The sequence below is a fragment of the Thalassophryne amazonica genome, chromosome 6 (assembly GCF_902500255.1).
Source record: "Thalassophryne amazonica chromosome 6, fThaAma1.1, whole genome shotgun sequence".
Taxonomy (NCBI): Eukaryota; Metazoa; Chordata; class Actinopteri; order Batrachoidiformes; family Batrachoididae; genus Thalassophryne; species Thalassophryne amazonica.
This window is the reverse complement of record NC_047108.1, coordinates 51924419-52048389: the sequence shown is the minus strand read 5'-3', so window position 1 is coordinate 52048389 and position 123971 is coordinate 51924419. Positions and strand designations below refer to the sequence as shown.

At 40.9% G+C, this 123971-nt stretch overlaps 1 protein-coding gene and 1 long non-coding RNA gene across 3 annotated transcripts; one reads left to right on the top strand and one right to left on the bottom strand.

Annotated features, from left to right (window-relative positions):
* Positions 1–14626: 14626 nt before the first annotated feature.
* Positions 14627–115021, bottom strand: arhgap4b (Rho GTPase activating protein 4b). Of its 2 annotated transcripts, none has more exons than XM_034172171.1 (24): positions 114840–115021; positions 90376–90719; positions 80446–80617; positions 80177–80339; positions 68570–68632; positions 68233–68406; positions 67944–68072; positions 66658–66879; positions 64363–64464; positions 61863–62048; positions 54367–54451; positions 50344–50371; positions 47140–47236; positions 39541–39601; positions 39320–39397; positions 37076–37204; positions 36392–36497; positions 36056–36283; positions 34379–34434; positions 34049–34220; positions 24241–24327; positions 24014–24103; positions 20409–20511; positions 14627–16044 (listed from the first exon to the last, which is right to left on the bottom strand). In XM_034172171.1, the coding sequence occupies exons 2-24, from the start codon at positions 90443–90445 to the stop codon at positions 15856–15858; spliced, it is 2790 nt and encodes a 929-aa protein (XP_034028062.1). In that variant the 5' UTR covers positions 90446–90719; positions 114840–115021; the 3' UTR covers positions 14627–15855. The 2 variants fall into 2 exon arrangements, with proteins under 2 accessions (XP_034028062.1, XP_034028063.1); XM_034172172.1 differs by lacking the exon at positions 47140–47236 and adding an exon at positions 46626–46653 and having other exon boundaries at positions 114840–115020.
* Positions 91800–104703, top strand: LOC117512184. The gene is made up of 3 exons (XR_004561234.1): positions 91800–91876; positions 93953–93957; positions 104693–104703. It is a non-coding gene; the product is annotated as an uncharacterized LOC117512184 (long non-coding RNA).
* Positions 115022–123971: the final 8950 nt, after the last annotated feature.

Here is a 123971-nt window from a genome sequence, read left to right as displayed (position 1 = left end):
TAATCATAGACATTATTGTACTAACCACTTAATTAGTATGACACACTTGGTACTATACACCCCTGCATAATAAAATCTTGAGTATTGTATTAATTACAAAATAACCATTCACCAAATATTCCCAATTCAAATGATATTGCAGAAATTTAAATAAAGTAATTATTTCTGTGACATTTTGGACTGGTAAATGAAACACTTTATCTCTTATTGGTTGAGTTTCCACAAAAATATTTTGGGAAGACTGAGACTTGTCTGAGAAGAAATATCTGATCAACAGTTTGCTTTGTTTTGTGGACAATGATGTAGACACAGAATTTCATACAATTTGAAAAAATAAAATAATAAATTCATAAAATAAAATAAAAATCAAATCACAAAGGAAAGTGTTATCTTCATAAAACCATAGAACAAAGTGGTTTGGCCCCAAACCAAATTGTATACTTATTATTGTTGTTGTTATTAAGAAATGATTACAAATTGTACCACAGGTGGACTTGCTACAATCAGACACTTTGTATATTTTTTTTATGATTATTCCTAATTATGGCATCATTACATTTATGGGTGATTCTTTAACTACGGGCACTATTGGCCTTGTGAACTTGAAGAAGAAAAACTTGTGAAAATATAAATTGTCACAGTGTAATAGGTAAGCATAACTCGTCTAGTTTGATGATTCATAAGAGAACACACTGATATTTTAAGACAAATTGGTGTTTTTTAACAGATTTCCCAACTCAGCTTGCACAAATGTAATTTCCATCACATGTAAATATTTGTCATTTATTTTAAAATACTATGATACACATAATGTTTTTTCACTGGAAGACCAATTTCTTATATAGTTTTACCTGTTTATGCCTGTATTGTAAAACACATACATTTATGGATTGGGTAAATTAATTGTGATGAGGACAAAACGCGAATCTTACGTCCGCCACAACCTGAGATATAGCATTGGAATGGTAAGATACATTTCAAGGTGTAACTACTTGTGTTTTTAATTGAAGTGGAACATTATCTCATAAATTATGCAGAGGTTTTTAATGAGTGATTAGAATTTTGTAACTATTTATTTAAAAACAAATGGGGTGGTGGAAATCACAAGGCGTTGTGGAAAACAAACCTTTTATTTTAAAACTTTATGAAGCACCCAGTTCTATTCAACAAATTATTTTAGTATGTTTGAACCTTTTTTTTTTTCAAAAAAGACAACTTCATATAAATTTCATATAATATATTTGATACAACATGAGTGTGTAGAGCAGGGGCGGGCCGACCGGGCAATTGCCCAGGCCGGCACCCGAGAGGGGGTGGCACCACCGCGAAACCCCGACCCCAAATGACATCGCAAAAATTGCTATAAGCATGTTAATCATAGTTATAAACATGTCAAAAATCGTCTAAAAAAGTGTTATTTTTACACTATTACCACACTGTTGTAATAATAACATTACTATTAGTGGTTTTTATCAGTTATTATAAGCGTTTTTTGCTGTTTTTTTTTTTTTTTTGCCGGGGACGGGGCCCGCCGCGAAAGGGGGCGGGGCGCTGGAGAGGGCGTTGCCCGGGGGCGCAAATCATTGTAGGACCGTCACTGGTGTAGAGTGTGCATAGGCTGAATGTGTGGGGAGACCATGAGATGAGTGTGTGAGAGAGCAAGGGCAGTGTATGGGGATCTATGAATTGCGCCTGCACGCGTAAATGTAATTTCCACCACACCATTGTAATTTCCACCCAAGAATGCAATGTGGTGTAGATTACGTAAACAACAAGCTGACGCTGCAATCCTGAAAATAAGAGATCCAATTTCACAAAAATTAGAGACAAATCCCAAGGAGATAGAAAATCTTTTTATAAATACTATAGCATGTTGTATTCACAAGAGGGTGCCCCTGACAAGGAATCAGCTCAAATGTTTTTAGATCAGCTAGACCTTCCTTACATTGGGGAAATACAAAATAAAAAACTCACAAGTGAAATTACCATGAAAGAATTAGATAAAGCAGTAAGTAGTTTAAAAACAGGTAAGGCTCCAGGTAGTGATGGCTTCCCCACAGAGTGGTATAGGGTATTCGGGGAGGACCTGAAGCCACTCCTTCTTAGAGCTCTTAACTATGTTCACAAGGAGGGTCGAACGCCACCATCACGGAGGGAGGCAATTATAACTCTAATCCCTAAAGAGAACAAAGATAGAGAAAATTGTGCTAGTTACAGGCCAATATCAATTTTAAATGTTGACTACAAATTGTACACATCCATTATTACCAAGAGAATTAATACATTTATTGCAGACATAATAGATGAGGACCAGACTGGCTTTATAACAGGGAGGCAAAGTCATGACAGTATTAGAAGAACCCTCCATATACTACATAACATTACAAAATCAAACTTGAAAGCAGCCCTAATCAGCCTCGACGCTGAGAAGGCGTTTGACTGAGTGGATTGGGATTTCTTATATTTGACGTTAGAAAAGTTTGGTTTCACTGAAGATTCAATTAGGTGTATAAGGGCAATTTATCAAAAACCAACAGCAAGAATAAAGGTGAATGGTTCATTGACAGAGCGTTTTGAGTTGAGTACAGGAACTCGACAAGGGTGTTGCTTGAGTCCCACCTTATTCGCTCTATACATCGAACCGCTGGCCCAGGCAATACGGCAATGTGTTGACCTGAAGGGAGTTGAGATAGGTGGAAGAGAGCAAAAAATTGGACTGTTCGCGGATGATATTTTGTTGTATCTTGAAGATATTAATATCTCCTTTCCTAGACTAATGGATCTATTACAAGAATTTAATATATATGCAGGATATAAGCTGAATGTCTCAAAAACTCAAATTTTACTCTTTAATCATAACCCCTCTGCTGCACTGTCGAGTAAATATTGTATCAAGTGGGATGCAGAAAAAATTAAATATCTTGGTGTGTTTTTGACCAAGGATCCATCACTATTGCAGAGAGAGGTAAAAGGCATCATGATGGGAAAGCAAAGAGCTCATTGCTGCACCCCAGTGATCGTGTCCTTGTTCGCAATTTGACACCCAGGGAAGGTGCTGGTAAACTTCGTAACCACTGGGAAGACACTATCCACATTGTGACCCGCCAGGTTAGAGAAGACATCCCTGTCTATGATGTTAGACCTGAGATAGGACGAGGACGGTCAAGAATCTTGCATCGCAACCTGTTGCTACCATGTGATCACTTGCCATTGGAAATCCAGCCAAAAGGAATGCCTAAACACAAGAAACATATGACAGAGACAACTAAGGACTCCACAACTCAGGAGGAGGATGAGGATGAATGTGACTACTATTACAACCCAGTTGTTCAGTCTGAAGTGCCCATGGTCGGCGAGCCCCTTGAGTATATGAACAGTGACCACGAGTCAGTGTCAAGTACTGACGAGCCGGTGCTTGAGGAAAGCTCTGTGACAGACACGGACAAATTTGAGACACAAAAGAAGAATGGGCCACAGCAGGACAATGATCATCAGAGTGGAGTCATTCAACCGGATGAACCTGTGACGGATGAGGACCCTGTAGCCCTGCTCCCAGAACCACCCGAACATCACATACAACAAGGTTATGACCTACCGAAAAGAGAAAGGCGAGCCCCCAAGATCTTCACCTACGACCAGCTTGGAACCCCTGCATGTTATAGTGCTACACATGCAAATGACATGCTTTATCAGATCCAGCCCATACCATACAGAGAAGTGCAGCCAGTGACAATGTGGATGAGCCCATTTCCAGTTTACCAACCCTTACTCACGCTGGGATACTGAGTATAACACTACAGGCAAACACTGCTACACTTAGGATAATCTGTAAGTAAATTTTGTCAGTTTGCATAAGGGTATTATTACCAGAACTAGCTATTATGCTGTCATTGCCTCCATAGTAGTCAAGGCAACTAAACTATACCTAGTAAAGAGTTGTTGGTTCATAATGTTTGTGATGTCGGGACAACATCAACTTCTGCGGGGGAGTGTGTGATAGATTAATTTTATTAAGAAACCGATAATGGATATTGATAATGTCATAAAGCAGCAAAACAGTCATTAAAAGTAGTTTTAGAATACACAATTAAGAGCAGTCAGTTAACAGTAAAATTGGGAGTTAATCTATGGACAAATGCCTGAAATGTAAGACTCTCTCATCATTAATGATTTTAAAATTCATTTTGAGTTACATTAATACTCTGAGAGCTGTTAAAATATTAAGTGCTAGGAAAGAACTAACAATGGGTTAAAACAAGGTTAAAACGGTCATAAATATACATGTCAGGTTATTTTATCTGGGATCCACTTGTTGAGCCTTCAGAGTAATTGATGGTGATTGATTAGTTATTCCTGCAGGGACTAGGAGGGGGAGCTCACGGTCACGATGCTTCATTCTCAATGAAGCTGCCAGAGAGGAAACATCGTGTCTGAGCGTCTTTATTGATATTCCCCCTCTTCAGGTATGTAAAAAGTGTTTATGATCTCTGGGATATTCTGTATGTGTTTTATGAAGATCTTGAGTATGTTTTAGGGTTTTCTTATGTGTTAATCCTTAACTGGTGTACTATTGAGGTAGTTAGCTTAACTTCATCTACCTCGTGGACACACGGAGCAGCACCTCGTTAAACACGTGACGCTGGACTGTGTTTGTTTTATGGAATGCTGCTGCTACTGTTGTGTTTTTATAGTTATCACAGTGTTTGTGGATTTATTTCATCGAGTAACTGTTTAAAGAACTTAACAAAGACAAATGTTAAAATATACTGTATTAATTTAGGACACATTTCATTTTGAATAATTTGATGTTCTTTATTGTAAAGGACAATTTCATAGTTTTTGCCTGTGGTATTTCAGTTAACCTGTTGAGCAGAAAGTAGAAAACTTAAATTGCTTCACTGTTAAAGAGAAAAACATATTTACCTGTTAAAGGACAGAATGAATGTGGAACTTTTGTATATTTGTAAATAACTTTTGAAACAAATATTTATTCTCAATGAAGCTGCCAGAGAGGAAACATCGTGTCTGAGCGTCTTTATTGATATTCCCCCTCTTCAGGGTGTAACAGGTCCACGTACCCATTAGACGTCACTAGTAGGATAAATACAATAAAAATGAACCTTCTGCCAAGATTACTTTATTTATTTCAAGCACTTCCTGTTGATGTACCGTCTAAGCCAGTGGTGTCCAAAGTATTCCAGAAAGGGCCGAGAGGGTGCAGGTTTTCTTTGCAGCCACTGAATCCAGCAGGTGATTTCACTGATGAACTCATCCCATCTGCTCAAAGTGATGTTAATCAGTGAAATCACCTGCTGGAGTCAGTGGCTGCAAAGAAAACCTGCACCCTCTCAGCCCTTTCTGGAATACTTTGGACACCACTGGTCTAAGCAATTCTCAGAGTGGGATAAGATAATATCCAGATTTATTTGGAGTGGGAATAGAGCCAGAATCAGATATTCAACATTACAGCTGCCTAAAGATAAAGGAGGTATGGCCCTTCCTAATTTGAAACTGTATTTTTATGCTGCACAGCTCCGTTACCTCTGTTGCTGGTGTGACCCTAATTATTTTGCTAGATGGAAAGAGGTGGAGACATGTATTCCTGGGCAACAGGTACAGACTTACTTGGGTGAGGACAGTATACCCAATGCTTTAAAAAATGATCTTAATCCAGTGACTAAATATGCATTGGATATTTGGTTCAAGTTGGCGAGACAATTTAAATTGAATGAAGAAAGGAAAATTCTAAAATGGATAGCCTTTGATAAAGACTTTAAGCCGGGTATGCTTGACTCAACATTTAAGAGCTGGAGCTATAAAGGCCTCACTGCCTTTTATACAGTGGTGAAGAATACTGAGATGAGGAGTTTCCAGGAATTGAAGGATAAATTTGGATTTAGCAATCAGGATTTCTTTCGATATTTGCAGCTCAGAGAATATTACAATAAGGACATAAAATTCAACGGGAGTGACAAAACTAATGCAGTCTTGGATCTGTTGCTGGCATCATATGATTCAGAAACTCAAAAAATTATTTCCCGATTATATGTTAGCCTAATGGTCAACCATAAATACTCTACTGTCTATGTCAAAAATAAATGGGGAAAAGAGATGCTTATCACAATCTCTGATGAAGAATGGCTTCAAATATGTAAATTGGCTCAGTCCTCAACCTGTTCACTTAAGTGGCGGAATTTAACTGGAAAAATCTTATTCGCTTTTTTACCACTCCATCAATAAAGAGTAAACAACTAGCAATGCCGCAGGTCTGTTGGAGGCAATGTGGGGCGGATGATGCCAACCATAGTCATTGGAGTTGCCCAAAAATTATACAGTTTTGGAACACTGTATGGTTGACCTTAAACAAAATTTTGAAATACCCTATTCCCATGACAGGTATAATTTTGTATCTGGGTAGCATAACAAAGGTGGTTAGAACAGATGATCATTACCTGATTAAAATACTCCTGACAGCTGCTAGAAAAGCAATAACCAGGAAATGGCTCAAGCTTGAACCTCCCACCTACAACCAATGGACTGAGATTGTACAAGAAATATTCACAATGGAAAAGATGACACACACTCTGAGACTCAAGGAAGCAGTATTTAGAGATAAGTGGGATAAATGGATTACCTACAAAGGAACACGGACAGACACCGAATAGATCTTACTATGCTGATGTATCATTTGTTACCTCCCTCTGTTTACATTGTTCTTATTGTTTGCTTGTTCAGGCACTGGCTTTGTTTCTGTTCTTTTAAAATTGTGCAAAAATCAATACAATTTTTAGTGAAAAAAAAAAGAATGCAATGTGGTGGAAATTACGGTGGTGGAAATTACAATCTGACAGTATTTTGGGGAAAAATCTATGCTAACATCACATATTAGCTAAGAAGTGGTCTCTAGCATTTTGTGCATGCAAAATACATCTCTGTGCATTAAAAAAAAAAAACTAATTTATAAACTGAGTTGATGTTATGGCATGTTTGGAAATTACATACAATAAAAATATTTTCATTTTAAGCGATATTTACCTTGGCTTTTCTTCAAAAGTTGATGGATAACGTCAAAATTCCCTCCATGTCAGACATGTGCTCTGATGTCACTGTTCATCTCCATAGAAACTACCCAAACAATCTTTCATACAAACTGTTTAAAGGGACATTACAGTGTTGTGGTGGAAATTACGGCAATAGTGTGGGACAACTACATTTGGTTTAAAAGTCTGGGTGTGGGACAAGCACAAAACGGCAATATTTGCATATAATGATGCTGAAAAAAGGTGAAAAAGTCATCATAGACTACTAGAACAAATTTCTTAAAACACTTTCATTGTAAAGATAACTATAAAAGTGTGAAATTTCCCCTTTTTTCTTTTTTTCATAAAATATGATCAAAGGACATAAAAGTGCCCGTAGTCTAAGAATCACCCTTATAATGTGTGACTGAGAGAAACATTTTGTTTTATTCCTGTATATTCTAAAGACATGCAGGTTAAGTGAATTGGAGAATTTATAATTGTCCAGTTCTCAGTGGGAAAAGAGATCGTAATCTCAATGGGATCAACCTGATTAAATAAAGATGAAATTATTAAATAATTCTGTATGCAGGAAGCATAAATTAACAACTTGAGCAAAAATTCTGCTAGACTTGATAAAAGCTGATTGCTTTTTTTCTTGTGCTAAAACTAGAAGGTTTTTTTTGGGGGGGGGGGTGTGTGTGAAAAAGAAGCTTTATCAGAGGACTTGTTTCATAGATTCTTGCTTTTATATCAAGCACTGTCTGAAGGAGCACTGAAGGTCTCAGAGGCCACAGTGCTTGTTTATGTTCCCAAAATGACAACCAGCAGCATTCAAGAGTTGTTGTCCTCTAGTTAATTTTAATGGATGATTCAAACAGCACTGTCAGATGATATGTGATTAGAGAGGCAAACTGAGGAATACAGAAAACACAATTGGATGTTTTTAAAAATGTTTTTATCATTTGTTGGATTTACTGTAATTTATGAATATGCTGATATTTAACTGTAATGCATAATCTGTACAAGAAACCGCTATACAAGTAAGGTTTAATGACGATTATTGATATTATTATTCATAATTGAACATCCTAGTAACAGCCTCAATAAGACTGAGACAGTTGGGACACACTGAACATATTCTACAGTCAAATCCCCACAGAAAGCCCCATTCTAGATTTATTTATACAATTTTATTTCAGGTTTAATAGTCATTCCAGACAACGAGAGAGAGAGAGAAGGAGAGAGAATATAAATACAGATGTAAAAAGCAGAGACTGTAACAAACCTGGATTTAGACTGGTCTGCTCCAGGATGAACCACACAATGGTCCCTATGCGAAACTGTACCTGGTGTGTCACAAACAAATTGAAATTAAGACATTGTTTCCAGAAATAATGTGACAAAAAGGATTTACATTATACATTTGGGAAAGCAAAAAAAAAGCAAAAAAAAAAAGAAAGAACCCAAAACAGTTACACAGTATTTCAACATTTAAACATCTGTCACTCAAAAGACATGTCTATTATTATTCTCATTTTAATGATGATGATGATTACTATTATTATTATATTCAAACATTGTAAAATTCTGCCACTGAAAAAAATTTCAGAATGACTTAATTGTTATGGAACATCTCAAGTCTTTGCATCGTTCATCTTCATACAACCTTTTGTCTGAGATTAGAGGCCTGTCCTTGTTCGATCGTAAAATGGCGATCTGACTACAGCAGAGCGCAACTGATGTACAGAGAGGTGAGATGAATACATTCAGGGCACACATCCACAGTGACCACAGACAGGGAAGAAAGGTGTTGCTCAGCTGTATGAATGGCATCACACACCTGATACAAATCAATCAATAAATAATTCAAATGACTTATGATATAAAAAAAAACCTGTGGAAGCAGGCACACAGAAGATACTATAGTAAAAGATTTCATTGTAAATGATTCTGATGGCAGGCGCATCATGTACAAAGGCTGCGTACGTACAAAAACATGGCGTACGTCCGTCTCCACACTAATGTTCACACTAATGTTCAGATGGATCAAAAGTGAAATGACCGTGAAAATGTGCGGTGTGTAACACCAAAATCCTGGCTGGCGTATGCACGTTTCTACGGCTATTGGTCCACTGGTGACACGTAAAGGTGATGCTGGGAAACTGTTAATAGTGTGGAAACATGAAGTCATCATGCACAAAGCATCCACATGCATAAAATGGCACTAACAGTGGCTGCGCGTTAGGACCTTGCAAATGGTGCAATCCGACGTGTGTGTGTGTGTGCATTCAGGGAATGCAAAGATTTGCTTGCAAATGATGATAATTGGCTCATAAGCTGATTTCGATCACCAAGGCCACTGTTGCTGAAGTTGCGCGCAGAACTGCAGCCAACCCAGAGTGCAAAACGCAGTGGTGGGACGAAGTCACCAGCAAGTCACTCTCAAGTCATGAATCTGCAAGTCTCAAGTCAAGTACCAAGTCAAGTCTCAAGTCATAATGTCCATCAATTGTTTGCAAGCTGACTTGAGACTTGACTTGAGACTTGCAGATTGATGACTTTGAGAATGACTTGACTTTGTCCCACCTCTGGCAATACAGCGAGGAGCCAGGGGTTGTCTGTGCCCACACAGGTGCTGACCAAGCTACAGTGTAGGATTTAATGTCATCTAGTGGTGAGGTTGCAGATTGCATGATGCCATTGCTGATCTTGATTTTGTTTGCCTTCACGTTTTGGCTTTTTTGGCAACAGGGAAGCATGATCTCTTGCCTTTTCTTGTGATAAGCAGAGGTGCAAAACCTTGGCTTAGGTGAGTAAAAGTCCTGCAATGTGTTGCTTCTACCTGTTCTCCTAAAACAGGTGATTTCATTGATGAAGTCATTAATCTGCCTGAAGACTTGAACTCATTAGAATCAGCTGGTTTAGTGGGTGGATGGAACAAATATGTAGGATCTTTATTCACCAAAGCTGGGATTTTCCACCTCTGGTGATAAGCAACATGTATTATCCTCCATTTCTCAAAAATGAGGGTTCTCAAATGTGCAACCAGCAGACTGTTTAAAGAGGAGCAACCCCTAATTCCTGTTCCTTTTTTGAGTCTTTGGGCCATGCTGCTAAAAAGGAAAGATGGAGTAAATGTGCCCCTTTAGAGTTCCCATGGTATAAAAAAAGCTTTTCAACCTACCATCCCTGGTTCTCAAGACCAGGCACCTAAGTGGCTCTACTCTACTCTTTTCTACAAGTACTCTCCTATTTTACTCTTCCTTTTTAGATATTTAAATATACCTTAGTATACTGGCATACTTCCACCTTAATTGGAATATAATTATAAGATATACCTTACTGACTTTTCATGACAGACTCCATGAGGGGGCCCGTTCCGATGTAGATATGAAGGGGTCATTCTATGTTTATGAAAGCATATTGATGTGTTCATTCATTTTCTCACTCACTCTCTCACCTTCAACCGCTTACTCCAGTTAAGGGTCACGGGGGGCTGGACCCTATCCTGGCAGCCTTGGTGCGAGAGGGATAGGGTTAAATAGAACAAAGTTTATTTAACCCATCTTAATTACACTTTGGTCCAGTCTAAACAGTGGGACAACAGACGACTGCAGTCTGGTAGCAGGTCTACAGATACTTCCTTGGTCATTTTGCCCTACGCATTTTGTTTTTATTATTTTACATTTTTTGGGTGTTGTGGCTGGTGATGGCCAAAGAAGGTTTCATGAAGCAAACAAGTTGAAAGAACTGGACTTCGGTTTGTTTTGAACCCTTTTGCAAAATGAAAGCACTGTGAACCGGGTTCAAGAAAAAAATGCCATGTTTAGCCCAGCCCAGTCTCACTTTTTTTTTTTTTTCATGCTCCCGTGATGAAATGAGTCAAATTTTCTTGACGGGGTTTTTTTTAAACTCACTATTCCTAACCCTCCTCCTACCCCCGACCATAACCTTAACCATAACCTAATCTTACTCTTTCCCTCCACCCTAACCATAACACCCTCGCTTCACTTTTAATTTCATGCAGCCATCACAGAATGAATTCGAATGAGTTTGTGCTGCCGTGAGGAAAATGAGGCACTTTTCGTCACAATATCACGAAGTATTAGATTAATGTATATTTCCTACTGCTGAATCACGACTTGCTGTGAGACCAGGTTGGTTTAGCCACAGCAATTCAATTTAATTCATTCATTCATTAATTCATTCATCTTCTACCGCTTAGTCCAATTAAGGGTCGCGGGGGGCTGGAGCCTATCCCAGCAGTCATAGAGCGCGAGGCGGGGTACACCCAGGACAGGACGCTAGTCTGTCGCAGGGCCACAAATAGACAAACAAACACAGACACACCCACACACACACCTACGGACAATTTTAAAGATTCCAATCCACCTAACCCACATGTCATTGGATGTGGGAGGAAACCGGAGCACCCGGAGGAAACCCACGCAAACACGGGGAGAACATGCAAACTCCACACAGAAAGGCCACTGGAATTGAACCCACAACCTTCTCGCTGTGGGGCAACAGTGCTAATCACTAAGCTACTGTGCTGCCCCAATTTAATTCAATTCAACTTATTTCATTTATATAGCGCCAAATCACAACTAAGCTGCCATAAGTTGCTTCACACAAATAAGGCCTAATCTTACCAACCCCTAGAGCAGGGGTGGGCAATCGTGCCATAAAGGGCCGAGACACTGCAGGTTTTCCGTGCAACCAATCGCCTCAGCAGGTGATTTCATTAATGATCAGGTGTCTCAGCAGGTGATTTCATTGACAACCAGGTGTTTATGTTCAGAGCAGAAGCTCATCAGCAACCCACCTGCTGAGGTGATTGGTTACATGGAAAACCTGCAGTGTCTCGGCCCTCGATGCTAACCCCTGCCCTAGAGCAAGCACACAGGTGACAGTGGTAAAGTAAAACTCCCTCTGATGATTGTCAAGTTATCCAAGGAACTTCAACACCTCAGTGGAGACATGCCAGGTGCCAGCATGCTTCAAAGCCTTGTGATGTAAAATTATTCATTTTAATTGTGATGTAAAATTATTCATTTTTGCCTTACAGATAGCCTGCCTAAAACTTTTGCATCTAAACTCTGTATGAAATGTCTTTATGCAGCCTTGCAGCTGCATTGATAAAGCACACCATCTCTGCCTAACTATTCTCCGTTTCCTCCACAGCTGAGAATGTGATAAGAGCATTCATTCTTCAGCGAGAGTGTTAAAAAGCTTTTTTCAGATTTTTGCTACATGCATCCCGATGTTATGTGTGACTTTGAAGCTTCGAATTAAAAGCCTGTTATTTTGACAGTCTGTCAATTCTCTGACTTTATTTCCACAAACAGCCTCAGACAGCTTGGTCTAAAATACATTTTTCGTCCACAGCCTCCACCATCATTCACATCCCCCAAACACAGAGAACTTCAGGGCTTAATGACTACAGACCCATTGCCCTGACCTCTGTGGTAATGAAGACCTTCGAGTGCCTTGTCCTCACACACCTCAAGGCCATATCCACTTCATCGTCCAGGATCTGGACTCCCCAGAAACCTACGCAAGGACTCTGTTTGTGGACTTCAGCTCTGCTTTCAATACAATCATCTCAGCCCTGCTGCAGGACAAGCTCTCTCAGCTTGGCATGCCCGAATCCACCTGCAGGTGGAACACTGACTTCCTGTCCAACAGAAGGCAGCACTTGAAGCTGGGGGAGCATGTCTCCAACACACGGTCTATCAGTACCGAATCCCCCGAAGGCTGTGTTCTCCCCCCCCCACTCTTCTCCCTGTACACCAACAGCTGCACCTCTAGCCACTAGTCTGTAAAGCTCCTGCAAACGGGAGATCGATCACCTGGTGTCCTGGTGCAAAGAGAACAATCTGGAGCTCAGTGCCCTCAAGACAGTGGAGATGGTTGTTGACTTAAGAAAGAACCGGCCAACCCCAGTACCCTGTGTGACTCCCCAGTCACCATTGCAGAGTCCTTCTGTTACCGGGGGATCACCATCACCAAGGACCTCAAGTAGGAGCTGAACATCAGCTCTCTCACCAAGAAAGCACAACAGAGAATGTACTTTCTGCGGCAGCTAAGTTAGTTCAACCTGACAAAAACAATGATGGTGAACTTCTACACTGCCATCATTGAGTCCATCATCTCCTCCTCCATCACCATCTGGTATGCTGCTGCCACTGCCAAGGACAGGTGCAGACTGCAGCCTGTCATCCATGCAGCAGAGAAGGTGATCAACTGCAATCTGCCATCCCTACAGGACCTGTACACCTCTAGGACCTTGAGGTGAGCAAGGAAGATAGTGGCCGATTCCTCTCACCCCAGGACACAAATTTTCCATCAGGACTAAAACCTCAAGACACAAAACAGCTTCTTTCCATCTGAAGCTAGACTTATGCCGCATTCACACTGGGTGCCAGGCGAGCGATGGCGGCGAGAGGTTGCCATGTAATCCCTATGGAAGGACGTGTTATGGCACCACAAAAGTCCAAGCCACGCAATGCGACATAATGGACGTGAATAAAGCAATTTTGAGCGATTGGCGCGTTAGTGGTGCGATATCGCGTTGCATCGTGTCACATCACCCTCTTCCCCAAGTTGAAAAATCTGAACTTTTTCATCTTGTCATGCCGCGATGACCAATCAGGGACTGGATATGTAGTGACATGGAGCTGTCTGAAGTTTATACGTGATATGGACATGTCCTGTCTCTGGCAATCAGCCTGTGAGCAGGACTTGTATTCCTTTTGTCCTTTATTTATTTAACACAATTATGACAGAGCTGGAGAGGAGAGCGATGAACTGCAGCAGCAGCCAGTTTTTTTTTTTTGTTCACATGTGCGTGTACGAACGAATTGTCCGTGAAGATGATTTTATTAACTACACAGATGTATAATAAAACAAATGGTGACTGGTTTATAACACAATTATGACAGAGTTGGAGGGGAGAGTGAGGAACTGCAGTAGCACCAGCAAGTTTTTTTTTTTCTTTGTTCACATGTGCGTGCGTGAATGGGACAGGAGGTCCTCAAACTGCGTGCAGCTCCTGCAGCAAATGATGAATTTGTGGCGTCGCGTGGCATCTGATGTGAACACGGCTCAAGCAGAGCGACACACCAGGCGATGGTGGTGGCAAATTTGTGGTGTCGCGTGGCATTATAAATAATGACAGAGACCCAATTTACCCTGCTCCTCCGCTCCCACAAAGGACAGACTGATCGTCACTGTACTGCTCATCTGCATGCCTGCACAGCCCCATTCCACCATTCCACTGTATCTATTTGACAGTAAACTTAGCTTTTCTCATTTGTTTATTTGACTCCTTTACTTCTTACAGAAGTATTTTTTTTGTTTTCTTTTTATTGTTGTTTATGCACTATTACTTCTTATATAAGTATTTTCTTTTATTGCTGTTTGTGCACCAATGACACCAGATCAAATTCCTTGTATGTGAGAACTTGGCAATAAATTAAATTCTGATTCTGTTATGAAAACAATTTGGCAAGCTGCAGATGGTGAAACTTGTGATGGCCTCTTGCATTCTGTTGAACACATAAGGCATGCGTCCTTTAAATTTATGCACTCAATCACAAATCTTTAATCGGTTTGCTGTCTTTATTGTTTTTTTGTAACCACATGTACAATTCAACACAGTAAATTATTTTGTGACATCATCAAAACAAGTGGTCCAGAATAAAATGGAATCTTAAACAGAGAAACCCAAAAAAATAAAAATAAAATAAAAAAAGATTATGATTACAGTACTGGAACACTACAGATGTCATATGCAATATTTTAAACGCTTTTGATGTCAAGTAAATTACTATAGTACACCTCAATGCAAATATCCCAAAACATGTTGAAAGGAACCTGTAGATGGCCGTAGATATTGTTTCAGGCCCGAAATGTCGGGCTGAATGAGAGTCTCATTTCATCAAGGCTCCACAATGTCACCGTTGGCATTCACAGTTTCAAACAGAGGCAGTCACAAAATCCTTTTTTTATGCGGCTGTATTCGATGCCACAGTTTTCAGTTGAAAAGTAAGTCATCCACAGTCCTGAGTGAGATACTGTTACTTAATATTTCAAAGCTGAACCTGAGTTAGCCTGATTCTAACTCTGCATTAAGCCCTGAGTGTTGGCCTGTGTATCAGGCCATGCATCACATATGAAGGGGAATGTGTTGTCCATCCTCGTGCAAGTGTGTGTGCTTGCACCGCATGCTGCTAAAAATACTGATTTCTGCATACAGTCTGCGATGAGCCGCCTTCTTTTGCCACATTTTTTCATCCAGTATGCAGAGCTCAAAATGACTGAATCAGTCAAAGTGAAATAAAAGTGATGATTCAAACTCGTGAAGGCACTGCTAGACACAGGCCCCAGATCAGTCAACATTTTCACGTTTTTTGTTTGTTTTTAATAGAGCAAAATAATCTACATATGTGCTGATCTCAGACCTGCTGCTAGGGGGCAGCTTACGTCTTCGGTGACTTATGTTTTTGTTCATGTATCCGCTGTTAAAAATCACTGTGGTGATCTCACTGCTGATGTCACATCCCTGATTCTTCCAAAATCACAAAAGCCTGGAAAACAAATAAGAACCTGACTAAAGACTGAAAACCAGGTGGAAGACACACACACACACACACACACTGGACTTTAATACGGCACTGAGACAAGTGGCACTATGAGATGGCAGAGACACAAATATTATACATGTCAAAAAACAAATAAAAAAAAATCATGTTTTTCACCAAACCCATAATAAGCATAATCATAATTGTCAATCAATAAAACAATCATTCCAGTCAATCACTGTTCGCTGTTAATCCACTGGTCTGAAAAGGGCTCGTCCTCTGAGGCTGAAGCCTCCTTTTTTGGCAACAGGTGCAGCTTGAGCAAGAGAAGAAGAGGAGGCTGACGAAGTTGGAGCGACAAGACTGGACGGCTGCACAGGAGGCTGACGAGAGAGGAGCTCCTTGAACACAGAGTTCATCTGACGACTGATCATCTCCTAAGAGAGAAGGAGGGAGGAGAAGGAGACACAGATGTGGGGAAGGAAACATGAGAGGTCAGTGACACTTATTTTCAAGATAATTTTGAGGCTATGACGAATGGAGATGGTTGGAACGGCAACCTTTAATCTGCATGGTGTGAAAAGGGGTCACTTATACCAAATGTTACAAAACATAGGTTTTGGACTTTTGCAAAGTATATCAGAGAAGTCTAAAAGAAGGTTTTTCAGGCCTAAATATTTTATTTAGAAGGGTCATTTGTATAAGGGCCAAGATATAAGATATATATAAGGGAACTGTACCCATTTGAGAATTTTCAACATGAAACCCCAAGTATGTGTAACTAGTGAAGTGTGGTTAATGTATTTACTGTACAGAATGACACCTTCAAACCAATGGCTCCATAAAATTTGGCTTGTTTTTTTATAGCCAACTAGGATCTTCTGTGAGCAGTCAACCAAAGAGAACATTCCTTTCTCAAACTAAATCAACTGCATCAGCCAAGGATGATATGCAATTGATGTGGTTCATTTTCAGCCAAACCCCACAAAATGGATTGTAATTATACACAATGAATGCATCAGGGGCTACCCTGTGCAATCTACACACCACATTACAAATGTACATATTAGAGGTGGGCGATACCGGGAATTTTGGTATTGATCCGATACCAAGTAAATACAGGCTCAGTATCACCGATATTGATACCGATACTTTTTCATATTTAAGCTTCATAGATCCAAAGGATCCAAAAGACCTAGGATAGAATTTTGCCAAACATTGTACATGACAACAAAATACTTTATCACAATCAACATTTTTGTTGAAAAAAAAAATATCACAACACCACTTAAAACAAAATCTCCTGAGGTAGAGGGCTGACAAACCACAATACAAGGGTGCACTGCTCCATGTTATATAACACAGCACATCGCTACTCTTACAGACAGAAAGTAGACTTTGGTGAATCTGCATGTGCAGCAGCCAGTGCAATATCATCGTTCAATATCAATACCAGAGTTAGGATCGATCCGCCCACCTCTAGTACATATGCCTGTAACAGTGCTTTTGACTGTGTATGACTTCTTCATATGACTACTGGGTGTATAGGTTTTAGATAATCCATCTGTGTCTTACTTGTTGAGATATACCAAACAATTGAGGCGTTTGGACAATGTTTTCTTTGACCTTGACCTTTGACAACACAACCAACCTAATCACCTCTAGACATCTATACATGTAATATTCCCACCAAGCTCAAAGGAAACCTGTGCAGTTTTTTTTTAGTTATTTTGTACACACACACACACACGCTGGACAATCTTGTGACGGAAAGAAGAAAACACTGAACAAACTGCTGGACATTACGGACAATGCCAGTCACCCTCCGCACACCATCATCAGCAACCAGAAGAGCATCTTCAGCCACAGACTGCTCCTTTGCAAGTGCAGGACCAACAGACAGAAAAACTCCTTTGTGCCTCAGGCCATCAGACTGTACAACTCCTCACTCGGGGGGAGGAGGACTAACAGGAAGACAGAGGACGGGAAGGAGAGGAACAGTCATAGCCAGTAAACCAGTATTGATCAGTATGTCTGGTATTTATATTTGTGTATTTATATTCGCGAACTGTTTTTATTTTTTTTTCTTTTACTTTTGATACTCTATATGCTTCTTACCCTGTGTGCTGCTATACAAAATCAGTTACTCATACACATCCCATTAATTTTAAAAACAGAAGGAGAAGATGACAATCATTCATGTTCAGACATTATATAGTGAGACATATATTTGGACGATGATGGTGCTGATGAAGCTGTTATATAAAATAGGACTGTATTCATGCAATAATGTTCTAAATTCGAGGACTGGAGGGGATACGCTGACTGTGACCTATAGGCGTTTTGAGTCCTGAAGAGGGAAGTGTTTGCCATATTTTAAACTTTGACAAAAGTCATTTTGTGTACAAGAGATTTATTTTTTTATTCTTTCATCACTTATGGATTGTTCTGCAAACGTCAAAGTTATGACATCCCATGGAAGGTCTTGAACTCCAGGTACCATTCCCTGCATTGAAATTCCTTTATTATTTTTGCAGTATCACAACAAACCATGCCGTGAAAAGCCTGAATGTATGGATGTGTTCTGTCTTCAAACATCAAAGCCAGTATGTGTCAGTTTAGTGTCTCTTAGTCCTTTTACATATCGACAGTCAGCCTGTATCATGTAGGATGGAACTACTGGCTCATACTCATACATGTAAATGTGTCACTGAGACTGATGTACCCTGTGCTGTGAAGTGCTGCTGTGTTCCATACATACAAGAAAGCAGCAGGTCAGATCTGGGAGCATGCACTGGTGACGCATGCTACAGCACTGTCCACACGATGAACTTGCCAAGTCCTCACAGCCAACCACCCAATCAGACCACCACTGTATCCCTCTATCTGCTCAGTGATATGTGGACATCTCTTAGCCCTTTCCAGTTCCTGGGGTCTTCAACACTGAGGCACCTGCCTGCTGGATTATGCTCAGGAAAGTGCACCACATGGAAATCAAGTCTTGGCTAAAGTTCCTTCATAATGGCAACAGTACACCTCATGTGAGTCTCAAGAAATCATTTGTTTCACACAGTCATTCCAGCTTTGCCCAAGGATTTTGTGGAGAGTCCAAGTACTAAAAGTATTTGGTGGCATGGTGGATTCGTGCTGCTGCCTCACAGCAAGATGACTGTGGGATTGCTTCCTGGCAGGTCATTTCTGTGTGGAGTTCGCATTTTCTTCACGTCTCTGCGTGTCTTTGCTCCGGTTTCCTCTTACAATCAAAAACACACTTATTTAGGGTCTGCTTCATGCTCTGCTCTGATCAAGGCAATGTCTCTATATCTGGAGTTGGTCCTTGGGCACCGGACTGTGGCTGCCTACTGAGTGGTTGGACTGTGTTTAACTGCAATTACGATGTTTAAAAATGCAAAGGACGAATTTCATTGTATGTACAATGACAATAATGGCCCTTCTTCTTCTTCATGTTGTCACCGTGAGGCACTGGTTAGAATCCAGATCTCATAACCATGTGCTAAGACACAATGCACCAGGATCTGAAAGACCTGGACCTTCATTCTCCTGCAAAGACATTAGCATCAGCAAATACCTCTGGCCAGCGACCTCATGAGTCCATAAGCTCTTTCAACATATCTCTCAGCATCAAAGGCTTACGATCCAGAGACATGAATGTCACTGCCAAGATTAAAGCTCTGGTCCCACCAAATAATGAAGGATGGAATAATGAGCCACACAGCATGTTTTTTGGACAGGCTCAGCCCTCTTGCACACTACAATCCCACCTGCTTTCTGCACCAGACGCTGTTTATAAAATAATTATTTTGTAGCAGATTAATCATTTTCTGTTACAGTTTGGATGTTGAAAACACCTCTAATCACTTCTGGAATCATGGAGGACATTTGGAGTTTTTTTCCTGTCTCTGTCTCATGCAGTGAGGTGGAGAACGTATTTGGAACACCTTAAAAGGTAATTCTTTGTAATGTTTTTATTGTAAAGCCTCAGTCCCACCAAATAATAAGTCATGAATAATGAGCCACGCATGAGTGTGTCAACGATTTGGCTCAGCAAGAGGGCGGAGACAAAATAGCCTGTCCTGTCCTCGTAGTCACCAGGTGCTTGGATAATGGACTTTTCACAACCTTGTCCTCACCACAAACATGCCTCTATAATACTAATTTGTCCTCGTAGTACCTCGTACACAAACTGCCCCATGCTGTTGTTGCTAAATTTTGAACTTGAAATTAGCTGATGAGATGAGCCTCCTTAGCCAAATATTTTGCCTCTATGAGCCTCTCAGCGCCGTTATTCTCCCACGATTGTTGAATAATTGGACTCGTACCAAAAAAAAAAAAAAACATGCTATGTATCTCATTCTTCATCCTTCATTATTTGGTGGGACCAGGGCTTTAGCGAATATCTCAAGAAGTTGGACACTTTTGCCACATAAAGATTCACTTCAGAGCATTGTCTACAAAGTCACGGTCAGTGAACCTTTGAGCTCCATAAACTGTACCCAATTCGCTCAACTCCGTGACCTTATCCAGTCACCAGTCTGTGCAAGCATCGAGCTAAGTAGGAGCCAGAACTAATCCCTAATGAATTCTGGAATTCTCTCTGAAGAAGTCAGAGACCTCTACTCTGCACAGCAATCAGCACTTATGTACTGTCTGGCTGTGATGTTCACCAGATTTTTGGGGATCTTATGAACTGTCAAGATATCTAACAAAACAGCCTGATAAACCACATGAAACACTTTGCAGAAGTCAACACAGGCAGCAATGAGTGAGTTTAACCACTAACCTTGTCCAAAGTTGATCTGTCTGATTGACCGAGCTGAGGTCTGTCCATGGGTCTGAAACCAGGCTGTCTCACAGTATCCAAAGTGTGTCTTCGCTCCTGAGACCTGAAAGGTGGAGAGTGAATAACTGAGAGGTAAAACAGGGTGACTTGATTCTCAGCTTGGGCCTTCAGGTGCCTTAAGTCTGGCTTTGTTTTTTTGTCCAGGCTTTGGCCTTGGATAACTAGGCCTTGAGAGTTCAAAGCCATGCTCATCTGATGAAAATTCAAGGCACTTTGAAAGCATGTACAAATGTATTAGTTTTAAATACAGTTTAGGTACCGAAGCAATTTGTACAATAGAGTAATGTCATTGATGTCAGAATAATGGGTGCGACCAGCCGTTTTGGCCATCCTGGCCACATTGGCGAGTAAACAATAGACAGTGGAAGCACATGTTCTACTCTCTCCGATGGTGAAAGTTTGCGAAATTTCATGAGACAGCTGCGAGAAATAGAGATGGACTCACCAGCGAAACACGATTGCGTTATGAGATGAAGATGAAATGAATTGGTGGTGAAGATTCATATGAAATGCCATCATCATCTGTGCGGTCAGAGAGTGAGAGGTCACTGCCGAATGTTATGTACTTGGACATCGTGAACCTACACCTGTCAGAGGACTTGAAAAACTACAAATGCTTGGATGCCTATAACCAGTTTGTTTATGGCTGGGTCCCAGAAAAAAATGCCATGGATCATTGAGGACAAATGGAAAAGTAACTATCAGCACATCCACAGTTCATGGGTTATCTTTGTTGCTCTCCCACATTCATGTTTCCTGCTGCTTTGCCACACATGCAGGTAAAATTAATTTGAAATACTTTTCAGACCAAGGTTAACTTGCTTTAAGAATTCACTTACTCATCTTCAACCGTTTACTCCAATTAAGAGTCATGGGGAGCTGGAGCCTATCCCAGCAGCCATAGGGCATGAGGCGGGGTACACCGTCGACAGGATGCCGGTCTGTCGCAGGACCACATATAGACAAACACATTCATACCCACACACACGACTGTGGACAATTTAAAGTTTCCAATTCACCAAACCTGCATGTCTTTGGATGTGGGAAGAAGCCAGAGCAGCCGGAGAGAACCCACACAAACACGAGGAGAACATGCAAACTCCACACAGAAAGGCCACAGGTGGGAATCAATCCCATGACCTTCTTGCTGTGAGGCAATAGCGCTAACCACTAAGACACGGTGCGACCACTTTAATAACTGTCATTGTTGAATCTCAAATGTGGGAATTTGTGCTTTTACCGACATTCATGCTCTCTTCAGCTTTAACGATCATTAAATGACAGCTTCACAGAACTCTGACAGGTTTAAGACAGTTAAACAAGAGTCATCAGGAAATTACATACTATCCCCTGGTCCCCACAAATCAGTAATATGAAGTGTTGGGGATCGCTCAAGTACACCCTTATGCTAAATATGAAACTGGTCAACTGGTTCTTGAGATATCGTGGTAAGAAGGGTGGTAATGACAACATTGTGAATATCTCCTTGAAACTGACCTCAAGGTCACCATAATCGACTGGGGTCGGGGATCACTCAAGTACAACCTTATGCTAAATATGAATTAAATTGGTCAACTGGTTCTTGAGATATTGTGTTAACACGCTAGAACGGACAGACAGACAAATGGACGGATATGCTGATGGCTATATACCCCTGTATTTCCTACTGGGGGGATAAAAATGTTTGATTCATGATGTTTTTCATCCAGACTTTTATATTCAATGGACAGATTTAAAAATGAAAGGGTCTTGGATCCAATAAGATAATTATGAAAGAGGTCACATTGTACAAAATCATCTTTTATATTCTTGCAGAGTTTTTCACAAGCCCTGATTCCTTAGGGGCCCCTTCACACACAGTGCGAATCGGGTCGATTTGGGCATAAAGTGCACATGAAGCAGGAATCGTGTGCAAAACGTGTAAAATCGTAGCTGCCTCGTACACCTGTTGCTACAACTATTTGTGCACACCAGTGGCTGAAAGACAGTGTGCGCTGTGTGAGCCCATCGATCTCTCATGCGGCAGGTGTCGGCCAAATTCCAGCTGACACACACAAACATCTAACACCACTCGTTTGGCACTTAGAAAATGTGTGGCCATTTGTACTATTAACACGACAACAGTCAGCAGACAATCACTGTCGAGCTGGCAGTGAAATTCATCTATGTGCCCCACGACTGCGAAGTTGCCGAGTGCACATGTGGCCTGCCCACACGTGTGCATATGTTTTGAGCGCTCCCCCCAAACACTTGTGTATGTGTGGTTCGCGCAATTTTCTTTTTTAGAAAATACATTTATCTGCTTGTTAATTTTAGCCATTTCATGCTCCTGTTACAAGACAATGATTGTAGCACAGTGGTAAAGTTTGTGTCTGGTAATCAGAGTATGCAGGTTCAAATCCTGTGAGTGGCATTTTTTTTTTTTATTTAACCAGGGTTATTTAACCGCGGGCTTCTGTATTGCACCTGCACACCTGGTCATCGGCGCAATGTTTCCTGCTGCGCTCATTCGAGCGCTACCACCGTGAGTCACCATGAGTTGTATGTATTCGCACTATGTGTGAAGGGGCCCTTATCACCATCGGCACTCTATAGTAATCCATGTCTGTCTCTCTGTCTGACTGATTGTGGCAGCTGACGTGACAATAATTCACCATGACAGGATTTGAAGGCTAAGAATAGATGTCAGTAAACAGAAGGGATAGTGGAGGATCACTGACGTGGCTGGCTTATGGGTTCTTGACATCATATCACAACATTCTATACAGAATGCCACTTCAGCTGTTCTTGAAGTTACTTTCATAATACGTATATCACATTTTGATATACGTAGAAGTGCATGTACTTTGTTTCTTTTTTCTTTTCTTTTTTTTTGTGCAAACCTATGCCATTGTGTGATTCATTTTTTTTTTTCATGCCTTGGCCATGAGGGTTTGGACCTTGACCACAACACTGGTGAATACATAAAGTAAATTATGTGAACATATAGATTTCTGCTTCATTAAATAATCCACATAGTGCACAAAACAATCAAATCCCAAAAAGATTTGGTTTGGCAAGAAAAGCCTGCAGTACTGTAACAAAATTTGAGAATATTAGAGCATTTTGTTGCCATAGAAGCAGTAAAACCTAGAGGAAAAAAAAAAGATGTACAGAAGGTTGGAGGGTCGTTATTGCTGGTGGAAACATGGTGACCAAAAAATTGGAAATTAACTTTTTATTTTTTTACATGGGGATGCACAAGTTTAAGGTTTACCAGATTTATACTCATATTTATAATCATCTTCAGGTATTTCTTTAATAGGAGAGGACAGGAAAAACACCTGATGCTCATGACTTAAACTCAAAATCAAAGGTGCCTTATTAGACATTTGGACTGAAAATTCAATAAAATGCAACAGTGTCTTGAGTGTTATTAGTGGTAATTTACTAGTCAGAGGTGTATGAAGGTTTTGCTTTATTTTTTATTTTGACTGCAAAGAGATTTCTGCAACAGAAAAGAACAGCTGCAGAACACACAGCATTATACTGTATATCAGTCTTACACTGGCAGGTGTCGTGGCCTTTGATTGGGACTCCCCTCACTTCCTCTCTGTCTCCCTGGCAACGAAGCGCTATCACTGTTCACCCGCATCCTGTTCATCACACAAACACACACAAGCTTTGCAACTCTCATGTGCAACAATGTGCACGTGGCTGTAGCAGCAAGCACTCCTTTGATGTCGACATGTGTTTCCCTTTGCACAGTAGTATGCAGCATGTGCATGTGTACCGTGTTGTGTTCTCCATCTGTGGATCCTCAGCTGTCAAGTTTCCAGTGCTACCTCCTCCTCCTTCCTCTTTTTTCCCTCGCTCTGACCTGAGGAAGGAGAGCAAGATTACAACATATATTTTAAGGACCCAGCTGGATTAAGTTGAAATCATGATTCAGAAATAAATTTAAGAGGAAGCAGTAGGCAGGGGAAAAAAGAGAGAAAAATTCATCAGGTGCAGAAAATATAAAGAAATTATCCAAAGATTTGTAACTCAGGTTAAAAAATTCATTCTAATTTTTGAATAATATGTAAAATAGATTTACAGAATTTGATAGTATCTCACTATGCGCACTGACGAAACTTTACAAAACATCTACAAAAAGCCCAACCTGCTTATTTGATCCTATAGCAACAAAACTGTTTAAGGACCTGTGGCCCATTCTTGGGCTGACTATGCTGGAAATTGTCAATCTCTCACTAACTTCTAGATCTGTTCCTAAATGTTTCAGATCTGCAGTGATTAAACCATTACTTAAGAAATCTTATCTTGACCCTGGTGTATTGAAAAATTATAGGCCGATATCAAATCTATCATTTTGCTCTTAAATTCTGGAAAAAGTGGTATTGCGGCAGCTCGTGGACCACCTTGTTGAGAATAATCTTTTTGAACCATTGCAGTCTGCTTTTTTAGGAAATATCACTGCACAGAGACAGTGCTAACTAAAGTAGTTAATGACCTTCTGCGATGGACTCGGACACCACTATGGTTTTGGTGCTCTTAGATCTTAGTGTTGCGTTTGATACTGTGACTCATCATATTTTACTTGATAGGTTGGAGAATCATTTTGGGATTACTGGAAGTGCCCTTGCATGCTTGACGTCATACCTGTCCAGTCATTCTCAATGTGTCTTGCACAATAACAGTACCTCTAGCCTTAGTGACATGAAATTCGGGGTTCCACAGGGATCTGTCTTAGGCCCCTTGCTTTTCTCCCTTTATCTTGCACTCCCTCAGTCATATTCTGTGGCATTTTGGGATTGCCTTTCATTGCTATGCTGATGACACTCGGTTGTACATGCCGATAACTGCTGGTAGAGGTGCGTTTACACATAACCAAGACGCTTTACGAATGTCATTTTTCTGTCATTCTTGACACATTCCTGACATTCTTAATGTGACTTAACGCATCTGAATAGGTTTCTTAATAGTGCGTGTTGGTGCGTGATATTCTTGATATTCGTGGAGCATGTTTTTGCCTGTCAAAAAATCTTCCACGAATGTCACACACGACCCTCATTTTGTCTCATGTCGTGGAGGTCGCAACTGAGCGTATTCATCTGTCTTGATGAGTATTGATCCTTAATAGAACATGACATATTCGTAGTGGTTCCTGTGATGGTTCTTGGAGCCCAAACTGTCACGCGTTATTACGAAGTGACACGGAAACTGTCAAGTTTTGACACTTGTGAAGCGGCGTCACATTTCACTGCGCGCCACAACAAATCAGTTTTTTGTCACGTGCACACAATTAAACTCGGCTCCAAATGTTGTTCTACAGTTCCTGCTGAAGTTCCTTGGGATGCTCCTGCAGGTGTTCCACCTGCTGTTGTAACCGATGAGCGGGAGAACGAGTCTGAGCCAGAGGAGCGAGACTCACGTGCAGCCAGACATCTCTGCACCTCCTCCAGTCCGGCGGAGGAAGAAGCGCGCACACAATTAAACCCTGCTGCACAGCATTCAGTTTGATTGCTGACACCAAGTCGGCTAAAAGTCTAATTTGAGTGCTCTTCAGCATGTTCCTGCAGGTTTTCCACCTGCTGCATGTGCTGTTACGCGCAATAGCGTGCAACAACGCGGAACACTATTCTTGACCGTGTGTAATGGTTCCTGATAATTCTCCAGCAACACGTGCCATTAATCGTAACGTGTGGTAACAGGTTGCAGCAGTTCCTGAAGACACCTGACGCCTTTGCCCCGAATCATCACATTCGTGATCAGCGGCCAAGAATGTATACTTCGTGGCATTCGTGACTTGTCGTTGTTATGTGTAAACGCAGCATAATCTCATTTATATAAAATCCCTAGAGGATTGCCTTGCTTCAGTGAGAAGCTGGATGTCTAGTAATTTCCTGCTTTTGAACTCTGATAAGACTGAAATGATGGTTCTGGGTCCAGCCAGACATCGGCATCGGTTTAACCAGCTAGCACTTAGTTTAGGTTTGTGTGTTATACGTCCTACAGACAAAGTGAGGAACCTTGGGGTAATTTTTGATCCTATGTTGTCCTTTGACCTCCACATTAAAGATATCACGAGGACTGCTTTCTTCCATCTGCGAAATATAGCGAAGATCCGTCCCATTCTGTCTATGGCTGATGCTGAGACCCTGATACATGCATTTGTTTCTTCTAGATTGGATTATTGCAATGTTTTATTTTCTGGGTTGCCGCAGTCCAGAAAGTTTGACCACATTACACCCATTTTGGCATCTCTTCACTGGCTTCCTGTCTCTGCAAGATCAGATTTTAAGGTCCTGCCACTGGCCTATAAAATTGTTCATGGACTGGCACTGCCCTACTTGGCGGATCTACTTTAGTCTTACGTACCGGCCCAGGCTCTGCGCTCACAGGACGCAGGATTGCTCTGTGTCCCTCGGGTGAATAAAAGTCTGTGGAATGCAGAGCCTTTTCCTATCGTGCCCCGGCCCTGTGTAATGATCTCCCTGTACTAGTGAGGCAGTCAGACTCTGTGGAGAGTTTTAAGTCGCGGCTGAAGATGCATTTGTTTTCTATTTAATATGATTAATATATTGTTTACTATGCTTTTATTCTTTTCCTTTTTTTACCTTTTAAACTTTTTTATCATGCTTTTAACTTTTTGATCATGTTGTTTGATTTTTTGATTTAATTTGTTTTGTTTTAGAGCATTCTGACTAACTGTCAGAATGCTCGTAGCACGGGCCGGGGCGGAGGATTAGCAGCAATCTTCCATTCCAGCTTATTAATTAATCAAAAACCCAGACAGAGCTTTAATTCATTTGAAAGCTTGACTCTTAGTCTTGTCCATCCAAATTGGAAGTCCCAAAAACCAGTTTTATTTGTTATTATCTATCGTCCACCTGGTCGTTACTGTGAGTTTCTCTGTGAATTTTCAGACCTTTTGTCTGACTTAGTGCTTAGCTCAGATAAGATAATTATAGTGGGCGATTTTAACATCCACACAGATGCTGAGAATGACTGCCTCAACACTGCATTTAATCTATTATTAGACTCTATTGGCTTTGCTCAAAAAGTAAATGAGTCCACCCACCACTTTAATCATATCTTAGATCTTGTTCTGACTTATGGTATGGAAATAGAAGACTTAACAGTATTCCCTGAAAACTCCCTTCTGTCTGATCATTTCTTAATAACATTTACATTTACTCTGATGGACTACCCAGCAGTGGGGAATAAGTTTCATTACACTAGAAGTCTTTCAGAAAGCGCTGTAACTAGGTTTAAGGATATGATTCCTTCTTTATGTTCTCTAATGCCATATACCAACACAGTGCAGAGTAGCTACCTAAACTCTGTAAGTGAGATAGAGTATCTCGTCAATAGTTTTACATCCTCACTGAAGACAACTTTGGATGCTGTAGCTCCTCTGAAAAAGAGAGCTTTAAATCAGAAGTGCCTGACTCCGTGGTATAACTCACAAACTCGTAGCTTAAAGCAGATAACCCGTAAGTTGGAGAGGAAATGGCGTCTCACTAATTTAGAAGATCTTCACTTAGCCTGGAAAAAGAGTCTGTTGCTCTATAAAAAAGCCCTCCGTAAAGCTAGGACATCTTTCTACTCATCACTAATTGAAGAAAATAAGAACAACCCCAGGTTTCTTTTCAGCACTGTAGCCAGGCTGACAAAGAGTCAGAGCTCTATTGAGCTGAGTATTCCATTAACTTTAACTAGTAATGACTTCATGACTTTCTTTGCTAACAAAATTTTAACTATTAGAGAAAAAATTACTCATAACCATCCCAAAGACGTATCGTTATCTTTGGCTGCTTTCAGTGATGCCGGTATTTGGTTAGACTCTTTCTCTCCGATTGTTCTGTCTGAGTTATTTTCATTAGTTACTTCATCCAAACCATCAACATGTTTATTAGACCCCATTCCTACCAGGCTGCTCAAGGAAGCCCTACCATTATTTAATGCTTCGATCTTAAATATGATCAATCTATCTTTGTTAGTTGGCTATGTACCACAGGCTTTTAAGGTGGCAGTAATTAAACCATTACTTAAAAAGCCATCACTTGACCCAGCTATCTTAGCTAATTATAGGCCAATCTCCAACCTTCCTTTTCTCTCAAAAATTCTTGAAAGAGTAGTTGTAAAACAGCTAACTGATCATCTGCAGAGGAATGGTCTATTTGAAGAGTTTCAGTCAGGTTTTAGAATTCATCATAGTACAGAAACAGCATTAGTGAAGGTTACAAATGATCTTCTTATGGCCTCGGACAGTGGACTCATCTCTGTGCTTGTTCTGTTAGACCTCAGTGCTGCTTTTGATACTGTTGACCATAAAATTTTATTACCGAGATTAGAGCATGCCATAGGTATTAAAGGCACTGCGCTGCGGTGGTTTGAATCATATTTGTCTAATAGATTACAATTTGTTCATGTAAATGGGGAATCTTCTTCACAGACTAAAGTTAATTATGGAGTTCCACAAGGTTCTGTGCTAGGACCAATTTTATTCACTTTATACATGCTTCCCTTAGTATTATTAGACGGTATTGCTTAAATTTTCATTGTTACGCAGATGATACCCAGCTTTATCTATCCATGAAGCCAGAGGACACACACCAATTAGCTAAACTGCAGGATTGTCTTACAGACATAAAGACATGGATGACCTCTAATTTCCTGCTTTTAAACTCAGATAAAACTGAAGTTATTGTACTTGGCCCCACAAATCTTAGAAACTTGGTGTCTAACCAGATCCTTACTCTGGATGGCATTACCCTGACCTCTAGTAATACTGTGAGAAATCTTGGAGTTATTTTTGTCCTAAAAGTTCCCTAAAAAGCCTTCAGTTAATTAAAAATGCTGCAGCTAGAGTACTGACGGGGACTAGAAGGAGAGAGCATATCTCACCCATATTGGCCTCTCTTCATTGGCTTCCTGTTAATTCTAGAATAGAATTTAAAATTCTTCTTCTTACTTATAAGGTTTTGAATAATCAGGTCCAATCTTATCTTAGGGACCTCGTAGTACCATATCACCCTAATAGAGCGCTTCGCTCTCAGACTGCAGGCTTACTTGTAGTTCCTAGGGTTTGTAAGAGTAGAATGGGAGGCAGAGCCTTCAGCTTTCAGGCTCCTCTCCTGTGGAACCAGCTCCCAATTCAGATCAGGGAGACAGACACCCTCTCTACTTTTAAGATTAGGCTTAAAACTTTCCTTTTTGCTAAAGCTTATAGTTAGGGCTGGATCAGGTGACCCTGAACCATCCCTTAGTTATGCAGCTATAGACGTAGACTGCTGGGGGGTTCCCATGATGCACTGTTTCTTTCTCTTTTTGCTCTGTATGCACCACTCTGCATTTAATCATTAGTGATCGATCTCTGCTCCCCTCCACAGCATGTCTTTTTCCTGGTTCTCTCCCTCAGCCCCAACCAGTCCCAGCAGAAGACTGCCCCTCCCTGAGCCTGGTTCTGCTGGAGGTTTCTTCCTGTTAAAAGGGAGTTCTTCCTTCCCACTCTAGCCAAGTGCTTGCTCATAGGGGGTCGTTTTGACCGTTGGGGTTTTACATAATTATTGTATGGCCTTGCCTTACAATATAAAGCGCCTTGGGGCGGCTGTTTGTTGTGATTTGGCGCTATATAAAAAAATTGATTGATTGATTGATTGGTTTTTTATTGTTGAGTTGTTTTACGTGAAGCACCTTGAGGCAACGCTGTCGTGATTTGGTGCTCTATAAGTTTAATAAATTGAATTGAATTGAAAATAATAATAATAACACACTTGCTGTTTTCCCCTTACAGTCTTTGTTTCACAGCATGTCACCTGCAGAGTGATTATGAGACACTGTACAGTGACAACTCCTGGGCATCACAGTACACTTTATTAACAAAGTAGAAACTACAGTTGTGTGCATTAGTGCCTGTGTCATATTCTATTTTTCTGAGTGCGAGCATCTTTTTTTTTTTTCTCAATTGCTCCAAATAAGAGAGGTTTTAGCCACTTGTGGTTATATAGAGAAAACGTGGAGTACCTATGATCTTTGTTCAGAGTTCTCCACAGTTTTTTTTTTTTTTTTTTTTTTTTTGTGGTCACTCTGGACACTTTAAATGACACTCACATTGTCACTGCAGACCCTTTTCAGACAACCAATCAGATGTGGTAAAAGTGGTCACCCTGCCAACCAGTCAAACCAACCCAATCTCACAGCAGTTCATGATGGCATTACGAAAACCACATTCAAATTTCTGGCTCCATGTGTACATTTATATAAATAAGAAACAAGTAAAGTATTGAAAAATGATAACTAGTTACACCCACAACACTAGCTTGTCACGTGCAGCTTTCAAGGTTGCCAGGCAACAGGGGATAGGGGCAGGAAAAGGTAATGACACAGCAGTAAAATGTTCTGTGGGTGAGACCATCTCATTTGAGAATGGTTGGTTTGTCCTCTTTGGTCTCTGAAGACCAGATATTTGTACAATGTAGCCTTAGAAAGATGCAGTTGTGACCTTCAGCTGACATGACACACAAAATACATCATAATAGAGACAAAAAAGTGCCCATCTACAAGAGCAAATGGGACAGAAATGTTGCTGGTGAGGGTGAGTGCTTTTATCATCATGTGCATTAGTATAAGCTTCTTCTTAGCCATTTCTTTTTGTCATAGAAACAAAACACAGTTCTTTTAAAGCATAGGTGTCAAACTGATTCCAGAAAGGGCCAAGAGGGTGCAGGAATTCTTTGTTGCCACCAACTCCACCAAGTGATTTCACTGATGAACATCACTTTGAGCAGATGGGAAGAGTTCATCAGTGAAATCAGCTGGTGGAGTTGGTGGCAACAAAGAATTCCTGCACCCTCTTGGCCCTTTCTGGAATCAGTTTGACACCTATGTTTTAAAGTAAGTGCTGCAATCAGGGTATGCACTGATTCCAGAAAGATCACAGCATCATCCCCAAAGTCGATGGTCAGTAACCTTTTTTTTACTGACAAAGGCAGTGAAGCTGCTGGTTCACACCCAGTACATGCAAGCATGAACTAGATCAATGGTTCTCAACCTGGTCCTTACAGTTACAGATTTTCCATCCTTGCTCTGCCACAAGCTGATTAGCTCATTCATATGTGCACTAACAGACATTTGGGAATGGCTGACCATAGGCATTGAGCCAAAATTTTGACCCTGGCCTGCTAAAGTGAATTCTTTCAGTTTTTCCATTTTTGCTCAGGGTCACCACAGCAGGCCCAATAAGGGTCTGCCTGGTGATCTGACATAAGTTCTACACTGGATGCCCTTCTTGACATAACTTCACGTGATCTTGGAGAACTGGGAACCTTCTGAATTTAAAGCAAGCACACAAAGCTGCTGGCATACACGTTGCTGCTAAATCAAATGACTTATTCTTTGACCCTTTTACACATATTTTGTTCACACACAGACAGACACAAAGAACTGAAAACAAGCTCCTTGCATGTGCTACTGCTGTGTTGGTGTAGTGATAACCCTGTGAGCACCCACGTTTGTCCCTATGACGACACTGTGTTTCCACTAATTTGGGTTTGGGTTTAGTGTGCTGAGATGCAACATTTCTTTTAAGCCTGCAGCGTATGAAAATTCGTTCAGATGTGATAGTTATTTGTAACTGCTGTGACGTTGCACACATCATGAAAGCAAAATATTGACAACATATGAATACTGGTAACTACATATTTGACTTGTGGCGAACTGTAGCTTATGGGATTCGTAATGATTCGTAATGAATTCGTAATTCATCAAAGCAGTTTCAGTCTTTTGTTCATGTTAATGAGTTATTCACGTCATCAAGGGAGCCGTCAGGAGAGGCGTCCGTCCCATCATTAGGAGGGACAGCTGCCTTGTCATTAGGAGGGTGCTAACTAGAGCACAATAGGGGCTAATTAGAGCTATTGTTTAGTCACTAGCCTATAGCAGTCTGCCTCTCGGTAGGAGGGGTCTGGTTAGGTTTAAAGCTCCAGCTTTTGTGGCTTCTGTATTTTCTTCTCTACAAGAGTCAAGACAGAAGTCAGACTACCAGAGCAAGAATTTTAGCTGAGGAAGCTTCTGCGATTTGAAGCGAAACGTCCTCGCGTCAAGCAACCCAGTCCAGTCGAAGATTCAAGCTTCTCTACTATGAAAACCACCTGGACAACTGAGAGCCTTCAAAGAAACAATGTTCTCTATTGTTAATTTGTAAGATGTTTATCTGTTTGAAATAAAAATGAAAATATAAAATGATGTTTTTCTACACTATTACAAAATGTAATTTTCAAACAAGTTTTCAAATTGCAATTTTTTTCCAGTGACACAACACCCACCCACAACACTCCGTCTAAACATTCAGGCACTCTGTAAATTCTTCTGTGGCAAACAAGCAATCTGGCAGCAAAGAAAGATGATTTGAACCAAGTGGGATATAAAGAACAACAAGTTCTGGGCTCTTAAATAGTCTCAGCACCATCATCATACTATACTTAGAGAAATAGTTGTTTGTGTGTGTTTGTTTGTTCCACTACTCCTCTGAGGTGCTTGGGCAGAATTTCTTTCTGTGTAATGTCTGTTGCCTCCAGAGTTACCCTTACGGGGTTTGTTTTTGCAAAGGAAAATATCACTGGGTCAAAAGTCAAAGTTTTAGTTTCTCTGCCTTTTTGTTCACCCTACTCCTTCCACGTTTGGTACATGGATGACAGTCAACCCTAGAATTGCACAAAAAGGGTTTGTTTAAGCAAAGGTCAAGCCCATTGGGAGGGTCAAAGGTCAAAATGATGCAATTATTATTATTATTTAACTTCAATGTCCACCAAATGTGGCACACATATGCAGGTGGGTTCTGTAATTGTCCAGGTGAGGTCAAATTTTCCAAAAGTCAATCATTGTGGTGAAGGTAATTGGGGTCAAATGTTAAAATTGAAGTTTTTTTCATGTTGATTTACACCAGATGTGGACCAATTGTGACAAATTTGCCAAAGGTCAATCACTGTGGTCAATATAATTGATCTCAAAGGTCAAGTCAAAGGTCAAAGGTGTTTCCCTCTGATTTGTATCAAACTTAGCAGAGATGCGGGGGTTGCTTCTGGAACTGCACAGGAATGTCACACTTGCCAAAGGTCAATCATTGGGGGGGCAAGGTCATGTTTGGCTGTCTTATTGCTGGACTCCTCCTCGTCCTCCTCCCAGATCCTTTTGTTGATTTCTATCAAACTTGGTATGTCAGCGAAGGTTCCATCAAAATTGCCATTGAAAAAAAAGATTTTGGCAAAGGTCAAGAAATTAGATTTTCAGCCCAATTTAGGCCAAATGTGGTACACACTGCGGTGTATTCGAGCATTGCCCTGCTACGGTCAGCCAGAAATCAATCATTTGGGTGAAGGTCAAGGCCACTGGGGTCAAATGTCAGATTGCGGGTAGCCATTACTGCCTTCATGTCTATGGGTGTTATTACTGCGTAATAACACAAAAAGCCTTTTTCAGATCTCCACATTCCATCAGTGCTTCCACACTGGGACTGGACAAGCTGTGAGGTCATCACATAAAATCGTGTCTGCACTGCAGGTCTGAACAGCTGGTAACTGTAGAAAAACACTCACCCTTCCAGGACACTGATGTACTTGTGAGGGATGAGACCTCTGACCCCACCCACTTCACCTCTCCACCAATCACAGGAGGCCTTGCTGTGAAGGATGAGTAGCTCTCCCTGTTTGAATGACAGCTCAGCTGGAGACCGCGACACGTAGTCAAACATAGCCACCGCCTCCCACTCTGCACACAGACCACGGTCAAAATCCACTCATGCAAATCATATTTTATATTTTGGCAAAACTAATGCATTTAAAATTGAATATGGTGATTCCACACTGTCAAGTACAAAGTTAAATTGAGAAGCATGCGTGTGGTATTTGTTTGTTGGCTGTACTCACCGTCCTCACTGTGCAGATGCTCGGTATCGCCGTCTCCCTCCTCTGTGATTGGTTCACTGCACACAGGCGGAGAAATTAAAGTAGGCGGTCATGCAGAGTTCTTCTTCATGGATCATCATGCAGATTTTCTTTATGCGTCACTTTTTAAACACATGCCTAGACTCACAATGCACGGCAAAATGCAATATTTCCACAGTCAAGTGTCATTGGTAACTTGGACTTTGACTGTTTGCACTGGAAGAAATACTGCACATAAATATTTATGAAAACATGTATTGAATAAGGTTCTGGTTCCCATCCTGGGGACCACCAACCAACCCCCCCCCCCCCACGTATTGGGGTCTGAGGTTTTGTCTCCTAAAATAACACACTTGACAATCACTACAAAATCAAAATATCAGATTATTTGTACAAACCAAAGAGAAAAGGGAGAAAACCTGACACAATCATGGCAATACCCCCCCCCCCCAAAAAAAAACATATAAGGGATGAATAAGAAAACAAACTGTCTTACTGAATTCCTTAAAAGCTTCATTTTGAGGTGTGGATGCTGGTGAAATGCTAGAGGCTTGTGTTCAATTTTTAGAAAGTAATCCTTCATAGTATGAAGCAGGTTTTACACAGAGTATTCTAGGCCGCACAAATTCCTTTGGCAAGGTAGGAAATTGAATTTCAAGAGCACAAAGGGTGCTCTTACATGGCGTATAAAGCAGTGCACGAAGCAGTGCAAGTACCATTGCTCGTTTGTAACCAACACAGTTGTCATTTTCATGCCCAGTGCCTACACTGGGTAACAAATGAGTGGACTCGTCTGTGTACTCATGGGCGTGTTAGTCTTAAAAGGAGGTGTGGTCTGGCACAATGTTGGTAAATTGTTATTGTGAGGTAGCAGAAAAAAATTCCATCCTCGAACACCAAAGACCAAGGCCCAGTTTCATAAAGCAGTCTAGTCTTTTAGTCTACTAAACATACTTAGTGGACTAAGGTTAGTCACCCAACATTACCTGTCTAAATTTAGTTTCACATTGACGGCTAAACTTGCAGATTCGGCATCTTACATTAGTCAACAATTTTCACGTTCATAGCGGCCCTGCGAGTGCCATTGCCAAGAAATGCCTCCAATGCGTGACAGTTTTGTTTACTTCTGGGTTTGTCCGTTTGCTACAAACATGGCCGTCCGCCACAGCAGAGAACAAGTGCTCCCAGCCAACAGCCAACAGCAAATCAGGTTTGAATAAATAAAAGTGCTATACTGAATGATGTAAGTACTATCAAGTACAAGTACTATAAAGGCCCATTGGCGCTAGTGCCTATTCCTGGATTCTGTAGCATGAAGTGGATGAGAATCTACAACTCACCTTGGTTGGGACGCCAGTCAAACACAGGTTACTTTCCTGGTATCCATTTACAGCTGGGTAGACTGGGACAATGCAGATGAAATGTCCTGTCTTACGTCACAGACAGGTACTGTGATCAGGAATCAAACCCAGGTCTGCAGATTGGTACCACAACTTTTTATCCTGTGATGGACTGGCGTCCTGTTCTGGGGGAGTTCTAGACCCTCATTTACTTCCTTGAGGCCTATATAGGCTTATTCACTGTATAGGTGTACCAAATAATCAAATAACCATCACTAACGGTCACAATAATAACAATTACTACCTAGTATTCTCTCACCAGTACTCTTGCTCCAGAGTCATGTGCTTCTCGTAGACAGGACCCTGCAGTTCTGATTGGCTGGGGAAGATGGAGTCGTGTTGTAAGATCATGGTTTTGACAAGGTCATTGACCTGTGGCTGCCTAGCAACAGCATCATCAGACTCCACCCCCCTCAGCAGGCTCGGACCAAAGCAAACAGCTAGGTTGTAGGGCTGCATCATGTTCTCATCGCTGTACTGAGACACACTGAGGAACAGCACAAAAGCAAACAAAATGCAGTTACTATATTTGGCGCGGTTATAAAACGTCATGGTTTTTCCGCGTGTTGGAAAATGACATGAGGCGATAGCTTACTGATTTAGGAAAGCGAAAAGGTAACGCATCACAATGAGGAGAGGCCGTGGGAAGGTGGAGACAATCGTTTTAATCTGGGCAGCCTTCTCTGTCACGTTCTCAATTTCTGAAAGTGGAAAATGAAGCAAGAGATGACATTAAAGAACATCAAAACAACAAACTCAACCACGCTTCCCACCCTGTTTAGAGTAACAATACCCTTTTACAATATGAAATTTTGAATGCCGCAATCTCTGAAACATTTCAATTTCTTTCTCATTTCATTTCATTTTCTTAAAATACTTGTTTGTTAGATTCAGGGCTCTCCCTAAGCAATGGAAAAAGGGCGCAGTGCCGTGTTGTTACAATCTCAGCACCAGCAAGCCGATTTTCCAGTTTAGGCTGCAGCTGCTGTGAAGGCCCGTCCTCTTTTGAGCATTTCATAACAAATATTTGTAATAATATGGCTTGTTGTATGGTTAATTCTTAGAACAGATCATCTTAGATGTGTGTGCACCGGTATTTGCGTCAGCTGAAATTATCGTGTGATGCAATTTTGGGGGCAGCACGGTAGCTTCGTGGTTAGCACGGTTAGCACGGTTAGCACTGCTGCCTGAATGCAGAATTTAAACTCGGAGAGAAAGAAAATCATGAGCAACATGTGACAGCAGAAACATGCACAGAGTTTATCAAAGGCGAGCTTACGGACACACTCCAGCAGCTGAGAATAGCTGTCGTAAGGAAACAGAGGTGGTTCAAGGCCCCTGAAGTAAAGCTTCAACACTCCAGCCACAGAGTCCAGGTCACACTCACTGTCAGACAGAGGATCCTCTCCTACAGAGAATTAAAACATGTGGGATAAATACACAAATGTGCATGAATCCTTACTGTATGATTTTACCTTTGTGATGCAGCGAATGTGTAACTAGTACAGTACATTCATTTTCTACACTCGCTTACTCCAATCAAGGGTCATGGGGGGAGCTGGAGCGTACCCCAGCAGTCAAAGGGCGTGAGGCCGGGTACACCCTTGCCAGGATGCCAGTCTATCACAGAGTTACTAGTACAAGTCTTGACTAATGTATGCACAGGTGTCAACTGTCACATGAGTGCCGATGCTAGGCGAGCTCTTTCAGATTCCAGCCCCCACGCCTCGACAGCCTCCAACACCGATGCCTCGGCAGCCTTGAGCACCGATGCCAGCCACGTCCCATCAGTTTCAATGATGATGCCTTGGCAATCTTCATCAGTGACTTCTGAGTCTTCAGCGGCTTCTTCAGCGCTGCCCATGCCTCCAGAGTCTCCAGTGCCTACTTCTACAAAGGCGCCTTCAGTGGCGCCCCTACCTCCATGGTCTTTAGTGCCAACATTTCCAAAGTCTCCAGTGGCGCCTACACCTCCAGAGTCTTCAGTGCCTACTTCTCTGAAGCCTTCAGCGGCATGACCAAAGGCATCTTCAACGGTGCCTTCAGTGGTGCCTTCAGTGGCACCCACACCTCCAAAGTCTTCAGTGCCTCCTTCAGATGTTGCCCATGCCTCCAGAATATCTAAAGTTGAGAAGCCTGTGGCATTCGATGTAGCCATTCTGTTATGTATTATATATGGCCTTTTGGGTAGATTATGACCTTTATACAATATATTTCATTAACCAAAGATGATGATTCTGTAATATCTTGAACCTTTAGCTTTGATAAATGTGTCCACAGGCACCTTCATACAACACAATACATGAAGAAATAGTCCTATCTTATACACACTCAGTACCACTATCAACTGAACATACTTTGTTATTTCAGGTAGAATCAAACGTTTTTGGAAACTGGGATTTCAAAGAAGTAACCAGACAGCTTTATTTTTATTTTTTGTGTATTCATCAGTTCATATATGGCTTTGTTTTGGTAGTATGCTAACTGGAAAGACCACAGCCTTTCTACAATATTAATGATGCATAATTGATAATGAAATTATGTACCATTGTTCATTTTAGTTTCCACATTTTGTTTCTTGTTTTATTCTGATAGTCAGGCTTAGTGTTTGTTTTCATTTACTTTATATCAGTGTATGTGGCCACCTGCTAGTTATTTCAGAAATGATCATCTTCACATATGTAAACATCTCTTATGTTCCTCGGTTTCAGTACACCTCATGTTACTTTGTAGCTTACTTGTGTTCATAGCTCCTTGTGATTTTATGTTGCCGACCAGTGTTTGTACCTGTTTTAACTTGTTTCCCTCATCAGGCTTCTGTAGATTTGATTTTCTAGTTTGACTTCCTAAATTATAAGCTGAGCTGTTTAGCCCTTCCTGGCCACTCGCTATGTTAACTGATCTTCTGGGGTTTGATCACTGGCCTGTATTCTGGAACTGCCTAATGGACATGTCGGATTTCCTGGGTGATTTATTGTGTCTGACCATGGCCCATTTGGAAGTGAGATGAAAGAACTTTCAATACATCCAGATATGTTAGAGAAATAACATTTTCTATGAGAAAAGAAAGATACATGATTTGAACTGCTTGCTACTCAGCCTGTAAATTTAGTTTATGGAAACCAATCCCCTACAGAATGCGATCATCCACATTATTGAGCTCATGTTAACTTAAGAAGTAAGTGCCATATAAGCTCTGAAGTCATTGGTGTCACACTCATGCATGGATTCCATGACTTGAACCAAATTAGAGTCTAAAACCTCCCCTGGAAGGGATGCCAGGCTGATGCAGGTTACTTCCCCAGCAAAGACCGGTAGACCTACCTATTTACACCTGTGGATTGGAACAATACAGATGAGTCTTATCCATGGACATGAAACGTAGTGTGACCAGGAATCAAACCTAGGTCTACATATTGGTAAACCAAATCCCATCTCACTTAGCAACCTGTTTGACAAGGTGCAGGTAGCTCAGACAGACAGGCAGACACTATAATCAGACAGGAAAAATGTCTCACTGTACCTCTTTCAAATGCATCTCTGATGAGGTTCACCTCTCTCTGTGACCCAGGAACTCTAAATATCCCTTCATGATGGAGGCCTGAGAAGCATACAAGCAGAAGATGGGTTGCATACACACACACTCAAGTAATTCCACCTACTCATGGCCAGTGTCCATCGTTCTCTCAGCATGGCTTAGTACAGCCCAGTCTGCTTAGTACTGTATTGTAAATGCTGTCTCACCGTGAAGGTTTATGAAACGGATGCAGCTTTCAACCACCACAGGAATCTGCTGCCCAGAGCTCTGGAAGAGAAAAAAGATGAGAATGTTGACGGAAAAGTAAAGTGAAAGGAGGAAAATAAAATGAGATGCAAAGAAAGAAGATGACAGAGCAATACAGAAAAAAAGCCAGAACAGAAAGAAAAAAAAAGACTTTAGTGGGCATTAATCTTGCAGAAGTAGTATGTGTGTGTCTCTACAGTGTTTCTCTTTTAAAAAAGTTCCACTTTTTAAGTCTTTTTACTTCAGTTATTTTTGCATCTTGTGATTCTCAATGTACTTTGTCTAGGTCACAACTAAAAGTAAAACCTTGAGCTTCAATGCAGTCTTAATTTGTCCAAGCCTATTTAAACAAGCAGTTTGAAATGTGTGTATTGCAGTGGTGTCAAAAGTACACACATTTGTTACTTAAGTAGAAGTATAGATACTGCAGTTTAAAAACACTCTGGTAAAAGTTGAAGTATCAACTTGACCTCTTTACTCAAGTAAAAGTGAAAAAGTATGTGCAGCAAAACCTACTTAAAGTATAAAAGTATAAAGTAACCTTAAAAAAAAAAAAAAAAAGGTAGATGCCACTATATGAATTGAAAGCTTAATTTAAAAACTGATTCGTGCTACATGTGACCCAAGACCCAAAACCCAAAATTACCCCCCAACACCACATGCATGAAAATGTTTCAATTCTAGAAGCTCTGAAATGCAATCGGACTATTCCAGACAATAAACTGTAGTGAGTGCAGCATCCATTTAGTGAGAAAAAAAAAACCAAACAACTTATTCAGATTCATTCCAGTAGTATTCTGCTCTTACAAGGATGCAGCAGTTTTCTAGTTTGGCAGATAGTTCTGGAGGAAATCACTGAAGAAATTAACACATTGAAAATATGGTTTGACCGAAACAAACTGTCATTAAATAAGACAGGGATGAAGTGGAGGTGTAAGAGTCACTAGGTGTTCACAGGAAACATTTATTTCTGTATGTATGTATTTATTTATGTATATTCATTGTTAGTCGCTTTTATATTTTATTTTCTGTTGTGTTTCTATTCAGGTTCTTTTTGTCTCTTTCTCTGAAATTGTATATAATAATCATTAGATTATTAACATATAAACAAAAATAAATTTAAGAAATATTACAATTTGAAAACAAATGCACCCGAACTTTTAACATTGAAAATGCCATAGACATGCTAACGTGTTAGCGTTGCTCCCGTTTTTAAGTTATAAAATACATCTATCAACTGTTTCAGAAGACCATAACAGGTCGGTTTAACATAGAAAAGGTAAATAATACTCACAGAAGTATGCTCTTTAGGGTTTTAGTGGGGGAAAATTAAGCGAAAGAAAGAAAGAATAAATGAAACAATAGGTCTAAGCATTGCTTCAATCTGCGAACCACTGCTTCGATTGGTTCAAAATCCATTCCTTTTGTTATGTGTCGACGCGGGTTGAGGAGCGGACCTGCGTCTGACGGAACCCAGCGCTAAAATAACCAGAAAGCGGTTCCAATAACAAAAACAATTTATTTTTCACCCTCTGGTGCTAAACAAAGTGTAAAAACTAAAACAGCGTCAGTCTGGTGGAGTGAAGGCTGGCACGCTCTCCAGCGCCCAAAAGGATCGAAGCCCGGCGCTTCTGGACTCACTGTTACCGCCAACACCCCCCAGGTGGACACGACAAACCGACTCTCTGCGAAGGATAGAAGAGGTGAGGTAAGTCAGCAGTTACAACCAATATCCTTCAAAAGACACACACCATCAGCAACACATTCAGGTCTGTATTTTAAACTTTATGCAAATGAGCAGCTTCTCACAACAGGTGGAGGATCACCGGTCCGCACACCACAGCAGTGAGAAGCGAGCTGCACAATTCTCATCACAATTCAAATATACTGCGTAACAAAATACCAAGTTACTATCAACAATTAGTCAAACAATTAATCACCTCTGATGTGTGCTGACAGCATGTGTCCCTCACCCTTCTTCCTTCAGAGGCACGATGTGTCAAACCCAGGCGCGGTCCTCAGCGTCTCACAAACGAACATCACAAGGTCGAGTTCCCGGCAATTCTGCTTGAATCACACATGGCTTAAATGCAGAACGCCATCTCATTATCTGCTTCAGCTGAAAGTCCTCAAGGCTGCACGAATGCAGAACGCCATCTCATTATCTGCTTCAGCTGAAAGTCTTTAAGGCTGCACGTGAGCACCATCCACAGGTGCTGCACATACTGTTGATGAGGGTGAAGGACTCTTCTGCCAGCACCTTCTCCACAGACAAATCAGTTTTCATACCACCTGGAGAGCAAAGAAAAGAAAAGAACACCAAAATGTCCAGCCACACCCCCCCCAACACACAACAGTTCCCCCTCTTTAACGGGAAGCCTCCCGGCGACCGAACAGACCAGGTCCGAGAACAGCACCTCCCTTCGGGGTCCTCGTCAGGAAGCAGACAGCAGGACAGGGCACCGCAGCTGGAAGGTCGGCTGGCATCAACAAAAACCCCAAAACAGTCCCTAGTATAATCCAACACACAAGAAAAAACATAAAACCCACCCAAAACCTCCCCAGAGGACCGTCCCATCCAACCCCGGGAAGAAAAGAAAAACTCCCAAACGCAAAAACCCAACACAGCCCCACAAACACAATACAAACATAAATGCATAAAAGAAAAATAACAAACAACCCCCCCAGAACGACCTGCAGAGCCCAACCCCCCCCCAGAAGGCCTTTACCGCCGGTTCCAGGAGGAATAGCCAGAACCGGAATCCCACAAAGGTCCCCAGGTATACATGGAGCAAACGGCGCCCCCCAGAGGACTGTACCATCAAACCCCAGGAGGCACCCTCCCCACAATCCCGGAACCCCAGACCCGGCCACACCTGGCTAGTTGGCCCCACAAGCCAATTCCCCCCCAGAGGACCGTCCCATCAACCCTGGAGGTGGAACCCGGAAGGAAACAAAACAAAATCAAAGTCCAACCCCCGGAGGACTACCTTAAACAACCCCGGGGGCAAATAAAACAAACGTTAAACCCCGTTGCCTTCCCCGGCACCCCGAAAGACCCCAGGTCCCTCCCAGAGCCCCTCGGCGGCTCAATTTTGGCGAACGGCTCAAAACATTAAGCCGGGGAAGGGAACAGGAAAAACTAACCCAGCCCCAACCCCAAGGCGCAGCGGAAAACCGGAAATACGTCCGGTGCCCCAACTTGACCATACCCCAGCCTCTCGGGAGGGGTGGAACTACCGAATCGGCGAACGGCAACAGATCGGCCCACCCCTCTGACTGAGGTATGTTCCCGCTGCACCACACCCCGGCAACACCAATGACGAACGGTACAAAGGCTCACCGAGGCTGGAGTGGAACCGGGCCCTAACCAAACCAAGAAAAACGCCCCTAACAACCCCCCCCTAGGTGCAGAGGTCTTCTGAGAACGCTCAGCGTGACCAACCTGCACCACCCCACAACCCACAAGACGAACGGTCTTGGGGCAAGTGAGGTTGGGGTTAGGGATGTAGGGAAATAAAAAACAACAAAACAAAACGACCCCAAAACCCAAACAGAAAATACCTAAATACACATAAAAAATAACGATCAAGTGAGCCCAGACGGGCTTCTAACCGCCTAACGTTCACTCCACCAGACACGCCTCTGACTCCCCAAACAAATTATAACCCCTATTAAAAAACAAAAAAAACCAAAACATTAACCCATACAAGTTTTTTTTGTGTGTGTGTGTGTGTGCATTATTTCGCCCGTCCCAGAACACCTGGAGATACGTCACCAGAGAACATTGCATCAAAAATGAAGCACAGGCTTCATTGTCTCCCGCATAAGGCTCCGGACGACAAACAATCAGTTCGGACGCCGAATCTCTGGGAGACGGAGTTATCTGCACCAGTATCGATGGTGCCGCAGCTGGAGCAGCAGGAAGCAGAACGGCTTGCGCTGCAAGCTCCGCAACACGGGCGTCCGCGGGCCCAATTTGGCTTGCGAGATGCGGCAATTGCTCCCATATTTTCTCCAAGTGTTCTTGAACTTATTCGGTGAAAGGAACCGCCTCTGCCGCTGGGTCCATTATGGAATGGCCGGGAACTACTGTTATGTGTCGACGCGGGTTGAGGAGCGGACCTGCGTCTGACGGAACCCAGCGCTAAAATAACCAGAAAGCGGTTCCAATAACAAAAACAATTTATTTTTCACCCTCTAGTGCATAACAAAGTGTAAAAACTAAAACAGCGTCATTCTGGTGGAGTGAAGGCTGGCACGCTCTCCAGCGCCCAAAAGGATCGAAGCCCGGCGCTTCTGGACTCACTGTTACCGCCAAACACCCCCCAGGTGGACACGACAAACCGACTCTCTGCGAAGGATAGAAGAGGTGAGGTAAGTCAGCAGTTACAACCAATATCCTTCAAAAGACACACACCATCAGCAACACATTCAGGTCTGTATTTTAAACTTTATGCAAATGAGCAGCTTCTCACAACAGGTGGAGGATCACCGGTCCGCACGCCACAGCAGTGAGAAGCGAGCTGCACAATTCTCATCACAATTCAAATATACTGCGTAACAAAATACCAAGTTACTATCAACAATTAGTCAAACAATTAATCACCTCTGATGTGTGCTGACAGCATGTGTCCCTCACCCTTCTTCCTTCAGAGGCACGATGTGTCAAACCCAGGCGCGGTCCTCAGCGTCTCACAAACGAACATCACAAGGTCGAGTTCCCGGCAATTCTGCTTGAATCACACATGGCTTAAATGCAGAACGCCATCTCATTATCTGCTTCAGCTGAAAGTCCTCAAGGCTGCACGAATGCAGAACGCCATCTCATTATCTGCTTCAGCTGAAAGTCTTTAAGGCTGCACGTGAGCACCATCCACAGGTGCTGCACATACTGTTGATGAGGGTGAAGGACTCTTCTGCCAGCACCTTCTCCACAGACAAATCAGTTTTCATACCACCTGGAGAGCAAAGAAAAGAAAAGAACACCAAAATGTCCAGCCACACCCCCCTAACACACAACACCTTTATCTTCATTGATCCATGTTTCTGATATAGCAATTATGTTAAATATTTTTTTTAAATTGACTTAAATATTCTTTAATGTTGTTAAAGTTTGCATACAGACTTCTGCTGTTGAAATGGACTATTGATAATTTGTTATCCGTTTTAATGATCCGAATAAACTGTTCATCTGTATAATCTGGTATGGATGCCCATCTGGGAGGAGACCCCAGGGAAGACCCAGGACTAGGTGGAGAGATTATATCTCCACATTGGCCTGGGGACGCCTCGGGATCCCCCAGTCAGGGGTGGTCAGTGTGGCCCAAGAAAGGTAAGTTTGGGGTCCCCTGCTGGAGCTGTTGCCCCTGCAACCCGATCCCAGACAAGTGGTTGAAGATGAGTGATGAGAGTGTTAAAAAATTAGAATTACAAGTTGAAAACATGCCATTAATATAGTAAACTATGTGGAAACAATATTTGTGGTCTACTAGACGCAAGATATTTTCTGAAATGCCTTAGGTGAAAGGGGTGGTGCTGGAGGATGTTGACTGCTATTGGTTACTGTTTTACCTTTGCAAGATTACTCTGTCTGTTTTTTTAGCTGTGCATTAAAAGAAGTTAATAAACTGTATCTAGGTCCAGAAGTGTCTTGTCTTTGAGAACACTATTGCCAGCAGCAGAAATAGTCTCTCTGACTGTATGTATGTAGATCGATAGGTGGTAAAGCATTGTCTTTGCAAGCTGGGCAATGTTTGGAAAACTAGTCAAATCAAGTAAAGTCTGGGAGCATGGATATGCATGTCAATGCATCCACCACAAAAGCGCCTCAGGTTCTGGACAGCAATCACACAGGCAGACATCCAATCCATCCACACCCCTAAAATCTAACGATTTATCTTCTGCATCCAGTTAAAACATAGGCATAAATGGACTGCATTTATATAGAGCTTTTCCATCTATATCAGAAGCTCAAAGCGCTTTACAGTAATGCCTTGCATTCACCCACACACACACAGGGTGCTCACTACACACCAGGAGCAACTTGGGGATTAAGGACCTTGCCCAAGACCCCTTAATGATTTTGCGACCAGACAGGGGTTTGCACCTAGGATCCTCTGATCTCAAGCCCACTGGTTAACCACTAGATCATCACCTCCCCCCAAACCGCAGGAGTCCTCAACACTGAAGCACCTGCAGGCAGTATCATCATACCCAGAGAAATGCACCACATGGCCAAAATGTAATTAGGAAAATGTATACTGTTTTACCCTTAAACTGTAGGAAAATCATGGTATCTGATTTGCCTGATGAGTTGACGAGAGGATAATTAATCGACTAGTTGGGTACTAGTCATGCTGACTCTACTTCAGCCCTTACTTGTGTAGTGCTTTCACACAACTTATGTTATGATTTCAAACTGCATGAATAAACTGAAATGTGTAATGTCCCAAATAGTCAAAGATGTTTAAAAAAGAGCAATTTGAGCAGAATAGTTTGATGTAAAAAAAAAAAACAACAAAGCAGCAATGTTATTATGAGTGAGCTTTGAGCTCAAAAAAGCTGATTAAAAAACAGAACCATGCTTTTGAGACCGAACAGTGGCCTAGTAATTAGACCAGACGCTTAAAAAATAATTGATTTGGAAACTGTCGCTTGATATTGTGTGTGTGTGTGTGTGTGTGTGTGTGTGTGTGTGTGTGTGTGTGTGTGTGTGTGTGTGTGTGTGTGTGTGTGTGTGTGTGTGTGTGTGTGTGTGTGTGTGTGTGTGTGTAACGACAGACAGATGCTGCAGGGTAGGACAATACCCTTCAGGCTGAACTGTTTGTGCCAAGGGGTAAAAAGAGGTAAACAGAAAAACAGGATAAAGAGAAGGATGTCATCAAAGGAGCTCTATGAAACCAGAGCGCAAGAGCGAGAGAGACAGCTACTGATGAATGCTTTTTAGTTGTTTGCGTCAGTACATGATGGAAGTCACTGCTCAAAAACGGCGCCGACACACTGGCCTGCACTCATTCAGTAGATTCTGTACGATTTTCAGTACCTGTGTCCGAGACATTCTCCTTCTTCTTCTGCACCAAGCCAAGCAGGGCAGAGCAGGGAGGGAGAAAAAGCAGAGATTAGCAATGAGACAGAGCGGAAAAATAAGGGAAATAAAGATTTGCACACACTGAAAAGAAGCACACATAAGCACAAACAGACACACACACACACACATATATTCAGTAGAGGATCGAGAGAGGAGGCAACAAAGAGGCCGGTGCATTTAAATCCCTTTCACGGGACACAAAACAGGATTGAAAGGAGAGGGAGCCAGAGCCATAAGCTATAAGCATGACCATACACACGCAGTGAGCAGTAAGTAAGCCGCAGAATGGCATGTCACAGCGTGAGCATGTCCTGCAAGGATCCGGCTGTTCTACTGCAAAAGTGTGACAGGACATTAAAAAAAAGAATTTCCTGTGGAAGGTTGAACAGCAGCGCAGTGCAGCAAGCAGATAATTAAGTAGGTAAAAAAGAAGGCGTATTTCACAAGCACGTGTGCGCACGAGTGTTACCTGTATGTAGGAGACTATGTCTGTGGTGAAGAGTGTGTGGCAGAATTGGGAAACAGGTCTGGACTTCCGAACACGCACTGAGCGAGCACTAGGAGTTCTAGGAAATATAATGAATAAAATGCAGAATGCTATTTTACATGATGTATTAATTCCAAATTTAGGTCTATTTCTGGGTTATTAAAGACACTGAATGCTGTTTGCCAGTTCTTACGTGCTATCAGGCATATGCAGTAGTGGTCAGAGGTTTACATACACTCATCGAAGGCAGGAATGTCATGGGCTTTTAATGATGTCTTTGAACTGTTCTTTTGCCAGGGTGGAATGATTGTACAGCATACATCATTAGTGACTTAAAAAAAAAGAACTGGGTGCACAAGTTTGAATTAATTTAGCATCTTCTCTCATCCACACAGGTTCATGTACAGTGGCTTGCATAAGTATTCAGCCCCTTGGTAATTCATGCATTTTAATGGGTTTAAGGCATTTCAAATACAAAAAGTAAATCAGGCTTCTCAATATAAAAATTTCTAAAATGATCTTCTTTAGACTCAAACTGAAAGTAAATCTCTACAACTTGATATAAATTAATTAAAAATATAAAAGCCAAGATGATGGCTTGCATAAGTAATCAGCCCATTTGGTATAATATCCGTAAATAATCAGTTTTTATTAAAAAAAAAGGGGGGGTTTTATTAAAAAGAAAACCTGAAAGTTCAGCTAGAATTTGCCAGAAGGTACATCTGAAATGCAAGCCTAGATTTAATGTTTTGTGAAAGAAAACCCTCCTCTGTACCACTTCATCATGAAGCTGTATAACTGGTGATACAAAATGCAAAACATGCACTGTGCACATTTTCTCCAATCACAGCAACAGAAGCCTGTAACTTCTTCTGGGTTGTCTGGGTGTCTTGGTGGCTTTCCTCACTCTTCTTCTTCTTGCACAGTCACTCAATATTTGAGAACTATCTACTCCACACATATTTACCATAGAGTGCCAATCTGATTATATTTATTAATAACTGATGCAAATAAAGTCCAAGACATAGTCAGTGACTTGGAAATGTTCATGTATCCATCTCCTGACTTGTCTGAAGAAAACTGGCAATAAAACTGATTATTTACAGGTATTATATCAAAGGGGCTGAATACTTTTGAAAGCCACTGTACATACATACATTCATTTAAATGTTTTATTAAGTGGTTTTGATAGTTCTACAATCTTGTAACATGAAAGGGCCAAGGCCTACTAACTCCTTCAACTGGTAGTTTCTCTTTGCCAGCATAAAAAGGATGTGTATGACAGCACTCAATGGACTAACTAATACTCAGAACAATAGGAAATTCCAAATAACTCAGTGAAGATCTAAGAAGGAGAACTGTAGATTTACACAAGCTGGGAAGGGCTCTTGGATCCATTTCTAAACAACTGCAGATTCCAAGATCATCCATTCAAATAATTGTACATCAGTACAAGTTAGTCAGATGTACTCACCACTTTTCCAAAGTCTGGAAGAAGACCCAAACTGTCACCCTCAGATGAGAGGAAATTGGCTAGAATGTTCAGGAACAACCCAGGAACCACCAAGGCTCAGGCCTGCCATGAAACAGAAACTACTGGAACACCAGCGTCACTGTCCACAGTGAAGAGTTTTACATCACTGTGGACTGAGAGTGTGACAACAAAGAATGAAGCCCCTGCTCCAAAATCGACACCTTCAAGCTAGAATGAAATTTGCAGCTGCCCACATGTACAAGCCAAATGCTTTCTGGAGAAAGAGTTTATGGTCAGACGAGCCAAAGATTGAGCTATTTGGCCACAGAAAGAAGAGGTATGCTTGGAGGAGTCAAGGTGAGACTTTCCAACCTAAGAACACTGTATCAATTCTCAAGCATGGTGGTGGTACCATCATGCTCTGGGGCTGTTTTGCTGCCAGTGTTGTGTGGGCCGCCAGAAGAGGAGGTACGGCTGGCCCACCACCAGAGGGCACCCTGCCTGAAGTGCGGGCTTCAGGCACGAGAGGGCGCTGCCACCCCACAACAGCGGCTGAGGTGACAGCTGTTACTCATCGGCTATGACAGCTGTCACCAATTATCTACGCCTCACCCCTGATAAAAGCAGGACGACACCTCCACCACGTCGCCGAGATATCGTCCTATCAAGGAGGTAATTTGTTCTCAGCCATTGTTTTGTCTACCACAGTCAGTATTTGCTTGTGTTATTTTTGCAGTAGGTTTTGTGAGTGCTTGTAGCTGGAGGCTGGGTTTGGACTGACGTCTTCACTCCAAACTTTTGATAAGTACACTTACTACTGCACGTGCCAGCTTTCTGGTGTTAAGGTGGAGGTGTTTTCCCACCTGACTTGCTGACTGTTTTTGCTCTTTGCCAGCAGTACCAGATCCGACACGCGGAGACGGTGGCCACTTGGGGGAACTCGGGACTTGGCGGCTCCAGTATTCTCCTGGTTCGGTGGCGGAGGAAATCGTGTGGTTCCGGTTCTTCTCCAGACGGACGTCTCCTATCGTCGAGCCTTCCCACACGACACCTTGATCGATTGACTTTGTATTCATCCTGAAATCTGCTGTGTGTAGTTGTGGCATTCACAACAGTAAAGTGTTCAGATTTGACTTCTTCTATTGTCCATTCCTTTGCGCCCCTTGTTGTGGGTCCGTGTCACTACACTTTCACAACAGCCAGTGGTAGTGGTGCATCATACAAAGTGGATGCAGAAATGAAGGAGGAGGACTACCTCCATAGTCTTCAATGTTACCTCAAAATCAACAGGTTGATGGTTGAAATATTCCATTTCAACAGGACAATGATCCTAAACAGACATCAAAACTGGTTGTGGGTTGGATAAAGCAACATTAAGTTTCTGGAATGGCATTCTCAAAATCAAAGATTAATTCCAACTTGTGCACTCAATTCTTTTTTTTTTTTGAGTAACGCATGATGTATGTTGTACAATTACTCCACTAGAGCAAAACAACAGCTCAAATACGTCATTAAAAGCCTCAAAATTACCATGACATTCATGCCCATGATGAGTGTATGCAAACCTCCGACCACAATTTTATATATAAAACGCCTCATTCAGGCTGACAAATTTTGTATGGGGATGTCTGATTCCCTCTCCTCTATCCTCTGTGCTCTCCTCTTTCATCATACTGTCATTACTGTTGTGTGTGTGTAAAACAGCCATTTACCTGGAGGGGTCACTGTCGACTGCCTCAGCTGGATACAACAAAAACAAGAACAAATAAAAAGGTTTAGTTGAAAGATGCTCAATATTTTGAGAATATGAACAATTTCCAAGTCAAATTTATCAGAGATTCAAACAATAACAACATATCCCATGAACAGGGCCTCTGTGGTCACCATGCTGCAATATTCAAGATATTACAAATGGTCTAGTGGTTAAGTGTTGGGCTTGAGACCAGAGGATCCTTGGTTCAAACCCCAGCCTGACTGGAAAATCACTAAGGGCCCTTGGGCAAGGTTCTTAATCCCCAAGTTACTCCCAGTGTGTAGTGAGCGCATTGTATTGCAGCACCCTGACATCAGTGTGTGAGTGTGCTAGTGTGAATGGGTGAATGTGAGGCATAATTGTAAAGCACTTTGAGTGTCTGATGCAGATGGAAAAGTGCTATATGTAAATGCAGTCCATTTACCAGTGAACTGTACAGTAACATTACTGCTGGCCAATAATTCAGTGTGAGTATTGTACTTGTTGCAGGGTAGCTAGTAGCTACTGATATGTCAAGGCTATTCAGGTATGGGTTAGCCAACTCCACTCCTAATGTGATGACATACAGTGGGGTAAAAAAGTATTTAGTCAGTCCCTGATTGTGCAAGTTCTCCTACTTAGAAAGATGAGAGAGGTCTGTAATTTACATCACAGGTACACTTCAACTATGAGAGACAAATGAAAAAAAAAAAAAAATCCAGGAAATCACATTGTAGGATTTTTAACAAATTTATTTGTAAATTGTGGTGGAAAATAAGTATTTGGTCAACTACAAACAAGCAATACTTTGGGCTCTCACAGACCTGTAACTTTTTCTTTAAGAAGTTCTTCTGTCCTCCACCTGTTACCTGTATTAATGGCATCTGTTGGAACTCGTTATTTGTATAAAAGGCACCTGTCCACAGCCTCAAACAGTCAGACTCCAAACTCAACCATGGCCAAGACCAAAGAGCCAGGAAGAAAATTGTAGATGTGCACCAGGCTGGGAAGAGTGAATCTACAATAGTCAAGCAGGTTGGTGTGAATAAATCCAGCTGTGGGAGCAATTGTAAGAAAATGGAAGACATACAAGACCATTGGTAATCTCCCTCGATCTGGGGCTCCACGCAAGATGTCATCCCGTGGGGTCAAAATGATCATGAGAACGGTGAACAAAAATCCCAGAACTACACGGAGGGACCTGATGAATGACCTGCAGAGAGCTGGGACCAAAGTAACAAAGGCTACACACTACGCAGAGAGGGACTCAAATCCTGCAGTGCCAGGCATGTCCCCCTGCTTAAGCCAGTACATGTCCATGCCCGTCTGAAGTTTGTCAGAGAGCATATGGATGATCCAGAAGAGGACTGAGAGAATATCATGTGGTCAGATGAAACCAAAATAGAACATTTTGGTAAAAACTCAACTCGTCGTGTTTTGAGGAAGAAGAATGCTGAGTTGTACTCCAAGAACACCATATCTACTGTGAAGCATCGGGGTGGAAACATCAAGCTTTGGGGCTGTTTTTCTACAAAGGGGACAGGACGACTGATCTGTGTTAAGGGAAGAATGAACGTGGCCATGTATCGTGAGATTTTAAGCCGAAGTCTCCTTCCATCAGTGAGAGCTTTGAAGATGCAACGTGGCTGGGTCTTTCAGCATGACAATGATCCCAAACACACCACTTGGGCAACAAAGGAGTGGCTCTGTACAAAGCATTTCAAGGTCCTGGAGTGGCCAAGCCAGTCTCCAGACCTCAACCCCATAGAAAATTTGTTGAGGGAGTTGAAAGTCCATGTTGCCCAGTGACAGCCCCAAAACATCACTGCTCTAGAGGAGATTTGCATGGAGGAATGGGCCAAAATACCACCTACAGTGTGTGCAAACCTGGTGAAGACTTACAGGAAACGTTTGACTTCTGTCATTACCAACAAAGATTATGTTACAAAGTATTGAGTTGAACTTTTGTTATTGACCAAATACTTATTTTCCACCATAATTTACAAATAAATTCATAAAAAAATCCTACAATGTGATTTCCTGGATTTTTTTTCTCATTTTGTCTCTCATAATTGAAGTGTACCTATGTTGAAAATTACAGACCTCTCTCATCTTTCTAAGTAGGAGAACTTGCACAATCAGGGACTGACTAAACACCTTTTTACCCCACTGTAAGTTGAATCAGAAACACAAAAGGTGGATTCTAAAGTAAGCCCCTTCGGCTGCTCCCTTGTTTTCATTCGGGGTCACCACAGCACATCCAAGATGGATCTGCGTGTTGATTTGGCACAAGTTCTACACTGGATGCCCTTCCTGTCATAACTCCACATTACATGGAGAAATGTGGCAGAGGTGGAGTGCATGAGGTGAGGTTTGAATGAGGAACCTTCTACACTGAAACCAAGCACACTAACCACTTGGCCACCACCTCCGCCTCATTTCTGGTGGACTGAAAAACCAAAAAGAAAATTAAAATTGAGGAGTCCATTTAAGAAGTTGTTTAAGTGGCTGGAATATGATACATCTCAAGATGAGATTCTTGACAATGTTTGCAGGCAGCTCCCTCGGGTAGGTGAGAAGTTGCCTTCATTTTTCATCAGAAACAATGTCTTCAGGAAACAGCGCACCACAACTGACGGAAAACTAGACAGTGCTTACGGTGCTTGGCTGCACACTTTGCAGATACAGCACCCAAAAAATGCAAATGTGATGAATTCATTTTAGTGTAAATAAATTAACATAATTTTCCAGATAGTTTGCACCTGTTAAAAATGATTATTGAAGAGTAAAAACCCATATATAAGTCGCATAGAGTATAACAATTTTCAGTATTGTCAGTGCTTTAATTTGGGATTTTTGTTCATTGATGTAGCATACTTTTTACTTATTGCTATTTATTCTTTTATTATTAGAGTATATTTTGTTTTGTGATTTGATTCCTGGGAAAGCCCATTAGACATAGTTATTATATTCAGTTATTATTAATAACAAATGTGTGCTCAGTATATAAGTCAAAATCGACTATAACTTGCAGGACCTCCTAAACTAGTAAAAACTAGCCTGGAAAATATATTTGCATTCTGTTCATAACTAAGGAAAGAAAGAACTAGTGGGAATGTGCACTTTCTGAATTGTTTTTAAATCATTTTGGGCCACCAGAAATATATTTTGTTCATGAAATTTAGAGGTTTGTTGACTCATGGGGCCAGAGGTATTTATTAGTGAACATCCCAAGCTACTCTGAAGTGTAAAGCAGGGATGATAAGGATTAGTAGTACACATGGGCAGTTCTGGAGTCCACTTAAATGTGTGTCACATTTTTCCCAAATTAGGTTGATAATCACAGTCCTTGACCTTGGGTGTTGCCAAAATTAATGTTTTTAATGGTAATTTTGGAGTAAACCTTCACTGACATACCAAGTTTCATAGAAGTCAGCAAAGAAGAGAAGAGTCAACAAACAGATAAGCAGACATGACTTTGACCCCAATGATTGACTTTTGGTAAATTTGACCTTAGTGGGAAATTCCAGAAATATGGGTGCCAAGTTCAATGCAGACTGGAGTGAAAAATTTAAATTAGCAATTTTGACCAAGGCAAGTTTGACTTCACCTTGGTAATTTAAGAATGCATCTCCACATGTGTGCCAAGTTTGGTGTAAATCAGTGTAAAGCAACTTACATTTTGAACTTTGATTTCAATGACCTTGACCCTAATGATTGATCTTTGGTAAGTGTAACGTCATCGTGTCAATTCCAGAACCCACTTCCATATGTGTGCTGAGTTTGGTGGACATTGGAGTGAAAACTAATCATTTTTACTTTTAGCCCCAATGACCTTGACCTTTGCCAAAACAAGCTCTTTCAAGGACATTTTGGGGTCAATCCACATGCACCCAGCAACGTTTGTGCAAATTGGCTCAAGCATTTCAGAGAGGTAGTGGAACAAACAAACACACACACACAGAAGAATAGAAATGTTTGTCAGTTGAGAGGATGATAATACCTTTTTGTATGGCATCTTGTAGTAGGTCATGTTTGGCTTGAAGTTTGGAGGTCAGAGAACTGCTGGTGAGGAACTCCTTCACCTTCTACAACAAAGCAAAATAAAGCAAAATCACTAAATGAATTCAAAGTGTCACATGTATTTGCAACCAGATGAGAATAATCACAAAATAAAAAGATAAAATACATTAACTACAAAGTGAGCAAGCACATTTACATACACAGTAAATAAAACCTGCTCATGATCTGATTTCTGGAGTTTCCAGATTATTAAAGTGTTGGTGTAAACGACATAATGCGATAGGCTTTATCGGATTAAGGCCATTATCAGATTATGAGAAACTGGATAAACACGCCTATGGTTTAGACCAGTATTCTGTTTTCTCTGGTGCATATATACTGTTAATCTGGTTTCTTTCATTCTTTAACATCTGTGCATGTGTAAAAGTGTCTTTCCGTTCGTCAAAATCATCTTATCTGCTCACAAAGGCTGCTAGTAGAGATGCATGGATCAGCTCTGAAGTCATCCAAACTCACTGCTAAAAATAAATCCTCCATCAAAGATTTTCTCTGATTTAGATACTGGCACCAGACCCCCACCCAATCATCAGTTACTCTAATTCTTAATGGGGTACTGAATCCCCAGTTACTCAGAGATCAGACTGCACTGATAAGAAGCCTCTTGCTGCAGAGAGACACACTTGGCACTGACAGCTCCATTGCTGCCAGCTACAGTACACAATTGCTCCGTCTGCCAGCATACAGACCTCTGTGGCACCTGTGTGTGCCCCCGCCTCGATTATGACCTACTAAAGTGCATGTAAACACATCAAATCAGACTACTGCCCTTACCTGATCATTCCCAGTTATTGGATGACTGTGGTCATGCCACCGTGGTCAGTGCTATGCTTTCTTGCCGTTTGTAGAACAGGGTCAGGGATACTGGCTGTTGGCACCTTGGTGCTAATCTTTGTTTTAAGTAAGTCCTCATAGATATGATGTTTAGTGATTTAGGCCAAAGGCAAAAACAAGGAGCTACATTGAGCAGTGACAAGGGCAGGTTACAAGCTGCTGCTGGATAATTATTCAGGTCAGCTCAGGGAGCATGCTCTGGTGTTACATGTTACCCTGTCCACGACACCACAGAACCTCCTTGGATCCTGGATGGCAATCACCCAAGCGAGCAACTGGTACATTCCCAACTCTTGAAAGCAGCCATCTATCTGCCACAGGCAAAACAACCAAAATGTCACAGCTAATGTTCCCTCACAATAGAAGTGGTATGTGGCATTAAGTAAGTGTTTGACCCAATGTCATTCCAGTGGTACCCAAAGGTCCCCCAAAGAGACCAAGTACTGATCACACCTAGTCATCACCTTAGGTCACTCGTTAGAATCCAAGTCACACAACCATTCAGTAAGGCTAGTATCTCAGTGGGCTGTGACAGCATCTGTGAGTAAATTCACGCAGTTCGGCATGAGGCTCACTGATGTTCACTGTCCCCTTTCCTCAGATGCGGGGCGGTGCCCATGCATCACTTGATTTTTGAAGAAACCATAAAAATTACCACAATGAACTCTCTCGCCAAATCGACAGGTGGGCACCTTGTACCCTTCACCATGTCACCTCTGTGACTCAGAATGCACTCAACATGTGGAACAGCTTGTGAGGGGTTGACACACTTCCTTTTATATGATTGGAGAGGAACAGAACTTCTGGAAGCGACTGAACACTCCAGCAGCCTCCATCCACCCCACTTTGCAGCCGGCCGCTCGACTTTTGTGTGAGCGCTGTGCGGAATGTCAGTGGCTCTCACACGGGATGTGTGCCGACTGCTCGAGATTTGTGGGTGCCATGTGCGCACGTGCCAGGAGGACCAATTCAGTGATATTCCACAAGAGAAAGTTACTGCCTTTTTGCCTGTTTTCACATAATGTTGTGTCTGTGCCTCCTCTCCACCAGCCATGCGTAAGTGAGATACTGAGATACTACACTTGGGCTAGTGTCTCAATGACGGGATAGTGAAGACCGCTGTCCCTGCCCCAGCCGACAGCATTAGCATGATGCGTAAAGTGTGCCTATACAGCTGGACTGTGCGCTCACAGGTGGGCCACACATAAAACTCAGTTCTATGCGTGCACAGTTGATGTGGCCCTACCAGGAGCATTACACTTAAATCTACTTCTGTCTTCGGAATAATAAATAAATAAATAAACAATAAATCTGGTTTGTGCAGGTCACACATGGTTGGACAGGATGTGTCCAGCCAGCTCCCAGCAGGTGTGCGCCAAAAATAAATATTTAAGTAATTAAACACAATGAATCTGTTTGTGCAGCTCGTGTGTCCAGTCCAGCACACGTGCATGGTGGGTGTGCGCCAACCACGAGCATTAATCTTAATTTCCACATCTTTCTTCAGAAAAATGCATGTGCACGTCGGGTGTGCGCCGGCCGGCTGCAGAGTGGGGTGGCTGGAGGCTGTTGGAGTGGCCAGTCACTTCAGAAGCTCTGTTCCTCTCCGAACATATAAAAAGGAAAAATGTGTGCAAACCCCTCACAAGCTGTATCAGATGTCGCACACATTCTGAGTCACAGAGTCGATGTGGTGAGGGGTATCAGATGCCGGCCTGATGATTTGGCAAGGGAGTACATCGCTGCAATTTTTGGGGTTTGTTCAGAAATCAAGCAACATGTGAGCAGCACCCCATGACTGAGGTGAGGGGACAGTAAACAACAGTGAACCTCGTGCCGAACTACGCAAATTTCCTCATGGATGCCATTCGCAGTGAGATACTAGCCTAAGCACCACAACCTTAAAACTTGGACCTTCATTCTCCAAAGATATAGGCATCACCAAACATGTCTGTACAGCGACCTCATACACAGTAACTCTGCTGGGATAACAGAGTAAAATACACTCTATTATAGAGTGAAATCAGCTCTAATGTCTTGTCAAATCAAGTTTTCCTACTCGAGTAACAGTCATTCACAGCATGATGGAGTTGATTTTACACTGTGATAGAGTATATTTAACTCTATTTGGACTAGGATCAAATGTTATCCTGGTAGAGTATATATTACTCTGGAAATGTACTGTGTACAACATAAGATCTTAAATTTTCAATTTCAGTTTATTTTCATTTACAACCCCAATTCCAGTGAAGTTGGGACGTTGTGTAAAATGTAAATAAAAACAGAATACAATGATTTGAAAATCCTCTTCAACCTATATTCAATTGAATACACCACAAAGACAAGATATGTAACGTTCAACTGATAGACTTTGTTGTTTTTGTGCAAATATTTGCTCATTTTGAATTGGATGCCTGCAACACTTTTCAAAAAAGTTGGGACAGGGCAACAAAAGACTGGGAAAGTCGATGAATGCTCAAAGAACACCTAATTGGAAACCGGTGAGTGTCATGATTGGGTTTAAAAGGAGCATTCCCAAAAGGCTCAGCCATTCATAAGCAAAGATGGGGCTAGGATCACCACTTTGTGAACAACTGCGTGAAAAAGTAGTCCAACAGTTTAAGATAAAGGTTTCTCAATGTTCAATTGCAAAGAATTTAGGGATTCCATCATCTACAGTCCATAATATAATCAGAAGATTCAGAGAATCTGGAGAACTTTATACATGTAAGCAGCAAGGCCAAAAACCAACATTGAATGCCCATGACCTTCGAACCCTCAGGCGGCACTGCATTAAAAACCGACATCATTGTGTAAAGGATCTTACCGCGTGGGCTCAGGAACACTTCAGAAGACCATTGTCAGTTAACACAGTTCATCTCCACATCTACAAGTGCAAGTTAAAACTCTACCATGCAAAGTGAAAGCCATACATCAACAACATCCAGAAACGCCACCGCCTTCTCTGGGCCCGAGCTCATTTGAAATGGACAGACACAAAGTGGAAAAGTGCGCTGTGGTCTGATGAGTCCACATTTCAGATTGTTTTTGGAAATCATGGACATTGTGTCCTCCGGACAAAAAAGGAAAAAGACCACCCAGATTGTTACCAGTTCAAAGTTGAAAAGCCAGCATCTGTGATGGTATGGGGGTGTGTTAGTGCCCATAGCATGGGCAACTTACACATCTGTGATGGCACCATCAATGCTGAAAGGTACATCCAGGTTTTGGCGCAACACATGCTGCCATCCAAGCAATGTCTTTTTCAGGGACGTCCCTGCTTATTTCAGCAAGACAATGCCAAGCCACATTCTGCAACAGCGTGGCTTCATAGTAAAAGAGTGCGGGTACTAGACTGGCCTGCCTGCAGTCCAGACCTGTCACCCATTGAAAATGTGTGGTGCATTATGAAGCGAAAATATGACAACAGAGACCCCGGACTGTTCAACAACTGAAGTCATACATCAAGCAAGAATGGGAAAGAATTCCACCTACAAAGCTTCAGCAATTAGTGTCCTCAGTTCCCAAACGCTTATTGAGTGTTGTTAGAAGGAAAGGTGATGTAACACAGTGTAAACATACCACTGTCCCAGCTTTGTTGAAATGTGTTGCAGGCATCCATTTCAAAATGAGCAAATATTTGCAAAAAAACAATAAAGTTTATCAGTCTGAACATTACACATCCCGTCTTTGTGGTGTATTCAATTGAATATAGGTTGAAGAGGATTTGCAAATCATTGTATTCTGTTTTTATTTACATTTTACACAACATCCCAACTTCATTGGAATTGGGGTTGTGTATAACGCCAAATCACAACAAAGTTGCCTCAAGGCGCTTCACACATATAAGGTCTAAACTTACCAACCTCCAGAGCAAGCACACAGGCAACAGTGGTAAGGAAAAACTCCCTCTGAGGAAGAAACCTCAAGCAGACCAGACTCAAAGGGGTGACCCTGTGCTTGGGCCATGCTACAGACACAAATTACAAAACAATCCACAAAACGAATATACAGGAAATGTTGTCGGTGCACAGGACAGCAGGGTCCCAGAAACTGTCACCACACCCATCTCTGGATGGAGCCGCACCTCATACAGAGAGAAAAGAAAAAAACAGAATCAGGCATCAGAAAGACAACAAATACAGTATAATTTGTTAGTATTAAGCAACAAGAAAAACAAAAGAAATACTGAGGTGATCGCCGGCCACTAGCCCTAAGCTTCACTAAAAGACCCAGAATACGAGGGCTGTCAATAAAGTATAGGTCCTTTTTATTTTTTTCAACAACTATATGGATTTCATTCATATGTTTTAACGTCAGACATGCTTGAACCCTCGTGCGCATGCGTGAGTTTTTCCACGCCTGTCGGTGACGTCATTCGCCTGTGAGCACTCCTTGTGGGAGGAGTCGTCCAGCTCCTCGTCGGAATTCCTTTGTCTGAGAAGTTGCTGAGAGACTGGCGCTTTGTTTGATCAAAATTTTTTCTAAACTTGTGAGACACATCGAAGTGGACACGGTTCGAAAAATTAAGCTGGTTTTCAGTGAAAATTTTAACGGCTGATGAGAGATTTTGAGGTGATACTGTCGCTTTCAGGACTTCCCACGGTGCGAGACATCGCGCAGCGCTCTCAGGTGCCATCATCAGCCTGTTTCAAGCTGAAAACCTCCACATTTCAGGCTCTATTGATCCAGGACATCATGAGAGAACAGAGACGTTTCAGAAGAAGTCGGTTTCAGCATTTTATCCGGATATTCCATTGTTAAAGGAGATTTTTTTAATGAAAGACGTGCGGACGGGTCCGTGCGTCGGGACGCAGCCGGCGTGGTGCGGCGGCACAGGAAAAACACCTCTGTGTTGATAACCATTTGTAAAATCCAGGCGGCTTTTGATGGCTTTCAGTGGAGTGAGTATATGATAAATTGTTTAACAGCTGGACATGTTCCAACTTGTCCTTAAGGCTTCCAACAGAGGTGTTTTTCCTGTGGCAGAGCGTCGCAGCGGCTGCGAGCTGACACTGCAATCCGCCCGCACGTCTTTCATTAAAAAAATCTCCTTTAACAGTGGAATATCCGGATAAAATGCTGAAACCGACTTCTTCTGAAACTTCTCTGTTCTCTCACGATGTCCTGGATCAATAGAGCCTGAAATGTGGAGGTTTTCAGCTTGAAACAGGCTGATGACGCCGCCTGAGAGCGCTGCACGACGTCTCGCTCCGTGGGAAGTCCTTAAAGCGACAGTATCACCTCAAAATCTCTCATCAGCCGTTAAAATTTTCACTGAAAACCAGCTTAATTTTTCGAACCTGTGTCCACTTCGATGTGTCTCACAGGTTTAGAAAAAATTTTGATCAAACAAAGCGCCAGTCTCTCAGCAACTTCTCAGACAAAGGAATTCCGACGAGGGGCTGGACGACTCCTCCCACAAGGAGTGCTCACAGGCGAATGACGTCACCGACAGGCGTGGAAAAACTCACGCATGCGCACGAGGGTTCAAGCATGTCTGACGTTAAAACATATGAATGAAATCCATATAGTTTCTGAAAAAAATAAAAGGACCTATACTTTATGGACAGACCTCGTATAGATAAAGTTGGGTCTGCGGCCTGCACCGTTTCCTAATAAAATGAATTTACAAGACCAAAAAACATAGTAGCATATTATGCCAGTATGCTAGCCATACGAAAGGGAAAATAAGTGCGTCTTAAGTCTGGACTTGAACGTGTCTATAAAATCTGACTGTTTTATTGATGCAGGGAGATCATTCCACAGAACAGGGGCACGATAAGAGAAAACTCTGTGACCCACATACTTTTTATTCACCCTAGGGGCACAAAGTAGTCCTGCAGCCTGAGAATGCAAAGCCCGGGCTGGTACGTAGGGTTTAATTAGGTCAGCTAGGTAGGGAGGTACCAGTCTGTGAACAATTTTATAGGCTAGTAGCAGAACCTTAAAATCTGATTTCACAGGGACAGAAAGCCAGTGAAGAGACGCCAAAATGAGTGTAATGTAGTCAAACTTTCTGCTTTGTGTCAAAAGTCTGGCTGCAGCATTTTGAACCACTTGGAGACCCCTAATGCTGGACTGTGGTAAAGCAGAAAATAGAACATTGCAGTAGTAGGACCCAGAGACATGAATGTCACTGCAGAGAAAATTGAATGTCTCTACAAGTTCAACACTTTCATAACATATAGATAAATTTGATGGCTGAATACAGCAAAACATTTAATTCCTCAATCTTTGTCTTGTTCCAGGACCATCGCAAAATAAAAGTGCTGTACTTAGAGAATCCACTGATTTCACAAAGCCACAGCATCATCCTCAAAGTCCACACTTTCCATAAACCTATGGAAAAGGACCCATAGATGAGAATATCTGCTGAGATAATTAATACAGAAAGATAATCAAAGAAAATGACTCATTTAAATTGCAATGTTACACATGATTATTTATGATCAATTTTACAAGACATAATTACAAAATTTGAACCCTGCCCAGTATCTTAAGTGGAGAACACTGTTTAGCCACTCTCCTGTTTTGATATCAGGCCAATATCAGCATTACTTAAATCTTTCATCATCAACTCACCATAAAATAGAAGGTCTCCGTCTCCTGCTGATTGGCTCTACGCTTGGCAAGTGTAAGTTTGGGGGCTGTGCTTCCTCCAAGCAGCTCATGTGATAGGCTGCTTGTCAGGTCAGGGGAGGGGTTACAGTCGCTGTCACACATACTGTCCAGGAGGGCGGAGAGTGTAGCTTTTAGCGTTTTGCTGACCTGAGAAATCAAAATAAATGTTTTATTTGGTTATTACATTTTTATGAATAATCAAATATTGTTTTTTTAAATGATTTAATGTTATACACGTGGCAACATTAAGACATTTGTGGGAAAACTGAAGGTGACTGAGTTGTATGTTGGCTACCCTATGATCTTTTTTGACTATGGAACACCAAGATTAAATTTACATTTACATTTGTAGATTGTTTTTGAGTGAACTATCATGAACAGATTGCTAGTCCGTCACAGAACAGCACACGGACAGTCACTCTTTCACACATTCACGTCTACAGTTGTATGCAAAAGTTTGGGCACCCCTGATAATTTTCATGATTTTCCTTGGTTGTCTGGATCAGAAATTTCAGTTAAATATATCATATAGCAGACGAACACACCGATATTTGAGAAGTGACATGAAGTTTCTAGTATTTACAGAAAGTGTGCAATAATTATTTAAACAAAATTAGGCGGGTGCATAAATTTGGGCACCCTTGTCATTTTATTGATTTGACTACATTTAGCACTAATTACTGGAAAACAAAATTGGTTTGGTAAGCTCATTGACCCTTGACCTCCTTACACAGGTGAATCCAATCATGAGAAAGGGTATTTAAGGTGGCCATTTGCAAATGTTTCCCTTCTTTTCATCTCTTCTAATGAGTGGCAACATGGAAGCCTCTAAACAACTCTCAAATGACCTGAAAACAAAGATCGTTCACCATTAAGGTTTAGGAGAAAGATACAAAAAGCTCTCTCAGAGATTTCAGCTGTCAGTTTCCACTGTGAGGAACATAGTGAGGAAATGGAAGACCGCAGGCACAGTACTAGTTAAGGCCCGAAGTGGCAGGCCAAGAAAACTCTCAGATAAGATGAAGTGAAGGAGAACAGTCATAGTCAACCCACAGACCAGCTCCAAAGACCTACAACATGATCTTGCTGCAGATAGTGTCTCTGTGCATCGTTTAACTTTGCACAAAGAGATGCTGTGTGATGCTGTAATGCAGAGGAAGCCTTTTCTGCAAATACACCACAAACAGAGTCACTTGAGGTATGCTAAAGCACATTTGGACAAGCCAGCTTCATTTTGGAATAAGGTGCTGTGGACTGATGAAACTAAAATTGAGTTATTTGGACATAACAAGGGGCAGTATGCATGGCTGAAAAAGAACACAGCATTCCAAGAAAAACACTTGCTACCTACAGTAAAATTTGGAGGTGGTTCCATCATGCTGTGGGGCTGTGTGGCCAGTGCAGGTACTGGGAATCTTGTTAAAGTTGAGGGTCACATGGATTCCAGTCAATATCAGCAGATTCTTGAGAACAATGTTCAAAGTTGAAGTTGTGCCGGGGCTGGATCTTTCAACAAGACAACAACTCTAAACACTGCTCAAAATCTACTAAAGCATTCATGCAGAGGAACAAGTACAATGTTCTGAATGGCCATCTCAGTCCCCAGACCTAAATGTTATTGAAAATCTGTGGTGTGATTTTAAGAGTCCATGCTCAGAAACCAACAAACCTGACTGAACTGGAGACGTTTTGTAAAAAAGAATGGTCCAAAATACCTTCAACCAGAATCCAGACTCTCACTGGAAGCTCTAGGAAGCGTTTCAAGGCTGTTATTTCTGCAAAAGGAGGATCTACTAAATATTGCTGTATTTTTTCTGGTGGGGTGCTCAAAATTATGCACCTGCCTTATTTTGTTTAAAAAATTATTGCACACTTTCTGTAAATCCTATAAACTTCATTTCACTTCTCAAATATCACTGTGTTTGTCTGCTATATGATATATTTAACTGAAATTGCTGATCCAGAAAACCAATGATTTATAAAGGAAAATCATGGAAATCATCAGGGGTGCCCAAACTTTTACATACAACTGTATGGACTTTACCCACATAGCATGTCTATGTTCTACAGGATGGTGGGAACAACAGTAACTCCTGCTGTGAGCATTTGCCAAAGAATCAAAATTACAGTTGTGCTCATAAGTTGACATATTCTGGCAAATATTGGCCAGTTTTTGGTAAATATGACTGATCATGCAGAATACCTTTCTTGTATTTAAAGTGAATATCACTGGTAAATGAAATGTCAAGTAAGCTGACTATTCTAAATGAATAAAGAGTTATGAAAATATTGATGTATTGCATTTTATTTTTGGTGCCATGTGCACTGAGAAATTAAGTCGTAAACATGAGGAAATTAGTCTGATTTCACCTGCTGCTGATAAACGCTCAGAAACATGAAGCTTATGAATGGATAGATGACAGGCTCAGACACTTGACAGGTAGAAAGGTATTGATCTGACCTCCTCTGTTTCCAAAGTAACAGCAGCAAGTCGAGACTGAAGCTGCTGGAATCTTGTCTCCAGCTCATACCTCACTTGGCTCTCTGCACTCACTTCACACACCTACACAAAAACGCACAGTATCACAAAATTAGGTGCACACCAAACAATTCACATCAACGCCGACTAAATATAAAACAAAAAGTAAGGAGCCTGTGATTGCTGTGGTACAGAAAAGGGATCACGCACATACAGTATTATTATCATTATAAGACAGTGAGGTTTCTGTAGTTGTTGGTTTGTCAACAAATTAACTCATTTTCATGAAACATGGTAAAAATATCTTGGTGAGAGAAATTCACACTTATCATAAGAGTAAAAGATGATGCCTTCAGCTAAAAGTGGGAGAAAAGGTCTTCCATTGCAAAGGATAGATTAGATTAGATAGAACTTTATTGATCCCTTGGGAAGACCCCCTCAGGGAAATTGAGGTTCCAGCAACGTTGTATAGCAGCACACAGGGTAAGAAGCACACAGAATATCAAAAGTGAAAGTCAATAAAGAAAAACAGTTTGCAAATATGAATAAAAATACCAGACATACTGATCAATATTGGTTTACTGGCTACTGCTGTTCCTCTTATTCCCGACCTCTGTCTTCCTGTTACTACTCCTCCCCCTGAGTGAGGAGTTGTACAGTCTGATGGCCTGAGGAACAAAGGGGTTTTTCAGTCTGTTGGTCTTGCACTAGGTGATGGTCTAGTGGTTAAGGTGTTGGGTTTGAGACCAGAAGATCCTTAGTTCAAATCCCTGCCTGACTGGAAAATCACTAAGGGCCCTTGGGCAAGGTCTTTAATCCCATATTGCTCCCGTGTATAGTGAGCGCCTTGTATGGCATCACCCTGATATCGGGGTGAATGTGAGGCATAATTGTAAAGCGCTTCATGTGCTAATTTATTTTGACACTCTCCATGTAAGCCTCTGTTACCTTCTTCTTGCTTTCTGACACACGTTTTCCTAATCACACTAATTTCCTCACCTCGTATATTTACACCTCTCTTTCCTTTCCATCTGTCCCAGAACGTCTTGCACTTTTCAGGTCTTCTTGCGATCATATTCTGATGTGTTTTCTTGTTGCCGACCTTTGCTGCCGACTGAGTGTTTTCGTGATTAGTGCATGCGCCCTTTGGACTTGTTTGCCTGGTACGACTGCTCTCTGTGTGTTTTTTGGACTGCCACTTTGACTCTCACCCCTCATGGATATCATTGCTATGTGGACTGCCTCTTCTGTGTATTTTTGACCTCAGACTGTAACTGGACTATAAATAAAACCCTTTCCTCAGCTGTGAGGTCCTCAGTTGTGTTAAATCCACCTTGAATTCCCTGTGAAAATCTGCATTATAAGCACATCTTAATTGTCTATTTTCAGCTCTATTGTAATATTGCACAGACAAAAAAAAAAAAAAAAAAAAAAAGTGCCACTGTCCAAATATAGATGTACCCGACTGTACATTAAAAAGTAGTTTTCTGGAGGACAATCTGATAATGATGATGTGTTGAATGCCATGAAAGAACCCCAAATCCTGGTGAGGAAAGTTTTTCCAGTGTATTCATCGAAATTTAAAGTTTCCAATCCACCTAACCTGCGTGTCTTTGGATGTGGGAGGAAGCCGGAGCACCTGGAATGAACTCATGCAAACACGTGGAGAAAGGCCACAGGTGGGAATCAAACCCATGACCTTCTTGCTGTGTGGCATCAGTGCTAACCACTAAGTCACTGTGCTGCCCCTTGCCATTCTAGACTTCCATATTAATGGCTTATGGTTTTTGAATGCGGTGTCCAATAATGTCATAATTAAATGTGATAGCCTTGTTTCCACATATGTTTTGACATGAAGTGTAGCTTGGGGAACCAACCCATATCCCCTCCCCCCAAAACAAAACAAAACAGAAAAATTTGACAATGTTTCATTAAAAACTGAGTCAAAAATTTTTTTTTTTGGTCTTATCCAGCTAACAAACTAATTAAGAACCCAAAGAACTAATTCCAGTGGAAGCATAGCAATCTTTTTCAAGGTCATAATATGCCTAATGACACAGCAGGTACATGGCATATGACACAGTAAATAACAAGATGCTGGCATTCTTACTTTTGGAGTTATGTCTGAAAGAATGTGGACACACACAGTATATATTGAATAATGTTGCTTCCACCCGTCATACAGATGCTACATCAAAATAACTTGCAGTACAGACTGTCTCGCTGTGTAAAAACATTATTTCTTCTTCAAAGGTAGCAGAAGTATAGTCATGTCACCTGGTCTCCCTCATGTGGATGGTAGCTGAATCTGAATGGAAGACAAAAGGCAGCATCATGTTGCTGTAACAACGCATCCCTATCTCCACTCTGGTCCAGTGATGTCACTGAAGCTTCAAGTTGCTTCAGCCCCACTTCTTCTGTCTTCTGAATGCGCCATTTACTGGCCAGGTAGCACCTCATCACCCTGTCCACAGACAGATGGAAACCAAGATCGCCACACTGTAAAGAGAAGAAGAAATACATAGGGGGAATAAGGATGGACACATAAAAGTAAAAATGAAAGAGAAACTTGATATGAAAAGAGAACAAGGATAATAGTATGTTTGTGGTATGGTCTGGGGGAGCAGGAGAAGGGTGGTTTAATTGGAGAATTGTTTTTAGAAATCAGAACTACAGGCACCATCTTTGTTGACACACTCACACACAGAGATTCACAGCTGTTTTATGTCAGTTTGAACTTGGAAGGTTTTCACAAACCAGCCATTGTCTTACTGTTCCAAATATAAAACAGTATCTTTTTCCACTTAGAAATACATCTGAAAAAAAGTCTAGACAATTATATTCAGGGTTGAGACTTTTACATGTCACATACAGTACATCCATAAATTCTGCGTGCCTCACAGGACTCAAGTTACCTGGGCTTCAAACTAACTTGCAGTACTGCATAATGGAGAGCCATAGTAAATGTCCTGAACAAAGCTGGCTCAGAAGCTGGGCAAGTTAACCAACATCTGAAGTGATATGATGCAAATGTTAAGATCATGATGATAAATGCGCCTGAGTAATCAAACAACTCTCAAGCAGCCAAGTAATATGGTGTGAGAGTGAAATCTTCAAAGATGGTGCGGAACAAGCCCCTCATCAACACTCAGCTTTTAAAGACTTGTGAAAAGGGGCCAAATGGGAAGACGACTAAGGTAAGCCACTGCCTGTATAATCTGTCATTTTTAAAAAAGTTTAATTACATTTACTGAGGTAAACATGCACAAGTGTACCTCCATGGGTACCAGACACTTCTAATGACATTTTCACAGACATGATGGAAAAAATAAGTAGTTTATATTGATGTCTTTAGTTTGCCCGTGAGGCTTATATTGGATAACTCTTTAGCCGGGTGAGAATGTTAACATTCTAACTCTAAATTAGAATAATTGTTGTTTTAGTCCAGAGTACAAAGTTGAAACCAAAAACATCAAAAATAAAGCCCAAGATAAAAAAAAAAAAATCAATCCAGAATTCCCCTTTAACACACATTCACATCAGTAAATGTGCCCATTCCTTACATCGATGAGAGTGCTGATGTCCTGCAGGTAATATTTATTCATGGCTGCATTGGCTGCAGCCAGATTCAGCAGGTAGTCATTTCGAGCCTTAGTACACTTCAGCTGTGTCTCCTGCACTCTGCCATGTCTCTAAAACAAATATAAACACAAGCAGACACACAACAAAAATCAAGTAACATACAAGTATTTTTACACAAATGTTACTTTGAACTGACAGATTTTTTTTTAAATCCTGAACACCTCATAAGGACTGTGTTCCATCTCTATTTTACACACATATAGGCTTTACCTTCTCCATTAATCTCTCCATCTTCTTGACAGAACTCCGCCTCTGTCCTCCTGATTGGCCCGGACCGAGCTCGGCTGATTTGCCCGTGTGTCTCTCCTCCAACCGCTCTGCTTCCTTCAGTTTGCCCTCAGCTATCAGACAGTCAATGTGGTACTGGTTGTACGTCTTCACAGCCTGAATCCACACAAGTGACAAACAACACAATCTGCATCATCTCTGTCATCATCAACATCCTATTCTAAGCGTGAAACGCTAACAGGGGGGGTTGGATATTCAAGAAGTCATCACTTTTGACTTAATGTCAGTGGTACAGACTGATGTATTTTGAAGTACTCACCGTCTGTAGTTCATTGGTAACTTTAAGCAATTCATCCTGCATCTGGATTCCAACTTCTTTGCTCTGAAATATATAAAAATGGATTATTCCCAAAACTATATACATTAAATATACTGAAATGTATTCACCTGGTTACAAATGTGTGCGTGTCAATGCATATGAGGACATTGTTTCTGGTTCTGTGTGTCTGTCTGTCCATTAATGTGTGAGCAAAATATGTCAGAGTTATGGACCAAAATTGGTGGAATGATTGATGTCAGCCAAAGGACAAAGCGATTTGATTTGGACAAAAATAATTTAAAAGTCAAGGTCACAGGCTAAGTTCAACATTTTAGCCTAATGCTTGTATATTAAGGAAAGAATGAGTATTTCAAGGAATTGGTTAAAGACACTCATGTGATTACTATTAAATACTAACTACAAATTCATACATCTCCTTTCTGTTGGTCACATGACCTTTCACCTTGGTTGAGCTCAAAAGGTCAAACTCAAAGTATTAACTGTTTATCTGAAACAGTTTGGGGGTAATATGCATTAACATGGTGTTAGCATATAGGCTCCAGCCCACCCACCCCATGTGACCCTTAACTGTAGTAAGCAGGTATAGAAAATTGATGGTGCTAGTATAGCAGCTTGCTCTACACTGAGTTTCTGTTGTGACTCCTCCCACTCTCTCCCCTTGGGATGCAACCCTAAGATCTCCAGCATTAGAGACAGATGCTCGGGAGAGTGAGACGTATGCACAGCGACTCCTGCTGGCCTCCATCACACCAGTATAGACTGCATTTATCCTGGACAGAGTATTATTGCAGCCGGTACGTCTTAGAAGATCCTTGGATTTCCTAAGATGTTTCAGGACGTTTATTACTGCTCTAAAATTGGACACTGTAATGTCCACCGGCCAGTCAAGGAACTGCTACTTTTTCTTCTTCTGGGTGAGCTTCATGTGAAGCTAGCTTGGGTGCTAGTCAAAGCTAAAGTTGTTCAGTTTTGGACAGAATCAACCAAATAGAACCATTTATTATGTTGTCACTGTAATACACAAATAGTTTTTTGTTTGTTTTTTTTTGGGGGGGGGGGGGGTAATTCACAAAGACAGAGCACAGCATCACAGAATACATTGTCAAAATTATTTTTGAATTAATTGTTTTTCCAAGTTGACTGAGTACACCCGTGATGCACACCAAAATGTAAGTTCCTTTTCTGTTGTTATTAAATTAATAAAATATCAAATGACAAAGATCTATTTTAGTCGTTATATAAAACAAATAATGAATGTATTTACATTCTTTTCAATGGTATGAATATTTAAATCAGGGAAAGCTGGAACATACCATTCAACTCAGCTTCTCCTCATTAAATGGAACATTCCATCTTTCACCTCATGAAATATTTGTACCATTGAATTCATAAACATTCTTTTTTTTTTTTTTTTGTATATTAATGCTGTGTGAGCCCAAGCTGTTGTGAAGTATACCAGTCAAACTCTTCGTCTCCGTATTAAGATGTCCGTCTCTGCATCCATCCTGTGTCTGTCTTTGTACAGAGGCAAGTAAGACCACAAAATGGGTAAATAAAATAAGCACATAAATAAGCAAATATATAAATAAAACTTTAATTTACGTTATTGCTAATCCCAGAACTTTCTTACAACAGATCAAACCAGAACACTGTGGAATGATTTGTTTAAGGGCAACCTGACACTCTTGGATCTATTTATCCTTAATCCCCGAGCTGCTCCCAGTGTGTAGTGGGCGTCTTGCATGGCGGCAGCCTGACATCAGGGGGAATGTGAGGCATTATTGTTGTAAATGCTTTGAGCGTCTGATGGAAGAGCGCTATATAAATGCAGTCCATTTACCATAGAATTATTCCCAGCACACGGGTGTGGCCTTGGTGGCCACAAGACTTTGCCTTTGAAAATGATAGAAACCAACAAGCCCAATTCCAGACTTCAGCTTTGAAAATGATAGATACCAAGAAGCCCATTTCAAGACTTCAGCTTTGAAAAATGGTAGATACCAACAAGCCCATTTCTAGATTTCAGCTTTGAAAATGATAGAAACCAAGAAGCCCATTTCAAGACTTCAGCTTTGAAAAATGGTAGATACCAACAAGCCCATTTCTAGATTTCAGCTTTGAAAATGATAGATACCAAGAAGCCCATTTCAAGACTTCAGCTTTGAAAATGATAGAAACCAAGAAGCCCATTTCAAGACTTCAGCTTTGAAAAATGGTAGATACCAACAAGCCCATTTCTAGATTTCAGCTTTGAAAATGATAGAAACCAAGAAGCCCATTTCAAGACTTCAGCTTTGAAAAATGGTAGATACCAACAAGCCCATTTCTAGATTTCAGCTTTGAAAATGATAGATACCAACAAGCCCATTTCTAGATTTCAGCTTTGAAAATGATAGATACCAACAAGCCCATTTCAAGACTTCAGCTTTGAAAAATGGTAGATACCAACAAGCCAATTTCTAGATTTCAGCTTTGAAAATGATAGATACCAACAAGCCCATTTCAAGACTTCAGCTTTGAAAAATGATAGATACCAACAAGCCCATTTCAAGACATCAGCTTTGAAAAATGATAGATACCAACAAGCCCATTTCAAGATTTCAGCTTTGAAAATGATAGAAACCAAGAAGCCCATTTCAAGACTTCAGCTTTGAAAATGAAAGATACCAACAAGCCCATTTCAAGACTTCAGCTTTGAAAATGATAGACACCAATGAGGCCATTTCAAGAATTCAGCTTTGAAAATGACAGATACCAACAAGCCCATTTCAAGACTTCAGCTTTGAAAAATGATAGATACCAACAAGCCCATTTCAAGACTTCAGCTTTGAAAAATGATAGATACCAACAAGCCCATTTCAAGACTTCAGCTTTGAAAAATGATAGATACCAACAAGCCCATTTCAAGATTTCAGCTTTGAAAATGATAGAAACCAAGAAGCCCATTTCAAGACTTCAGCTTTGAAAATGAAAGATACCAACAAGCCCATTTCAAGATTTCAGCTTTGAAAATGATAGACACCAATGAGGCCATTTCAAGAATTCAGCTTTGAAAATGACAGATACCAATGAGGCCATTTCAAGACTTCAGCTTTGAAAATGACACATACCAACAAGCCCATTTCAAGACTTCAGCTTTGAAAATGATAGATACCAACAAGACCATTTCTAGATTTCAGCTTTGAAAATGATAGATACCAACACGCCCATTTCAAGACTTCAGCTTTGAAAATGACAGATACCACAATCCAATTTCAAGATTTCAGATTTGAAAATGACAGATACCAACAATCCCAATTCAAGATTTCAGCTTTGAAAACAACAGATACCAACAAGCCCATTTCAAAACTTCAGCTTTGAAAATGATAGATACCAACAAGCCCATTTCTAGATTTCAGCTTTGAAAATGACAGATACCACAATCCCATTTCAAGATTTCAGATTTGAAAATGACAGATACCAACAATCCCAATTCAAGATTTCAGCTTTGAAAAACAACAGATACCAACAAGCCCATTTCAAAACTTCAGCTTTGAAAATGATAGATACCAACAAGGCCATTTCAAGACCTCAGCTTTGAAAATGATAGATACCAACAAGCCCATTTCTAGATTTCAGCTTTGAAAATGATAGATACCAACAAGCCCATTTCTAGATTTCAGCTTTGAAAATGATAGATACCAACAAGCCCATTTCAAGACTTCAGCTTTTAAAAATGATAGATACCAACAAGCCCATTTCAAGACATCAGCTCTGAAAAATGATAGATACCAACAATCCCATTTCAAGACTTCAGCTTTGAAAATGATAGATACCAACAATCCCATTTCAAGACTTCAGCTTTGAAAATGACAGATACCAACAATCCCATTTCAAGATTTCAGCTTTGAAAATGACAGATACCAACAATCCCAATTCAAGATTTCAGCTTTGAAAACAACAGATACCAACAAGCCCATTTCAAAACTTCAGCTTTGAAAATGATAGACACCATTGAGGCGATTTCAAGACTTCAGCTTTGAAAATGATGGATTCCAATGAGGCCATTTTAAGATTTCAGCTTTGAAAATGATAGATACCAATGAGGCCATTTCAAGATTTCAGCTTTGAAAATGATAGATACCAATGAGGCCATTTCAAGATTTCAGCTTTGAAAATGATAGATACCAATGAGGCCATTTCAAGATTTCAGCTTTGAAAATGATAGATACCAACAAGCCCATTTCAAGACTTCAGCTTTGAAAAATGATAGATACCAACAAGCCCATTTCAAGACTTCAGCTTTGAAAATGATAGATACCAACAAGCCCATTTCAAGATTTCAGCTTTGAAAATGATAGATACCAACACGCCCATTTCAAGACTTCAGCTTTGAAAATGACAGATACCACAATCCAATTTCAAGATTTCAGATTTGAAAATGACAGATACCAACAATCCCAATTCAAGATTTCAGCTTTGAAAACAACAGATATCAACAAGCCCATTTCAAAACTTCAGCTTTGAAAATGATAGATACCAACAAGCCCATTTCTAGATTTCAGCTTTGAAAATGATAGATACCAACAAGCCCATTTCAAGACTTCAGCTTTGAAAATGACAGATACCACAATCCCATTTCAAGATTTCAGATTTGAAAATGACAGATACCAACAATCCCAATTCAAGATTTCAGCTTTGAAAACAACAGATACCAACAAGCCCATTTCAAAACTTCAGCTTTGAAAATGATAGATACCAACAAGGCCATTTCAAGACCTCAGCTTTGAAAATGATAGATACCAACAAGCCCATTTCTAGATTTCAGCTTTGAAAATGATAGATACCAACAAGCCCATTTCTAGATTTCAGCTTTGAAAATGATAGATACCAACAAGCCCATTTCAAGACTTCAGCTTTTAAAAATGATAGATACCAACAAGCCCATTTCAAGACTTCAGCTCTGAAAAATGATAGATACCAACAATCCCTTTTCAAGACTTCAGCTTTGAAAATGATAGATACCAACAATCCCATTTCAAGACTTCAGCTTTGAAAATGACAGATACCAACAATCCCATTTCAAGATTTCAGCTTTGAAAATGACAGATACCAACAATCCCAATTCAAGATTTCAGCTTTGAAAACAACAGATACCAACAAGCCCATTTCAAAACTTCAGCTTTGAAAATGATAGACACCATTGAGGTGATTTCAAGACTTCAGCTTTGAAAATGATGGATTCCAATGAGGCCATTTTAAGATTTCAGCTTTGAAAATGATAGATACCAATGAGGCCATTTCAAGATTTCAGCTTTGAAAATGATAGATACCAATGAGGCCATTTCAAGATTTCAGCTTTGAAAATGATAGATACCAACAAGTCCATTTCAATATTTCACCTTTGAAAATGATAGATACCAACAAGTCCATTTCAAGATTTCAGCTTTGAAAATGATAGATACCAACAATCCCATTTCAAGATTTCAGCTTTGAAAATGACAGATACCAACAAGCCCATTTCAAGATTTCAGCATACCAACAAGCCCATTTCAAAACTCCAGCTTTGAAAATGACAGATACCAACAAGCCCATTTCAAGACCTCAGCTTTGAAAATGATAGATACCAACAAGCCCATTTCTAGATTTCAGCTTTGAAAATGATAGATACCAACAAGCCCATTTCAAGACTTCAGCTTTGAAAATGACAGATACCAACAAGCCCAATTCCAGACTTCAGCTTTGAAAATGATAGATACCAACAAGCCCATTTCAAGACTTCAGCTTTGAAAATGATAGAAACCAAGAAGCCCATTTCAAGACTTCAGCTTTGAAAATGATAGCCACCAATGAGGCCATTTCAAGACTTCAGCTTTGAAAATGATAGACACAAATGAGGCCATTTCAAGACTTCAGCTTTGAAAATGATAGACACCAATGAGGCCATTTCAAGAATTCAGCTTTGAAAATGACAGATACCAATGAGGCCATTTCAAGATTTCAGCTTTGAAAATGACAGATACCAACAAGCCCATTTCAAGACTTCAGCTTTGAAAATGAAAGACACCAAGGAGGCCATTAGCTTTGAAAATGATAGACACCAATGAGGCCATTTTAAGATTTCAGCTTTGAAAATGATAGATACCAACAAGGCCATTTCAAGACTTCAGCTTTGAAAATGATAGATACCAACAAGCCCATTTCAAGACTTCAGCTTTGAAAATGATAGATACCAACAAGCCCATTTCAAGACTTCAGCTTTGAAAATGATAGATACCAACAAGCCCATTTCTAGATTTCAGCTTTGAAAATGATAGATACCAACAATCCCATTTCAAGACTTCAGCTTTTAAAAATGATAGATACCAACAAGCCCATTTCAAGACTTCAGCTCTGAAAAATGATAGATACCAACAATCCCATTTCAAGACTTCAGCTTTGAAAATGATAGATACCAACAATCCCATTTCAAGACTTCAGCTTTGAAAATGACAGACACCAACAATCCCAATTCAAGATTTCAGCTTTGAAAACAACAGATACCAACAAGCCCATTTCAAAACTTCAGCTTTGAAAATGATAGACACCATTGAGGCGATTTCAAGACTTCAGCTTTGAAAATGATGGATTCCAATGAGGCAATTTTAAGATTTCAGCTTTGAAAATGATAGATACCAATGAGGCCATTTCAAGATTTCAGCTTTGAAAATGATAGATACCAATGAGGCCATTTCAAGATTTCAGCTTTGAAAATGATAGATACCAACAAGTCCATTTCAATATTTCACCTTTGAAAATGATAGATACCAACAAGTCCATTTCAAGATTTCAGCTTTGAAAATGATAGATACCAACAAGCCCATTTCAAGATTTCAGCTTTGAAAATGACAGATACCAACAAGCCCATTTCAAGATTTCAGCATACCAACAAGCCCATTTCAAAACTCCAGCTTTGAAAATGATAGATACCAACAAGCCCATTTCAAGACCTCAGCTTTGAAAATGATAGATACCAACAAGCCCATTTCTAGATTTCAGCTTTGAAAATGATAGATACCAACAAGCCCATTTCAAGACTTCAGCTTTGAAAATGATAGATACCAACAAGCCCATTTCAAGACTTCAGCTTTGAAAATGATAGAAACCAAGAAGCCCATTTCAAGACTTCAGCTTTGAAAATGATAGACACCAATGAGGCCATTTCAAGACTTCAGCTTTGAAAATGACAGATACCAACAAGCCCATTTCAAGACTTCAGCTTTGAAAATGATTGAGACGTTTACGTGTATTTCATGTTTTGTTTTATGTACCCCAGGAAGTGTAGTGAAATAGAAGTGGTAAAGAAATAAAGAATGATTATGAGAAAGACTTCCTGGCAACAAGAGCAGACATACAACAAACAAAACAAACTTCAAGTGGATATGGTGCATATGGTGCATCAAAGTAAAACTGCCTTATCTTATGTGCTATTATGAGGAAAATTTAATCACACAGGAGTACTAAATCCTCACTGAGTGGAATATGTAAAAGTTGATTTTAACTCTTAGTGCCTTATATTGAGAGTGGGAGAAAAAACAATTTGCATAGTAGGTTATGTGCAAATCCATTTGCTCGGTGTCAGAGGACACATTGACATTTAAGCAGTGGGAAATATAATTTCAATTTCAATTTATTTATATAGAGCCAATACATAACAAAGCTGAATCAAGGCATTTCACACAAGTAAGATCTAACCTTACTAACCCCTAGAGCAAAACTCCCTCTGATGATATTGAGGAAGAAACCGCAAGCAGACCAGATTCAAAGGGGTGACCCACTGCTTAGGCCATTCTAACAATTACAAGGTTTTTACAAAGTTTTACAGAGCTGAAGACATCATTGCAATATAATATTTCCCAGCTGGCTTGGGAATGTCGTGGGTTTCTGCCAAAAGAGTTAAAAGACATGGCTGAAGACAGGGAAATGTCAGGTGAGCTGCTTGGTCCACTGCTACTGCAACCCAGACTGGGATACAGTAAGTGGCAGAAATGGATGAATGAGTGAATGAATAAAATACCAATGCAAAGCCAGGTGCTGGGTGCAATGGGTTGGGTATACTGTGTTCATTCAGCAAGGGTGTGTTGAAGTCGAAACATAACATCATCCAATCAGGGTGGCACCTGTCTGTCCCTTTAAACAGAAGTGTTCAAGGCACACTGTGTGTAGTATCACGTAAGTTGGTGTAGATCAATGAACATTGTGTCACACTATTCCTGAGGGGCTCCCTGAGGTGAAGCCTGCAGCAAGGTGCTGTTTTGTATTTTTCTATGAGTGTTTACTTTTATTTTGTGTAAGTTGTTTTCAATTCACCTTTGTGAAGTATGCTACAGGCTGCCTGTGCAAGGGGTGGGGGTGAAAGACTGTTTTTTTTGTTTTCTCTTATGAACAACATCACTTCACTTTGAAATCCAGGGGTGTGTAAAATTCAAACATTTAGAATTATAATTCTCCACCCTGTTCAAAATTAAACTTAAATTGAAGAACTGAATTGAGATTCAAGAGTCCTTCTCTTTTCAATTCTGAATTTTGTTGGCATTTAACGAGGCATTCAACCTTGAGAGGCGGAGTTTCTCAGTGAAAACTTTGCCGAACTCAATACAAATACATGTAATTTGGTCACTTTTCAAACGGGTCAGACTCATCAATCAAGTCAATTTAATGTACAACCCCAATTCCAATGAAGTTGGGACATTGTGTAAAATGTAAAGAAAAACAGAATACAACGATTTGCAAATCCTCTTCAACCTATATTCAATTGAATACACCACAAAGACAAGATATTTAATGTTCAAATTGATAAACCTTATTGTTTTTGTGCAAATATTTGCTCATTTTGAAATAGATGCCTGCAACACGTTTCAAAAAGCTGGGACAGCGGCAACAAAAGACTGGGAAAGTTGACAAATGGTCAAAGAACACCTGTTTGGAACATTCCACAGGTGAACAGGTTAATTGGAAACACCTGAGGGTATAAAAGGAGCATCCCCAAAAGGCTCAGCCATTCACAAGCAAAGATGGGGCGAGGATCACCACTTTGTGAACAACTGCATGAAAAAATAGTCCAGCAGTTTAAGAACAATGTTTCTCAGTGTTCAATTGCAAGGAATTTAGGGATTCCATCATCTACAGTCCATCAAATAATCAAAAGATTCAGAGAATCTGAAGAACTTTCTACACATAAGCGGCAAGTCCAAAAGCCAACAATGAATGCCCATGACCGTCAAACCCTCAGGTGGCACTGCATTATAAACCAACATCATTGTGTAAAGGATCATACCATGTGGGCTCAGGAACACTTCAGAAAACCATTGTCAGATAACACAGTTCGTCTCTACGTCTACAAGTGCAAGTTAAAACTCTACTATGCAAAGGGAAAGCCGTACATCAGCAACATCCAGAAATGCCGCCACCTTCTCTGGGCCAGAGCTCATTTGAAATGGACAGAGGCAAAGTGGAAAAGTGTGCTGTGGTCTGATGAGTCCACCACGTTTCAAACTGTTTTTGGAAATCATGGATATTGTGTCCTCCGAACAAAAAAGGAAAAAGACCATCCAGATTGTTACCAGTGCAAAGTTCAAAAGCCAGCATCTGTGATGGTATGGGGTAGACCCCAGACTGTCGTACATTAAGCAAGAATGTGAAAGAATTCCAGCTACAAAGCTTCAACAATTAGTGTCCTCAGTTTCCAAACGCTTATGGAGTGTTGTTAGGAGGAAAGGTGATGTAACACAGTGGTAAACATACCACTGTCCCAGCTGTTTTGAAACATGCTGCAGGCATCCATTTCAAAATGAGCAAATATTTGCACAAAAACAATAAAGCTTATCACTTTGAACATTAAATTTCTTGTCTTTGTGGTGTATTCAATTGAATATAGGTTGAAGAGGATTTGCAAATCATTGTATTCTGTTTTCATTTACATTTTACACAACGTCCCAACTTCATTGGAATTGGGGTTGTACAATGGTTCATGTTAGGTCAGCTTGGTGTATAAATGCCAAAGTGTTTTAGTGCCGACCTTGAGAATTAGCTTCCACTAAATTTAGTTCCGCTAACTTTCAGACCACTAGCATTTTGGATTTGGGTTTTGTGTGGTTTTATTTTAATGGTTTTGTTGTGTTATGTTGCTTTTCTGTGTGTATATTCTCTTGTTGGGTTCTTTCTGCTTGGGTTTTTCTGTCTCTGCCTCTCTTGTCTGTCCCTCTGACTCTTGGTGGTGGGCGTCCCTTCGTCTCTGGCTACCCCCCCATTCTGCACACCTGCTTCCAATTTGCAACTCTTCACCTGGGTGTATGAATAGCTCTCCAGTTTCCCTAACCCTTGCCAGAATGATGCGCCTATTGCCTTCTCTCCAGCTCTGTTTTTGTATTCTCGACCTGCTAGCCTCTTGTGTGTTTTGACCAACTGCTTGATTCCTTGACCAAGCCTTTGCTTGATGCTCCTTGTACTGTTGCTCATTTTGGACTGCCTACCTGTGTACCAGATCCTGTTTACTATTTCAGTAAACAGTTTTTACCTACATTGCTTTGAGTCTGAGTCCTGCATTTGTGTCCTGCCACACCCGTCAACCAGACCTGATAAATGTGACGGGTGATGGGTGAGGTGTAGATTTTATCAGTCGTGTTGAACGCAAGACGGATGAGTCGTTTCTGTGTTTATAAATATGATAGAAATATAAATAAATAAATAATATGATAGAAATAAACTGTGACTATTAATACTGTGATTGACTGTTTTTAATAAAGACAATGACCATGTTTGGGATTTTGTTTTTTATTTATTTATTGTTTGTGCATTTGTATTAGTGGACACCAGCTCCATTAACAGTTTGAAAATATATAATATAGAGGTAAACTGTGACTTCTAATACTGCGATTTACTGCTTTTGATAAAGATGACAACAGTGTTTGGGGCTTTATTTTTTATTTATCTATTTGTTGTGCATTTGTTTTGTGATTGTGATCATGCAGCCCCAGTTTAACAGTAGCCAACAGATGTGGCCTCGACCGAGTCAGTACTAAAAGTTAGCGGTTAGTGGTAACTTCCGCTAAAATTGTTTTTAGCAATTTATCGTCTTGACATTTTTTAAGTCAAGACAATAAATTGCCTATTTTTATTCTCTTTCTTTTGAATAGTTCATATTTGTATCTGTTTTATTATTTTACTTTTGTTTTTAATTATGTACTTGATTTTTTATTTGATTTATTTATTTAATTTTTTTTATGTTGAACTGTTCTGTGTGAGGTGCCTTGAGACAGCTTTTGTTGTGATTTGGCGCTTTATAAGATGATTAAATTGAATTGAATTGATATATAGATATAGTGTTATAAAAAGTAACTTTTCAGTTTGTGGATTAATGGTTATCAAAGCTAACTTTTCGGTTAGCTGTGCCCACCAGTGGACTGAGACATGGATACACAGATGGAGGGCAATTCTTTATCTTCTTGCTGACCTTTGGGAGGGGATAAAAACGTCAGTATGAGTGGGGAAAGACCTCTGAGTGTACCTAAGAGGTTTTATCACATCTTATTTCTGCATAAGTCCAGACCTCAAACCTCACCCACTCACCCGTTTGTGAAGACGGTGTGTGTCCTCTGTACTGTGGGCCAGTCGCTGTGTGAGGACGTTGCAGCAGGTGTCACCCAGCGCTGCGTGCTCTCGGCTCTCCTGACGAGTCTGAGTGAGCAAAACAGACCAGACCTGGCACACTGACTGGCCCCACTGCTCCTTCCTGCAGACACACAGACAGAGAGACAGACGGACGGACAGACAGACAACCACAGTGAGATGACCCTTAATGAACTCTTCATATTAAAGACACACTCAAAGGTGCTTACTTCTTAGTTTTATGAGTGAACCTCTCTGTGAGTTTGTCAAGAGCACGAGCATATTCAGTCTCGATGTCTCCTCGTCGCCGGAGAAACTCGGACAGGTCTGAGAGCTGCTGCTGTTTCACTTCCACCTGAGAGTCTAAAATCTTGATCTGGTCTGTCAGCTGGGCCCGCAGGTCTGACAGATAGAGAGGCAGAAAGTGATAGTCACTCACGTGCATTCACTGCAACATATTGATTCTTTGAATGTTCTTTATTACAGTTTGTGTGTAGAAGCATGTATGTGTGTGTGTTTGTTTGGCCTTTTGGTTTGGGAGGTGGTTGAGGTGGTTGTTGACATAGATAGATAGATAGATAGATAGATATAGATATATACTTTTAATGTCCCCATGGGGAAATTTGTCTTGCATGTGTTCCAACATGCAGTTGGAACTTGAAAAACGTGGACTAAATGTATAAGCTTTCAGTTGTTACAGCATGTCAGATTTTGTTAAAAGAAGAAAGTCCAATAACTAAAGTTGGAGAAAAGGAGAACATGCAAACTCCACATAGAAAGGCCCCAGGTGGGAAGCGATCCCACGACATTCCTGCTGTGAGGCAACAACGCCAACCACTAATCTTCAGTGCTGCCTCAATAGGTGTTAAAGTTAAAACACCTTTAATTCTTCATGGCTATTGAATTAGCAGTAAAAAGAGTGTTAAATATACACCAACAGCTTTCGTTCGGGAACATTTGCTCAACTGTTTAAACTTTCTGGATCCCCAAACTGAAGAGCACCAGCAGAACACTACTTGTACTCATCACACCCACACACCACTCCTAACTTTTTTGCATTTTTCTTTTTTACTATCTTAAAAGCTATTATGTTAGAAGTTACTATTATATGTGATCTCATAACATTCACCACCCCTCGAGAGGTGTTCCGACCCTCCATCTGTTGGTCGAGGTAAGAATTCAATTCCAAACTCCTCACATTTTTACACTTGGTCAGTGTAGCTTTCAGTCATTTTGTGGCAGTCTTGTTGTGTCATTTAGTGACGGGCGGGGAAATGCATTTTTTTGACAGCTGTGTTTTGGTTATGGTTCGGGCTAGTTTCCCCCCTTGCATTACATAGTGACGCAACGGGGGAACCCCACACATGTTGAAGTTTGGTCAAAATGAACCTTTGGCACTGACAAGAATGCCTTTTCTCTAATCACACACATTAATCGTCACTCTACGTACCCAGTGGACATTTCAGTTCATAAATCAACAACACTGCTGGGGGAGACTCCAGATCCCCCCCCGTGACCCTTTATTGGAGTAAGTGGGTATCTCAAATTAAACAGTTAGTCTTTCCATGAGGGGATGTGATTAAATTAAACGGATCCATGGTGTTCCTTCCGCTTATTTGTGGGTTTCTCTCCTGTGATACCAATATATTATTATTAGAATTACATACATATTCTGTGTTCACATACAAATGCAACCGTGCCAGTGGTGCCACAGCACGGCGCCGCACTTTGATTTGTAATACAAATATTCTCACGAACAACTCTCTCTTGTTTATTTTGGCTCTCAGCTCTTTTTTTTCCCATTTTCATGCCCCCCCACCCCATCCCGCCACCTACACCTCAGTCCGTTGCCTCTTTCCCTTCATTACTCTTTGTTGTGTTGTGTTTTTGTGAGCACAGAGCCCGGGGCTGACTGGATGTGAGGAGACAGCATTACTAACACTGGCTATAAATACACTCTTATAGTACAGTACAGAGAGCCACAGCATGCACACTGCAACACACACACACACACACACACACACACACACACACACACACACACACACACACACACACACACACACACACACTGCTTGTCACGTGAACATCTTATCACAGTAATGATCAGGTTCACATTTTCTCTTCAGTTTAAGGGTTGTACATTTTTGAAAGATGTACAAAGATGTACAACAGATTGAAAATATTTTTCATCTCACAGGAATGTAGTTTTAAACCAAAAAAAAACAAAAAAAAACTTTTGTCATCTCGTGCCAAAGTTTTCTCATGTTTTGAAAAGTATATATTTATATATATGATAAACAAACAAACAAACAAAAAAACAGATGACTAAACATATTTGCAGAAAGGATATGACTGGATGGCAACTGCACATTCATGCATGGATGTGCCTGTGTGCATTCATGCATACAAGTAAATTCACATGCACAGACCAGAGGTGTGTTTTCTGGGGGCACAGAGCTACACAGACACAACTACAGACATATGGCTAAATTTCTCTTTAAAGGCACTGAGTTCCATTTTTTTTTGCTGCAGATGTCCCTATATTACACTGACCGTCATCAAAGCTTCAGCAAACATAAAGCCATAGCTGAACTCAGTGCATGTTCATTCAGCATGCAAGTGTTACTCCAAATGAATGTCCCTAAGTCAGCGTTGATTTTGCCCAAAGATCCTCTCAAGAGACCTCTCAACTCAGCTCAATTCAACATTTATTTCTAAAGCATGTTTAAAATGACAGCGGGCGACCAAAGTGCTGTACAAAAAGAAAAATGGACACTAAGTTACACCCAATCATAAATAAATTAATTAAAAATAATAAAATTGCAACAGGCAATAAAATGAATAAAAGACAAAATAAAATAAAAAAATAGTAGAAACTAGAAGCACTCAGAGAGTGTAAACCTCCGCCAAGGCCATGGGGTCTCTGATGCCATAACATCTACACGCCGTGGAATCATTGAACCTAAAAAAGTCTAACAATGATGTTTGCTCAGTAGTAAAAAAGTTTCATCTGCTGTGACTGGATAGCATGTATCTTTAGCGCTTGGCATCACAGTTTATTGCAACTTGCACCTTTCCCAGAAGCTACTGTCATCTGAGCACTGATATTGATATTGCATGTGCTTATAGACAAAAACAAATAGACAAAATTCAATTTATTATTCAACTAAACTGCAAATATATGAATTTTTTTTAACATTTATGAAACACCTCTCTAAATAAATAACAGTAAATTCTGAAATAGAACTATTTTTTAAGTGTCGCATGTGCTACATAATGAAGTGCACCTTCTATATATTCAGTGAAGTGCACCGAAGCAGAATATATATGACAGTAAGGTGCTGATGTCAGCCTCTGGATTTTCTGGATCCTAGGCATGATTCATCATCACCTGGGAGTGGGTTTTGCACCTTGTGTACTTTGTTCAGTGATGTGCACTGAACCAGAACTTAACCACTGCTGAGTATACTGCTGACTCATCACTTTGCTTTTGCTAAGTGAGTTAATCTGGATAGTGATATTCATTGCCACTAAAATATAATAATTCCAAATGATAGTACTTCGTCTAATAAATTCATTGTGCTCCCCAGCCCTGTATAGTTTGTCATGAAGGGATTACCTCTTTGCAGTGTGTTGTATTTGACATCGTTTACTAACAAGGCCATAGGGTCACTGACCCTAAAGAGATTCCCTCCTTGGCACAGTGATCTATTCAACAATTCAGTGTTATAACCAAAACTATGATACATACATTTTTCTTTCCTTTATATTTGACATCATTGACCATGAAAACATATCACTAGAACTTGGAATCACTTTTATGTCTTTATTAGTTCAAAAGTTATTGTATAAAAATGATTTTTCTGTAATGGCGGTTTTCTTCTGGATCTAGCTCCATAACATTTGAAGCTACATCAAATCTGATGACATCTTACTGAATCAGTACAGATTCAGCTACAATTTGGTGTTAGTTGTGCATCTCTAGCTTCATTTGTCACCTCACACTGACACATTTTCTATTTTCCCTATATTTTTGCATATTCTGGATCACCAGATGTGGAATCCGAATCTGATCATCACCAAACTTTGTTGTTTGATAGAACATTTGACTACGTCAAAATTCCCCCTATCCCGCAATGTTGAAGAATCCTTTAAAAAATTCCTGGATCCGGATCGTGAAGCAGGAATCATGTGCAACCCGTGTAATCGTCTCTGCCTCTAACGCCTTGTACACCTGTTGCTACAACTATTTGCGCACACCAGCGGCTGAAAGACAGAGTGTGCACTATGCAAACCCACTGCACCCTCTTGAGGCAGGTGTCGGCCAAATTCCAGGTGACATGCACGAACATCTAACACTGCTTGTTTGGCACTTAGAAAATGTGTGGCCAGTCACACTCTTGGCACGACAACAGTCTGCAGACAACCATTGTCATGCTGGCTGTGAAATTTGTCTAAGTTCCACACAACTGTGGAGTTGCCGAGATGTGGCGTGCCGTTGGCTCCCCCCACAGCACGTGCATGCGTGTGGTTCACGCTCCCCCTCCCCACTCCTGCAGGCGCATTTCATCTGATCACAGAGTGACACCTTGGTCTGTGCTCTGAACAGACGGGAATCTCTGGTCCTGGACATCAGAGCTGCAGAACAGGTCCTGCGTGCCCCGCAGGACCTGTCAGACAGACGTGACAGGCCAACAGTACGACAAATGCGCCACTTTCAGTCACATATCAGCAGAAATACATCATAGCAGACACTGTTTGGTCAGTTATCACAGCGCTTTTCTTCTTTTTTTAGAAGATACATTTGTCTGCTTGTTGATTTTAGCCATTTCACACTCCTGTTATGAGACAGTGATTGTACCGTAGTGATAAAGTTTTTGTCTGGTAATCAGGATGTGCAGCTTCAAATCATGTGAGTGGTGTTTTGTTTTTTAAACCAGGGTTGTTTAACCACGGGGTTCTGTATTGTGTCCCCTTTTATGTATTACTTATATCAACCCAGTGATATTCACTAATTATACAGGTGTTTTTTATTTTATTTTCCTCCATATCAGCAGCGCGATGTGATGCAGCTCGTCCCATGGAACACAATGCAAGCAGCTGCAGCAGCTCACACTGTGTTCCTGTTCGACAGACACCATCGTGTACACAAACCGTCGCGCTGGCGTCGTGCACGCCAGCCCGTTTGTGCGATGTTTAATGGTGTACTCATACGACTCTACCGCTGTGTGCTGCCCTGGAGTTGTACACAAATCGACCCAATTTGCACTATGTGTGAAAGGGCCCTTCTCAAGGTCAATCCTATAAAATGTGGCTTGGAACTGGCTAAGGGCAACACGGTGGCTTAGTGGTTAGCATTGTTGCCTACTTTGGACAACTTTGGATGCTGTAGCTCCTCTAAAAAAGAGAGCTTTAAATCAGAAGTGCCTGACTCCGTGGTATAACTCACAAACTCGTAGCTTAAAGCAGATAACCCGTAAGTTGGAGAGGAAATGGCGTCTCACTAATTTAGAAGATCTTCACTTAGCCTGGAAAAAGAGTCTGCTGCTCTATAAAAAAGCCCTCCGTAAAGCTAGGACATCTTTCTACTCATCACTAATTGAAGAAAATAAGAACAACCCCAGGTTTCTTTTCAGCACTGTAGCCAGGCTGACAAAGAGTCAGAGCTCTATTGAGCTGAGTATTCCATTAACTTTAACTAGTAATGACTTCATGACTTTCTTTGCTAACAAAATTTTAACTATTAGAGAAAAAATTACTCATAACCATCCCAAAGACGTATCGTTATCTTTGGCTGCTTTCAGTGATGCCGGTATTTGGTTAGACTCTTTCTCTCCGATTGTTCTGTCTGAGTTATTTTCATTAGTTACTTCATCCAAACCATCAACATGTTTATTAGACCCCATTCCTACCAGGCTGCTCAAGGAAGCCCTACCATTATTTAATGCTTCGATCTTAAATATGATCAATCTATCTTTGTTAGTTGGCTATGTACCACAGGCTTTTAAGGTGGCAGTAATTAAACCATTACTTAAAAAGCCATCACTTGACCCAGCTATCTTAGCTAATTATAGGCCAATCTCCAACCCTCCTTTTCTCTCAAAAATTCTTGAAAGGGTAGTTGTAAAACAGCTAACTGATCATCTGCAGAGGAATGGTCTATTTGAAGAGTTTCAGTCAGATTTTAGAATTCATCATAGTACAGAAACAGCATTAGTGAAGGTTACAAATGATCTTCTTATGGCCTCGGACAGTGGACTCATCTCTGTGCTTGTTCTGTTAGACCTCAGTGCTGCTTTTGATACTGTTGACCATAAAAATTTTATTACAGAGATTAGAGCATGCCATAGGTATTAAAGGCACTGCGCTGCGGTGGTTTGAATCATATTTGTCTAATAGATTACAATTTGTTCATGTAAATGGGGAATCTTCTTCACAGACTAAAGTTAATTATGGAGTTCCACAAGGTTCTGTGCTAGGACCAATTTTATTCACTTTATACATGCTTCCCTTAGGCAGTATTATTAGACGGTATTGCTTAAATTTTCATTGTTATGCAGATGATACCCAGCTTTATCTATCCATGAAGCCAGAGGACACACACCAATTAGCTAAACTGCAGGATTGTCTTACAGACATAAAGACATGGATGACCTCTAATTTCCTGCTTTTAAACTCAGATAAAACTGAAGTTATTGTACTTGGCCCCACAAATCTTAGAAACATGGTGTCTAACCAGATCCTTACTGTGGATGGCATTACCCTGACCTCTAGTAATACTGTGAGAAATCTTGGAGTCATTTTTGATCAGGATATGTCATTCAAAGCGCATATTAAACAAATATGTAGGACTGCTTTTTGCATTTATGCAATATCTCTAAAATCAGAAAGGTCTTGTCTCAGAGTGATGCTGAAAAACTAATTCATGCATTTATTTCCTCTAGGCTGGACTATTGTAATTCATTATTATCAGGTTGTCCTAAAAGTTTTCTAAAAAGCCTTCAGTTAATTCAAAATGCTGCAGCTAGAGTACTGACAGGGACTAGAAGGAGAGAGCATATCTCACCCATATTGGCCTCTCTTCATTGGCTTCCTGTTAATTCTAGAATAGAATTTAAAATTCTTCTTCTTACTTATAAGGTTTTGAATAATCAGGTCCCATTTTATCTTAGGGACCTCGTAGTACCATATCACCCCAATAGAGCGCTTCGCTCTCAGACTGCAGGCTTACTTGTAGTTCCTAGGGTTTGTAAGAGTAGAATGGGAGGCAGAGCCTTCAGCTTTCAGGCTCCTCTCCTGTGGAACCAGCTCCCAATTCAGATCAGGGAGACAGACACTCTCTCTACTTTTAAGATTAGGCTTAAAACTTTCCTTTTTGCTAAAGCTTATAGTTAGGGCTGGATCAGGTGACCCTGAACCATCCCTTAGTTATGCTGCTATAGACGTAGACTGCTGGGGGGTTCCCATGATGCACTGTTTCTTTCTCTTTTTGCTCTGTATGCACCACTCTGCATTTAATCATTAGTGATCGATCTCTGCTCCCCTCCACAGCATGTCTTTTTCCTGGTTCTCTCCCTCAGCCCCAACCAGTCCCAGCAGAAGACTGCCCCTCCCTGAGCCTGGTTCTGCTGGAGGTTTCTTCCTGTTAAAAGGGAGTTTTTCCTTCCCACTGTTGCCAAGTGCTTGCTCACAGGGGGTCGTTTTGACCGTTGGGGTTTTACATAATTATTGTATGGCCTTGCCTTACAATATAAAGCGCCTTGGGGCAACTGTTTGTTGTGATTTGGCGCTATATAAAAAAATTGATTGATTGATTGATACTTGCCTCACAGCAAGAAGGTCATGGGTTCGAGTCCCACCTGTGGCCTTTCTCTGTGGAGTTTTTATGTTCTCCCTGTGTTTGCGTGGGTCTCCTCCGGGTGCTCCGGCTTCCTCCCACATTTAAAGACATGCAGGTTAGGTGGATTTGAAATTTCATAATCAAGAGGTCTTGATCTCAGTGGGACTAACCTGGTAAAACAAAGATTAAATTAAAGAGACGGAGCGCCAAATGGTCTGTTTCCACCACCGTTGTGTTACAACTGTAGTGAAGACCCACTGGGCTCATGCAGCTACATACATATGCAGTGACATGATAATTCTGCAACAGCTCTGCCTGCATTATAGATTGTCTCATTCTTCTTAGAAGGCCTGAATCCTCTCTGGAGCTCATCCATGGCGAAGAAAGCCAACAATGCCTGTACCTCCTTTTCAGTCCATCTGTCACTTCTGCTATCTGTTTCAGTTCTTCTGCTCTTGTTCTCATTTTTTGCCAGTCGGGCTTGGCTCATGTGCTTGTTGTCATGTTCTTCATGGGAGTTAATGACCAATCAGCAATGAGTCTTGCTCAATGCTTCTTCAGGACTTCTAAGACAGCTTAAAGACATCCAGTCATCACCTTAGATCACTGGTTAGCATCCAAGTCTTACAACCATGCAGCAAGGCTGGAATCACCTGTCTTGAAAACTATGACAGAGTTGGATTTGCCTGTTTTTTTTAAAATGGTATATATACCCAAAATGGTATCAATAAATAAATAAAATTAGTCAGAGCTCTTCTTGAAACACACATGTTATAATTATTTGTGCACAAAAGGCCAGTCAGCCTACAAATGTATGAGTCCCACGCACCCTGAGAGAAGTCATCTTTCTTATACATCGGGAACAACACCTAAATGAGACATCTATGTTCTTGGGAAGGTGTATACCAGCTCTGTGGGTGATATTACTGATGCAGATGTTCTGTGTATGTGAATGTGAAATATTCCAGAACTGAACATAGACCACATTGGAATTCTGCTACTGTGCCACACTTCTGGAAGTGTGCAAAGCTGTGGTCCAGATGCAGAATTCCCATTCAAATTATTAAATATTTTATGTATTTAAAAAAATTAAACCCTATTTTTTTTTTCTAAATCTCAGGCCTAAAGTGAAACTATTTAAAGAGAGTAATTTGCAAGGTTGCGTGTGTAACTGAGATGTCAGATTTATAGCCCCGTTCTGAAATCAGAAAGTGCAGCACCTTTCCAAAAATGGCGGTCAGTTTCAAGAGTGCAAACTCTTCAGCGTTTGGCCACATGTGGAACACACATACACCAACAGCCTCTCCCTCCCCAACAGCTGGTGTTTGACACATACGTAGATTTAAATGAGTCTGTAGTTATTTGAAAGAGCTCACACAGGATTAAGACAAAGCATTTCATCCTCATATACATGATGGAAAAATCTGGAATTAATTATGAGACTGAATGATTATATCATAGGGACCACCTTGTAGTCCTTGCAGGTTAAAGTGAATCTCTACAAGTCAGAGCCTTCTCTTATTGTGCACCTGTTTTGTGGAATGATCTCCCCACAGCAATAAAATAGCCAGATTCTGTAGAGACTTTCAAGACCAGACTTAAGACGCATTTATTCTCCCTCTCGTATAGCTAGCATACTGCCATAGCATGGTACTATGGTTCCTATGCTTTTAAATTCATTGTATTAGTAAACAGAGCAGATCTCAGCCTCAGCTTTATCTAAATTCTTGGTCTGTTAGTGAAGCTTATGGCTAGTGGTCGGCGATCACTTTAGTATTTTCTCTGCTTTCCTGTGTCTTAATGCTGAAGAAATATACCTTAGTTGTAGTTTTGACAACTGCATAATTTCTGAAACAGATGTGGAACAGACTCTGCCACGGGAAAAGGCCCACTGAATGGCACGAGCACTGGTGGATGACCCCTGCCTGTGGACTGGACACAGGCAGGGGTCATCTCATCATCATTTGACTTCTCATCAAATGCATTTTCTTTTGTTTTGTTATGTTCCGTTTTGTAAAACTGCGTAAAAACCTTGTAACTGTTAGAATGGCCTAAGCAGAGGGTCACCCCTTTGAGTCTGGCCTGCTCGAGGTTTCTTCCTCAGTATCATCTGAGGGAGTTTTTCCTTACCACTGTCGCCTGTCTGCTTCCTCTAGGTGTTGGCAAAGTTAGACGTTACTTGTGTGAAGTGCCTTGAGGCAACCTTGTTGCAATTTGGAGCTATATAAACTAAATAAATTGAATTGAAGTCACCATGTAAACAAATCTTTGCCCTCAAAATGATTAATTTTGCATAAGTACAAACAGAGTGACTTACCTTTCATTTGTGATTCGTATTCAGCCAGACTCCCCTTCTCCTTCTTCAGCTTTCCATGCGACGTCATCATCTTTGACCCCTTGGACCTCGGCTGTCTCAGAGACAACCCTTCCTGAAGTTCTTCTGTTAGTTTCACAGTCTCCCCTTCTGTAACCTTTCAACCTCAGTGCCTGCTACTGCGCCGTAGTGTGTGACCTTAACCCTTGACCCCTTGGCCTTGCTGCCTTACAGCTGTGTGCAGCACATCATCATCAGTGTCGACTGATTGCGGCTGGCAGGGATATTTGGGTCAGTGTGTCCATGGAATCCCCTGGGTTGGTGTGAATGCCGATCCATAAGTGAAGCTAAAAGAGTAACAGAACGAGAGAAGAGAGATGAGAAGAAAAATGCAGTCAGGATTATAAGAAAGAAAAGGACAGTGACACTACAGGAGGATAAAAAGTGATTTAGTAAGAGACAGCAGGATTATGGAAGCGCAGAACACAGGAGGGGCAGGACGGGGAGATGAGAGGTGATGAGTAATGGGAGTAAAGAAGGACATTATTCGACTTGAGGTCAGGGATCCTATAGATATAAATCACACATCCTTTAATTCATCCAATTACATTTTTATTCAGCAGTTCATATACTGATCTTACTTAAGTCCTTGAACTCCAAGCAGTTTCTGGGAATTTTTTACTCCTGTTGCATTGACAGGCACATTTTTCACTGCACCTGCAAATGTTGCACCTCATGTCTTTAAGTAACCCCTGAATTCCTATGGATGGGACACTAGTCCATTGCAGGTTCCACACCTGGCCAAGGCTGGTACCCATTTACAGGTAGGTGGACTGGGGAACCAGGATGAGAATCAGCACCTCCAAATCTGAGACCATGGTCCTCTGTCAGAAAAGGGGACTGTCTCCTCTGGGTCTGGAGAAGTTATGCCCCAAGTGGAGGAGTTTAAGTATCTCAGAGTCTTGTTAACAAGTGGGGGTATCTTGGAGTATGAGAATGATAGATGGATTGGGGCGGCATCTGATGTTTTACGGACGGTGTACCAACCATCATGGTGAAAAAGGAGCTGAGCCAGAAGGCAAGGTTCTCAATTAACCAGTGGATTTACACTCCTATCCTCAACTATGGTGATGAGGTTTGGGTAATGACCGAAAGAGTAAGGTCATGGATACAAGTGGGAGAAATAAGATTCCTCTGTCTGGTATCTGGGCTTACACTCTCGGACAAAGTGAGAAGCTCAACTGGTCTCAGCCCAGTCATTCAAGGCATCACAGCTGCAATAAAGAGAGCATTTTTTAACAGGATCTGGATCAACAGTTTATTGTTAGTAAATTTTTAGGTATGATACAGAGAATGAAGTGATTTTGGCTAAACAGCACTATTTTAAGTAGTCAGGTCCACAAGTATTTGGACAGTGACACAATGACCAAGGTGTTAGTGTGTTTGTTTCCAGAGCAGAATATTCCCGGTTCCAGACCACTTCTACCCATTCTCCATGCAATGCGTAGTTGTGTCAGGAGGGGTGTCTAGTGTAAAACTTGTGCCAAATCAACTTGCAGCTCTGTATCAGATCTGCTGTGGCAATCCAGAATCAAAAAGGGAGAAGCTGTAAGAGCTTACTTACATGATCACAATGCAGTTTGGAATGACACATGTGCTTTTTTACTCCATTTCATAGCAATAAGCAAATTGGCAAACTACATACAAAGGTTATTTTTTAAAACAAATCATCACTTTCCCTTAGACAAGTGAGGGGATGGATACATGAACACTTGCAAGTCACTGAATATGTCTTGAATTTCAATGATATCAATCAATACAAATCGATCAAATACAAACAGTATTGTACTGTATGGTAAATCTGTCTGACGTAGGTAGTTCTCAAAAACTACTTTAAGTGAATGTGCAAGAAAGAGACCGGTGAGGGAAGCCGCCAGTCCATGACAAATCTGAAGGAGATATGTGCTCCCTTGGATGTGACTGGAGAAACTGTCCATAGTCTAACTTTTGTCTGTATAGTTCATGGTGGAATGGCAGATTTTCATGAAAAGACAATGTGAAATTTCGGCAGAAGGCACAAAGGAGAGTTGAGCTGAGATTTTACTGGCTTTATTGTGTGAAACTTTGATTGGAAATTATGTCTTCACAGGACACCACATTCAAGCTGAAATGGAGACAGAAACACTCAAGGAGGAGTTACTTAGATTTTTAATGTGACATCCTATGACATCACCTTATACCTGTTTAAAAGTAAAAATTCTATTGCTTCTTAAAAGGGCAACATATTGTCATAAATAGGACAGTTGTCTTTGGATATTTGTTTAAATACTCTGTCTTTGGGCTGTAGTTTCAATGATGTGGTCTCTTGCATAAATTAATAATTCATCATTATTATTTTAGTGCAAAATATTTTCCATGATGTTAAAGATAGCACAGTATAGACAGTAAGTATGAAACATCAGTGTACTTCAAGTAGCTTTCAAAACTGATGAATTATACCATCACTGGTAGCAAATATAAGCATTTGAAATCAATATTATAAACTAAATACAATACTATTTAATCTACATCCTGAGGGCAAAGGGTGTTCCTCACCTTTATGCGATGGGAAATGCCAAAAAAAAAAAAAAAAATTGTAGCATGTTATCAGTTTCCATCAAGTTTAATTTCTGACTTTTTTTAGCATGACTATTTAACCAACACAAACAAGGATCGTCATAATGTTGGGAATTCTGGCTCCTTGAAGAATCCCACATCTTATGTTTCCCATCTGTTCTTTTAGGTGTTCAAAAGAATGACTCTTCATTCTTTTTTCCTCAGTCTTGTTTGTTTGACAAAGGGCAGAACTGAGCTACACACATATGTGCCCATACAGACCAGAGCCTTGACACTAGCTAGGTTTCTATGACAGATTTGCGGCAATATTTGCAGAATGTCAAGAAAAAAAAAACTAACTGCAAAATTACAGCGTTTCCACTGAGTGATGGAATGCGACTGCGTGGTTTTGGCCTTTTGAAATAACTGTCATTCCAGAGAGGCTTGTTCAATAATTGTAATTTCAGTAGTTATGTTGATTTCATTGAGTAACATCACTTTGAGCAGATGGAATCACTTAATCAGTGAAATCACCTGGTGTCTCTACCTCACTTTACCTAATTTCTGGGTCTGTTATTGAAGCTCAGGGCTAACTGCTGGTGATCCCCTTAAAGGGGATAGAGAATCAAAATCATCTTTTTCATGTTTTTGGTGTTAGTTCAGTCTCCCCACTGTGGGGAAAACACACGAAGTGCCAGCAAGTTTCAGAACCTCTGTTTTAAAGTATTTCTCCTTTTTTGAATTGTCCCTAGAAAACAGGCCAATCCGTTTTTGAGAGAAAACTTACATCACTTTTTCACCAATAGCCCCCCCCAACACACACACACACACCCACACCCACCCCCTTTCACACACGCCCCTTCTAAATTAATTATTCATGAGGTTGTGCCCACCCATTCATAACACTCGAAGAGGAGCAATGGCGAGCTACAGGTGTGCTTTCCCAGGCTGTTTTAGCAGACTACGATCTTCCCACGGAAAGCAGTGTACGTGATCACTGGCTTTTATTCATTTTTAACCGCATCTCCAGTACATACAACCGCCGACTATTTCTTTGCTCTGCGCATTTCACAGAGGACTGTTTCACAAACCTTGCACGATTTCGAGCTGGCTTCAGTCGGCATTTAAGTAGAGGGTCAGTTCCGACTCTGCGACAAAATCAACCCCAGCAATCAGTACAGCCTGTGAGTATCACATTTTCTTTTGTTTTAAATTTGTGTTGCGCCATATTCCTGTTGTAAGAATTGCATGTTAGAATGGCACGTTAGCTCTGGTTTGTTCCTCTAAAGGGAATGAGCTAACCCCTTAGCAGCTAGGGATGTGTATCGAGAACCGGTTCGTTTTGGGTATCATTAAGAAATGACTCGATCCACCGACATCAATAAGCTTTGTGCTTAACGATTATGTTATCGGTCCTTCAGAGTGGCCGTTGTTTTGGGGGGTGTTTGTCAGGAAAATGATCATTTCTGTATTGATTACAGACCCTGCAGCGGGTCCGTAAACAACTTTTCTGCAGCGCGGCTTTGCTTTGAACCTTGAACCAATCGAAGCAGTGCTTCGCAGATTGAAGCAATGCTTCGATTATTCTTTCTTTCTTTTGCTTAATTTTCTCCTGCTAAAACCATAAAGAGCATACATCTGTGAGTATTATTTACCTTTTCTATGTTAAACCGACCTGTTATGTTCTTCTGAAACAGTTGATAGATGTATTTTATAACTTAAAAACGGGAGCGATGCTAACGCATTAGCATGTCTATGGCATTTTCAATGTTAAAAGTTAGCATTGCAGCTGTCATCACATTCGGGTGCATTTGTTTTCAAATTGTAATATTTCTTAAATTTATTTTTGTTCATATATTAATAATCTAATGATTATTATATACAATTTTACAGAAAGAGGCAAAAAAACCTGAATAGAAACACAACAGAAAATATAAAAGCAATGAAAATAAATAAATAATGCTTTCTTTTCAGTGAGAGCAAGGGCAGCCAATCAAACAACGGCAACCGAACAGCACCACCTACTTGCATTTCATAATGAGGTTGCCAAATAAGCTCTGAAACGACGCCATTAAAGGCAAACGAGGCATTCTAAACCCAGCATAGTAACATAGCTGTTTCGGAGAGCCTTTTAGGAAGGTTCTGAGCCATTACAGTCCCAACCAATTTTTGGGGGGCTACATATCACATCACAGAACAAGGATTAATGCCCCATTCAACCAATCTCTATCACCTTTAATATTATCTCTGCTTCCCTGCTAATTTACTGCTGGTGAACTCATACCTCAGGTGCAGTTATTTCCAGCTGACTGATACTGCTCTTTTTCTCTCTGTTCGTGGCACTGATGACACTGCACAAGGCTGACAGCTGCACACCACACGGCACTGGCTTAACCACAAGATGCCCTGGCTGAAGCTGACACAGCACACTGCAGTCTGCTTTTGGAATGCACTCTTCCATGAGGACATCTTGTGCTGTGGCCCACTAATGAAGTGATGGATGGACACTGGCCCTGCTCCCCAGTGCGCTGGATTTATCTCACGATGCTTGCTCATCTCAATAATGCACTTTGCTTCTGATGCTGTTCTGGTTTTTCTGTTTTCTGTTTCTTCAGCTTGCTCAAACTTTGGAAAATCCTTGTAACTGTTAGAATGGCCTAAGCGGTGGGTCACCCTTTTGAGTCTGGTCTGCTTTAGGTTTCTTCCTCATTATCATCAGAGGGAGTGCTTGCTCTAGGGGATGGTAAGGTTAAACTTACTCATGTGAAGCACCTTGAGGCAGCTTTGTTGTGATTTGGCACTATATAAATAAGATAAAGTGAATTGAATTGAAACCCCATATTCTTAAAAAAATATTTTGCTGGCATTCACTCCCTCTCCCCTTCCTGCTCTCTGCTGCATATCTCACAGAAGTAAATATACAATTTTGTATGTAAATTTTCCTTTTCACACTGAAACAAGTACATGTTAGTCATAGCCTCGTGACAGTTTGGGAATACCACAACTATAGTTAACCATAAAACACAGATAACTGGTTTTGTAACTCATGGCCCCTGTAGAAGAAGAAGAAAAAACAAGTCAACATTCAGTTCATGAGTAAATATCTGTTTTTTGCGTAGTGGATTTTCTCCAGAGGAGGGCAGCAGTCATGTGAGCACCATCGCATGTTCGATGGATTATAACTGAAACAGTGAGTTTATCATAAAATTTTGTGTGGAGGTGCTCCTTGGGTCAAGGAAAAGTTGAACAAGTTTAGGAGGGGTGTTACTTTCCCCCGTTCTTACTGTAATGCTGTCCCTTACAAAGAACAAAATCAATATATTCCTCAGTTTGAATTTATTGAAAGTCATGCTGAAAACCAGGCCTGGGACCCCACAGACACAGCTCACACCAAGGCGCCATATTCTGAAGGACCTTGAACATGGCCGACAAATGGCTTTTATACAAGACAATAGGGATGAGCGAGTACACCACTATCTGTATCTGTATCTGTTCAACCATCAAAATTATCTGTATCCATTTCTGTACTTGTAGTGGGCGGGGCCTAAAGTGGGAGTGGGCGTGGCTTAACCCAAAATGGCTGAGGCTTACATCACTACATTATTTTAAGTCTGAAATTGATATGGATTGATCAGAAGTTGCAATATTTGTTGTTTATTTGAAAACTATTTTTACAGAACAGCCTCAAAATTGAGATTCAAATCAATGTTTTTGATCACAAAAGTAAGAGAACTATTTACAGAACAAGTTTTTTATGAACTCAGAACATGAATATTCTTAAATGTATGAACAAATATTTACAGAACAGCCTCAGAATTGAGATTCAATGTTTTTGATAACAACAGTAAAGGAACTATTTTACAGAACAAGTTTTTGATAAACTCATAACATGAATATTCTTAAGTGTATGAATGAATAACAGAACAGCCTCAGAGTTGAGCTTCAATGTTGTAGGAAATTATGAACTACTAAGTATGCATGAATAAGAGTTGTCATACTCAACACAACTTTCTTTTTTAAAAAGTTTATGATCAAACTGTGATTTTTTTTCAATTATTTATTTATTTTTACTATCTAACGTTCTTGGCATTTTTTTCCACACAAAGTTAAACAATATTGATTTAAGGTGTGTGTGTGTGTGTGTGTGTGCGTGTGTGTGTGTGTGTGTGTGTGTGTGCATGTCTGTGTGACTGTGTGAGAGGAGAGAGAGTTTGTTCGTCTGACCAGTTTCTTTTATGAACTGCAGTGAAAAAGTGTCAGATACTGCATGCAACTATATACAATAAAAATATTAATATAGGTTACTTTGTGTGTTCAGCTATATGTGTGTATGTGTGTAAGTGGTCTGTAAGACTGTTTATTTTTAATGATCTGTGTGAACTTGGTAATGTAAGTCCCTTCGGCTGCTCCCTTGTTTGCACTCGGGGTCGCCACAGCAAATCCAAGGTGGATCTGCATGTTGAATTGGCACAGATTTTACGCCGGATGCCCTTCCTGACGCAACTCCACATTACATGGAGAAGTGTGGCAGGGGTGGGATTTGAACCCAGAACCTTCTGCACTGAAACCAAGCGCATTAACCACTTGGCCACCACCCCTATGATGATCTAATGATCTGTGTGAACTTCATGATTCATGCAAACATCCAGTGATGGCAAACAGGGAAATAACATGTCAGCCTTGTTTACTGTATTCTTCTCAAAAGCACCACGTTCAGTAGGAGCAAAGTTTTCCAACTGACTTTATGTCACCAAACTAAATGAAGAGCAAACAAACGGTTAAAAAATAAATAAAAATAAAAAAAACCCGACCGGAGTGGAAGCAGTGACCGACACAACATGAGCCGTTTTTAGCCGTCTTGTCAAATGCACCGTATATGATATGAAACAAGTTCACCAAATAACTTTAAATATCATACAAACTGAAAAAGAGGTGAGCTGAAGAAAACTAAAGGAGTACTGAGTCAAGCACAGAGAGAGAGATCAGTTCCTGTCTGTGTGCGTATCTCTGCAAGAGTGAGAGACAGGTTGGAGCGGCTGCAGAGACGTGTGTAGGGAGGGGCAGGCCCTGTGTGTGACTGGCCATTCACAGAGCGTGAAGACAGTCAGTCAGCCAATGAGAATTTTCCTTCAGCACTAGCACAGATATTGATGAGTTTTACTTGTATCATCCTCGTACTCATCAAAAATGCTTTATCCGTACCAGTTACTCATCTGAAACGAGTATCCGGCTCAACCCTACAAGACAATGTAGAGTGGCTGGGTTTTACTCTCACAAACCTATTCTTACTGGCTCCCTGTAGACAGAGAGAAGTCCTCCCTGTATCTGAGGTTTGTGCATGTGTAATGGAAGTGAAACTGAACTCTTCTGTTGAAACTTTGAACCAGGTTCCAGGTACTTCTAAACAGATAATAAAAGCAAACACTTGATAACTAACATAAAGTAATAAAATAAGGGATTAATACAGATATTATCTAACAGAGGTGAGCCAAAATTTTTTCCTTTTATTACTTACTTCAGCTTTGTTTGTGAGCTCAACTTTTTATGTGTCGAATTCTTAAACTTTCTGATGACATCACAAATCTGCTACGAATGGTGACACGGATACGCAATCTACCGTGCCAGAGAATAAACTCCTCACAAAGTGTTGTAAACCATTGTAAACTGTGCCATTACAACATGAATATGACAAATAATTACCTTTTAGACTATTTCAAATGTGTCCTCCACCTCATGAAGCGCACGAGAGAGAGAGAGAGAGAAAATGCTGCAGCTGTAGAAAATTCCTCTGTAATTCCGGAAGCAATTAGAGACAGTTTTATCATCCAAACTCTGAGAGCAAATGATTAATCCGCTATGAAATAATTATTTTATATAACTCAGTGTCCAGCGGCACAAAGCGCAGCATCCAGCAGAACACAGCAGGCAGCATTGGCATGATGAATTGCGTGGCAGTGTTGGGGTTAAATGCATACAAGTGGCAATCATCTGAACGATTATAACGAGATGTTAAATCTATCATAAACATACTTTTACAGCTGCACACAAAGGGATGAACATGCAATTGTTTTACCAAGCTATTACAATATAAACATGACAAATGATTACCTTTTTAGACGGTTCCAAATGCGTTCTCCACCTCATTAAGCGCGCACGAGAGAGAGAGAGAGAATAGCTGAGATTCCAGAAGCGATTAGAGGCGTTTTCAACAACCAACTCCGACAGAAAATGATTAATCTGCTACGAAATAATTATTTTATATACGCAGCGTCCAGTGCACAACGCGTGGCATCCAGTGGAACAAAGCACGGCATCCAGCTGGGAATACAGCGGGTGGGATCGTCACGATGATGTGCGTGCAAGTGCGCAGTTCGAAGTTGTGCAACTGTCAGGGCACCTTAAGTTTCATTTGTTCCTCCAAATCTGTGGAGAAAATTTAATCATGACATAATTCAGTCACATTTAGAAGCAGAACTAGAATATAAATAGAGAAGTACGGCATGCAAATGGCATGATTTCTGCTAATGAGCCATCAAGGTCTGCAGACCTTGACGGCTCCGGAGGCCTTCATCAGTGTTTGACCTTAATCTGCATGGAACAAAGCAAATGTAAATGATCCAGAGGAAGAGAGGCAGCGAGAGAGTCTGCAAAAATTCAAGGAAAGGAAGAAGACAATTGACTGTTGGGATGAAGGATGTGTGGGGGCAAAGAGGGCAGAAATGGAAGTTATTGGAGAACATGATTACATTCTTACTGAAGGTCACTGAGAGAAAAAAGTATTGTGGTATACAAGAGGAAGACAAGCTAGATTGAGGACAAAGTGGAGCAGTGTTTTGGATGTTTGTTACTATTTTAGCTTTTTGTTCTGAAACAAAAAACCCAACAACAACAATACAACCCCAGTTCCAATGAAGTTGGGACATTGTGTGAAATGTAAATAAAACCTCAATACAATGATTTACAAATCCTCTTCAACCTATATTCAATTGAATACACCACAAAAACAAGATATTTAATGTTCAAACTGATAAACTTTATTGCTTTGTGCAAATATTTGCTAATTTTTAAATGGATGCCTGCAACACATTTCAAAAACGTTGGGACAGAGGTATGTTTTCCACTGTGTTACATCACCTTTCCTTCTAACAACACTCAATAAGTGTTTGGGAACTGAGGACACTAAATGTTGAAGGTTTGTAGGTTGAAGAGGATTTGCAAATCACTGTATTCTGTTTTTATTTACATTTTACACAACGTCCCAACTTCACTGGAACTGGGGTTGTATTTAAAACCTCAAAACCCCGAACTCTCATGGTGCATTGCAGAACAAAAGTGCTAAAATAGCTCATTTCTCCAAAAATAATAGTCCCATCAACTTTCCCTTTTCGCAGTGTTCATCCTTGACCCAAAATACATAAGCATACCAAACAGCAAATGTCAGCTCTCCACAGTTTTTGCATGATCTAAGCCGTACACGCATGCACACACAGACACACAGAGGCCACTTAGCTATTATAATATAGAATATAAAGTACACACACACGCAGTGTACCTCAGTTGGGATCTAAAAAAAAACTTTTGAGAAAGATGGTGTTTGTGCTGAACAGCAGTGAGCGCAGACATTTCTCCTATAATGCGGGTTGAAGGATTACTATTATCAGCACAGTATAGGAAGAGATAAGTGCTGAGGTGTGAAAAGGGAGCAGAAGTTGTTGGACAGGATTTCATGGTAATCTGAGCTGTCAGATGAGCTGCAGCTGCATGGTCACCACTGGCAGGTGGAGTGTGAGTGATGCTGTTACAGACATTAGCTCACTGTGATGTACATTAGTGTTCAGAATAATAGTAGTGCTATGTGCTATGAGACCCAGAAACTCAATTCTTTAACCAATTGTCTCACCAAAGTTAAGGAATGGCTCAGTGAAAACAGCTTGCAGCTGAACTCTGATAAGACTGAAACATTGACTGTTGCTCCGGAGAGTGCCGTGCCTGCTATTAGGCTGCACCTTGGTGAACTGAATAGTTCAGTTAAGGGCAGCCTGCGCAATCTTGGCATTATCTTGGATAAAGGGATGTCTCTGGAACATCATACGAAACAGTTAGTTAGGAATTGTTTTTTCCAGATCTGGAATATCTCTAAACTTTGAAAAATGGTGTCTTTTGAAGAGTTAGAGATGATTGTACATGCTTTTATATCTTCGCGATTGGATTATTGTAACAGCCTGTTCACGTGTCTTAATAAGAAAGAACTGGCTCGTTTGCAGGTTGTGCAAAACTCCGCTGCACGGCTTCTGACCCGCACCCACAGGAGAGCCCATATTAGCCCAATACTCAAGTCTCTGCATTGGCTCCCTGTCTCGTTTAGGATAAATTATAAAATCCTGGTGCTTACATTTAGAGCTCTGCACGGGCAGGCTCCGGAATACATCAAGGACCTGATCCAACCGTATGTGTGCACCCGGGGCCTGAGGTCCTCCAACCTGAACCACCTGTTTTAAAAATCAAGGGGACAGATCTTTTAAAGCCGTGGCGCTGCGCCTTTGGAATGAGCTTCCCTGCTCCCTTCGCTCAATAGACTCTGTCGATGCTTTTAAAAAGCAACTTAAGACTCACCTTTTTAAAATTGCATTTTAGCTTGATCTTCTTTTAAAATGTTCTTTTTAAATGTTTGTATGTGTTATTTTGTATTTATTGATTTTATCATGTGAAGCACTTTGTGACCCTGGTCTGTGAAAAGTGCTATATAAATAAAGCTTACTTACTTACTTACTTAAGTGACTAAAAAGATTAATCCAGGCTTTGAGTATGGGAAACAAGGTACCAGTAGATTCAGTAGATTCTCACTCAATCCAACAAGACCAAGCATTCATGATATGCACACTCTTAAGGCTATGAAATTGGGCTATTAATAAAAAAAAAAAAAAAGTAGAAAAGGGGGTGTTCACAATAATAGTAGTGTGGCATTCAGTCAGTGAGTTCATCAATTCTGTGGAACAAACAGGTGTGAATCAGGTGTCCCCTATTTAAGGATGAAGCCAGCACCTGTTGAACATGCTTTTCTTTTTGAAAGCCTGAGGAAAATGGGACGTTCAAGACATTGTTCAGAAGAACAGCGTAGTTTGATTAAAAAGTTGATTGGAGAGGGGAAAACTTATACGTAGGTGCAAAAAATTATAGGCTGTTCATCTACAATGATCTCCAATGCTTTAAAATGGACAATACAACCAGAGACGCGTGGAAGAAAATGGAAAACAACCATCAAAATGGATAGAAGAATAACCAGAATGGCAAAGGCTCACCCATTGATCAGCTCCAGGATGATCAATTCCAGTCTGGAGTTACCTGTAAGTGCTGTGACAGTTAGAAGATGCCTGTGTGAAGCTAATTTATTTGCAAGAATCCCCCATGAAGTCCCTCTGTTAAATAAAAGACATGTGCAGAAGAGGTTACAATTTGCCAAAGAACACATCAACTGGCCTAAAGAGAAATGGAGGAATAGTTTGTGGACTGATGAGAGTAAAATTGTTCTTTTTGGGTCCAAGGGCCGCAGACAGATTGTGAGATGACCCCCAAACTCTGAATTCAAGCCACAGTTCACAGTGAAGACAGTGAAGCATGGTGGTGCAAGCATCATGATATGGGCATGTTTCTCCTACTATGGTGTTGGGCCTATATATCGCATACCAGGTATCATGGATCAGTTTGGATATGGCAAAATACTTGAAGAGGTCATGTTGCCTTATGCTGAAGAGGAGATGCCCTTGAAATGGGTGTTTCAACAAGACAATGACCCCAAGCACACTAGCAAATGAGCAAAATCTTGGTTCCAAACCAACAAAATTAATGTTTTGGAGTGGCCTGCCCAATCCCCGGACCTAAATCCAATTGAGAACTTGTGGGGTGACATCAAAAAAGCTGTTTCTGAAGCAAAACCAAGAAATGTGAATGAATTGTGGAATGTTGTTAAAGAATCTTGGAGTGGAATAACAGCTGAAAGGTGCCACAAGCTGGTTGACTCCATGCCTCGCAGATGTGAAGAAATATGAAAAACTGTGGTTATACAACTAAATACTAGTTTAGTGATTCACAGGATTGCTAAAAAAGCAGTTTGAACATAATAGTTTTGAGTTTGTAGCTTCGACAGCAGATGCTACTGGTACCTTGTTTCCCATGTAACAATAAGAAATGTACTCAAAACCTGGATTAATCTTTTTACTCACATAGCACTACTATTATTCTGAACACTACTGTATACTGCTGCAAAAAGACAGCTGACAGAATGAAATCACATACACTGTGTGTACACCGTCTTAGCTTTATGAGTGGGTTTTAGTGTTGCGGGAAACATAACTGAATTACAGAGTGAAGTCAGACAGACTGGACTTGTACTATTACTTTACATCTTACAGCAGCTTTTAGTCTCCACACCTTGCTATGACCTGAAGAGGTTCAGCAGATCATTAAGACATATTTCAGGACTTTTTTTTTTGTTTGTTTGTTTCAATCTCCTACGACCCAGAGGTTCTCATGAAACAAAACTTAGTATTATGGTCTAGACAACCAAAAATGTCATGTCCACATATGTGGATGCCAGGCCCTAGGAGGTTAATGGTGAAACAACTGTATGCATCTCTACTGGGTTAGAACTTTTTTTTTAAAGATAGTTGGCCAGTGGCGGCATCAGAATTTATTATTTCGGTGGGTACATATAATACATAATAAACTAATGAGAGCAACTGATATTTACAAAGACAGTAACAATCGACATAATCCATGTGCAAATGTGAACAATTTGGAATGTTTAAAGACAGAATAATAGAAAAAACTTTCTGGTTATGAACAATTATCTACCAGGGCTGTCAAGCAAAGAAGGCTGGAGACAAATGCAGGACTCGACAACGTAGCTCTGGTTCAAGGAGGCGTTTACTGAAAGGCTCAGCTGGGTTCGGTACACAAAGAGGCAGTCCAAGAGAAGCAAACAAATCCAAAACATCAGGCAATGGTGTGGTCAATATAACAGACAGGTGGTCAAAACACAACGTGGAAGCAGGACTTAGAATGAACAAGGAACAGAGCTAGAAGTGATGGTACAGGGCACAACGATCAGGCAAAAATTCAGTGCAACCAGTGGTGTTTAAATACTCCCAGTGATAAGTGTAGAAAGATCCAGAATAAGGCGTGGCCCAACCAGAGTGAAACGCCCCCACCAAGCTCAAAGAAAGGCAGACAATGTGGACCAGAAAACCCAAGCAAGACACACCCAGCCAGAAAAGCAACATAATCCAGAAACAAAAACCAATGGCACAATATAGGACAAAACATAATACATGACATCACCACAGTCAGGATAGAAGGTGGACTCCTTGAGATGACATTGTTTTCCTTATGGTGTTCGAAGACTGTACTGTTGTCCTTCATCTTCTTATTTTTACTAGGTTTTGATTCCTGGACCTTTTTTTTTTTTTTTAAGAAAAACTTTTTAATTATGGCAGCATACCAAATTCAAGAGCAAATTAAAATTAAATATATGTTATGGTAGTAGTGTGAAGTTGTGGTGTAAAGGCCGTAAATAATTCAAGATCCGCATGTCTCCCACTCCACATAGTATGACCTCTAGATTAATAATATGTACAGATTTATTGTCATGGTGACTTGTTTTTAAAGTAATAAATGTATACATCTTAATGCAGAGTTCCAATGAAATAAAAACAGATTTACATTTAAGTGAGTGAGGAACGAGCATGCTAAAAGCAGGTAGCTTCTACTGACTTGCAGTCAGTTCAGCATGAGATGGCATGTTGTAGACTCAACACATGTCGGTGTGGAAGCATGAAAAGAATCACTCCAAAATATCAGAAGATGAGGACAGAGTTTTCCCCCACATTTCCCTGCACCACCCTGAGCCCACTGAGTCAAGTGTTGGAGGGGACGAGGTGGCTGAGACTCCACTGAGTTCTGGGGAAAAAAACATACCTTTCCCGACTTTTTCCGAGTGGTGTGTTACTGGTGCTTACATTTGCTCCCTCCAGCCACTTTTTTTTTTTTTTTTTTTTTTTGAGGATCGAAAAACTGATTGGATCTGTGATTAAAAACCATGATTCTCTCCGAACTGAGTTTTGTCATCCATTGCAACCACAGTGTGATTGAGCTTACACGGTCCCTGCACAGAGGAGTGGGGTGACGAAACTGGGGGCCACTGTAGTAACAGATCGGTTAGAGAATTAGAAGAAACTGAGGCTAAAATCTAGATTTTGAATGACAAATATCAATTATATAAAGGGGTTACTGAAACTAAAGTATTACACCTATGGCAAAGCAGTGCACAGAGTAGTTAAAGTTTTATTATTGGGTTACACCTAATGCAGTTGTCATTTCAATGAAATGTCACTACCAAATGTACTTGGGCTCATCTGTGCACCCATGGGTGAGACTGGTCTTAAAATGAGGTTTGATCATCTGTCAAGTTGGTTACACCGGTTGTCTTCTCCCTTGGACAGGGAGTGCCAAGATGGGGATACAAGATGTTTTTCATAGGATACTTCCTGCATGTACATTTCTCAGCTAATCAGAATGCAGGTCTACCATGTGTTGTTGTTGGCATTCTGTTTGCCTTGTGAATGAATTACAAATATAGAATCAGACACATGCATTTGTTCTGCAGCACTTAGTATTTTTTTTTTTTTTTTTGCTGTTAGTAGAGTTCAAGATAATGTCCATCTCTCAATGCAGTAGTATACATTGCTGAATTTAGTTATTTATCTATTTTTTCCTAACAATTTCTCCAATCTTTTCTCCGGCAAGTCAATATAAACAATTGAAAAAGAAATAAAAATAAATGTAATAAGATGCAAAAATTGTAAAAAAAAAAACAAAAAAAAAAAAAAACCATGCATGTGGCACGATCTGTTTTATGCTCGTGGTATTTAAATGTCTGGCAGTTGTGAGTTTTTGTTTTATACAGTTTGCCAGGACCATGTTCCTTTAATACATAGCCTAATATGACATAATCCAAACAATTACAGAGTCAGCTGAAATTATACCCATGATATTGATTCAAAGTCAAATGAAAAATAGGGCTGCTTGATGGCAACCTTTGCAGTGGAAAGAAAACAGCCAACAGGACCCAAATATACTGACATCCTTTAATACAAATGTAATACACCTAGGAACAACCTTAAGGTTTCTCAATACATTATAATGCTTTACACCTTGGCACTATGTTAATATCAAAAAGAATTATGCATACACACAACTGTATGCACGCTAGCTAGCATGTTTAGCACTATTATGCACTCTACGTTGTTATCATGCTGTATTTACCTTCAACTGTGAGAAATCTGAAAACTTGAAATCATCAATGGACCAACTGTCCCACTCACAGGTGCAACAGCGCATGCACATTGGTATGCTAATTGTGTGTTGGACATTATGAATGACATAGTGGGTACTGACTTTCTGATTGGCTGAGGTGGTATTTAAATATCTGGCAGTTGTGAGTTTTTGTTTTATACAGTTTGCCAGGACCATGTTCCTTTAATACATAGCCTAGTATGACATAATCCAAACAATTACAGAGTCAGCTGAAATTGTACCCATGATATTGATACACCTGTACATAATGCCAGAAGTAGCCAATGAAAAACTCTCACGATGGGGATGGATATGGGACGTTCCAGCTGCAGCAAGGGTGCGTGGGTCGCATAGAAGGGGCGGTCTGCACATAACTGGATATGAAGAAGATTGGTTGAATGGAGAAGTTGTATTGTATGACTACTGCTCCTCTAAATGCAACCTGGTCACACGGCAAGTTGTGATTCAGCAGCACAAAATATACATTAATCTATTGGTTCGTGATATTGTGACGAAAAGCGCCTCATTTCGTCACGGCAGCACAAATTCATTCTAATTCATTCTGTGATCACTGCACGGCATTAAAATTGAAGCGGGGGGGTTGGGGTGGTTATGGTTAGGGTGGGGGGAAGAGTAAGATTCGGTTATGGTTAAGGTTAGTGTCAGGGGTAGGAGTAGGGTTAGGAATAGTGAGTTAAAAAAAAAAACCTTCACGAAAATTTGACTCATTTCATCACGGGATCACACACACAAAAAAAAAAAACAAAAACGTGAGACTGGGCTACTAAATGAGCTGCTCACACAGTTTCACCTGAGAGACACGTGTGCAGTTCAATTTCCTGGACGCAAGACTCTACTATTTAAATAGTGATGTCAAAAGACCAAGCGTACACAGTTGTTAAACATAATGACAGGTGACAAACTGATTGGTTTAATTATTTGCGTAAACAGAAAGTGGGGTTAAAGCGCTTGTGCTAAATGTGTTTTACACTGTGGACTATGGACTGGTCAAGATAGGGCCCTATATGTAGCTACTGCAACTGGGCCATGAGAAAATAAAAGAAAACCAGGCCTTTTTTTTATTTTAAAGACCAAAGTATAAAAAACCTGAAGCAGATCTGTTTTAAACCACTGGATGCTGTCAGATCAGTTTAATCACTGGCTGTTAGATTGCAGAGTAAATTTGAAAGCAGTTCATATTGCTAATCTGATTGTGTACTGAAACTGTGCAGCAGCAGAGTGCTGTCACACTGGCTCTTTCCCCAGGTTATTTCAAATAAATGTTCCTCATAAGATTTAGGGCACTGCAAGATTAGCTATGCAAAGTCAGAAAATCCAAATTTATCATATTGTTGGCAAAGTTTCTTTCTTGCCAAATTCTTGCTGCAGTTGTGTGTTGTCCTTTTTGACTGCAGCTTGTGCAGAAGCTGCCAGGGCAAACAGGAAGCCAAACACAGCGATGTCTACCCACAGCTTTTACTCTTGTACCCTCATTTCAGAATGCTGTACCTGTAAATCTCTTGTGAACACCGCAGTTGTTAGGGTTAGTAGTAGTGTGTTGTGGAGAATCGCACATACCGAAACACAAAGCGTAAAATCTGTTATAAGCAATGAATAAACTAAAATACAATATTTGCAAGGATGTGCATTTGCAAAAAGGGGAAGTTGTGAGTCATAACAACAGATCTCATTCTTGTACAGACAGTGCTTTACTGCAATAAGATTAAGGACGGTTTTTCAGCAGGCAGGGGTGTAAAAAAATGAAGCAAAAACTTACAGGATAAATGTTCTACTTTGGTCTAAAATTTATAAGATCCTGCCAAAGTGGAGTTATATGCATATCTTTTATTCAGATTGTTATTTGTAGCCCCGATACCTGTAAGCCCTGGTTTAAAAAAAAAGGTGCAATGAAAACATCCCTGACAGTTGGGCACTGTGAGCGCTAAAAGCTGTCAGACTGGCCACATCCGCTCTCCGCTACAACTCAAGGTGCAATGGGGGATTTTCAAGTTGTCACTAGACAACACCTATGTGCATGCGTGATGACGTCACAACTCTGTCCGGTTAGGGAGAAGAGGTTTCGTTCAATAACAAGAACTGTCAAGAAACGTTCTCATGTGTGGTTGGAGTTGTGTGGCGGTAGGAATCACCTTTTGAGTGCTTGAATAATGATGTCAGTCGCACAAAGAAATCAAATAATGGTGAAAACATGTTGATTGCACACAGAATGTTGGTATTTTGGTCGTTGAACTTTCTTAGCAACGAAGCCCCGTTCACACGGCACTAATGAAGGACACTGAAGCCAAAATGAAACAATAAATCTGCACGTTTGCATGCCGTCTGTGGCTGGAGAAGCTGTGCATGTACACACAAATGGACACGAAAAATGGTAACGAAAGATCCTCCCCAGCCACAGATGGCTGCCATCTCTGGCTGGGGAGGATCTTTCGTTACTGATCGTCAATGTTCGAAGTTGGGCCAAACAGAACGCTGACGGTACGGGAACTACACAAATGATGAGGAATGTCAAGACAGAAAGCAAAATGGAATACAGATGAATTTAAGTTGTCATCGGGATTCGTTCACATTTTTCAACAGTTTGAAAATTCTGACGAAGCGCCAGCTACAGGAACGAAGCTGGATGATGGTTAAATGATGTCCAGGTTTCTTGTTTCATTTTGGCTTCAGTGTCCTTTGTTTGTGCCGTGTGACCGGGGATTTACATTGACATTCACACCACTGCAGCACTCCTTCTCATTCCTTGTGGGTTAACAACAACAACAAAATTACTTACAGATACAGCGTGGAATTCAGCTCCAGTGGTCATTTGACTCCCTGGAAATCTGACAGGTGAGCTGTTATTTTTAATGACACCAAACACGCAAGCAAGAGGTTCACTAACCAGAAGTCTTAGTTTCAAACTGGCAGCACAACTTGAAAAATGTCCATTGTGAAAACAGTATCACTGCAGTATCATCACAGCTTCTTTCCATCTGCAGCTAGACGTAAGCTGCCCTGACACATGACTTTGACCCGCGCACTTGCTCATCGCAAACCATTGTAAACTGTGGTGGCTTCGTGCAAGTGCGCAAAGAAAATTTTGAAATGTTCAAAATCTCTGTCATGCATTCATTACGTGAACATTGTGCAAACAATTAAAAATCACTTAGTGTGAGTGCGAGTGTTTGCATCAGCACACCACATCACAGCGCAGCTCATCTGATCGATTATAATGAGATGTTAAATCTGTTGTAAACATACTTTTACAGCTACTCATAAGAAGGAATGAACATGCAACTGTTTTACCAAACTATTACAATATAAACATTACAAATAATTTTAAAGTGTCCCAAATGCGTTCTCCACCTCATTAAATGCAGGAGAGAGAGAGAAAGAGAGAGACGAAAAAAACAGCTATAGCTGAAACGGTCCTCTGTCACTCCGGAAGTGATTAGAGGTGTTTTCAACAACCAAACTCTGAGAGTAAATGATTAATCGACTATGAAATAATTATTCTATATACGCAGTGTCCAGCGCACAAACACAGCGGGTGGGATTGTCACAACGAAGTGCACAGGAGTGCGGAGCCAAAATGCATGCAAGTGTCAAAGCACCTTCATAAATAATGCCAGAGACCCCCATTTACCCTGCCCCCCCACCCCAACAAAGTACAGAATGATCATCCCTGTACTGAAAGGTACTGTACATTTGCATGCCTTTGCACAGCCCCATTCCACTATGTTATATTTATTCAATGGTCAACATAGTTTTGCCTATTTGACTCCTTTGCTTCTTACAGAAGTATTTTTTCATTTTCTTTTTAATTATTGTTGTTTATGCACCAATGACACCAGATCAAATTCCTTGTACGTGAGAACTTAGCAACTTGGCAATAAATTTGATTGTGATTCTGATTGCAAAAAAAAGTATGGCTCAATTTGTTTTGCAGAATTTTGGAGGACAAACTTTAAAATTTTACCTGTTAAAGCCACTCTGTGCGTGATTTAGGGGCGTTTATTAGCAGAAATGTAAGATAGCATTAATATTAACCATCATATATCAAATGAAGAAAGAAACCATCTGTTCATAAGCATATAATTACCTGCAATAACAATATGAAGTGTTTTCATAATCTTAAAATGAGCCCTTCATATCGACATGGGACCGGGGCCCCTGATGAAAGCAGCCATGCTGCACTGCCATGTGGATATAGCTCTTCATACACTTTATCCAATTTCAGAGGACACACAGAGGATATAGAAAGTTTCCACACTTGGCCTTTTACACATTTTAATTTTTTTATGCCACTCAAAAAATAATACTAATATTCAGGCTTATCTCAATTAAAATTTCCAAAAAATATCAACTTTAAAATCAAATTGAAAGCAAACCTTGTTGCCACAATAATGGATTGCAAAAGTAACACCATCCTGTAGTAGTACAATTTAAGTAAATCAGCACTTTTGCAACCAGTTTCCCTGAGATAAGACAAGGGATGGACAGACAAACATTGTCCTGAAGGAGAAATAATATATCCAGTGATGCCGGTAACGCGTTACTTAGTAACGCGTTACTCTAATCTGACCACTTTTTTTAGTAACGAGTAATCTAACGCGTTAATCTTTCCAAATCAGTAATCAGATTAAAGTTACTTCTCCAAGTCACTGTGCGTTACTATTATTTTTCATTGTGGGTCGATAGCAGCATTAAACTTGGTCTGTGGGCAGGAGGTCGGGGTTCGACTGAACTGCCCACTTTCAGTGAGCTGTGAGCTTTTCATCCGCGTTTTTTTGCAGCTGCTCGACTCGTCCTCACCTCTTAAAGCGCGGTGATCAGCACACCTGCACTGAGCTTTACAAAGACATTTTTATACTTTTTTCCTCCTTTATTTAGAATTCTGAGCTGAGCTGCTCCGTATCGTCTCGTTAAAAACAGCTGATCCTCGGCGACGCGTCAACAACTAACACTGTTTTCCACTCAAATGCACCTAAACTCTCTTTCTGTGGACCACATGATGTGAAAACGCAATAAAACTTTCTTACCTGTAAATCTGGTCCTGTTTTCTGCATAAATAAATGTTATCCATTCTTTGTGCTCAAACGCCAAAGCAGGGGCGAATCCAGATGGAATGGGGGCGTGGGGCAAGGATGTGCCCCCCCACAACACCCCTAGATTAAAGGTCCAGTTTTGAAGCCGTTTTTTACTACAACTACTAATACTGCTTCAAATAATAATAATTTCGACAAGTAAAATGTTTAGAGAATTTAAATGTTAGAAAAATGTTTGAATTGAATAGTTACATTTATAAACAATGTAGGTTTGAAATTGCAAGTTTTACTGTTACAGTGCTGTCAACAGTTAAATATGAGGTCAAGAAAGAGGTCTTTATTTTACTTTTTATAAAACAAGTATTTGTTTTCATTGAAGTCAAGAAAGGGTGACTATAAAGTGAGTTTTGGCAAAACAGGTATCATTGTCATGTTGACGTGGGTTGTTGTCGGCAGCTGGGGAAAGTAACTAAAAAAGTAACTAGTAATCTAAATTAGTTACTTTTACAATTGAGTAATAGTAAAGTAACTAAGTTACTTTTTCAAGGAGTAATCAGTAATCAGTAATTGGATTACTTTTTAAAAGTAACTGTGGCAACACTGCCTATATCGGCCCGGCAGCCCATTGGTGCTGGTGCTAATCTCCAGATTATGTAGCATCAAGCACATGAGAGTCCATGAATCCCCCTGGAGGGTACACAAGTCACTTCCTCATCTGAGGCTGGTGTCGCCGACCGAACAGTACCCCTTAAAAATTGGTCCACCCTGCCTTCACTGTGCATGCGTCATTTCTGAGCGTCAGCAGTGAGTCACTGATTATCACCTCGTTTCTGCTTAAAACTACACTCCAGTCATCATCTATTTCAGAGACAGATATCTGAAGCTTTTGTTCAACAATCATTTCCACATAAATTCAGCATTATTTCATCATAAAAGACAGGGGACCGAGCAGAGTTCCACACAGCACATCTGAGTCTGACGTCAATGTCATTTCGGAGCGTCAGTAGTGAGTCACTGATTATCACCTCGTTTCTGCTTAAAACAGCCTTGTTCCTGCTTAAAACCAATGTTAGAATGATTTAGGAGGCTTTCATTTATCATCTGTTGATTAAAAATCACATTATTCCCTTTGATCACTTTGGGTGTAGAGAGTCAGTCTCAGGTGCATGCGCAGTGAAGGCAGCGCGGACCAATTTTTAGAGGGGACCGTTCAGTTGGTGACATCGGTACCTATTTACATGTGGGATACAGATATGTAGCCTGAGTGGTATTCAAACCCAGGTCCATATATTGGCATGCCAGCTCCTTATCCACCCAGCCATACATTATTGTAAATCTGTCTGGAGAAGGCAATTCTCAAAAACTATAAAAGAACACAGAGACGAGTGAAGCCACCAAGAAATATGTGATGAGTGGTTTTATCGGCTTCTCTGGCTTATGATTGGAGGAACTACCCAATCAGACCACAGCTTCATGGTGGAGTGGCACAGAAAAGGATTTTTGAAGAAAGAAGACATGAAATTTCTGCTACAGTTTGCTGGAACACACACAGGAAACTTGATCGCACATTTGATCCATTTTCTTCTCTGTTCTTTTCAAACGTGAAACTGTATAACTGGTGACGCCAACATCCAAAATCTGCATGATGCATGGTTTATAAAATCACATTCACAGAAGGTGAGAACATGTTTGGAATTATCTGGGTGTCTTGGTGACTTCCCTCACTTGTCCGTTTCTTGCACAGTCAGAACAGCTTATTCCAGAAAGATTTACCAAACAGCACCATACTGCTGCTTCTATTTCTTAACAACTCATATACATGAAGTCAAAGACAGGTTCATGCATCCATCCCCTGACTACAGTAAAATGGATGTTTACAAACTGTTATACATACATACATATATATATATATATATATATACACACACACACACACACACACACACACACACACACACACACACACACACACACACACACACACACACACACACACACACACGCTCCCTCATCTTCAACCATTTATGAGTGCAATTAAGGGTCACGGAGTCATACAGCGCAAGGCGGGGTACACCCTGGACAGGATGCCAGTCTTTCGCAGGACCATATACAGACAAACACCTATGGACAATTTAAAGATTCCAATCCACCTATCCTGTGTGAGCACCCAGAGAGAACCGACACAAACATGGGGAGAACACACAAACTCCACACAGAAAGGCCACAGGTGGGAATCAATCCATGACCCGAGGCAACAGCGCTAACCACTATTCCACCGTGCTGCCATATATAGGGTGTCCCAAAAAAATATACATTTAAAACACTCAGTTTCACCCTTAAATGCTACAAACTTAATCACTTATGTTTCTTTTTTACTTGCAGAGACCCTGAAGTTTATGTTGATGCCAAGCAAGCCTCAGGAAAATGCCAAGATTAACCATACTACAACGAACAATAATTATTGAGTTTTGGCACCAGACCAAGAGTGTCAAACAGGTGCAGTGACTTTATGTTAGACTGACAAAATGCAGGGCCAATATTGACATTGGTATGAAAAACTTCAACCTTTTAGCTTTCTATCCAGCCATAAATTCATTTCCTAGACATATGCTTTGACCATTTTCTTTGCTGATAAAATGTTGCATATTTTTTATATATATATTTGTCCCCTCTAACTTTCCCTTTTGATACTCTGTGTGCTTCTTGCCCTGTGTGCTGCTCTGCATTGCTGCTGGAACCTCAATTTCCCCGAGAGTCTTCCCAAGGGATCAGTAAAGTTTCTTTCTTTCTTTCTGCATTTAGTTTGTCCAGTTAAATATGAGCTGCAAAAATGGACAAACTGTTTAAAAAATAGCTGTAATTCCTAAAGGGTTCATCCACTATTTGTTTTAGAACTAAAACTTTACACTGGTGTTGTACAGCAGCACAATTACAGACATATTGCGTTACTGTCTAAATACTTATGCACCTGACTGCATTCACCTCTCGTGTTTTTCACCGTCTTTTTGTTCCACTGGAGCCAAACAGAGACAATGCCAGTTCCTCCACACGCAGTGAAGAAGCTCCATGAAACCGCTGGCTGCGTCTTCTCAGAGGATGTGAACCGGTTGTGACCACAGCATGTGTAGGTGATGAGATCCGTGGCAGCAGGACAGTGACGGCTTATATTTACACTGGTCATAAATCACTTCATGTGGTCAACAGACCGCCGCACGACGGCTGCACAAACACCTCAGCACGCACATAAACACACACGCACATAAAGCCCTTACACTGAAAATGGTGCACACATATTACATAATTAATACCCTCCACATCCATTTGTGCACTTCCAGAAGAGTCCTGCTTGAAAGTGATTTTATCAACACAGGCGTGCGTCCGCTTTAAGTCCTGCATGCAGACGAGCACGGGCACACGTTGTTGTTGTTGTTGTTGTTGTTGTTGTTGGTGATGAGTGTGACAGGCTGTACGTACCTCACTCTGCGCTCCGGTGCTGACTTTCTATCTGGTCCTCAGCTCTCCATCTCTCATCTCTCTCCTCATGCCCGCTCTCCATCACACGCACACACGCATACACTCACACATACACACACATACACACACGTACACACAGAGCCGAGTGTTTGAATCTGACAGATCTCGCTCAACCCAGCGCCCTCCCTCTCCCCGGCTCCACCTCCCTTCTCCTCCCTCCTGCCAAATATGCCAACCAGCACCCCCCCACACACACACACACATCACCTCCCTCGCTCCTCCCCCTCCTGTGAAGCAGTGCGAAAGCCACAACCCAAGCCACGCCCCTCGCTCGCTCCTCCACTCGCGGCGGCTATAAATACCGCTGCTGCTATGAATATACCTCCTTTCTGCCTCAGCATCCCTCCATCTCTTGCCTGCGCTATCCTCCCTCCCTGCCTCTATCCATCCATCCCTCGCACCGCCAAATGTTTTTCCTGATGACCTTGTATTATTCGCCTGAACACAACGGCATCCTTTCCTCTTTGCACAGAAGATGCAACGATTTTCACACACGTGCGTGTGTGTCGTACGCCAGCAGCTGCACAAAAGCACCCACAGACAGGCATACACACAACCACATCCAGCCATTCACGTGTTTCACACGGTACAACCCGTCTCCTGCGCTTCCTGTCTGTTGCGCCGGATGTGGTGTATTTTTCCCTCCTGACGGCTTACAAAAACATTCTTTTATCCCATACTGACAGCAGGTCATTTCACAATGCCTCAACATGAATCAGTCTGCATGGAGCCTTAATTAATAGACATAATCACTGCAAGTTTGCAACTGGGCTGCATGCACTCCAACCACATCAGCATTTATCCCTTCACTCCATCATCCACATTCTATTTACCAAACCGCGCAGGAAACATGATGCATGGATTAAATTGCAAATACGAACACTGTTACATCCCTCTGTCTGTATTTCTGTACTGTGCAGCAAAGCATCCAACATGACAGGTGCACAGCAGAGATTCGCATTGCAAAGTACAGTAGGTGCACGTGTAAAATTGCATCATTCCTATCTGTTACTTATCAATGCCGACAATATTGTTCGGGAATGAGGTTACCAACATCTGGCAAAGGCGTGTTATGCCTACCAAGGGTACACTTAAACGGAATCAAATCTTCTGCTGCAGGCTATATAGTATGTCACGGATGTAATTAATCCTCAGACTGCACCGCTGCCGAGCTATAAAATTATAAATGCGGGCACGAAGAAGACAAAGACGAAGATTTCAACCTGATTGAAAAAAAGGGATACTTCTCTGCTGATCATTCCTCTTTGATACTAGAAGATCCCCCCCCCAAAAAAAATAAAAGCAAGGTGCCAACATCATACCATATAAGGCAAAAAAAAAAAAAAAAGCTTTGTGTGCAGTGCTACACTTGTGGTCAGAGGTTTACATACGCACATTGTGCATGAATATCATGGTAATTTTTTTTTTTTCTTTGCCTACGTGGTACCTGGCCTCAGTCCTTCTTAATGAATGACACTTTTATTCCTTGTGACTCAGTTCTTTCTTGGTGTTTTGACAAGTCTTTTTTGTGTGCCTCCAGCATTCCTGCCTCCTATCAGCTCCGTCGTGGCTGCCTGGTCCAGCTCTCATATCCACAAACCATGTAGTCTGAAAACTCACTCCGGCAGTTATTCTGGTCAAGTCAGCAACTCCCTGCACTCAAATAAATAAATAAATAAATAAATAACTTGCTCAGTGAACATAAAAGAATACATTAATTTAGCCAGAAACAATTTTGCTGGGTGACCTAAGTGTAAATTGGGTTAATATGATGAATTTGCATTACTGTTTCCCAATTACCATGGTTGAGGCCAACTAGACTCGGGGGCCAACACCCCCGAGTCACACTAACTGTCAGAATGCTCGTAGCACGGGCCGTGGGGGAGGATTACCAGCAATCTTCCACTCCAGCTTATTAATTAATCAAAAACCCAGACAGAGCTTTAATTCATTTGAAAGCTTGACTCTTAGTCTTGTCCATCTAAAGTGGAAGTCCCAAAAAACAGTTTTATTTGTTATTATCTATCGTCCACGTGGTCGTTACTGTGAGTTTCTCTGTGAATTTTCAGACCTTTTGTCTGACTTAGTGCTTAGCTCAGATAAGATAATTATAGTGGGCGATTTTAACATCCACATTGATGCTGAGAATGACAGCCTCAACACTGCATTTAATCTATTGTTAGACTCAATTGGCTTCGCTCAAAATATAAATGAGTCCACCCACCACTTTAACCATACTTTAGATGTTGTTCTGACTTATGGTATAGAAATTGAAGACTTAACAGTATTCCCTGAAAACCCCCTTCTGTTTGATCATTTCTTAATAACATTTACATTTACTTTAATGGGCTACCCAGCAGTGTTTCATTACAGTAGAAGTCTTTCGGAAAGCGCTGTAACTAGGTTTAAGGATATGATTCCTTCTTTGTTATGTTTTCCAATGCCATATACCAACACAGTGCAGAGTACCTACCTAAACTCTGTGAGTGAGATAGATTATCTCGTCAATAGTTTTACATCCTCATTGAGCACAACTTTGGATGCTGTAGCTCCTCTGAAAAAGAGAGCCTTAAATCAGAAGTGCCTGACTCCGTGGTATAACTCACAAACTCGCCGCTTAAAGCAGATAACCCGTAAGTTGGAGAGGAAATGGCGTCTCACTAATTTAGAAGATCTTCACTTAGCCTGGACAAAGAGTCTGTTGCTCTATAAAAAAAGCCCTCCATAAAGCTAGGACATCTTACTACTCATCACTAATTGAAGAAAATAAGAACAACCCCAGGTTTCTTTTCAGCACTGTAGCCAGGCTGACAAAGAGTCAGAGCTGTATTGAGCCAAATATTCCTTTAACTTTAACTAGTAATGACTTCATGACTTTCTTTGCTAATAAAATTTTAACTATTAGAGAAAAAATTACTTATAACCATCCCAAAGACATATTGTTATCTTTGGCTGCTTTCAGTAATGCTGGTATTTGGTTAGACTCTTTCTCTCCGATTGTTCTGTCTGAGTTATTTTCATTAGTTACTTCCTCCAAACCATCAACATGTCTATTAGACCCCATTCCTACCAGGCTGCTCAAGGAAGCCCTACCATTAATTAATGCTTCGATCTTAAATATGATCAATCTATCTTTATTAGTTGGCTATGTACCACAGGCTTTTAAGGTGGCAGTAATTAAACCATTACTTAAAAAGCCATCACTTGACCCAGCTATCTTAGCTAATTATAGGCCAATCTCCAACCTTCCTTTTCTCTCAAAAATTCTTGAAAGAGTAGTTGTAAAACAGCTAACTGATCATCTGCAGAGGAGTGGTCTATTTGAAGAGTTTCAGTCAGGTTTTAGAATTCATCATAGTACAGAAACAGCATTAGTGAAGGTTACAAATGATTTTCTTATGGCCTCAGACAGTGGACTCACCTCTGTGCTTGTCCTGTTAGACCTCAGTGCTGCTTTTGATACTGTTGACCATAAAAGTTTATTACAGAGATTAGAGCATGCCATAGGTATTAAAGGCACTTCGCTGTGGTGGTTTGAATCATATTTATCTAATAGATTACAATTTGTTCATGTAAATGGGGAGTCTTCTTCACAGTCTATGGTTAATTATGGAGTTCCACAAGGTTCTGTGCTAGCACCAATTTTATTCACTTTATACATGCTTCCCTTAGGCAGTATTATTAGAAAGCATTGCTTAAATTTTCATTGTTACGCAGATGATACCCAGCTTTATCTATCCATGAAGCCAGAGGACACACACCAATTAGTTAAACTGCAGGAATGTCTTACAGACATAAAGACATGGATGACCTCTAATTTCCTGCTTTTAAATTCAGATAAAACTGAAGTTATTGTACTTGGCCCCTCAAATCTTAGAAACATGGTGTCTAACCAGATCCTTACTCTGGATGGCATTACCCCGACCTCTAGTAATACTGTGAGAAATCTTGGAGTCATTTTTGATCAGGATATGTCATTCAAAGCGCATATTAAGCAAATATGTAGGACTGCTTTTTTGCATTTGCGCAATATCTCTAAAATTAGAAAGGTCTTGTCTCAGAGTGATGCTGAAAAACTAATTCATGCATTTATTTCCTCTAGGCTGGATTATTGTAATTCATTATTATCAGGTTGTCCTAAAGGTTTCCTGAAGAGCCTTCAGTTAATTCAAAATGCTGCAGCTAGAGTACTGACGGGGACTAGAAGGAGAGAGCATATTTCACCCATATTGGCGTCTCTTCATTGGCTTCCTGTTAATTCTAGAATAGAATTGAAAATTCTTCTTCTTACTTATAAGGTTTTGAATAATCAGGTCCCATCGTATCTTAGGGACCTCATAGTACCATATCACCCCAATAGAGCGCTTCACTCTCAGACTGCAGGCTTACTTGTAGTTCCTAGGGTTTGTAAGAGTAGAATGGGAGGCAGAGCCTTCAGCTTTCAGGCTCCTCTCCTGTGGAACCAGCTCTCAATTCGGATCAGGGAGACAGACACTCTCTCTACTTTTAAGATTAGGCTTAAAACTTTCCTTTTTGCTAAAGCTTATAGTTAGGGCTGGATCAGGTGATCCTGAACCATCCCTTAGTTATGCTGCTATAGACTTAGACTGCTGGGGGGTTCCCATGATGCACTGAGTGTTTCTTTCTCTTTTTGCTCTGTATGCACCACTCTGCATTTAATCATTAGTGATTGATCTCTGCTCCCCTCCACAGCATGTCTTTTTCCTGATTCTCTCCCCTCAGCCCCAACCAGTACCAGCAGAAGACTGCCCCTCCCTGAGCCTGGTTCTGCTGGAGGTTTCATCCTGTTAAAAGGGAGTTTTTCCTTTCCACTGTCGCCAAGTGCTTGCTCACAGGGGGTCGTTTTGACCGTTGGGGTTTTTCTGTAATTATTGTATGGCTTTTGCCTTACAATATAAAGCACCTTGGGGCAACTGTTTGTTGTGATTTGGCGCTATATAAATAAAATTGATTTGATTTGATTTGATTTAGATTTGTAAGGGTAAATGTAACAAAAATAAAAAGTAAGTCCCTTTGGCTGCTCCCTTGTTTGCGCTCAGGGTCGCCACAGCAAATCTGAGGTGGATCTGCATGTTGAAATGGCACAGGTTTTATACCAGATGCCCTTCCTGGTGCAACTCCACATTACATAGAGAAATGTGGCAGGGGTGGGTTTTGAACTAGGAACCTTTCATAGTGAAACCAAGTGCACTAATCACTTGGCCACCACCCCTAACCCTGTAAGTAGTTACAGCTACTTTTAAAATTGTACAGTTACATGTCAACTCAACTTTGCTGTATTGGTTATGCAAAATTTATGCAGATCCACCTTGGATTTGCTGTAAAGACCCGAGCGCAAACAGGCGAGCAGCCAAAGTGACTTACTGGTTTTTTTTTTTTGTTTTGTTATATTTACCATTACAAATCTAGTTGCCCTGGCACGTGGTAATTAAGTAACAGTAACGCAAATTCATTGTGTTGACCCAATAAATTTACATTTAGGTCACCCAGCAAAATTGTTTCTGGCTACGTTAACAATTTTACTTGGGTGGAAATACTTTCCATAATTTTATTATGTTCACTGAGCAAGTTAAATTTTAAGCTGTTGTATGTTATGTCAAAACTACATGACTTGAATGTGTTCACCCATAAAACTTGATTCTATGTTGGAGAAGCTACATGTTAGACTTACGTTCATGTATTTTTGGAGTGTGCTCTAGTAGTATCTCCTTCCACACAATTGTGCATTATTCCATTATTCTGTTCCCACAATAAATTGTTATTTTACTTCATTCTGTCTCCCTGCAATTTTGGTCCTAACCTTGTGTTTTGGGTTAACCATAACACCCACAGCATGATTGTATCACCACCATGCAGTTGGTACAGTGTTCTTAGGTTTGAAAGCCTTATGTTTATTCTTACAACCATGCGTCTTGTAATTGTGGGCAAGTGGCCCGATCTTTGTCTTGTCTGACAACATAACCTTTCTCCAGAAGCTTGGTCCAGGTGTCGTCCATGGGGGCAGCTATAAATTTCAGTCTAGCTTGAAGGTATTGACTTTGTATCAGTGGCTTCTTTCTTGTTTAGCATCCTCTTGGTCCATGGCAATGTGACACTGTGGACAACAACACTGATGTTCTAGCAGTTTCCATTTCAGGAGCCTTGGTGATTCCTGTTGTTCCTGAATATCCCAACCAATTTCCACTTTGGGTCTTCCAGACTTTGGCAAAGTGGGGACACATCCGACTAACTGATACTTACATACAAGTGTTTGAACTGATGACTTTGGAATCTGCTCCAAGAGACCTTCTCAACTTGTGTAAATACATAATTCTCCTTCTTAAGAGTTCTTTGGACTTTCCCATTGTTCTGAATATTGGTCAGTCAATGAGTGCTATCAAATGCATCCTTTTATGTTGGCAGAGAGAAACTACCAGTTGTAGTCAATCATGATCACTAATGGGGAGTTAATAGGCCTTGACCTTGTCATGTTCAAACACATTATAGAATCTTCAGAACCACTTTTAAGTGGATGTATGTATATATTTCAGCATGTATGTATAATTTTGACCCTGTGTAGATTAGAGAAGATCCAAGACAAAAACATTCTTGTGCACTCAATTCTTGTTTTTAGAGTCATTAATGATGTATGCTGTACAATCATTCCACCCTGGCAAACGAACAGTTCAAAGGCATCATTAAAAGCCCAAAATTATCAAGACATTCATGCTCATAATGATGATGATTGTTGATGAGCTGTGAAATATCTTCCAGGACTAAATATAGTAAATTTTCTTTTAGGATGATCAAATTCTATTCTATTGACGACCTGAAGCTGGCCAATGACCTGAACGTCTTCTATTCACGCTTTGAAGACAAGGACTCACACCTCCCCACCCCCCACACAACTGGATATTCAAACACTCTGGACCTCCCCCCTCTCACTGCTGCCCTCCCCACTCCCCCTGTTGCCCTCTCGGTCCAAGAGGAGGACGTGAGGAGACATTTCATCCTGCAGCACCTGGACTCACCAGGAACCTACGCTAGGATCCTGTTTGTGGACTTCAGCTCTGCATTCAACACCATCCTTCCAGCTTTGCTCCAGGACAAGCTTTCTCTGCTCCACGTGCCCAACTCCACCTGCAGGTGGATCACAGACTTCCTGACGGACCGGAGACAGCGTGTGAGGCTGGGAAAAAATGTCTCAAACACTCGGGCTCTCAGCACAGGATCTCCACAGGGCTGTGTCCTTTCCCCTCTGCTCTTCTCCCTCTACACTAACTGCTGCACCTCCAGCCACGACTGTGTAAAGCTCATCAAGTTTGCAGACGACACCACCCTCATCGGACTCATTTCGGATGGGAAAGTCTGTGAGGTGGAAGTGATAATGCACCAGCCTTGCCAAACACTTCACCTAGGTCATAATTGCAGTCGGGGATAGTAATAAGATCTGGAGGTGAACTCACGAGGGACTGTAAATACCGACTGTGGCAGGCTTCGCTTCACCGGATAATTGTACCATTTGGGCAATCAAAATCCGGATTATGGAAGGTGAGCCACATATGCCTCAACACCAAGGGGGAGGAAGAGGAATAAACAGAGAACTGGATAGTTTTCCTGTGATTACCTGACACCACTAATGTGACTGGTTCAGTTTAATGTAATGACGGGTAAATGAGTGCTATCAAGGGCATGAACTGCGAGAGGAGTACTAAGTTCCGCCACCGGGATGTGCACTTCAGTGATCACCCTTGTGTCCAAAAAGTTACCCTCCACCCCTGAGTCTGTAAGTGTCGGAACAGAAATAGAATGATGCTGGAATAGAACGGTGGCCGGGATTTGGGTGCACACCAAATTCTCAACCGTGAATCTGATTTGGCTCACCCATAGCCCAGGAAAAATGGACAAATGTTGGCTATTGGTTGAACCGGACAATCACGTATTCTGTGAACCCTGGCCCTAAAATAAATACACTCTCAGCGGAATAACTTTATAGGTTAATAACAGAACCTTAAAATCAGACATCACAGAAACAAGAAGCAAGTGAAGAGAGGCCAAAATTGGTTTAATGTGGTCAAACTGTTGTGAAAGTGTAGGAACACGGACCCACAACAGGGGGCGCAATGAACGGACAATGGAGAAGGTAAATAACAAGGTTTACTATTGTGAAACGAGCACAATAAATACAACAATCACAATTTGGGGTCGAATCCGCTGGTGTCGTGTGGGCAGGCTCGAAGGTAGGAGACGTCCGTCTCAGTCGAACCGGAACCACCCAGATCTCCTCTGCCACCGAACCCTGGAAATACTGGAACCGCCAAGTCCCGAATTCCCAGGTGGCCACTGCCTCCGCTCGTCGGATCCGGTACTGCTGGCGGGAGAGAGCAACAACACACAGGTGTGGATGCGACCGCACCCAGTAACGGAGAGGGGAGAAGCCGCCTCCACCTCTTGTCAAAGTACAGCAGGAAGGTGAGTACTTATCCAAGCAATGAAGCTATCAGTAGTCAACAGTCCTGAAAAGGTTTAACAAGTTTAGCTGGTTGTTCAGAATATAAATGCAGAGAATAGTACCTCAGTCTTAGGCGATATCTCGGCACTGAGGTGGAGACGCCGTCCTCCTGATATACCTCTGTGCTGAGTGGAACAGCTGTGTCTGGTGATGGGTGACAGCTGTCACCCAGGCTACTCCCATAAGGCGGCAGCGCCCTCTGGTGCCTGGAGCCCGCACTCCAGGCAGGGCGCCCTCTGGTGGTGGTGGGCCAGCAGTACCTCCTCTTCAGCGGCCCACACAACACAAACTTTTTGCTTCTTTTCAAAATTCTGGCAGCAGCATTTTAAACCAATTGGAGACCCATAATGCTGGACCTCGGTAAACCAGAGAATAGAACATTGCATTAGTCCAGTCTAGAAGAGGCAAGTGCATGGATCAGTGTCTCTGCAACAGCCAGAGACAGGATGGGATGAATCCTTGCTATGTTACGAAGGTGGAAGAAAGCCGTCTTCATGGTTTCTCTGACATACAGAGAGGCAAATAAGTATTTGATCCACTGTCGATTTTGCAGATTTTTC

Bases quoted from the DNA above. Each gene is read 5' to 3' on its own strand.
- arhgap4b (XM_034172171.1), bottom strand. From the start codon at position 90,445: ATGATGACGTCGCATGGAAAGCTGAAGAAGGAGAAGGGGAGTCTGGCT. The intron at 66,880-67,943 runs GTAAGGAATGGG...TTCTCTTTACAG, and splicing joins ACATCAGCACTCTCATCGAT to TGTGGCGATCTTGGTTTCCA. The intron at 20,512-24,013 runs GTAAGACTGATA...TCCACCTTTCAG, and splicing joins AGGCCACGACACCTGCCAGT to GTCTCAGGAGCGAAGACACA.